This window comes from Neoarius graeffei, chromosome 5 (assembly GCF_027579695.1).
Source record: "Neoarius graeffei isolate fNeoGra1 chromosome 5, fNeoGra1.pri, whole genome shotgun sequence".
In the NCBI taxonomy this organism is placed as follows: Eukaryota; Metazoa; Chordata; class Actinopteri; order Siluriformes; family Ariidae; genus Neoarius; species Neoarius graeffei.
The window spans coordinates 50,020,198-50,164,376 of NC_083573.1; the positions used below are offsets into that span (position 1 = coordinate 50,020,198).

Genomic DNA, 144,179 nt, shown 5'->3' on the forward strand with positions numbered 1-144,179 from the left:
GCACTGTTATTACATAATAATGAAGCGTTCTTCATGTGTGTACATGAATGATTGGCTGAAACTTACTGAGGAAACGTCACATTTCATGATTTATAGGCTTTTGCTTTGTGTTTTTGTGTGTTCATTCATTCATCCATTACCTAATAGAGCCGGTGTAGGTGACTAGGCAGGAGCTGGAATGCCATTGTGTTATACCCTATATAGTTTGCTTAAATGGTGAAATAATGAAACCAGAATTGAGATTTATTCTGGGTTTCATGTTCTCTGTTGGCAGTGCAGGAAGAGTCCACCAGGTTGCAATGTCGTGCTTCTGCAAGCGGTTATGGAAGCCAGGTCGCCTTTTCTCACACTATGCACTGTATTTGTCTCTGTATGTTTATTTGTGGAAGAGAAATTCTGATACATGACTGTATAGATCTGATTCTGGGAATAGGGTGAGGTCAAGGAGTTAAAGGGTTAATATTCAAATATAAAACCCACCTATTTAACCGTTAGAGCTCAATGACAATACACACACTGAGCACTTTATTAGGAGCACTATTCTAATACTGGGTAGTGACTCCTTTTGCTCTCGAAGCAGCCTCCATTCTTCATGGAATGGATTCCAGATGATAGAAACCTTCCTTTGAGCTTCTGGTCCATGTTGACATGATTTTATCACACAATTCCTGCAGATTTTTCAGGTGCAATTTCATGCTGAAAATCTCCTGTTCTCCCCACATCCTAAAGGTGTTCTACTGGATTCAGATCCAGTGACTGGGAAGGCCAGTGAAGAACACTGAACTCAATGTCATGTTCATGAACAAAATTTGAGATGACTTCTGCTTTGTGACCTCTGCTGGGATGCCCGAACACCTGGGGCTCCCGGTCCATCCACCGTGTTGTGGTGCAGAGGCCCAAATGTACCAATTTCCTAGTCCTGGGGTAGGTGCAATGTTCCTACTCTGTAACCTCGAATGAGGGGGTGGAAATTGGATAGTCGCTAAAGGATGGACACAATACCACCCTCCTGTCAGCAGGATAGAAAAGGACGAGATTTGGCTTCAGGTCAGCGACCTGTCCCTGTAAAAATCAACTGCTACGAAAACAGTTTGGAGGAAAGCAGCTTCGAAGCAGCCAGGACAACAGTTGTCTCCGGACGGAGACAGAAGGATGGACACCAGTGAAAGCCTCACAGAGGAAGCTAGTGCCCCGGGGACCAGAGTCCTGTCTGCAAAATCAACTACACATATTGGATACTGGAATGTGAGAAAACTCTACCAGGCATCAAAGCTAGCACAGGTCATTAAGGAAATGGAAGAATACAATATTAACATACTAGGCCTTAGTGAGATCTGTTGGACAGAGTCAGGCAAGTTTGTATCAGACAACAAAATCATATTATTCTCAGGCCGACAAGATGGAATCCACCGGGATGGAGTAGCTCTTATACTGGACAAGCCAGCCAGTAGCACACTTGAGGAATGGCCACCCATAAATGAGCATCAAATGACTGCAAGATTCATAACTAACCATGTAAAGGTCACCATAGTGCAGTGCTATGCTCCAACAAATGAACGTGAGGATACCCACAAAGATACAACCCCGATTCCAAAAAAGTTGGGACAAAATACAAATTGTAAATAAAAATGGAATGCAATAATTTACAAATCTCAAAAACTGATATTGTATTCACAGTAGAACATAGACAACATATCAAATGTCAAAAGTGAGACATTTTGAAATTTCATGCCAAATATTGGCTCATTTGAAATGTCATGACAGCAACACATCTCAAAAAAGTTGGGACGGGGCAATAAGAGGCTGGAAAAGTTAAAGGTACAAAAAAGGAACAGCTGGAGGACCAAATGCAACTCATTAGGTCAATTGGCAATAGGTCATTAACATGACTGGGTATAAAAAGAGCATCTTGGAGTGGCAGCGGCTCTCAGAAGTAAAGATGGGAAGAGGATCACCAATCCCCCTAATTCTGCGCCGACAAATAGTGGAGCAATATCAGAAAGGAGTTCAACAGTGTAAAATTGCAAATAGTTTGAACATATCATCATCTACAGTGCATAATATCATCAAAAGATTCAGAGAATCTGGAAGAATCTCTGTGCGTGGGGGCGTCGTGGCTCAGGTGGATAAGGCGCCATACCATAAATCCGGGGACCCGGGTTCGATTCCGACCCGAGGTCATTTCCTGATCCCTCCCCGCCTCTCTCTCTCCCACTCATTTCCTGTCTCTAACACTGTCCTATCCAATAAAGGTGGAAAAAGCCCAAAAAATATCTTTAAAAAAAAAAGAATCTCTGTGCGTAAGGGTCAAGGCCGGAAAACCATACTGGGTGCCCGTGATCTTCGGGCCCTTAGACGGCACTGCATCACATACAGGCATGCTTCTGTATTGGAAATCACAAAATGGGCTCAGGAATATTTCCAGAGAACATTATCTGTGAACACAATTCACCATGCCATCCGCCATTGCCAGCTAAAACTCTATAGTTCAAAGAAGAAGCCGTATCTAAACACGATCCAGAAGCGCAGACGTCTCCTCTGGGCCAAGGCTCATTTAAAATGGACTGTGGCAAAGTGGAAAACTGTTCTGTGGTCAGACGAATCAAAATTTGAAGTTCTTTATGGAAATCAGGGACGCCGTGTCATTCAGACTAAAGAGGAGAAGGACAACCCAAGTTGTTATCAGTGCTCAGTTCAGAAGCCTGCATCTCTGATGGTATGGGGTTGCATTAGTGTGTGTGGCATGGCCAGCTTACACATCTGGAAAGACACCATCAATGCTGAAAGATATATCCAGGTTCTAGAGCAACATATGCTCCCATCCAGAGGACATCTCTTTCAGGGAAGACCTTGCATTTTCCAACATGACAATGCCAAACCACATACTACATCAATTACAGCATCATGGCTGCATAGAAGAAGGGTCCGGGTACTGAACTGGCCAGCCTGCAGTCCAGATCTTTCATCCAGAGAAAACATTTGGCGCATCATAAAATGGAAGATACGACAAAAAAGACCTAAGACAGTTGAGCAACTAGAATCCTACATTAGACAAGAATGGGTTAACATTCCTATCCCTAAACTTGAGCAACTTGTCTTCTCAGTCCCCAGACGTTTACAGACTGTTGTAAAGAGAAAAGGGGATGTCTCACAGTGGTAAACATGGCCTTGTCCCAACTTTTTTGAGATGTGGTGTTGTCGTGAAATTTAAAATCACCTAATTTTTCTCTTTAAATGATACATTTTCTCAGTTTAAACATTTGATATGTCATCTATGTTCTATTCTGAATAAAATATGGAATTTTGAAACTTCCACATCATTGCATTCCGCTTTTATTTACAATTTGTACTTTGTCCCAACTTTTTTGGAATCGGGGTTGTACACTCTACCAGCAGCTCCAAGATCTGGTCAACAGGACCCCTCGCCATGACATCCTTATTGTCATGGGAGACAGACAAAGGAAGTAGAGAGGGTTTTGAGCATACCCTGGGCCCGCATGCTTTCGGCAACCGTACAGACAATGGGAATAGACTTATACAGTTCTGCTCAATGAACAATATGAGGATTGGCTCATCACTTTTTGAGCACAAGGACATTTACAAGGTAATATGGTTATCAAATGACCACATGAGTAGGACACAGATCGACCATATCGCCATTGGTCCAAGATGGAGGACCCCATGTCTACAAAATGTCTGTGTATACAGAGGAGCGGATGTCGGCAGCGACCACTACCTCTCTATTGCCAAAATAAAGATCAAACTAAAGAGGCAAAAGAAGAAGCCATCTCTACTCAAGAGGTTTGATGCCAGCAAATTGAAAGATCCTGCTACAGAAGAGCAGTTTGAGGCCTCCCTGAGAAACCGGTTCTCTGCTCTAGCAGACCCACCTCCAGGGTCAACAGTATGGTGGGATGAGCTGAAGGAAGCAATGACTGCAGCAGGGGAAGAAGTCTTGGGCTACAAGAAGTCCCTCCGAGAAGCTTGGATCAGCGATCACACCTGGAAACTAATCAGTGAAAGGAAAACCTTCCACCAGAGGAGATACAACAAGAAGTCTGGCAACAATGCTGTCCACCATGACATGGAGAAGAACAGAGAAGTGAAGCACAGTGTCCAGAGAGATAGACGGGCATGGATGGAGAGACAGGCAGAGGAAGCAGAAGGAGCAGCAGCCCAGAACGATATGTGAACTGTATACCAGATAGCCAAGAAGATCACTGGCAGTTCCAAAGCCCACTCAGGCCCAGTCAAGGCAAAGGATGGGACCCTACTGTCGAAGGGAGAGGACAAACTTGCCAGATGGGCAGAACACTTCAAGGAAGTCCTCAACCATCCAGACCCTACTTCACCACCAACAGTTTTTGATGAACCGTCGCACCCACTACCCATTGACACCGGTGACTTTACAGAAACTGAAGTCCAGGAAGCCATCAAGACCCTGAAGAACAACAAATCACCAGGCATGGATGGCATTACTGCTGAGATGCTGAAAGCCGGGGGTGACTGCACTGCCCAATGGATGTGTCATCTCTGCAACCAGGCTTGGAACTCAGGAGAAGTACCAGAGGACTGGAAGAACGGAGCAGTAGTGTGCATTCCCAAGAAAGGCAACCTCGCAGAATGCGACAACTGGAGGGGAGTGACACTTCTCTCCATACCAGGGAAGGTGTATGCTACATGCATCTTGAACTGCATGAGAGATGTGGTAGACCAGATCCTCCAGGAGCAACAAGCTGGATTCCGCCCAAAGCGATCTTGTGCAGAGCAGATATTCACACTACGGCGAATCATCGAGAAATGTACAGAACTACAAACACCACTGGCCATTAGTTTTATTGACTTCACCAAGGCTTTCGATAGCATCCATAGGCCCTCACTATGGAACATTATGTGCTCATATGGAGTTCCAAGTAGACTCACCTCTGCAATCAAGCAAATATATGCTGACTCAAAGTGTTGTGTTCGGACGGACGAGGGATACAGCAGATGGTTTGACATTGTAAGTGGTATCTGCCAAGGATGCGTCCTGTCACCAAATCCTTTTTGCCATGGCTATCGATTGGGTACTTGGGAAGGCAACAAAGGAGAGAGGGATACAGTGGGTACAGGAAACAAAACTAGCAGACCTTGACTTTGCTGATGACATCGCTGCGCTGGCTGACTGTACATGAGACCTCCAACCCCTAGTGAACGACATAGGCTCATCTGCAAGCAGCATTGGACTCAGCATCAGTGCCAAAAAGACAAAGAACATGCTGGTAGGGACACACCCTCCACCAACAAGTGTAATCATTGACCAGAACGAAGTGGAAGTGGTGGAGAACTTTACCTACCTTGGGAGCTCCATCAACAACAGAGGAGACATGGATAAAGAACTGGACTGCAGAATAGTAAAGGCCTCAGCTGCTTTCAACCAGCTTGGCAAGATCTGGGCTAGTAAGAAACTTTCCCTCGAGACAAAGCTGTGGTTTTACAACAGCAATGTTGTCTCCACTCTCTTGTACGGTTGTGAAACCTGGCACATGAAAATAAGTCAAGAAAAGAGACTGGATGGCTTTGATAGTAAATGTATGCGGAAGATCCTGGGCATCAGATGGGATGATTTTGTTACCAACAGGGAGATAAGAGCCAGAACCAATCAGCAACAAGTGTCTGCAACAATATGTAAACGGCATCTGAGCTGGCTAGGCCATGCTACAAGGCTAGTGCCAGACAGACTGGCAAACCAAGTCCTGCAGTGGAACCCACAGGGGAAGAGACGCAGAGGTCGCCCTAGGATGAACTACAGACAGACAATTGAGAGGGACCTCCAAGCAGTCAACATGAGTTGGAAGGATGTAAGGAGGATGGCTGCTGACCGAGCCTGCTGGGCCAACCTAACTGCCTCATGTGTCGGACGACACGGGAGCCCCCAAGTCTAAGTAAGTAAGTCTGCTTTGTGACATGGTAAAAGATGGTAAATTGTGGCCATGAAGGGATGTACCTGATCAGCAGCAATACTCAAATAGTAAGTGGTATTCAAGTGATGATTGATTGGTATTAACAGGCCCAGAGTGTGCCAAGAAAACATTCCCCACACCATTACACCACATTGTGTGCTGTTCACACGAGGCAGGCTGCGTCCATGGATTCATGCTCTGACAATACCATCTCTGTGCCTCAACAGAAATCAAGAATCATCAGACCAGGCTACAAGGTTTGATGTGCATTCTGAGATGCTTTTCTGCTTACCACAGTTGTACAGAGTGGTTATCTGAGTTCTGGCTATTCTCCATTGACCTCTCTCATCAACAAGGTATTTCTTTCCACAGAACTTCTGCTCAGTGGATGTTTTCCCCCCCTTTATTGCTCCATTCTGAGGAAACTCTAGGCACTGTTGTGTGTGAAAATCCTAGGAGAGCAGCAGTTATAGAAATAATCAAACCAATATTCATGCCACAGTCAAAATCACTGAGATCAGATTTTTATTGATAGTGTTCAGTGAGTGTTTATATGAGTGGACAACATGACACATTTTACTTCCATTGGGCCCAATTTATCAATTAGTAAAGTTGTGTGTGTTTTTTTAAACATTCAAATGTTTGAATATGACTGCCATGCTAAAAAGTCTCATTACATTAGGAAGGACTGGCCATACCCTAAGCATTTGGTTCTAGGACAGAAAAGTGTGTACAATAAAATACTTGTTATCCCAACAAAAATATTTTTGCCTTCTCCTTGTAGAATGATGTAGAATTCATAAAGGAACAATGAACAACAAAGGTGAATGATTTCAACACTCAAGACAGATGTTTTCCAAAATAACTGATCCAAAACAAAGGAAGGAATTTTTGTTGGACCACAAATCAAACGGCTCATCCATGACAGGCATAGCATGCAAGTTCCACAAACTTGCACCAAACAAATGTGACCAAAAGTATGTGGACAACTGACCAACTATTAATTTGTTGAGCGTTCCATTCCAAGCCATGGTCATTAATACATAGCTGCATTAATACATATGGCCTTTTGTGGCTATAACAGCCTCCACTCTTCTGGGTAGGCTTTCTACAAGATTTTGGAGTGTGTCTGTGGGGTCTTGTTCACATTCAGTCAAAAGAGCATTTGTGAGGTCCGGCACTAATGTTGAATGAGAAGGCCTGATCATCCCAAAGGTGTTCAGTAGGGTTGAGGTCAAGGTTCACTGCAGATCCCTCAAGTTCCTCCACACCAAACTTGTCAAACCATGTCTCCTCCTTTATAGACCTTACTTTGTGCACAGGGGCATTGCCATGCTGGAATAAGAAAGAGCCTTCCCTGAACTGTTGCCTCTAAAATATGTGTATGCTGTAGCATTACTATTACCCTTCACCAAAAATACAAAGGCTTATCCCAAACCCTGAAAACAGCTCCATGTCATTATCCCTCCTCCAGCAAACTTTGCTGTAGGCAATTTACTGTTGGTAAATAGCTTTCTCCTGGCATCCACCAAACCCAGACTTATCCATTAGACTGTCAGATAGTGAAGCGTGATTCATCACAAGAATATTTTCACTGCTCTGGAGTTCAGTGGCTGTGTGCTTAATGTCACTCCAGCTGACATTTGGCATTGAGCAATGTGTGCAGCTGCTTGGCCATGGAAACCCATTTCATGAAGCTCCCGGTGCATAGTTCTGATGCTAATAGTGCTTCTAGAGGCAGTTGGGGACTCTGTAGTGAGTGATACAACAGAGAATAAGTAATTTTTAATGCGTTACATGCTTCAGCACTCGTTGAACCTGCTGTGTACATTTGTGTGGTCTCATAAGCGTGGCTGAGCTGTTGTTGTTTCATGAAAGCTACAAATGGAAGGTACAAGACACTTCCATTTCACATTAATAGTACAGACAAAGGTGGCATCCAAAGTCGTCTTCAGTGTGACTTGTTCTACTGCCAGTGTTGTCTCTGGAGATTAAATAGCTATCTGCTTGATTTTATGGACCTGTTAGCAATGGGTATGGCTAAAACACCTGAACTCAATAACTAGGAGAGACATCCACAAACTTTTGGCCACAGGGTGCAACATGCCAAAAAAATATTAAATATTTTCATGATGCACAAAGAGGACGGTTTCAGCAAGACACACAGAACAAATTATACCCAGGCAACTGGAATCCGTCAGTGTGTGCAGAATATTGTTGGGCGCTTAAATGAGAAACATCAGAAGAAAGCAAAAATCATCAACATTTTTGGGTCAGTAAAACTAGTGCAGTGTTATCACTATTACTTGATTAAACACATTAAAGGTAGACTCATCTCATTATCTCTAGCCGCTTTATCCTGGAAGGTAGACTGCCTTTCAGATTTTTCAAGTCAAGTGTAGGTCATAAAAATAATTTTCCCCGACAACTTTTGTTTAGTGGACCAAATGCTACTGAATTTGAATCACAGACTTCCAATTTTATTAGGATGGACGGACTGACTTACTACAGTTGTAAAGAGTGATTATATGAGATACTGTATCCTTACGATTATATGGTCAGTCTGTCTGTCCGTCCGACCGACTGACCATATAATCATAAGGATACAGTATCTCATATAATCACTCTTTACAACTGTAGTAAGTCAGTCCGTCCGTCCTTCTGGTTCATGGCTCTTGCAGATGTTGCAGTCTGTAGGTGAACACGTGAGAGACGGATGGACTGACTTACTTACTACAGTTGTAAAGAGTGATTATATGAGATACTGTATCCTTATGCTTTTGGGTAACAATCACATTTCTGTTTCGTGTAATGACAGTATGAGCAGTCACATGACTGGCTTTTTGACAAAATAAAAACCAACTGATCCACAGCACTAAACACATCTCTGAGTTCATTCATTTATTTCTTTTGTCATTTACATAAAATGATTCCCCATGACAATCCTTCCTTCTTTCTCCTTTCATTCAAATCCTCAAGATGGACGGATGGACTTTTTTTTGTGAGATATTACAGAAACATATATCACAATGATCAAATTTCAGGGGGTACTAAATTTCACTGATTTCATGAAATCAAAAGGCACCCTTGCTTTAAGCCCAAACACCTATCCAAATGCAAATCTCACCTATCTCAGGCAAACCTTCATTTGAAAATGGTGTTCTTCTTTGCAAAGTATGTCCCATGTTATTTTTAATTTGCTTTTTAAAAAATAATGTTGTATTATATACTAATGCTGTAGAAGCCCCATGGCTGAAACCACTGTTCAACCAATGCACTATTATTTAATACTATGACTACTAATACTAGTCCCTTTATGCAATGAGATACATGAATGTGTGAATCCTCCAACTGATCACGTTATACCGTTTTATACAACAGTTAGTTCCGGTCCACTAATTTGATTGGTTGGTTTTGGTGTTCCAAAAGTGCTGATGTTTCACTGTGTGTGTATCACTCCACTCATCTGTGTCCTGCATGTAAATTTTCACTTCCAAGTTACTAAGGCAGCGTTAATGACATCGTCAACGGACATGGCAAATGATAATTTTCTGCAATAAAACTTTTGACTTAAAATATGAAAGCTCATCAGACGAAGATGAAAAGGAAGAAGGGGCACCTATTTTTCTGGAAACACTATCAACAGTTCAGGTCAAATCAATGTGAGCTAGCCAGCCAGCTAACTGACATGCTATAAAGTGAGTGTGGCTTCTTCTGGATCTATTTATGCTCGTGCAGCAACAATAAGCATTTGGCCATATTGTGTGTGAAATGTCACTTAATATTAATTTCATGTCAGTAGAACTGCTGTATATCACACTCAATGTTATGTTGTTTCACTGAATGTATTAGCTACGACCGAATCATCGCTGTGCTGCTGTTTGGTACGACAGCACTGCCTCTTGTGTGATATCTCTTAATTGAAAAATCTTTGAATGAGTTTAGAATTTGGCTCATACAAAAGTTAGTTATGTTGATTGGCATCTATAAAAGAAAAAAAACCCAATGTAGTCTATCTGTGCATCGAAAACTCCAGCCAACACGTGTTCATTTATTGAGTGCTCCACCACAGCCAGCCAGAGAGAACTCAAATTTCATATGCATAAGGACAGTTCATTACTTTAAAAGAAGACATGCAGCTTTTGTGGGGAAACAATATTATGTTTGCACAACAGTCAAACGCGAGATGTCAGAGTTTACATCACTGGGGGTGCTGACTTTCAACCAGGGCTTTGAACCAGAATTGTTTTCCTATTGGTTCGTTCCAAACAGAAACGGAATTTTAACGTTTCTGGTTTTGGGTTCCACCATTAAATAGATGTTCCCGAACCGGTTAGAACAAAAAAATTTCATTCCCGGAACGGTTAATTACGTTCCCTGTCAGCTGTTTAACAAATGGCTATAAAATTATGTCTCTGTCTCATCCAGCTTAAGCCAAATGTAGGCTAATTCTATTACAACCTTCATTAAATAAGACAAGAAATAATTCAAAACAATTATTATTTCAAATGTTGGCGATTTGGATTCTCAGTATGTCTTCCCATCTACACAAACAGAAAAAGTGCCAAAAATGAAAGATAATTCGTTTAGTGTGTTACCAAAGGCTCGTCAGGCCCTATGCATTGATAGGCTAACAGAGGTTAACGTCATTTAATGTTCGCGAGCCTCTCATTAACATGGACAAATATATTGATATCGTGTTTGAAATTGACGTTTTTGAATAACGATAGACTGCAATATTTACCTCTTATTTAAGATGTAGAGACGTGATAGTAGTCCACCCTCCCGCTCTCTCCATTCAGTCAGCGAACGTCACACAGGAAGTGAACCCCAGTGGGTCATAGAAACTTGCGCAGGAGAAGAATGACTTTTTTTATTTGTAGGCTACGGAAACTTTGAGGAACGAAATAAAAACCGGTATTAACCGGTTACCATTATTTTTAATAAGCGTTTCTGTTCCAGAACATAAAAAATAATAAAGTTTCTGGTTTCGTTTCTGTTCCATGTGAAATAGAAAAAGTTCCCGGTTTTTGTTTTCGTTCCTTGAACCAGTTCAAAGCCCTGCTTTTAACAAAAGTCATTTTCATATTTCTCCAAATTTCTATAATACAAACATTCCGATGTTATATTTGCTGTTCTGTTTGAGCTGTACTTTTGGAGAAAAAACTGCTGTCCTATTATTTTGCATTAATAATGTTGCTCACTGATTTCTGGAGCACTGCCCACTGTCTTATTTTCTTCAGCAGATCACGGAAACTCTATAGAGTAGCTCATGAATGTGTAATATCACACCTCCTGAGAGCTTGAGCTTCAGCATCTCCAAAGGCTGCAGCAATACCCTACTCCCTCCAGGACTGAAATTGGTGAAATTTGACTTAGACTGCTGCAATGAAATTTGCAAAGGGATAAATAAATTACACACAGACTGAAATGCATAAAAATCTCCTCCAGTTTATTTACAGTATTTACAATTCTTGAAGGATTACATTCAACTGACATTGAAAGCTGAGATTCTACAAATGTAAATGTGGTGCATAATGTACAACCTTCCAAAGACAAAGATAGCAGTGATGAAAATTTAATATTTACCTCATGATAGGTCTATTTTATTTGAGAATTACCAGTTCCCAAATAATACAAAACCATAATTCAGTATTAAAATGAAAAGCCTTTTAAACGTTTTACAAGTTCATGCGTTAAAAAAAAAATGCATTCAATGTCCACCAGAAGGCAGCAGCAGGAAGTTACTGAAACCAGTTCACTTTACTCAAATGCTCATTTATGCTCCCTTTACATGCGAAAATAAATACGTCCATTTCAAATGATGTAACCGTCGCTGCCCATTTACTTCCATGCGTCCTTTATGTTGGCATGGATGTTAAGCGATACATCCACTAGAAAGCAACGAGGAGTCAAAGGTTTCTCACATTTACAGTAATTCTGTCCAAACTCCTCCCACCTGTTCTGTAACAACCGTTTGTCCCTGTGCCTGGATGAAGTAACATCATATTAATGTTGAAAACTTCTCACTCATTTAGGTGGTGTTTACATTAGACCGTATCCGTCTCGTTTTCGTCGCGGATGCACTGTCCGTTCACATTAAAACGCCGGGAAACGACTCCACAGGCGGAACAACTTGAATCCGCCAGGGCCCACGTATTCAATCCATTACGTATCTGATCCGGTGCTGTGTAAACATTGAGGAACGAGGATACGCTGTGCTGAGCTCTAGCTGACGTCGTCATTGGACAACGTCACTGTGACATCCACCTTCCTGATTCGCTGGCGTTGGTCATGCCACGTTGGTCATGTGACGCGACTGCTGAAAAACGGCACGGACTTTAACTTCCTGCTATTTGTCCCGAATCACTGCTCGTGCGCTTCACTCGCGTGCTCTGTGAGCTGCGCAGGGCCGGAGTGCGCACCCTCCAGAGGGCACTCGCTGTTCAGGGCGGAGTGATTTGGAGCGCAGGATGCCTGCGGAGCTGAGCGTATCCGTGTATTGGCGTTGCTGTGTGCACGCGAATCGTGTATTGGCGTTGCTGTGTGCACGCGAATCGTTTTAAAAACGTTAATCTGATGATCCGCTGATACGGTCTAATGTAAGCACCACCTTAGACAATCTCTCCTCGAAAAGTTCCTTCATTTTAAAATTTCTTTGTCATGTCTTGCTTGAACTATTGGATTATTGCATTGCCTGTTTGCACCGTGGGTCAGAGAGGACTGAAATTTCATCTGTGCTGTATGTCGAGCATGTATAGCATATTTGACAATAAAGTTGACTTGACTTGGATACACTGCCCCGACGCTTTCTGATGGTACTGCTCCATTTCGTCTGTATCTGTAAACTTTCAGAAAACATGCACAAATACGGACAAAATGAATACAGAGTACGGACAGAAGGCAGAACGTTGAGCATAAATGAGCCTTTAGTATAAAGCGTGTTTAGGATGGATGTGCAAGCTCATCTCACATCTTTTTATTTTGCAGATGCTATACAGTTAGGTAAGTGTATTCCGCTATTAATCTCCTGTCCATGCAGTTTTTGTTCCCCTCTGTTTTGTATGGAAAATGCAGAGGTGAAACCTGGCAGTGATTGTGCTTTAGGAACATGTCATCCACTGTGTGTTAACCCGTGCAGGTGTGTTGAGGCTGTGATTAGTTGGCCTGTCTGCGTGGCGATGGTGAAGGAGGCCTGCGGACTGGTGGCAGGTCGTAATGTCCCGGTATGTGACTGTTGACTGGCAGGTCGTAATGGTTCTGAGGATCCTGTTCCAGAACGTTTCCAAGAGGACATTGTTCTGGAAAAAATTGGGACATGGAACAGTTCAGAGTCCAAACCAAATAAGAACATTTCTTGCTTCTGCCCCATAAAACATTCTAGCTTAATGAAAAGCCAAAAATGTCTCTGACTGCACAAATAACTACTGGAAAAGAGTGAATTGTCTTTGGTATATCAACTTCATGAAAAAAAAAAGAATTTAAGCATGTGCTATGAAACATGACATTTGAAAGGTCCAAAGTCTATTATTATTGTATTGTGTTCATAGGGCTGCTTATCCAGGGTTTTTTTTTTGCTCATGAAAACTTTCATTAAAGTAAGCTGTAGTCAGCTAACTCAGCAAAAACTGAAACTAGTTATTCAGATAGATGTTGTCACACTCTTTTTGGCACACACAGCTGCTACTGTTGCCTTTTACCCCCTTTTTGTACTCATATGACCTCTCCAGCTCCTTGTACATTTTCCGGTTCTCAAACCCCATTTATTCTCAGTAGAGGACATCTCACTCTCAGATCAGGAGTAAAACACGCACCCATAGATACAAATCAGTAGGAATAATTAATGCACACTTAAAGAACTAAGCAGCTTCTGAAAAATGGGCTGATGAAGTGACAGATAGTTTCCTCTTAAATCCAGTGCTAGTGAACTTTCCAGAATTAGTACCCCTTCCAAGTCCAGTGTTCCTCATAAGAAACTATAATTCATATCTTTGGATGATGGCTTTTTAGGAATTTTTGGTTCACACACAACCAGGTGCTCTGACATCCACTCCTCTTGGCTACCTTCCTTTAGGATGAAATGTGCTAAGATAAATAAGGTTCAGTGAGAGTTACCTCTACAGGGGAAACTGGTGGAAGGAAGGACTGGATGCCGGAGCTCTGTGTAGGATCTCTCAGGAGGCACAGCAGGTTTCATTTCCATGTAGCTGCACTCAGGAGGACATGGAGGAAGACCAGGCAGGTCTTTAATGGTGGCATATGGATTTTCACTGTTTAGAGAACTGCTGCTCACAGCAATGCAGGAGTCCTTCAATTCTGAGAGCAGATTAGAGAAGTGTTAGAGATAAAAAGAAATATGCTGGAACCTGTGCATATGACCAGAACAAACTTGCTGTATACAGTGATGCTTTAAACAGCACTTACGTTTGTTGTAGTATTTTCCAAGACTGGCACTGTAGCTGTAGCTACGGTCAATACCAAATGCTCCTGCAAAACACAAATTAGGAACTTAAATACATTCAGAACACAACATTATACATTAGGAGGAGGCCAACGTGGTTTTACTGATGAATCCATTGAGGATTGTGTAATAACACCCCCCCCCCCCCCCCAAATCAATCAATCAATCAATATTAGGCCTAGGCTATCTTCCTGCAAAGATTGTGCCGTGTAAGAAGCCAGTTTAACAAACATATTGGCAAAAACAATCTGCCTTAAGATTTCTAAACTCTTGGTATTTAATTGTGATTTCTACACAATTTGATTGAGTTGTTAGATAGCTATGTGCTTTACCTAATTGGACATATGTATAATAATCAGATATCAGCTGTTAAAATGTCCATTGATGCTCCTATGGCACAATCAGAATGGAATATTTAAAGTGTAATTTCACCCCCGACGTTGAGGCTAACTTCACCACTGCATAATCTTGAAAAATGCTAAAAAAGTGGGCAAGAGGTTGAGACGGGGGTGTGGAGGGGCTGAGAAGGGGGCAGGGTGAACAGGGGGCATGGATGTGTGAGGCGGGAGTTGCTCGGTGAGTCTTGATCAGCAGATACAGTGGTGCTTGAAAGTTGGTGAACCCTTTAGAATTTTCTCTATTTCTGCGTAAATATGACCTAAAACATTATCAGATTTTCACACAAGTCCTAAAAGTAGATAAAGAGAACCCAGTTAAACAAATGAGACAAAAATATTATACTTGGTCATTTATTTATTGAGGAAAAGGATCCAATATTACATATCTGTGAGTGGCAAAAGTATGTGAACCTTTGCTTTCAGTATCTGGTGTGACCCCCTTGTGCAGCAATAACTACAACTAAACGTTTTCAGTAACTGTTGATCAGTCCTGCACACCGGCTTGGAGGAATTTTAGCCCATTCCTCCGTACAGAACAGCTTCAACTCTGGGTTTTTGGTGGGTTTCCTCACACGAACTGCTCGCTTCAGGTCCTTCCACAACATTTCGATTGGGTTAAGGTCAGGACTTTGACTTGGCCATTCCAAAACATTAACTTTATTCTTCTTTAACCATTCTTTGTTGGAATGACTTGTGTGCTTAGGGTCGTTGTCTTGCTGCATGACCCACCTTCTCTTGAGATTCAGTTCATGGACAGATGGCCTGACATTTTCCTTTAGAATTTGCTGGTATAATTCAGAATTTATTGTTCCATCAATGATGGCAAGCCATCCTGGCCCAGATGCAGTAAAACAGACCCAAACCATGATACCACCACCACCATGTTTTACAGATGGGATAAGGTTCTTATGCTGGAATGCAGTGTTTTCCTTCCTCCAAACATAACGCTTCTCATTTAAACCAAAAAGTTCTATTTTGGTCTCATCCGTCCTCAAAACATTTTTCCAATAGCCTTCTGGCTTGTCCACATGATCTTTAGCAAACTGCAGACGAGCAGCAATGTTCTTTTTGGAGAGCAGTGGCTTTCTCCTTGCAACCCTGCCATGCACACCATTGTTGTTCAGTGTTCTCCTGATGGTGGACTCGTGAACGTTAACATTAATGTGAGTGAGAGAAACCTTCAGTTGCTTAGAAGTTACCCTGGGGTCCTTTGTGACCTCGCCGACTATGACACGCCTTGCTCTTGGAGTGATCTTTGTTGGTCGACCACTCCTGGGGAGGGTAACAATGGTCTTGAATTTCCTCCATTTGTACACAATCTGTCTGACTGTGGATTGGTGGAGTCCAAACTCTTTAGAGATGGTTTTGTAACCTTTTCCAGCCTGATGAGCATCAACAATGCTTTTTCTGAGGTCCTCAGAAATCTCCTTTGTTCGTGCCATGATACACTTCCACAAACATGTGTTGTGAAGATCAGACTTTGATAGAGCCCTGTTCTTTAAATAAAACAGGGTGCCCACTCACACCTGATTGTCGTCCCATTGATTGAAAACACCCGACTCTAATTTCACCTTCAAATTAACTGCTAATCCTAGAGGTTCGCATACTTTTGCCACTCACAGATATGTAATATTGGATCATTTTCCTCAATAAATAAATGACCAAGTATAATATTTTTGTCTCGTTTGTTTAACTGGGTTCTCTTGATCTACTTTTAGGACTTGTGTGAAAATCTGATGACATTTTAGGTCATATTTATGCAAAAATAGAGAAAATTCTAAATGGTTCACAAACTTTCAAGCACCACTGTATTTGAAGATGAACGCAGTTTCACAGACTCACTCAAGGGATGGAGTTGAGGGAGGGGATTAGATGGCATTAACATTCGTTTTTTTCCCCTTTCTTTTAACCTCCTGTTGTCTTCGGGTCAAAAATGACCCGAAACTGTGTTTAACAAGGGGTGTATACAGAAAACGAAGACAACAGGAGGGTTAATTAAAAAATTCTTCATGTAGAGAAGTACCAAACGGTTTACTCTAGGTCAGCATCGGCCTTGTCAGCTTCAGGATGATTTTAACCATCCGAAATGGTGATTTTTATAAAAATGACAATTTTGTCAATATTAATATCACCGTTGGTGTGTTTCATCACAGTACAGTAATATACGGTAATTTAGCTTACAGCTCAAAAACACGTTTAATTGTGCAGTACCTCTTTTAATACAATTCTCCACATTTTTTTTCCTTTTGAGGGTCAACTGTCTTTACTTATAGTAACAGTATAATAACAGACTTCTGATTGAGATGTAGACAAAATGTTCGGAAAGTTTTCAGAAAATATCATAATTTCATCATGTGAAGGGTTTGCCCAGGCTTTCACACTTATTCAGAAGTCAAAATGAACTGTACAGTAAATTGCATAGTATGCAGGCATGCCTTGGTCTTTAGGGGGTTCCTGGTGTTTCCAATCAGCAGGTAAAGTAGCATTAGTTTCCATTCCAAATAAGCCTCTTCTCTCCCGCTCCATATTCTTCAGACTGTAGAACAGCTGCTTATTTGTGTTCTGAATCAACAAAAGAGCAAAGTTAAGGAGGACTCTAAGTTAATTAAGTAAATATTAACCTATGTCTGTATGCACAGTGACTATTTATATTCATTAAAAACACATCTTCCTATTAATTTCATAGCAGACAACAGGCGAGATTACAAAGTAGGCTACCTTGACAAGCCGGTCCTGGTTATTAGGGATTTGGGGTAAAGGAAGTCTGTTCTGGGACAGGGTGTGGTAGCTGGGGTTTGAATAGTAGTGATGGTAGCTGTGTGGAACATCTAATGCAAAGAAAGTGGAATATACAAAGATTCTTTGTTATTTCAAGTCCTTTAAATGAATTATGCTCAAATGAAAAATGATTAGCTGTCTTGACTCCTACCTGGCACAGCATACTCAGACGTGACATTGCGGGTGGAGGAAAAAGATACAGTGGGTGTGTTGCTCTGCTTGTCCTTCTGTCTGCGTCGGTAGTAGAGCAACAGTAGTGTCAGCAGCAGCACCACCAGGATCAGCAGGACCACAATGCCCACAATCGCCCCCCAAGAGTCTTTCTCCACTGGAGATACGGGCACCATCATACTCACCACTCGCTCTGTAGGAAACCAGAAACATGAGCATTACTAACAATATGCCACGACAATAGTACAATATAACTTCTTCACAGGCATTATGATGTTATGATATTTTTTATTAGGTGCTGGGTTACTGGTAAGTTCCTGCAAATACGGAAGACAAAGAATAAAGAACATGCAACAACCTTGTGTATTTGAAATAATGTATTAATACCTCTCAAATATTGATTATTTGCTATATGTTCATGTTTTCAGATCATATAAAATGAATGAATACCTTGTGCACAGTCCAATCCAGGTCCAGGTTCACAAAGACATGCACCAGTGTGAGGGTCACATGAATGGTTCGGGGAGCACGAACACGCCTGATTACAGTTGGTTCCAAATGTCCCTGCTTTACACACTGCAACAGAGGTACTGCACATTACACACAGCAACACAAACTAATGAATAAACAAAGAATATCCAAAATAATGCTCATCTAAAACCAACAGTCTATCAGCATAATTATAGCAAACATAGGCAAATGTACTGGCTTGACAATGCGCTTCCACTCATTTTACTTCAAACCTGTTACACTGAAGATCAGTGAAGGTACTTAATTATTTAACAGTTATTCCACGAAATCAAGTCGTACATGAGCTGATAGACGACGAGGCGCGTAGCACCTATCCACATTCCCTGGATTTTGAGAAACAGAGCATTTTCATTTTTTGCAAATTTGATAAAAACTTTATACAAAACGTCCAACAAAATAATTTCCGCTTAGAATGTAAACAAGCCGGCAAAATGACAGTAGCAATTTGTGAAAAATGCTGCTATAATAATTCTTGAAAAATAAAAAAAAAGAGGTGTACTTCCTATCAAATACTTTTATTCCATATTTTGTTGCTTTTTTGGGGGTTTTGTTTTCAAGTAGTGTTTTTATTTCGTCCTCAGCTGGTTCAGCAACACCCTCTGCCATTTTGTTTTTCTTTACTCACAGTATATGAGCTGATAGCCTAGTAATAGAGTAGCCAATCAGAGTGTGCGATTGCTCATTGATTGTCCACTCAAGGACTCCAAGAAGGCCGGGTACTCTGAACTACCACTTGGTGCATAAGCGCAAATGACAGTCAGAGATCGTTCCTCGACCCGAAAGTGCAGGGAAACTACCCTCTCGTTTACTGGGGAGAACTCTGATTTTATATATATACACACACATATATACACACACACACACGAGGGTAAGTCAAAAAGTTCTAAGACAGATGTTATAGTTTGAAAAGGAATTCAAAAGAATTCAAAAAAGAAATACAAAGAAGGAATTCTCCGATGGAAACATTGCTTGCAGAAGTGTTTAGACTTAAATGGAGGATATGTAGAGAAATAGCTTTGTTATTTTCATAAATAAAGATTTTTCTTTCATTTGTCTTAGAACTTTTTGACTTACCCTCATATATATATATATATATATATATATATATATATATATATATATATATATATATATATATATGGGTCCATCTCAGAAACTGGTCTCTCATTTGGGACATTATGGTCAAAAAATAAATTTTCTAATTTTACTATTTTTTTTTGCATTTACCTAACACTCAATGTTTCTTTTGTCATGTTTAATCAGAATAAAGATAGCATCTTGCTTTATCTGGCCTCCACTGTGGAAAATATTTTTGATTACAATTCAAAAGCTTTTGTAAAATTGATTTCCATATAAAATAACTACATCATGAAGAATTAAAGCCCCTCCTTCACAGAGGAGTGAAAATATTGAATAAATTTCCTCTTTTTAATTGCTTGGGTTAAAAATGGCAAGTTATGATGACTGAATTGATTATTCACTTAAATATGAATAATATGATGCAGTTTGGGTATTTGATATGGCGAAATAGGACACAATGGAAAAATCAAGAACACACCGGAAAGATGAGAATAACGGCGGTGGTAAAAGAACAGCGACTGCACCGGCTGAAGGTCGCGCGGGTCTCTGCTGCGGCGCGCGAGCAACGGGACATCACTACCGCACCGGACGGAGCGCGAGGCGGGGGCGGGGCAAAATGACTGGCCGTAGATTCTATCAAAAGTTCGATCTAAATTGACCATGGTCGCAAAATACTGGCCAAAAATACGCAAACACTACAAAATATGAAAGTAAGATGAAAAAGAAACATTCTATTGCCTTATACTGCAAGACTAAAACAAAATAAAACTGTCAAAACTCACCTTTTCAGTGATAACGTCCGAACAGATCACCCGCGTAACAGAAAGACCGCAAATGGAAGCACGATCAACTTCTAACTGTTGGAGTGGAAAATTCCATTCTACACATGCAAATTGTTAATGCGTGTCCTTCCCCGAACACAAATGACACGCTACGGTAAAAAAATAGACCACGACTCATTTTATAGCTCAGAAATTCATACAAGACCAGCTACCATCGTAACATATTCTGTAAGAAACATATTCTATACCTAACTTTCAGCTTTCGTTTTAAAAAACAAAATCGCAGATTTATAACTAAATGTTTATGTGGCGTAGTGATTTTAAGTTACTACTTTTGGTGAGGTAGTGACCTCGACCCTGAGGCTTTCCGTTTAGATCAAAACACACGATCGTATTGGTTTTGGGTTTGCGGAAAATGGAGTTACAACGGTGATCAAATATTTTGCATGATGTTTTATTACGGTTATGATTATTCTGTGAGCGCACCGATCCTTAGGTGTATAAAGTTACAACTTAAAATACAATTAGTGATAACTGTAGACTTTTCAGTGGACTACAACCTTTTTAAGGGAATGCGATGTAGTCAACCATTTATCATGTCCCAGATCAAGCCACCATTTTTCCACAAATTTGCAGAATTTTTGCCAAATTCTGAATAGAGTATTCACATCAAAGATTTAGTTTTATCTGTATTATTTCTTTCATCATTTTATTTCAAATTAAAACCAACATCACCATTCAAAACCGTATAGTTTATTGACAGAGTATATTTAGTGGGGTACCCCCACAGTACCCAGTTTCTGAGACAGACCCATATATATATATATATATATATATATATATATATATATATATATATATATATATATATATATATATATATATACACACACACACTGTATAAAACATTTATACGACTATACAACCCAGTTTCCAAAAAAGTTCACATGCTTTGTCTCTGTACTATTTTCAATGAAATATATGGTTTCCATAATTTGCAAAGCACCACATTGTTTTTATTTACAGTTTGTACAGTGTTCCAACCTTTTTGGAAATGGGGCTATATTACATGCATTCAATTACAAACTTTTCCAAAAATGTGTGCATGTATTTTTTAAATTGTTTAGTGTGTCTCCATGACTGCTCTTAATGTGGGTGAGGTTTGTTAAAAGTTTAAAGTGCATGTTGTTAAGTGGCATTAGAATAATTCTTTGCAAAGGTAAACCAAATTTTTTTTGTTCATGAATTTTTATGGACATTTTAAAAAATTATTATTTAAGTATTGGTTTTTAAAAGACAATCCATTGTCTTACAGCTACTTTGACTTACACACAGAACAGTCTGATCCAGTCCAACCTGGGAGACAGTGACATGATCCATCCTGATGATGACATGTGGCATTGTTGGCACACCTACACACACCACTGCACTGCTTACCAAAGTGACCAACTGGACACACTAGAAACCACAGATATCTTTCAGTTAATATGACAATAAACAACATACTTTTGTGTATGCCTTATTTATGTATATTTTCTAAATAAACAAAATGTTATAAAGCAATGATAGCAAAGGACCCTGAAAGCATGGGCGGGACGGTGGGCGGGACGGTGGTGTAGTGGTTAGCACAGCCGCCTCACAGCAAGAAGGTTCTGCGTTCGAACCCAGCAGCCGACGAGGGCCTTTCTGTGTGGAGTTTGCATGTTCTCCCTGTGTCTGCATGGGTTTCCTCCGGGTGCTCCGGTTTCCCCCACAGTCCAAAGACATGCAGTTAGGTTAATGTGGGGCGGCCTTGGGCTGAAGTGCCCTTGAGCAAGGTACTTAACCCCTGACTCCTGCCCGGGTGCTCTAGTGTGGATGCCCACTGCTCTGGGTGTGTGTGCGTGTGTTCACTGCTTCAGATGGGTTAAATGCAGAGGATGAATTTCACTGTGCTTGAAGTGTGCATGTGACATGCTTCTTCTTAAAGCATGTTACTCTTCACTGCTTACCCAAAACCTTCTGTTAAGAAGGATAATTTAATACATCAGCTCAGCACAGAGATCTAGCTAACATCTACTGCATGTGTGTACGAGTCTATATTTGTGTATATTAGTTGTCCTACCTTGTTCACACAGAGGTCCTGTATATCCTGGTAGACACATACACTGGCCTGTGATGTGATGGCATGAGGTGGAGTGACCACCACAGGTAGGACAAGTTTGACTGCACTTCTCCCCATACACACCCTGACTGCACACTGAGAGGAAGAACAACAGGATTTGTACACAACTAACTTTTAGATAGCTGCTATATATATGTTTAGTACAGCATATTTAACATCTCACATTTATTGTACTACTTTCACTTACATGTAATGAATGTGTTCTTTTGTACATTGTATATATTATATTCAGTTTTAGGATTCTGCTTTATACCTAGATGTAGCTAAAATAGTGCTTGCTTGTGTAGAAATATTTATCTGACCAGTGCTCATGAAGAAAAAGAAGTGTGTGTAATCTTCCCTAAATTTGTTTGATGTATCACAAATTCACCTAAATGTGTAACTTTCCCCTCACTTAAAATAATTCTCATCTCATCTCATTATCTGTAGCCGGTTTATCCTGTTCTACAGGGTCGCAGGTAAGCTGGAGCCTATCCCAGCTGACTACGGGCGAAAGGCGGGGTACACCCTGGACAAGTCGCCAGGTCATCACAGGGCTGACACATAGACACAGACAACCATTCACACTCACATTCACACCTACGGTCAATTTAGAGTCACCAGTTAACCTAACCTGCATGTCTTTGGACTGTGGGGGAAACCGGAGCACCCGGAGGAAACCCACGCGGACACGGGGAGAACATGCAAACTCCACACAGAAAGGCCCTCGCCGGCCCCGGGGCTCGAACCCGGACCTTCTTGCTGTGAGGTGACAGCGCTAACCACTACACCACCGTGCCACCCCTATATTATATTATATTATATTATATTATATTATATTATATTATATTATATTATATTATATTATAAATACACAGATGATTATAGAAAATCGCACACTGATTGGGTAAGAAACTCAGACTATTTCTCGATAATCACCTCGAGCGATTCAGCAAAATGGCGGCCAATTGCTTCATCACTGTAAGTGAGGAAGAATTAGAAATGATGAAAGAAAATGCTGCTCCTAAAAGCACTAAAGATGCTACGAAGTTTGATCTAAAACTATTCAAAGGTAAGGTGGAATTGTGATTTATTTTATCTATTTCAAAACAAAGTATTTTATGTGAGTTGGCACAGATAAGTGACAAGTCTGTGCCGCACCGTTATTACATTTGCATGCTGCTTTTCAAGTTTGAAATAAATGATTTTTTAATACAATTTTTAAATTAAAAAAAATCCTGTGCATTTATACTAAAACAGTTATCTGCCTCAGGCTCAGTGAATATCGGTGAATAACAACCTTGACTTTGTTTCGGTTCTTATTCACTGATATTCACTTCGCCTTTGGTGAATAATTGTTAATTATTATATTTAATGCCCAAGTTCAAGAAAACTCAAGAAACACATTTACCCTTATTACTAATTCTATGACTATACATGAAAATGCAACCAAGAAATGCCCTCACATTTTTCTGACATCCCATTCGTACAGCCTATTAAATCACATCACACTTTATAACCTTGGAATTAGGTTCTGTCTGACAATTCTGTAATTTTAATATATTGAGTAATAACCTTTTGACTCTTGATAAGGTCCAAGCACGTACAACTTTAAGGCCAGTTATGAAGATATACTGAAGACCGACAGCTAGTTTAAACCAGACTTAAATCTAAGCACGAGCAGAGGCACTGTGACTGAGAGAACCTGCACTCACCATGCTGACACTGAGGTCCCCAGTAGCCAGGCTTACACATGCAGACGCCATTGTGTGGCAGGCAGGAGGCGCTGTTGAGGCATGAGCAGCTCTGATTACACTGATGGCCCCATTGTCCTTGTGGACACTGCTCTGTGCAACGTGGACCTACACACATGGTTTAATTAAATTACACCGGGTCTAGTATACTACTATTTAGCTTTATACGAGTGGCTACAAACAACAGGAAAGATGCTAATTTAGTTGTACCTGTCCAGCCTGGCAGACACTGGCACTGTCCTGTAACACTATGGCACCCTTCATCATGGAGGCAGTCACATTTATGCTTGCAGCCTGGGCCAAAAGTTCCCACCTGTTTAACAAGAACAAGCAGAAATGGAAACTATGCTTCTTAGTCAAAAGCAGTCAGTTGTGAGCAGAAAGAATACACAGTCTTAACCTAATCATTAACTTGATTTTTTTGTGTGTTTGGTTGCTTTCATTTTGTATTTTCCATTTTCATTTCATTGTTTTCAACTTTTGCTCATTCTAGATCACAGAGCAGCTGAACACACTCAAAGGAAAGTGCTATGTGCAATACATGCCATAAGTTCACAGACACAATTTAGCTAGTGTAAATCTGATTGATAGCTAAGAGAGTAATGCCATCCATCCCACCCAGGGAGCACGGTCTCTTGAACTCCCAGCCACATGGGCGCCGCCAGGGGGGGAAAGGTTAGAACAATTCTAGGGGCCCAGCACTGCCATGGGGCCCTTTAAGGGGCTGATAATATGCTTTTAATTATTTTAATAAGACTTTTGAAATAACAACAATGCAATATTCCATCTGGTAAAATGAGCTAATTGAACAAGGTTGTCTATTTCTTGAGTTCTTCAACATATTGTCATTTAACCCTCCCCCTTTTGCGAAATGGTACGGTCCAGTTCTGGTAGAAGCGCGATGCGTTAAATCTGTGTGCTGATCAGTGCAACGCTACTTGCTGCTGTGTTGCGGTGCAGCAGCCAGCCAGCCAGCAGTGGAGTGCGTACAGTCTATGATCGCTAAATATGAAGAGTGGCTGTCAAAAACGTAAAGAAAGGCAGCTGAAAGCTGAGAGGGACCGGAGAGGCAGGCAACTGGTCACTCAGTTTTTCCCAAAGAAAGGTAGCTATCGCTCACATGTGTGTTCAAAATATTAGCGAATGGTAAATGAACAGTATGAACGTGGTTGGATTAGCCTATCAAGAGAACACTTTTACAGTTTGTACAGTGACATTTTTTCCATTTTAATAACTGAACTGACTTGTGTGATAATAAACAAGATGAAATATTACATTATGCTGGTGCTAATAACTAGTGCTAATAACCAGTTTCATAACTAATGGGGTGCCCTAAATATGCACAGATTCAGCCTCAGAGGGACCTCCGCCCTACCAAACCACTGAACCCCCCTTTGGAGAAGGAGGTAAGCAGCAATACAACCCATAAATGCTTTAGGATTGAAGTTTTTAATGAGCGAGCGCCATATGGTACAGTTTGCTAGATTAAAGTGTTGCTAATAACGGACACCAGTCAAGTGTTTGACATGGTTACGTGTGTGGAATGTTCACACGTTCTAAACCATTGGTTTCAAATTGAGGAGCTGGAGAAAGCACAGCACACATAAAAGAGGGATAGAGGTTACAACATATGAAGAAATACGTACGTAATTGATCAAATTGAAATGTCACTCCGTGTCACTTTGAAATAAATTTATAATAAGATGTTTCCTGTCTTTTATGGGTAACATTTGTAAGGCTACTGAGTATGGAGTTCATTTAAATGCATCAAACTTGAATGCATCAAACTTTTTCATGCATTAACTAACTTGCATGCATTGCTGATAACAGAGCCAGGCCCCTCATCAGGCCATGATGCAGCAGCCAGGGAGGACACCAGAAGTGTTGAAGTACAGGAAGGGAACAGGGGGAGTACCAGCAGCACAGGTGGTGAGGAAGAAGCAGCAGAGAGTAAGGAAGAGCAGGAAGAAACTGAGAAGGCATGTGGCAAAATCTTGAATTTTAATTTGTGATTGTAAATGCACCAGAATTAGTCACTGACCAGTTTTCATCTAGTCCCTGGTAGGTTAATACATAAAATGTAATAACAAAGTCACAAACTCAAGGTCCATGGGCTATCAAAAGTCAAATAATGACAATAGTGCAATTGTGACGAGGGTGGGCAAAGTTGGGGGGCCCAAAATTCTAATCTTTCATGGGGCCCAAAATTTCTGGCGGCGCCCCTGCCCAGCCATGTACTAAATGGAATAGCTTGTCTTAAATGGAATGATTGGCAGGTATGAGGTAGGCATACAATTCAAATTAATGACAGCTATCAAAAGCAACGTCAAAGGAAATGACTTCTAAAACAGCATACAGTAGCTTTGCTATTAAAGGAAAAAAAAAAGAGTGTGAGGATTTGGAGGCAGACTCACAGGGCAGGGCTGGTCACACAGATCTCCTCTCCAGCCAGCTGTGCATGTGCAGGAGCCATCGGCTGGGTGGCACTGAGCCTTGTTAGCACACTGACATGTGGCATTACAGCCTGGACCCCATGTCCCCTTTGAACATGGAATGGAACAGTCTGGACCCCTCCACCCTGTAAGCAAACATACCCACATTAACAGACGGTGACCAAATGGCTTCAGTGAGACTGAATCAAAGTCAGCAAAGATCTAAGAATAAAAAGGAAGGCAGCATTAAATAAACTGACTGCACAGATCATGTATGAGGGGAACATAAGAGGAGAGAGAAAAGTTTTCTTAATTTTCATTCATTTATCTGTACACACACACACACACACAAAATTTGGTGACTTTGTGAACTGTTTGCTCGCTGACAGCAGTAGATTATTGTACCCTCTTTGCAGAAGCATGTTCCATCTACAGGAGAGCAGGAAATAGCATTTTTGCAGGAACACTCCAAGGAGCAATTTTTTCCATAGAAACCACTCTCACAGTGCCTGTCACAGTGGTGTCCCTACACACAGATCAGGGATAAAAGAACAGTAAATATCATTACATGATCTATAAAGCTACAGGATGTAAAACCCCTGACAGCCTCAGAAGCTTTGCTTGCAAAGCTGATGGGTTTTTAATTTCAGTCGATCTTTTTTCATATAGCATATGCGTTTATGCCAGTTTTAAAATGATGCATCACTGATGAATGTTAAATCCCCTTACTGTGTATCCTGGAGTACACTGACACAAGCCGCTGACAGTATCACACACGCCACCGTTCACACACAGACAGGGCTCCAGGCAACCATTCCCATAGTATCCATGAGCACAGGTCTCATTACAGAAGAGCCCTGCCCACCCAGGCTGGCATGTACACTCTCCCTTCAGTGGGTGACAACTGCAATAGTGTGTGCATGTGTATTAAAATTTCTATGGTTATAATAATCATAAATTAACATTTGTTCAACAATTCCTATTGTTATTTTTTTATTATTCCTAGCAGGGATATGTTAGGATCCAGAACCATAGACCTCCTTAGATAAATTTTATACAACTTTTGACTACAGAAAAAAAAAAAAAAGATTTACAATCATCTTGTAAACTCTCCAAACCAGGGTAATAAATTTCACATATGAATACAATGGTCCTTGAAAACATCACAAAGAGTACATGAAACAATACTAGTAAAGAAACATTTCTTCCAAAATTAATATATTCTGGCAGTAAATGAGTGCATATAAAGGATTATACTGCAGGGCTTTCAAAAAAATAGCTCTTCATGCTTAAAAGGGATGCATAATCTTAATGAAACAAGTTTGGCAATCGGACCACTGCCATCCATTGCTAAAACAAGAGCACAAGTGTATGCATTGTAATTATATACTATTCAAAAAAAGTAGGGGATATTGGATTTACAAGTAGAATGAAATGCAGATCATGAGGTCAGGAAGGAAACAAATGACAGAAAAACATTAAGGAAACATTTGTCAATTTATTCGAAACCCTGTGTACAGTCAGTAAAGGACAGATTCTCCAGAATACGGGTCAACACAAACACAGGGTCACACAGCAAATTTACCACCATTTTGAAACCGAGTCAGTAGCGGGTAAAACCCCCTCGGTTGGCTAGACAAGCTCGAATTTGGCGTGGCATACTCCTAACGAGACGTCCCAGGTCATTTTGGGGAATGTTATTCCATTCCTGTTGCAATGCTGCTGCAAGTTCTTGGACATTGGCAGGAGGTTGTTGACGTTGGCGTAGCCACTGTTCAAGCATGTCCCAGACATGCTCGATGGGGGAAAGGTCCGGACTGAGTGCTGGCCATGGTAATCTGGTGATATTCTGCTGCTGGAGGTAATCTGTAACGATCCTGGCCCTATGACATCTGGCATTGTCATCTTGGAAAATGAAATGGCGGCCATAATGACGTGCAAACGGCACAACACGGGGTGCCAAGATGTTGTCCCGGTAGTACTGCCCTGTGACACGTCCAGCAACAACATGCAAGTCTGTTCTGCCGGCAGCAGTGATGCCTCCCCACACCATTACAGAGCCACCCCCATACGGATCATGTCTAATGACGTTAACGTCATGGAAATGTTCGTTACGTCGGCGCCAAACCCTCCTGCGTCTGTCCAGGAAGTCCACAGTGAACCTCGACTCATCTGAGAACATTACGTGGTTCCATCGGTGATTATCCCAGCGTTGATGATGATGACACCATTGGAGTCTGGCCCTAATGTGACGATCCCTCAAACAGGGAATGACACGAGGACGTCGGGCGTGTAAGTGAAATCTGTGCAGTCGATTCCTGATGGTCTGGCCACTCACTACCAAGCCAGTATCCCTTCGAAGTTGAGACCTTATCTGATTTGCTGTTACCATACGATTTCTCAAGGCAATAGTGCGGATGAATCTGTCCTGAGCCTGAGTTGTTGCCCTTGGTCAACCGGATCGTGGTCTACCCTGAACAGACCCTGTAGCACGATGTCTGGACCATAATCTGCTGATGACAGACTGGGAAACATTCAATGCTCTTGCCACAACGACCTGTCTTGTGCCAACCTGTAGCATGCCAAGGGCACGTAACCTCTCATCCTGTGTTAGACGGCGCATGGTCTCTGTTTAATTAACGACTTCAACCACTGATAATCTGATGCTTTCTCTTCAAAATCTTCCTTTGGAGTGGCTCTAACCTTCCAATTCAGAGTCATGCAAATTTGTGGCACGACCCCCTTGATCATCAGTAGCATCCCGTGCTGATCATGAGAGTGTCTTTGATGTGTTTGGGTGATGAATTTCTTTGGAAATGCTTCCTCAGTAAGAAACTATACAACATGCTTTCGTATCCCTTTGTATATGTGAAAATTTGGATCTCAAAATAAAATATCCCCTACTTTTTTTGAATAGTATTGTATGTTCGTATTATTATTAAATATATTCTTTAAGGGCAGAAATACAGAGTCTATAAAATATGGGAAACTACACCAGTCCTCACCTGAGAGTGTGTTGGCGGTCACAGAGACAGCTCTGTTCACAGTGCACGCCGAAGGTTCCATCAGTGCACATCCTCTGAGAGCACTGGGGTCCCCTGAAGCCTGGTTCACACAAGCAGCCACCATCGATGTGATAGCAGCGTGCCCCATTAGTGCAGTCACACACACCCTTACAGTCCTGCCCGTAGCTCCCCACTGAACACTCTTCATTACACCTGTGGAGTGAAAATGGACAGATACATACATACACATACCCCCATATTAAAGTAATTTGTGATTTTGACATGCAGCAAAACTAAAGCTATGCACCACCGAGTTTTATTTGAAACTACTGAATAAAATACTGGCAGCTCTTTACTTGTTGTAACATGCTGTGTTTTACAACAAACCCACCTCTCACCAGTAAAGCCAGGAGCACACTGACAGTGACCCTTCTCTGGGTCACAGTGACCACCATTATGGCACAAACACTCTCTAGAACAAGTTATGCCAAATCTTCCCTTAGGACATTGTTCTGTACATACTGGCCCCTGAGAGAGAGAGAGAGAGAGAGAGAGAAAGATTAAATGTCTTAAACAATGTCAGTAAAATTTAATCCATCAAGGCAAGAGTCTATTTAATAGTCTCAGAGAGAACAGAAATTTCTCACTGTCCATCCAGGTGGGCATAGACACACTCCATTCCCCTGGCAGATGCCTCCGTTCTGGCAAGAGCAGCGAGCTGCACACCGGCCTGTCCTCACACAGGGAGTATCACATCTGTGTGGTACAGACATGTCATTCACACTGTACAGACACCTTATAAACTACAAACTTTTCAGTAAAAACATACAGCACATATACAACTTTGGAAAAAAAAATTAAGAGACCACTGCACTCTCTCTGGTTTTACTATTTATAGGTATGTGTTTGAGGAGCATGAACATTTTTGTTTTATTCCATAAACTACTGACAACATTTCCCCCAAATTCCACAGAAAAATGTTGTCACTTCGAGCATTTAGTTGCAGAAAATGACAACTGGTCAAAATAACCAAAAAGATGAAGTGTTTTCAGACCGTTATTAATGCACAGAAATCAATATCATATTCAATTTTAAACAACACAATACTAATGTTGGAACTTAGGACAAGTTCGGAAATCAAAATTTGGTGGAATAACCCTGACATTTAATCACAGCTTTCATGTGTCTTGGCATGCTCTCCACCAGTCTTTCACATTGCTCTTGGTGACTTTATGCCACTCCTGGTGCAAAAATTCAACCAGCTCAGCTTTGTTTGATGGTTTATGACCATCCATCCTCCTCTTGATCACATTCCAGAGGTTTTCAATGGGGTTCAGGTCTGGAGATTGGGCTGGCCATTTCAGGGTCTTGATCTTGTGGTCCTTCATCCACACCTTGATTGACCTGGTTGTGTGGAATGGAGCACTGTCCTGCTGGAAAACCCAGTCCTCAGAGTTGGGGAACATTGTCAGAGCAGAACAAAGCAAGTTTTCTTCCAGGTTAACCTTGTACATGGCTTGATTCATGTGTCCTTCACAAACAAAAATCTGCCCCATTCCAGCCTTGCTGAAACACCCCCAGATCATCACCGATCTTCCACCAAATTTCACAATGGGTGAGAGACACTGTGGCTTTTAGGCCTCTCCAGGTCTCCATCTGATGACCAGGTGATGGGAAAAGCTGAAAACTGGACTCATCAGAGAATATGACCTTACTCCGGTCCTCTATGATCTAATCCTTATGGTCTTTAACAATCATCAGCCTGGCTCTTCTTTGCTTCTCACTGATGAAGGGCTTTTTTCTAGCTTTGCATGACTTCAACCCCACCTGGAGGAGCCCTGTTTCAAACCAGCCTTGTCGTGCACTTAACCCCAGCTCCCATCTGCCATTCTTTTTGTAGGTCACTTGATTTCATACTACGGTTGTTGAGTGATAATCGAAGGACTTGACGATCATCCCAGTCAGTAGAGAGTTGTTTTCGTCATATGCTGGTCTGTAACTTCGTTGTCCCCAAATCTGCTGCTTGTCCTTGTTCTTATGAACTGCTGTCTTTGAAATTTTGAGGATGGAAGCAACCTAACGCTCACTGTATCCCTCTGCCAGTAAAGCCAGAATTGAACCTTTTTCTTCACTCAAAACTTTTCATTTTAACTCTTTTGGCATGATGAATAGATATTTTTGTATTCCAATCAAAATTAAGGTACTACTAGCACTGTTTTTGCCATCCAAACTGGTCCTATTGCAAGAGGATAGTGATGACCACAACAGTGGTTTTTATACTTTTCCTCATTAAATAAAGTTTGGTTCAGGTGATCATCTAATCAGTACCTCATTAAGTAAAATGAGATGTGCTTGTATTGGAATTCCAGCACAGACACTGGAATGAAATGGCTGCCATACACAGAGATGCTAATTAAAAACAAACAAACAAACAAACCCTGAAGTGGTCTCTTAATTTCTTCCAGTGCTGTACATTTACTGATATTCTCAGTCAAAATGAACAATAAATACAGTGAAAGAATTAGCTTACTTACAGTGTCCCAGTAAATCCTTCCCTGCACACACACTCTCCTGTTTCTTTATTACACGAGCCACCTGTTCCACACTGGCACTGTTGCGCACAGCCAGGCCCAAAGTATTCCTTTGGACAAGGGTCCTGTAAGCAGCCATGTACAATATAGAAAATATTATGATAAACAATTATAATTAAGCAAATGAGAATACATGCATGCTTTTTTTTTTTTTATAAATGAAATTTACTCTACAGGCACTCTATGGACATTTACAAGTATTATTTTGAATGGTAATGGAATCTTTAACAAAAATGAGTTGTAAAATAGTGTGCTAGGAATAAGAACTGATAGTGAAATAATAATCTCATCTCATCTCATTATCTCTAGCCGCTTTATCCTTCTACAGGGTCGCAGGTAAGCTGGAGCCTATCCCAGCTGACTATGGGCGAAAGGCGGGGGTACACCCTGGACAAGTCGCCAGGTCATCACAGGGCTGACACATAGACACAGACAACCATTCACACTCACATTCACACCTACGGTCAATTTAGAGTCACCAGTTAACCTAACCTGCATGTCTTTGGACTGTGGGGGAAACCGGAGCACCCGGAGGAAACCCACGCGGACACGGGGAGAACATGCAAACTCCACACAGAAAGGCCCTCGCCGGCCACGGGGCTCGAACCCAGACCTTCTTGCTGTGAGGCAACAGCGCTAACCACTACACCACCATGCCGCCCAAACTAATAATAATAATAATAATAATAATAATACAAGGTGCAATCAAAAGGTTTCAAGACTGTTCCGGTTACAAATGAACAGAGCACAGCAAGGTCATGCACATGCAGGAGGAGCGAACAGTAACTCTGTGTGACCTTGGTCAACATTGGGACCTGGATTACATGCATTTTTGTGACAATGTGCACATGCACATTTGCGATTTGTGGTCAGCAGTGGAGACCCTAGAAATGCCTAAGGCAGTGAAGCAATGAGCTGGGTGATTCGAATGAGCTGTTTTGATTCCACGAGTTTGACACAGAAGCTTATGTTTGCTCCTTGGTCCATAGTAATATTGCAAATGTGCATGTGTATATGATCACAAAAATGTGTGTAACACAGCTCCCGATGTTGACAGCATGATGACTGACTCACAAGAATTACTGCTCACTCTGCTGCATGCGCATGAACAGCGCAGGAATAGTCTCGGAACTTACTGAATGTACCTTGTAATAATAATAATAATAATAAATGCCTGCTCTAAAATAAGTTTAAGTGAATCTATACATGATGAGTGTCTCTAGACACCCTACCTGGCAGTGTGAGCCGGTATAGCCTGGAGGGCAGAGACAGGATCCAGTGAGGACATCACACTGGCCTTTATTCTGACACTGGCACTGTTTGCTGCAGTCTGGGCCCCAGTGCAGAGCATCACATGCTACAAAAGAAGCCATGTTAATTTAGCACAATACACCAAATTCCCTGCATTTTCTGCAAGTTCATGTTTACACAGTCAGTGATCTATGCTTCAGGATGGCTTTAAATTAGGAGAGAGTAACTGGCATGAATACAAAGTGGGCATGATGTACTGTAGCACTTCTTGAGAGAAAAACAATGCTCCTTATAGAGTATAGACTGGGATCATACATCCTGGCACAATCAAGACATTTACTGGAAGCTCTTGGCAAGAGTTCACACCTGCTGGTACTGCAAGGATTTACCTCCACACTAAACATGGCCCGTTCACTACCTCTACATTTTTTAAAGATATCATATTTTGTCTTTGAGTCAAGACTGCCAAGATGATTTAGACAGATGAATGAGCTTTAGATGAGAAATTTTACAGTGGAACACAGATGATACTTAGACTGAAGATAAAGCGGAGTTCACACAGGGCTTAAATTTCAATCAGGTAGACTTCAGACATAAACCCTGACCCTGGTCATGAGAGGAAAATCCATCTCTCTCTCTCTCTCTCTCTCTCTCTCTCTCTCTCTCTCTCTCTCTCACACACACACACACACACACACACACACACACAGTAATACATACAAGTTTGGACACACCTAATTCAGTGGGTTTTTTTTCTTTGTTTGTATCAATTAAAAGATGCTTCATGTCTTAAAGTAATGACTGTCTTTTGTCTTTCCTTAGTTGAGTGGTTCTTGACATAATATGGATTACTACAGTTGTGGAACAGGGCTATTAATTTTCTTGGTACATGAAAAAATTTCAATTACACAAAGCAATATGGTTTCGTGATCTTTATGGGTAAGTTAACAAACCTGTATATTCTATATTAACACATGAGAAGTCAGTAACCTTTAATAAGCTTGTGATATGATGTTTATGATGATGCTTATCTTTTATCTTCCACATTTTGTCACACTATACATTTATTTCATGCAGCACACTTACCTAAAATCCATTATATTTTTATCAAAAGTGAATTATATATTTATGTTATTTCTCCAATATGACATGCTATTGCTATAAATATTCTATTGACTTTTTGAAGTGACCACTGCAGCAAATGATTCGGAAAAACAAATTATGCAAAAGAAAAGAAAAGTTCTGAGATTTTACAACTGGAAGGACTTGTGGTTGAATATTCCTAAAACAATAACAGAAAGACTCATAGCTGGCTACAAAAAAGCATGTGCAAGCTGTTATATCTGCCAAAGGGGGTGTTACTATTAAGCTCTTTTTCATTAATATTTGCAGGGGATTTTTTTTAAAATAAAGAGTTGCTGTAGATGTTTTTACTTTGCACTTAAAAAATCAACAAAATATGTAACTTGGCAAAAAGTGCCTAAACCTTTGTATACAACAACTTCTTCTTCTTCTCATATGTCAGCCGTAGTTGACTGTTTACTGCAGTCTTGTTCACTAGCTCAGGAGAGCTACCCAGGGTGGAAGTCGAGGACACAGAGCAGTTCCCACCCAACCATTCACACCTATGGGCAATTTAGAGCAGCCAGTTAACCTAACTGCATGTCTTTGGATGGTGGGGGAAACTGGAGCACCAGGAGGAAACCCATGCAGACACGGGGGGAACATGCAAACTAAGCCCATGTTTACATTAGACCGTATCAGCTGATCATCAGATTAACGTTTTTAAAACGATTAGTGTGCACACAGCAACACCAATACACGATTTGCGTGCACACAGCAACACCAATACACGGATACGCTCGGCTCCGCAGGCATCCTGCGCTCCAAATCACTCCGCCCTGAACAGCGAGTGCCCTCTGGAGGGTGCGCACTCCGGCCCTGCGCAGCTCACAGAGCGCGCGAGTGAAGTGCACGAGCAGTGATTCGGGACTGAGTCGCTGTGTGTGTGTGATCCCAGCGCATATCACTTACCACTTCCAAGTGGAAGGATGGCAAGCCTAAAGACAATCATAACTACACAATGGGCAGTATTTGCATCAGTATTTGCAGTATTTTCATACTTTTATACTCTTTAATGAAAGGTGATACAAGGCGGAAGTCCGCGCTGTTTTTCAGCAGTCGCGTCACATGACCAACGCCAGCGAATCAGGAAGGTGGATGTCACAGTGACGTTGTCCAATGACAACGCCAGCTAGAGCTCAGCACAGCGTATCCGCGTATTCTCAATGTTTACACAGCACCAGAGCTGACACGATCTGGATTGAATACGTGGACCCTGGCGGATTCCCGTTTCCCGGCGTTTCCAGGCGGTTTAATGTAAACGGACAGTGCATCCGCGAAGAAAACGAGACAGATACGGTCTAATGTAAACTTGGCCTAAGGTGGGGTTTACATTAGACCGTATCAGCGAATCATCAGATTAACGTTTTTAAAAACAATTAGCGTGCACACAGCAATACCAATACACGATTCGCATGCACACAGCAATGCCAATACATGGATACGCTAATCACATGACTAATTAGACGGCACGTAAGTTGAAATGTGTAAATGTGTAATGTGTAAATTTCTCCTCAGCGGCTCGGCTCCGCAGGCATCCTGCGCTCCAAATCACTCCGCCCTGAACAGCGAGTGCCCTCTGGAGGGTGCACACTCCGGCCCTGCGCAGCTCACAGAGTGCGCGAGTGAAGCGCACGAGCAGTGATTCGGGACTGAGTCGCTGTGTGTGTGATCCCAGTGCATATCGGGCATGCGCAAGTCACTTACCACTTGCAAGTGGAAGGATGGCAAGCCTAAAGACAATCATAACTACACAATGGGCAGTATTTGCATCAGTATTTGCAGTATTTTCATACTTTTATACTCTTTAATGAAAGGTGATACAAGGCGGAAGTCCGCGCTGTTTTTCAGCAGTCGCGTCACATGACCAACGCCAACGAATCAGGAAGGTGGATGTCACAGTGACGTCGTCCAATGACGACGTCAGCTAGAGCTCAGCACAGCGTATCCGCGTATCCTCAATGTTTACACAGCAGCGGACCAGACACGAACTGGGTTGAATACGTGGGCCCTGGAGGATTCCTGTTTCCCGGCGTTTCCCAGCGTTTTAATGTGAACGGACAGTGCATCCACAAAGAAAACGAGACAGATACGGTCTAATGTAAACTTGGCCTAAATATGGGGAGAGGATCACCACTCTGTGAAAGACTGAGTTGCATTTAAAGAAGGAATTTTTTTTTTACATCCAATCACAGTAATGATATTAACAAATAAATGAGAATGCATAGGTAATACAGTGATATCCCCGCAGTTGTGGGTGAACCCAGAACCTTCTCACTGTGAGATGACAGTGATAACCATTGCGCCACCATCTGTACAACTCTGTGTACAGAGAACAATGTACTAGTGTTGTAGTACTTGACTGGTTTTGGTCTCGAGACTGATCTCAAGACCACTTTTCGAAGGTCTCAGTCTCATCTCAGAATTGACCTCATTTTTATTCAGTCTTGTAAAATAACCACAACTGCAGGGATATCACTTTATTACCTGTGCATTGTCTGATTTATTTGTTAACATCATTACTGTGATTGGATGTAAAAATTTCCTGCTTTAAATGCAACACAGTCTTTCACAGAGTGGTGAACCCCTCTCCATCTTTACTTCTGAGCCTCAGCATCTCTGGGATGCTCTTTATATACCAAATCATGTTACTGACCTCTTGTCAATGAAACTAATTAGATTTTTTAACACTACGCAACACTTCCAGTCTTTTGTTTTTGAATCATGTTGCTGGCACTAACTTCAAAATGAGCATATAGTTTTCAAAAAGCAATAAGATTTCTCAGTTTCAATGTGGTGTCTTTGATATGTTGCCTTTTCACTATTTTCAATGAATTATAAGGTTTCTACCAGCATTCATAGCATCATAGCATTTTGTTTGTATTTACATTTTACACGGTGTCACAACTTTTTTTTTGGAAATGGGGTTATATAGCAGCACACAGACAAGTTTCTTTTTTTTACTTAAAGAGTGAAACAATGACTTTGAACACTGGATATTTATTAAACTATTACAAATATTAAGGGTTAATTGTGTACCTTAACCTACAGCTACTTCTGTTTTAATTCATAACTCCTGAGGAAAACATTTCATATTATTTTTTTTCTTTTACCCCTTAAAAGTTGCTCAGATCACAAAGAAAGAGCAGTGCTGCAGAGACAGTGGAAAATGTCATCCTGCTCGGATGGAACTGAAGATACAGACAGTTAAGAAGTGAATGGACACAATGCGAGCTTTGTTCTCTTATCTCTCTCTGTCACTTTATCATCCTCTCTGGTTTATTTTCAGATCAGATCAGAGAGCACAGATGCACAATGTCCTCATAAACTGTTTAGAAGATTTGAGATAATTTTTAATAGCTCAAACACCACTGTGGTACTAAACAAGCTTTCTGAACTTTAAACAAGCTAAAGATACCAACAGAAACAGTGGATAACATGTTGGAGAAGGCATATCAAATGGGAAAGAACTGGATTTGGAAAATGAATGTATTTTTGTAACTGTAAATTTTTCATATAAGACGACCTTTTTTGTTAGGAAGGATTGTATTAGATTTCTAGTTATAGTTATATTAATAGTGAGTGACAATGCAGTTATTACACCTGCTATTACACAGTCATTACACCTACTATTACGTGTCATTACACCTATTATTACATTGTTAGTACACTGCTTATTACACCAGTCATGACACTTATTACACACGTTATAACACCTGTCATATAATGCATGTGCTATTACATTATTACATGTGGTATTACATTGTTAATACATGTTACAACACCTGTAATTACATTACATCACTTGTTGCACCTGTTATTTAACACATTGTTATTACACGTTATCACATTATTCCCCACTTGTTACACCTGTTATTACATTATGACATCACTTAGTACACTGTTATTACAGCATTGTTACACTGCTTACTATACCTGTTATTACCTTATTATACATGTTATTATATTACATCTGTCATTTTACCTATCATTACACCTGTTATTACCTTGCTTATTAATTAACTTGTACGCAAAAAAATTGATATTAAATAATTTATACCATTAAGTTAACTCATGCTTTAATGAATTACTTACAGTGTAGAATTAACTCTGGTAAACTCTTACATTGCATATAGTGTCAAATTAAATTAAAACATTTAAATAACATTGAATTCCTTTTTATTTGCCACTTAATCTCTTTTCACTTTCCTTTAGTGTATTATTTTGTCATGTGTACCTACACTTATTCTGCTTCATTCCCCCTTGCTGTATATTGTAGGGGAGACTGGGGAAGGTACAACACTTTCTGAATTTCTCTTGGTTACTCAGAGACTATTTGGACTAAACCAACCAATTGTTTATATATTAAACTTACATCTGTTGGCTAACTACTCATACCATTATTTTGCTGAACGTATGCTAATTCTGTTTCATCCCCCCCTTATATTTTATATTGTATATTGTTCTGTTTTAATTGTCTGACTGTACATTCTGTATTTGATCATTTCTTTAAGCCCAGGTGTTGAGTGTGTTTTGGATATCTGCTACACGTTGTATACACAGTACTGTGCAAAAAGCTTTTTTTTTCACACATTCTGTTATAGAGGTTTATTTTAGGACTTGTGCATTACCGAGTCAATGCCAAAAAGAATTGTTACAGAAAAAAATATTTCTATGTCAGTAAAGAAAGCGATATATTATATAAGAGATCACTTTTCAGACAACTGCTGGGTTTTGCTGCAAAATATAAGAAGGAACTGTGACCGCCAAAGTCTCCAGAATAACCATAGCTGGTTCTACAAGATACTTAGTAAAATATACAGCTCATTTCCTTATAAAACTGTACAATGTTTTTGTACCCAAGATTATTAATTCTTTTTTTAAAAAAAAGCACTTCGTTTACAGGGATGAAAGTCTTCCGGAAATACCCGGAAATCCGGATATTTGACAAAACTCTTGAAAATCTCCGATTTTCCGAATGGAGAAATTTATTTTTCGGATTTTTCGTGTTCCTAGATGCGGCGTAATACTTCACATCGTCCTTGCATGGGTGCAGTCCTTAAATAGCCCAAACATAGTTCATTGATCAAAGACAGGTGTTTTGTTAACGGCGCGCGTGCCGGAGCTCGTTAGGCGCGCGCACCTTCAGGTGCACGAGCTAAGGCGTGCAGGACTGACACCATTCTGTGCAAGCACAACACAATCACACTAGAAAGCACGGTCAAGCTGCCAGTGTAGCTGCAGTCTTTTTAGTTGCGAATTACGAGTATTTTCTTGTGTTAATAATTCGCCATGTCAAAACAAGCAAAACTTTCCTCCTTCTTTCGACGTGAAGAGAGGTAAGCAATTTATTATATATGTTTTTCCATCAAAGTTGCATTTTGTGGTTTCGAAGCTAAGTTTTAGTGCCGTTTCTAGAACACAGCATCAAGAAATGTGGAAGAAACAGCAATAATGGAAGAGCCGGTTTCTAAACTGCCTAAAACTAGCAATGGTAATTATTTTTTGTTACATAATGTACTCAGGCTGCCAGTCAGTGTGTGACACACACACACACACACACACACACACACACACACACACACACACACACACACACACACCCTACACCCCTGATTTATATGAGAAATTTGGTATTCATTGGTGTGTTTAAATTTACAGACAATATGAACTAATGTAAACAATTGGCTTCAACTTGCATAAATTTATGAATTGGAAATTTTTAGTTCACTTTAGCTTATGCAAACGCACAACTCTACTAAAAGATTGATAAACGAGGCTCAATGTCCCCAACATTGAAACGTGAAAGCTTTAGAAACTCTAACAGATCTTTACTTTTTAACAGTACTGTTTTGGGATTTTGCTGAGTTTACCTTCAACTGTCTGATTTTTTTCAAAGTAATTAACTGTGTAGGCAGGAAAATCACCGCGTTTTCTAAATGCACTCCTGAAAATTACTCATTAACTAGGGGAATTAAATTTGATATTTTTGACATGTTAATCATTAATGTACATGAAAGAAAAAGGCTTAAAAGTTATAACTTGTTTTAGTGAAAATAAGTACTAAAATGCACTAGAATGCAGGGTTTTGCGTGTTATGTTATTAAAATATTTTCAGGGGATGTTGCCCCCCCCCATATCTTAGTTTGACTTTCAAAAGTTCAGGGTTTTTTTCTTTGCTCCACTTTCATCTCTATGTTTAGTTTATTACTGTTAATGCTCCTTATAGTATTTCTGTATAACAAATGTAAAAACAAATGCTTGGTAAAATGTTTAATTTTATTACTTTTGAAGGCATCTTTCCTCGAGCATTGCAGTACTTGAGACCAGTCTTGGTTTCGAGACCAGTCTCAAGACCACTTTTTGAAGGTCTCTGTCTCGTCTCAGAATTGACCACATTTTCTTGTCTTGGTTTCAGACACAGAGGACTTGGGATTTTATTTCAAGACCAGTCAAGACCACAACTGCAGGTATTTCACTAAATTGCCTGTCTATTGTCTGATTTATTTGTTAACATCATTATTGTGATTGGATGTAAAAAGTTGCTGCTTCAAATGCAATCAATAACATGACTAATTGCTAATTTGAAATTGTTCTTCCTGTTAAAAGCTGTCACCCCTCCATACTCTCCTTCACATACACTCGTCTGGGACTGGTCTTGACTCGGTCTCACCCTGCCTTGGTCATGGCCTTGACTTGATCTCAATCCCTCAAAGTCTTGGTTTTGTCTTGGTCTCGATACACTTTGGTCTTGGTCATGACTTGGTCTCAGTTTAGGTGATGTTAACTACAACACTACAGCATGTAAGAAACAGGAAACAAAATGCATGTTTAACTGTACAACCATACAAGTATATGCTTTGCTGCATGACATCTACTTGCAGCTCATCAGGTAGGTGGAAATATTTATCTATAAAGGAGATTTGAACCCACTACTAACTTTGACAGTGAACAGCTATGACAGAACTGCTCCATATCAAGATGTCAAACTGTGGAAGCTTGAAGTCAGCAGCTTGGTTCTGTATAGAAAACTTTGAATGCCCCCATGTGAGTTTGTTTGGAAAGGCAGACACTGATGGGCAGAAAAAAATGCAACTAACTCAAGCTTTATTAGGTGAAAGTCTTCATGAGACACTGCCTTGTTAAAGGGCATATCATGGGTAAATTCAGGAGCAAGATCAATGTAATTCTATTTTATATTAAACTTTGGTCAAATATCTGTCACATTTTGCATTTTGTGCAATTTTTTTTACCTTGTGCAACACCAGAAAAATTCAGTTGAAATCAAGCCATTTGAGGTGAATTTGTCTGCCTCTGAAAAAACTTGGCATTTGGATTTCCCGGGAAACATTGATTTTTGTGACATCGCGTGCGGGACGCCTCCTTCTGAATCCTACGTCAGTGTTGGTTTGTTTATGAGAAAATGACCTAGTGGTTTTCTGCAAATTTCTTCAATGTTATCACGTAATTATTAAAATGGTTAACAGATGTATTGTAGGAGGGTGTAGCAACACCAATCTTGATGGGATTAGTAGGTTACTCATCATTTTCCAAAAGACCAGACAATGAGAGAGAAATGGGAGCGCTTCGTGCGAGGCACCCGGGAAAACTGGCAACATGCAACAGATCACAGCATCATATGCGGGGCTCACTTCATAAAGCCCGACGACTTTGAGAACTATTTGCAGTGGGAAATGGGCTTCAAGAAGCAACTTGATCTGAAAAAAGACGCAGTTCCATCTGTTAGAATGCCCAAAGCAACACCGTCTCCGTTTGTGTCAGCGTCACCAAAGGAGCCAGCCGTGTTCGTCTCCCCTGACAGAAGGCGAAGTGCCGCATCCACTGAGGCCCTCAAAGCTGAGGACCAAGCAGAGCCGAGAAAAAGACCAAGAAAATCGGCAATTCACAAGTTGACTGTTGCCAGGGTAAGAAATAAGAGAGACTATACTCTAAATTAGGTGTTCCTGTGTTTGTGTGGTACACGGATAATGTTATTTATTGACACACACAAAAGTAAACAACACGAAAGCGCTGGGCAATAATACACTTACTTCACATGTATCAAGGGACATGTGTGTCAGGGCTTGAGATCTTGGGACCTTTCAAACACATACAACCCTGCTTAGCCGATTCCATGTGTGTAGCTTATGAAATCTTTCTCCTATAGTAGCCAGTACTCTTCTAAATGAAGAAATGTATGAATACATAATAGTAATTCGAAAAAATATGATTTATGTAACAATAGATAGATGAGCATTGATCCATGAATCCATGGGTTTAGAAGCTGAAGCTGAAGGTGACAATTCCATATTTCAATGCAAAATCTCTAGCTGCTAAACTTGGTCTACACAGGCTGTGCACTGAATCCGTGCAAGCTCTCGCAGCCTGCTGGCGCTTCCGCAGGTGATGTCACGAATCTGGCTCCAGACTTGTTTTGTTACTTTATTTTTTTCTGCTGTAGACAGATGGCCTTGTGCAAAATTACCCTTCTAGATGAGTGTGTAAAGGGACATACTTTCATATTTAAAAAAAAAAAACGAAATTGGTCTAGGATATGCACTTTAAATGACTCACAAGATGTTTTGTTTATGAACTGTTCCAGCTCATTATATCCAAGTACTTTGTTTTAATATTAATTATTTTCCTGGCAAAAAGTGTCCTCTAAAATATACAGGACTTAGTGATATAAACACAAGGGCATGTGAAAAGAAACTGCTTCTTAAAAAAGAAAGTCTTCTGTTTGACACCTTTAGCCTCTTGTCCTCAATTCCACTATCTCAGTGATGTTTATATGCTTATAACTGTGCTTGAGTAGGAGCATCTACCACTGGCTTTTACAGAAATGCAGCAAGTACTTTCAAATAAATTGGCAGAAGTCCATCATATGTGGAATTTTTTTTTTTTTAAATGTGGGAAAATTTCTCACATCCACCAGGGGAATAAAGTCATGGTGTGGGTCTGATCCGTAAACAACATCACCATTACCAAACTCACAGTGTATCATATACAATAATTATTTAGTCAAACTGTTATGATTATGAGTTAGTTACAGCAAATATTAAAAACACTTGCATGCAACACACAGGAATGAACATTTCCTCTCATGTTCTTTGTGTCTTTGAACAATATTATTTTTTCAGTTATACTACATTGTATTTAAATGCAAGATTGGTTTGGCTGAGTTGCATACTGCATTTGTTGCTATGTGGCATTATAAATTGTGCTTTCTCTGCATTATCATCACGTTTTTGGTCTTTGACTTTGTTTGAATAAGAGCTGCCAAAGCACTAGGTAATAGCTTGAATCTGCAACTTTGGAACTGTGTTCCATTAACTACAAATGGGGAAAGAAAGCTGTGTTTAAATGATAACTTCTCCTCTTTCCCATCACTCTCTCAGCACTCAAGTATTCAGGAAGTGCCATATCCTATGCTTTAATAAGCGGCTCTGCAAAGCAGCCAATAGAAGAATGGGACCTCTCTGACCACCCAATCATATTCCAAGGTCTATACCCAGTATAAGGGGCCAGAGTTTCCATTTCAGCTGTGTGTAATCCCTTCACAAGGCACTGCACTATTAAGACAACAGTCCCTCGGTACAGAGAAGGCTGCATGCTGGATCCATGTAACTGATCCAAAAAAATTGTGGAATGTGTTATGTATGATCTACATGACCTAAAAATGAATAACTATCAATTCCAGCTGGCTTTAAACTCTTAAAACCTGCTCAGAATTGGGGGTTTGGTAAATTATTTGTATTGCAATATAAAACGAATGTGAATTCACAAGCATTATAAACACCAGACTAGAGGAGAGTAAGGCAACAAGAAACAGCATCAAAGCACTCCCTGGTGAAAAACTAATTGTGTGTGTGTGTGTGTGTGTGTGTGTGTGTGTGTGTGTGTGTGTGTGTGTGTGTGTGTGTGTGTTTAACTCACCACTGGAACAGTCATCTCCTCTCCAGCCACCTTCACACTGACAGCGATCTGGGGCAACACACCGTCCGTGTACACATTCCTTGGTGCAGCGTGCTGGCACACGTCCATACAGAGAGGAATAAAACATTAAAGTTCTATCTAAACCAAGTAGTTGTTAATGTATGTGATTTCAATGCTGGAACATAAGCAAGAACCAAAGTCTTATTTATTACTTACGAACACATTTATTTCTGCTTTCATAGAATCCTGGGCAGCACTGATACCTCCTACGATAGTCCATTTTTACTGACTGGCGATAAGCTGTTTTATATGTTATCCTAGAGAGAGAGAGAGAGAGAGAGAGAGAGAGAGAGAGAGAGGAAAAGAGAGAAGAGGGAGAGAAAAAAGTTAAAATTACACACTCTCCATTTACCCAAGGATATTTGTGTGCACTGCACATGTTAGCCATGTAGAAAAAGAATGATCAAAACTCATAGCAAAACATTGTCTAATGTCTACCATGTTCCTCCATCATGACAGAGCACTACAGAAGCATATTGTAAATCTAATACAATGAGATTATTTTCATTTGCCAGTTTAGACCTCAGACTGTACCTTACTATTCTGATGAAGTTACAAAAAGACATGTGAGCAGCATTTTGTAATGCAGACTAAAAACCTGTCATTACTGAAATATAGCACAATAGATTTATATTATAGTTCTACCACTAATCTAGTCATCTAAGTGTGTCTTAGATTCAAGTTTCACTGTTTTCTATGTGTTTATTGCTATGTCTTACTTGTGTTTGATATTCTGTATGCATGTAATACATACATGTCAACCTTTGGTCAATCAAACCTGTATAACCAACCTCCAAAATCCGTATTTCCCTTATAAAATCCTTATAAGACGCAAATTAAAATAATTTACCTAAAATTTGAATGATAATTAACAATGATATATCCCAGTTACTTTTTATTCAATATTAATAACAATAAACCTTCAGAATGAATACAAAGCTCCAATGTTTGACAAAAACACAAAGTGTCACTCTAATGTTCTGAATTGTACTCCATGACAGCTTTTTTTAGCAGTCTGCAGTGCACCAATACCTCACGAGGCTGCATGTCACAGCAAGTGTCTGTGTTGATCTTGCCAGACTGCCCATTCAGAATCTTTTCAGTCGCTAGTGAAAGTTGTTCAGGTGGAAATACACTTTTCAAACAAAATGTTACTTCCCGGTTGGCGGGATTCTCGCAATGCGGTGTGCGCATGATCAGAAGTGGAACGAAGTCTCGCTACCACGAGATAACGCGCGATTTCATAAGACTCTTTACTGGCTGTTTGTGCTTTCTGTAGTGTACAGTATGTTTGTAAATGTTATGCGTGCTTTTATCATCGTGGGAATTGATTATAGCTCTAAATAAATATTGAAGTTTTTTTTAAAGAATCCGTATAACTTTATTTGTATGCCCGTATACTACGTTTATTGAATCAAATCCGTATAAAATACGGACATTCTGTATAGGTTGACATGTATGGTAATATGATTGCATACTTGTGTATATATTGAATTGTTTCCATTTTGCAACTTATTGAATATCTTATGTATCATTTAAATACAGACCATAAAAAAACACCAATCTCACCGGTGTCGAACGCATTTGTTGGTGCTCCAGGGTTCAGAGCATGGCTCCTCATGAACCTGATCGAATGGCTGAGCATACGACTCTTTCACAGAGGTGGTAAAACTACAGGACATGGAAAAAGAGAATCACTCAATCTGACTACAATCTATTCTTTATACATGGCATTAAAATTAGACTGATACAGAACCAGTATTTTTCTGTATTATTCATTTATCCTTCATGATTAACCTTTCAGTCAGAAGAAGATGTGTTGTGCTTAAGACATATGTGCTGATGAGGTTTGGTCCCTTTTAGCAGTGTGTTTGAGACTTACCTTTCCCATAGACTACACACATTGGGATCTCTGGGGTCCAAGCCCTCTGTCAGATTATGTACAGAGCCCAAAAGAAACAGGACCACACAGATCCACTGTGACTTCATACTGCTGCAGGAAAAAAACAAAAACAAAACAAAACCAGCACGGTGTTACAGAAAAGACATAACCAATACTCAGCCCATACTGAACCAGAAAGGGTAGATAAACATTCCTGTTTTTTAAGATACTAAGAGGATGATGTGCACTGACGACTAAACCTACATCACTCTCGAGGGCTGTGCGAGGTGACCCACCACTGCTACTTTATATACTGAGTTCCACATTAATTGCTGCAGCATTTTCCTTTATATTATTCTTGTCTCTCTTGGTTCTCGAGCAACATTTGGGATGAGTTCTTCTCTAAGGAACCAAATAATGAGCCATCTGTTACAATCTGGTAAGGCAGTTCTGTGTGCCTTATTCGCTTTTGATAAATAATTACTGGAATCAATATTATAAAAACTATAAAATTCAGCAAGATATTCAAAAACATTTTGTGTTTCCATTATTATACATGTACAGGACATATAGTATATTACAACACATTGAAAACACAGTGAAAACATTTCTGTCTTGGAAATATGCCACATCTTGCCATAAATGGACACTTGCTTTTAAACATTTCAAACATTGTTTTTTTACTTGACTAAGATGGATATTTATAAATATTGATATTTGCATAAGGCTTTCAAATCCACATTCCACAAAGTAGATTTATAACCAGCATCAAGCCTTTACCACACACACACACACACACACACACACACACACACACACACACACACACAGACAGAGTGAGAGAGAGAGAGTTTTGCCATCTGTTTATAATCTAAGTGGTGACGACCCTGGGGACTGAATGAAGAAGGGAAGAGAAAAAACTCCCAGAGTATTTCTGAGACTTCTCTGCTCTTTAAGCCACTCACAGGATGGACAGACAGACGGACAGACACACACACACACACACACACACACAGAACCCGAATCTACTTTTTTCATTACAATGCATAAATATAAAGTATGGATAAAGAAAAAAGTATCTTATAATTTGGAAAATCTATTGATCATAATCTTTTTATCAATAAAATTAGCTATTTCATTATTTTAATGTCAGATTGAATGAATAAGTTTTGGTTGTCCAAAGTAAAAGAACTGTGTTAAAGAAATTCTACTTTTAATTAAGAAAAGCATTCCTAAAAGTGTTCCCATATTCCTACATGTGAATTCCTGAATCTATCTAAAGTAAAGGTATTATGTTGTACTGCTGTGATAAACATACTCAGTACGTTTACATGCACATCCAAATCGAGATACTGTCGGTAATCGAGCTAAGGGTCCCAGCAGGGGTGCCAGAGAAATCCAATCCTACATGCACACAAGGAAATCGAGCTATTGTGTGAGGTACATTGTGCACCCGAGCCACAGGTGGCGCTACACGCCCCATCGTGTTGGTACACTTGCGGTTGTCGTCATGAAGAAGAGCTATTCAAGAGTATAAACAAAGTTATCAGTTCCGTGTTCACAAGAAGAACAACGACAAGGACAGCAACATCGAGAGATGTTGTTCCTCCTGACCTCTTCTGCTGCTCGCTACTACTACTGTTGTCATGCCGACCGAGGCTGTTGTGTTTCCCGCTTGTGGTCTCGTCACTCGTCACTTCCGGAAGGGGCAGTGCTGAAGTAAGTAGCTCGACTACGTAGCTCGATAGGATTTACATGCACTAAGTAGCTCGGCTACAATCGCATAATCTAGTTCGCGTAGCTCGATTACAAGAAATCCAGTTCGGTTTGATTTCAGCCAAGCTAAGGTGTTTCCATGCTATTTAGAACTTCGATTTCAGTCGAGCTACGGCAGAAATTCGATTTTCTCTATGTGCATGTAAACGCACTGACTGTTAATGATGGTTAGAGGTTTATATCCAGAGAAACCACTTCAAAAGAAAGCATTTGGATATAAATGTTGAATGTTTTGAGCTTTTAAAAGAAAGAAAATGCCCTCCTTTCTTATTTATGAATTCTATCTCAGTCCTCAAGTTAAATAATATTGGAACAAAAAAATAAAAAAGTCACAAACAAACAAAGATGTTTATAAGAAAAGGCGCAAGGTTTGCATTAAAGAGAACTGCAGGGTTTACTAGTCACTGCGCTGGCATGGAGTAAATACTCCATGGTTTTTTTCTGCATTTTGCTTCATTACGACAAAGGGTTCTCAAATAGTGGAAAACAGAGAGCACACTTAATGATTATCCAAGTCCATGCATCATGACAATGTGCCAGAGTCATACCACATTATATAAATCTGCTCAAAACATGTGTCTGGTTATATGCATTTAGTTCTACAATAACAGTTTTATATTTTAGATCGTAGCAGGGTGAAGTTAGAATCTCAAAACTGAAAATCTTCGTACTGATATACAGTATACTCCTAGATAGTGTACTAACTACAGCAAACTGCATGGTTTAAGGTGCTTTGTTTTTCTTCTTGATGTAGCTACTCAACTGCACAACACAGATAACATCCTCGTGAGAACTTAGTGACGTGGCTTGTTGAAAATGTGAGTGAAACACTATGAGATTGAGTCCCTAAGGTGCCTGGGATGTTTCAGCACACGGAGAGATACTAATCAGCTATGAGTTGGTTCTAATGGATAAAGCAGAGCATTTCTCCCTGGCTTCTCCTGCTTTTATGTGGTCTGGTAAAATTGAAAAGAGACATTAAGCTATACACAAATACAAGGAAAGAAAGAGAGACAGACAGAAGGAGAGAAAGAAGAGGGAGAGAGAGTGAAAGAGAAAACGAGTCGAAAGAGAAAAGATCAACTTCGGGTTTTCCCAGTTCTTTCATCAATGCTTTATTTGATTTTCAGACTCTAAAACGTGTCCCACATGCAAAATGAGTCCCATACGTTGGCCTATTTTTAGGCAAACACATTCAGTAATTGAGCAGAGCTCAGAGACATGGACGTTTCTCAAGTTGAGTGAGGGGTCCACATGCATGTGCTCTGACAATCCAAACCAAAGCTGTTCAATCACTTAAAGGGCTTCACAGTGCTACTTTCAGAGCCACATGAGGATCTCACAAAAACAAGGGACAAATGAAACCAGATGTAGCGCACACGCTTGCTTCTTTATTATTCACTTGCCTTATGTTTGGGATAAAGCCTTAAAGGTATGGAGTTAAAACAGATTCAGAACATCAACCCACATTCATATTTTCACAAAGAAAAACAAGAAAATGCATAATTTACTTTGGACCATAAATATTTGTAAATACTACTTAGACTTAGGTCTTGCAAATTCAGCTTAAAAATTCACCACCTCATATTCATGTGGGTGTGAAAACTTAGGCTATAAAATTTCAGGCAATGGAAATTCAGGGAAAAAACATCCAGCATAGCCTGAAAGAGCAAGCCAAGTCAACAAACAAATAAGAATCTAATCAAACTCATTCTGGGCCAATGAAAAAAACACTTGTTTGAATTAAAGGTTTACTAAACATGCACCCATATTTTTCCATTTTTTAACATCATATTAAAATGTCAGCTGCTCTTTACACTGTTTAAAAGATTCATGGTGAAAAGAGTTGAAGTTTACTTGGAGTAAAATATCCACTGGCTATAAAATACTACTCAAGCATCAACATTGCACAGCTGACAATATCTGAGTTAAAAAGAAAAGAGAAAAATGGAGCTACTTGAATTTGACAGTCTGAAATCTTGGTGTGTGTTTTATATATATAGTACACACACACACACACACACACACACACACACACACACACACACACAAATCCAACATGTGTAGAGTCTTTTGAATAGCAGCCTTTAAAGTTGTCTTAACAGATGTTAAGAACATTACCATTTTCAGAGATACAATGTCATGTAATAGCGACATATAAATCTTTACCTTTAACCTCAGAGAGTTGTTGTCATTGCTTTGGCTTAAGTTTGAACTAAGCTCATCTTTCTGATTATCCAGATGTTTACCCTGAATTTCTACAACCTGAAGTTTTTGAAACCTTAATATTTAAAATTATACAAATTCTATAGAAATTGAGACTGTGAAAAAATGAGCATGATTTGAAGTGATTTTGGACAGAGGATATACAAGTATCTGAGATTTGCAGTCAAATGTTTTATCGAAACAAATAATATAATAAAACAGTAATATTGACAAAAAAACCAACAAATGAAACATATTTTTGTTCAGCATTATACTCAGATATTATTGAATTGTATTCTAAAGTCCCAATATAAACATATACAGTACATGTTCTTTCTACACTGTTTTGTTAGGTTAGATTTTGTATGAATGAGACTGTTTACAGAGGAACAACCAAGACCTGCTCATCAAGAGTGTTGGGTGTAAAGAAAGAAAGAAAGAAAGAAAGAAAGAAAGAAAGAAAGAAAGAACAACTTTATTCATCACACACTTGTGAAATTCCTCTCTGCATTTAACCCATCTGAAGCAGTGAACACACACACAGAGCAGTGGGCAGCCATGCTAACAGCGCCCAGGGAGCAGTTGGGAGTTAGGTGCCTCGCTCAAGGGCACCTCAGCCCAAGGCCGTCTCATATTAACCTAACCATGTGTCTTTGGACTGTGGGGGAAACCGGAGCACCTGGAGGAAACCCACGCAGACACAGGGAGAGGCCCTCCGCAAACTCCACACAGAAAGGCCCTCGCCGGCCGCTGGGCTCGAACCCAGAACCTTCTTGCTGTGAGGCGACCGTGCTAATCACTTACACCACCGTGCCACCCCAAAGTGAGTCTGTACATGAAATATTCGATTTACTTTATAATTTTCTTAATGAAATTTAATTTGATTTGAAACAATACATAATGCATAAAAAAAGTATTCAATTATCTTGTTGAACCAGTATGGGGTTAACCTCCTATCACAGATGTCCAGTCACACCTCCTAGTTCTGGAAACTAACCTGGTGCAAATCTCTTATATGGGAAAAAATGTTTCTTTTGGATTTCCCATATTTCCCATCCCCATAATACAGAATTATGTTTAAATAACAAACTCCTTTTTGGCTACTTTGCTTGTTTATATTATGAGTATATGATGAAATTCTACACACACAGCACATGGCACTTATTTCCTTTCCCCTTCTCCCTGCTGTTTGAGGCTCTGTGTTAATTAAGGCAGAAAATATTAGTCACTTTTTGGAACATAGAGATGCGGAGCAAAGGAAAATAGCAGAGCGAGAAAAATGACTGGGACAACAACCAGTGATGTGGGGTGCAACGATGCAGGCAAAGTCTTAAATAACACCATACTAATCAAGCAACTCAAAAGAGTCCATCCGCTAATGACAAATGTGGAAAAAAGGAGATATCTTCTCAAGTTTAAACAAAACACTTTCGATTTACTCCAAAAACACACCAAAACAGCCAAACCTGCCATGATTTATGCTGAAATGGAAACTAAGACTTCTTTTACTTTCATAATCACCTCTGTTTAAAATCTATATGTAAACAGCCAAAGTTAAACTGTTAAAAAAACCAAAAGATAAATATCCTTGTGAAACCCCACAAATGAGTGTTTCTCATCAGAAAAGATCTAGAGTATAAGCATTTTAGATAGCTAGAAACCCTATACAGTTTTAAAACCTTTCAGTTTACAACTTTCGGGGGGGGGGGGGGGGGGGGGTTCTCCAAAGAGTGCTAAATTTCCATATCAACTGTGATATTACAACTCTAACTTCATTTGGAGTTCCAAGTGTTGGATTAGTTCCAATATCCTGTGAGCAGAGGTGAAAGTAACTTTTATTTCTTGCCGGCACTATTATTTTGAGTCATAGTGCCAAAAAATACACCTAATTATTTATTATTGTCTACTTATCAAGCATTCACTAGGACTTCTTATCACTCAGTAGTACTAGTATAGTACTTTTTTATCACACTATCACTCTTTCATCCACCTGTATCAGTTTTTGATTATAAATAAATTGCAAACACATCATTTCAACAACACAATCGTTTTAATAACATTTTTTTTAGCTGAACAGTTGAAAACTAACTTTTCATTTTGGACATTGGACACAGAACAGTGTAACAGAATAGAAAAGTGAAAGTTTTTAGGTAAAACACTTAAAATAAATTCCAAAGAGGCTTGAACGTTTGAGAAAGTGCGTGCGTTCTACAGTAAGTGCGTGTGTTCTCAGTGCGCGTGCCATGCATTGGTAGCCTAGTTACTCTGCTCGCTCCAACCAGACAGTAATCTAGAACCTTTGCCCCAACTTCCACTCGATTTATGAATTCTCATCAAAGTAATTTTTAAATAGCCTATCATGAAACATTAACATGTTTCTTTATATGCCTTTTTATTTGGGAGACTTTGCAACTAACGTCTGTCTGCTAAAACACTTTGATTACCAGCTGCGCACATTATAGCACAAGATCTGGTTAAGCCGTACGCGCGCTGTAGCTCGCTTGTTGTTTGTCCAGCGAAACACTGCACACATAATAGAATATTGAAGCATCAACATATGTTTCTGTATATGTTGTTTTTATTTGGGAGACTTTGCAACAAACATCTGTCTACTAAAACACTTTGGATACCAGCTGCGCACGTTGGCGCAGGATGGTGAAGCAGTGGTTCCGCGCACTGTCTCGCACGTTGTCTGTCGAGTGAAACACGGAAGGAATTCACTTCAGACATAATTCAGAGACAGGTCAGAACCAGTTATATGCAATGTATATTGAGGAAAACGTGTTGCTTTTGGTAAATTGACGTTAGCAGGTGTGTTGTTATGCTGAAAGTGCATTTTTTTTTCAGAGACAGTATATTTTTCTTTCCTGTACGGCCAAATCTTTTAGTGGTATGCCGGATCGGCCAGGACCGGCTTACTTTCACCCCTGCCTGTGAGCCATGGAACCTTTTTTGTCAGATCATGTGGTCATCTGTCCATGAGTTGTTGAAATGGGAATTTCTCACGTAGTAGATTTAAGGTAAAAAATAAATAAATAAATAAATAAAATTATTTAAGGTAAACTAAAGAGTGGTGGCACAGTGGTGTAGTGGTTAGCGCTGTCGCCTCACAGCAAGAAGGTCCGGGTTCGAGCCCCGTGGCCGGCAAGGGCCTTTCTGTGTGGAGTTTGCATGTTGTCCGCGTGGGTTTCCTCCAGGTGCTCCGGTTTCCCCCACAGTCCAAAGACATGCAGGTTAGGTTAATTGGTGACTCTAAATTGACTGTAGGTGCGAATGTGAATGGTTGTCTGTGTCTATGTGTCAGCCCTGTGATGACCTGGCGACTTGTCCAGGGTGTACCCCGCCTTTCGCCCGTAGTCAGCTGGGATAGGCTCCAGCTTGCCTGCGACCCTGTAGAACAGGATAAAGCGGCTAGAGATAATGAGATGAGAAACTAAAGAGTACCGTTGAAACTGAACTAAGCATTTTATTTTTGTGTAATTAATCAGCTATTTTCAAAGGCCTGTATGTTAATAAACTACATGCACAGTCTTTACTTACATAATACCCTTTCATTCATTCATTCATTCATTCAACTTCAGCAATTGCTTTATCCTTGTCAGGGTCATGGTGAATCCTGAGTCAATCCCAGGAACACTGGGTACAAGGTGGGAATAGACTGTAGATGGGATGCCAGTGCATCACCGGGGACCATCCACATACACATTCACTCACTCTTTCACAAAATTTAGCCCCAACAGCATGCTTTTGGGAGTTTGGTGGAAACCAAAAAAACCCAGAGAAAACCAATGCAGACACAAGGAGAACATGTGAAACTCAACACAGACAGCAATCTGAGCTCATGATTGACCCTGGGACCTTGGAGCTTTGAAGTGGCAAAGCTACCTACTGTGCCACCATGATGAACTGTACCTAGAGAAAATCAACAACTTAATGAGTTCAATAAGCTCATATTATTAGTGTTCAACCTACTGAACCTCACAAAAACAGTGCAGTAAAAAGAAAACTTGGCTCAGACTGAGACACACAGACAGAGACACAGGGAGACTGAGGGAGAGATAGTTAATGATAGAGCAACCACAACGCTGGCTCAGAGACTCCGTAAACCAGTGGCACCAGTAAAACCCTGTTACAGTAAACTGGAGTAATATTCCATAATCCAACACATCTGTGCCTCTGTGCTGGTATAGAACACACGGTCATATCCTAGACCACTGCTGTCTGTGGCTATGGTTCAGGGTAGTGCCACATGATGGGGGTTGAGGATGTGTGTGTTTTGTTTGTGTGTGCATTGGGGCAGTGTTGGTGTGCATGGCCCCCTTCCATACACTCATCAACAATGTGGAGTCAATGACTCAATGGGATATATAGTAGAGTACCACACCCTGCTTTTCCATGTTGCATGTTCTAGTAACTCTAAAGGCTGTGGTATGGCAAAATCCTTCTGTTTTGATTGGCCAAAACCTTTCATATCATATTTTTAATTTACGTAGTAAGATCATTTATTAGTTCTTTACAAAGATGCCAGTTCTCGAGACTAGCTTGGTTCCATTACATTTATTTACATAAACTATTCCAATTAAAATGTCATGACTGCAACTGGCAGTTTAAGGGTGTTTGTGGCACAGCACTGCATATAAAGAGAAGTTCTAAGCCACAAAATAATCCCCCAAACAGCTACAATCAGAGTGGAAAAAACTGAGCTTGCGTTGATGCCACCCTGGTGAGTAGTGGAAGGAAAAAAAAAGACAGGGACAGAGTGAGACAGAGAGAAAAAGCAGAAATATCGAGAACCCCCAGCACCCTCCACCCACAGACAGACACAGAAGGTAAATATGATGTGAGTGTATCATGAGTGTTTTTCAAGTGGAAAATATCAAATATAAAAAAAAAAAAGTCTGTGTGTGTGTGTGTGTGAGAGAGAGAGAGAGAGAGAGATGTGTTTCTGGGAAAGCGTTTGTGCCAGGTTTATGGAGTGAGCGATGAAATAGCAGAAGCATCTCCTCTCAGGATTTATGGAAATACCTGTGACTTTACTCTCTGCACTCCAAGGTTTCATTAGACACATTTATCAGGGTGATTTACAGCTGACAAAAATGTGAGCCTGCAATATACCATCTATGCTCTGCTGTCAGCTAAAACAATTAAAAATTTCTTCAGTTAAAAAAAAGGTCAGGCTTTTGAGACTTATCTGACGTCATTTATGTCATGTCATTGCGGTCATTATACTCAAACAAATGCAGAATTTTGAATGCAGAATTTACCAGCGGCAAAATCAGCAACAATACAATTATCTGCACAACACTTAGTGTCTGTGATAATGCAAATGTTTCCTCAGTAGAAACTGACAGAACTGCTGTTTACTGTCAAAGTGAAGTGTTAAAACCCCACTGTGCACAGATCTCACTCATTATTACAAACACCTTCTGCAATGGAAAAATACATAGCCTCAGGTCTACACTCAGACAAATGACTCTGTTTAGCCCATACCATTTCCAACTAACAGCTCAACTTGTAATCTCTTTGTAGTCTCGTATTTGTCACATGCTGTGGATTGTTCGGTTCCAAAATCCTGAAATGTAAGATCTACTGCCTGATTTTCCCAGAATTAGAGAGTGTTAACCTTGTTGAGTTTGGCTCTGGGGAACAGTCTTGAGTTATCCAATGCAATGCTCAGGTCTGTCCTCTGCAAACAGAATAACAGGATATGTGGCCCCTTTCCTTTGCATATCTCCTTCTATAGCTCTCTCTCCTGCTTCTCTCCCTATGGGAGTAGACACTGCCCATTGCAAATGCCATCATCAGTAACTGCAGCAAAACACCACACGGCTGTTGTGAAAAAGAATGAAAAATGTGTGGAAAAAAGTGTGAAAAACACAAAAACATTGCATATGGAACTCTATCAAGTAACTGCTTCCATTATTTCCATTTATTTCAAATCTACAAATATATCTGTACATAAATTAACTAATCTATACATAATGGAATATAAAATAAGAGGGAATTCTTCATCTTGGAGTGTCAGTCCTGTTGTCTTGTGGAGTGGAAAAAGTACAAAGAAAACTATTACTTGAGTAAAAGTAAGGATACAATGCCAAAATCTTACTTGACTAAAAATATCGAGCCAAAATGAAAGTAAGAAAGTATCTAGGCTGATATTTAAACAAACTCAAGTATTCAAGAGTACAAGTAGCTATCTGCTTATTAAGTCCGATGAAATAGCCATTTCTGGGGCCAAACACCCCTGCAGTATTGCCAACGTAGAGACTTTGTCGTTAGATCTGGTGATTTTTAGACCCCTTTAGCAACTTCATTAAAAAAAAGCGCCTAGTGACAAATGTAATAACTCTTTCAGCACACGTAAGTGACTGTCTTGAACTTGATATGGCTCTCCAGTGGACATAACACCTGCTGTTAAGAGTTTAGAAAGCAGGGTTGCTCAACTCACCGTATAATGCCAGACTTGTGCTTGCGACCAATCACTGATAACCATGGAACCCCCCCAACCAACCACTGATTACCTCTTTGTTCTTCATTTTAAACTCTCTTTTTGAAGGTATTACTTTTTAAGTAAAATATAAGCAGGTAAATATTTTCCTTCATGGAAACGGCATAGTTTATTTGGACTCTGATCCAAATAAGTAAATGACCTTCTACTGGCCTCTGATCAGGGTTGTGGCTCCTTGCTTGTGTTGCTTGACCTTAATGCAGCTTTTAAACACCATTGATCATTCCATTTTCCTTGATGGACTAGGAAATGTTATTGGAGTTAAGGGAATGGCCCTCTCCTGGCTCATGTCGTAACTGTTACCAGTTTATTGACTTTATTGACGTAAATGGTGACTTCTCAATGCATACTAAAGGTAAAATATGGTGTTCCACAAGGTTATGTCTTACTGCTTTTTTCTTGTGTGCTACCTCTGGGTAATATTTGCAAGCATGGTGTTCACATCTACTGTTATACTGATGACACACCATTATATGGTTCAGCAAAGCCAGATAAGACACCAGCTTAATAAAATTGAGGAATGTGTAAAGGATATTAGGCACTGGATGCTTATTAACTTCTGTCAGAGAGTCAGGGGTTTGAACCCAGATCGAGAGACACAATGTAAGATACCCTGAGCCACCACCATGGATAAACTGGCCCCAACTGTACACGCACACCTTTACTTTGACTCTGATAAATTCCAAAATGATGCAGGTCTTGGACAAAACAGGTCCCATACAAGGTTTCAGTAACAGAGTTCACAAAAGGAAGTCCAAACAGACAGCACTTTGTACACAGTCCAAAAAAAGCAAAATACAGAAAAGAAAAAAAATTTTTCAAAAAAAAAACAGAGCAGCAAACAGGAGCACTAAGAAACTGAGGCACAGGGTCAAATAAATAAATAAAATCAAAAGGTTTCAACTAAAAGGCTTACAAACTCAGGAGCACAGCAGACTGTAGAACTTAAAGAACATGAGTCTAGGCACACAATCTATACCTTATGCCAAGTATACACAGGTGTAAACAATTAGCAAAAGACACAAATGGGCCCATCTAGTGGTGAAAGAGAGGTACAGCAACATGAGAAAAGTCCCAACTCTCGACAGGACCCCCCCAGAGCGTCTCCTGACACTCCCAGGCAATCCGGTGTGCCCACTGAAAGTCCCTTATGGAGGTCACAGTCCAAAATGTCCTAGGCCAGGACCCAGGTCCGTTCCTCTGGCCCATACCCCTCCCAATCAACCAGCTATTGAATCCCACCCTCAACCCAGCGAGAATTCAGGAGCCTGTGGAGGGTGAAAGCTGGCTGTCCGTCAATGACTTGAGGGTTGGGCCAGCAGTGAGGCAATAACTGGCTGCAATCAGGAGACATGAAAAGTAGGGTTGACCCTCATGGACAATGGCAGCTGTAGACAATAGGAGACTGGATTGACCTGCCTCTCCACTTTGAATGGACCCACAAAGCAAGGCACCAGCTTCTGGTTCTCCACTCTCAGGGGAAGGTCCTTGGCAGACAGCCAAACCCTCTGCCCAGGGTGAAAAGATGGAGCAGGTCTGCACAGTCAGTTAACCTGGATCCAGTACCTCTTGGAGGCTCTAAGCAGAGATTGTTGGGCCCTTCTCAAAGTCTGCTTACACTGCCACACAACCCATGGCTCAAGGGACACTAGAATCCTCCTCCTGCTCAGGAAACAAAGGAGGCTTATAACCAAACAGACATTCAAATGGAGACATACCAGTAGAGCTGCACCTGAGGGTGTTATGGGCATATTCTGCCCATGGAAGGTGGGTACTCCAGGAAGCTGGATTAGTTGACACTAGACATCTCAGGGTAACAATCGGATGTCCTGGGGAAGACCAAAGCAATATAGCAGTTTCAGCAGCAGAGGGAAGTTTGGGTAGGGGCAGAAAATGGCAGGTCTTAGAGAATCTGTCTACAACAAGAGTTGTGTTACCTTGGGATGTAAGCCCAAGATGAAGTCCAAAGAGATGTGGGACCATGGTCTTTGAGGGATTGGTAAGGGATGGAGCATGCATTGAATACTCGGATGTGGATCTTTGCTCTGGGCACAGACTGAACAAGCTGCCAAAAGGTTAACATCCTTCTCCATGTTGGGCCACCAAAACCGACATTGGAGGAACTCCAGAGTTCTTAAGGATCCTGGGTGTGCTGTTAATTGTGAAGTGTGACCCCACTGGAGAACCTTAGCTTGCATAGACTTAGAGACATAAATCTGGTTGGTGGGCCCAGAACCTAGACCAGAGTCGTTCTTAAGGGCTCACTGTACTTCAGTAATAATGCCCCAGTGGACTGATGCCAGGACTCTGGAACTGGGTAGAACAGGCTTGGGCTGGATCTCAGGAAAATCTGAGAGAAACTGTCAGGAGAGGTCATCAGGCTTCTGATTCTTGGTTCCTGGTCAGTAGGAAAGGGTGAAGTCAAACCTGTCGACTAGAGCTCAGCATACCTGGCTAGGACTGAGCCGTTTGACCTGTTGGATGTATTCCAGATTTTTATCATCAGTCCAGACTAAGAAAGGATGTTGAGCTCCTTCCAACCAAATGTCACCACTCCTCAAGTGCCCGATTTTACTGCCGGTAATTCTCAGTTCCCTATATTGTACTTTCTCTCTGTGGCCATGAACTTACAGGAGAAGAATGCACAGGGATGTAGTCCCCCCCACCCCACTTGCCATCTGTGGCAAAACTGCTCCTACTCCCACATCAGAAGCATCCACTGCCACAACAAAGGGTCAATCCTGCTTGGGTAGACAGAAATTGGGACCGGCTGTCTTCCACTCGTCACCTTATTAGATTCATACCAGATGGTAGGAGTTTCACAAGTCCAACTTTGTAAAGATGGTGGCTCTTTCAAGAAGTTCAAAAGCAGAGGCCATGAGGGGTAGCAGGTATCGGTTCCAGATAGTGATCTTATTTAGACCTTGGTAATCTATGCAAGGCCAAAGACCTCCATCTTTCTTCCATACAAAGAACAAGCTAGCCCCAGCAGGTGAAGATGAGAGGTGTATGAAACCTGATGCCAGAGCCTCCTTGAAGTAACTGTCCATAGCCTGTTGTTCAGGGGCAGACAAAGAAAAGATGCAGCCTCTAGAAAGAGAGGTACCTGGCAGCAGGTCAATAGCACAGTTGTAGGGCCTATGGGGTGGGAGGACCATAGCTCTCTTGCTGGACACTTCCTGCAAGTCATGGTACTGAGAGGGAACTCAGGAGGTGACAAAGGCCCACAGCACTGGACAAGTTGATAAGAGGCAGGGTCCCACTTGATAACAGAACATGTAGACCAGTCTAGATGTAGGTTATGGAGCTTTAACCAAGGAAATCCTAACACCACTGGATACTGTGGAGACTGGATGAGGTGGAAGGACATCTCTTCACAATGGTTATCAATCAGGACTCTCAACACAACAGTTCTCTGACCCAGGGGTTGACCATCCAAGGCTCTTACAGAAAGGGGAGAATCCAGACTGGTGGTAGGGATTAACAGATGCTCGGTGAGCGAGGTCCATAAAATTACCTGATGCCCCTGAGTCCACAAAAGCTCCAAGCAAGTGCTCCTGACCACCCCAGGCAATGGGAATTGTAATGAAGAGACCAACAAGTAGATCAGGTGGTCACCCCTGTCACAGCTGTCCTGAAGCTGGGGTTTGGCCTTTTCCCACTCACTCTGGGCAGGAACTTCGGAAATGGCCTGGTGCACCACAAGAGAGGCAGTAACGTTCCCTCATCCATCTGTCGCATTCAGCCTGGAAAAGCCATGTGCCCCCCCATATGCACCAGCTCAGGACCATTCTCCATCACAAAGGCAACTAGATCTAGTGGAACCTGAGGACTGGGCCTCAGGAAGCCCTTAACTAGGGACCTCTCCTGAAGACAATTGTCCAGACGAATGACCCAGGCTATCAAAGTCTCCAAATCCTGTATCTCTTCCCAAGAAGTTAACTCATCCTTAATCCTGTCAAACAGTCCATGGTAATAGGTGGCCAGAAGGGCCTCTTGGCTCCAGCAACTCTCAGCTGCAAGGGTCTAGAAGCAAAACGGTGTAGTCTGTGGCTCGCTGACTCCCCTGGCACAGCTGGTTAGCAGCATCCTGGCTACTGGATTGAAGGCCCTTCACATTTCCTCAGAAGGAAGAACAGATGGGATCTTGCCAGTCATGCAAAGCCATTGTTTAGGCCAGAGCTTTGCCCACCAGAAAGGTGAGGACATAGGCAACTCGAGAAGACTCCGTGGAGAAGGTGTTGGGTTGTAGAGTGAATGTCACTCTCAGGAACCCATGGCACTCATCTGGGTCTCCACTGAATCTCTGTGGGTTAGGTAGGTGAGGCTCCAATGCATTGCCAGGTGGGACTTGAGGTTGGGGAGGAGCAGGGGCTTGAAGAGGTGTTGTAAAGCGGGCTTGAATTTGCTGGAGAATTTTCTTTAACATAGCCCCACACGGATTCATCTCCACCTGCCGAGCACTCAAAACTTGTTCGTGTTTACAACAGATACAAGATGAATAACTGCTCAAGAGAGCTTGGGCTCTCTGCTGGGTCCATGTTGGCAGTTCTTCTGTTAGAGAGTCAGGGGCTTGAACCCAGGTTGCTGGCTTGAGAGAGGGTGCAAGATCCCCTGAGCCACTGCACTAGCTGAACTAGCCCCAATTGCAGAGAGACACAATCACAAGGAAGTAGCTGCTGAACTTTTATTTTGGAACTTACCAGATTCAAAAAGTATGCAGGTCTTGCACAAAACAGGTCCCATACAAGGTTTCAGTAACAAAAGAGTTCACAAAAGGAAGTCCAAACAGACAGCACTTTGTACAGTTCAAAAAGCAAAATCCAGGAAAAAACAGGCCAAAGTCAAACACACAGAAGATTTAAAAAAAAAATTCCAAAAACTGAGAGCAGCAAACAGGAGCACTAAGAAACTGAGGCACAGGGTCCAAAAAAAAAAAAAAATAGCAGTCAATGGTTTCAACTAAAGGCTTACAAACTCAGGAACACAGCAGACCATAGAACTCAGCAAGGAGCATTAGTCTAGGCACACCATATATACCTTATGCTAACTAGACACAGGTGTCAGGAATTAGCTAAATAGACACAAATGGGCAACATGAGTCCATCTAGTGGTGGAAGAGAGGTACAGCAATGTGAGAAAAGTTCCAAATCAACTTCCTTCAACTTAATTCTGACAAGGCAGAAGTACTTGTACTTGGACCACAAGCAGCTAAAATAAAGCTTTGTGATTACATAGCAACTCTGGATGGCCTCAGTTTCATCATGTACAGCAGTAAAAGATCTTGGAGTGATTATTGACTCCAGGCTTTCATTTGTAACTCATGCAGATAATATTACTTGAATAGCCTTCTTTCATCTCAGAAATATTGCTAATAAATAATATTGTTAATATAATATAAGAAATGTCACTACAGGATGTAGAAAAACTAGTTCATGCCTTTGTTACCTCTTGGTTGGATTACTGTAAAGCTTTATATTGCATTACAGGCGTTTAGCAGATGCTTTTATCCAGAGTGACACAATAAGTGCAAAAGTTAGGTACAAGAAGTGCTGAACTTCTAGACAAGAAAGTTATATTGTCAACTATACAAGTGACAGAATAACACTTAGTGTAATATTCTGTTGAGGTAACAATAATCAGCAAACAGCCGGATGGACGGACGAATGGATGGAACCCGTTTCTAAAAGGCACATCTATGACATCACCTTGTTAACATGCATACCAAGTTTCAAATCCGTATCATGAATAGTTTTGGATCTATGCTCCGGAAACGAACATTGCTCTTAGAAACTAAGTCAAAATCTATTTTTTATATAAAAATTTGAAAAATCCTTTTTTTTTTCCAAAAATCCAAAATAGCAAAAGGCATGAGTTCACATGTTGCTTGATATGTATACAAAGTTTCATGAAGATATCTTCAGTAGTTTTAAAGATATGGCCTGGAAATGAAAACTTGACCAGACAGACGGACAGCCGACCGGACAGCCAGACAGACAGACGGAACCCATTTCTATATCCCCTGCCAAACTTCATTTGGGTGGAGGATAAAAATTAAACCCCAATGGCTAACACTAAGTCATCATGACCAGGCTAGACAGTACAGACCATGGGTTGGTCAAGATGGCTACTTAATTACACAGTGGACAGGGAAGCAGGGGAAAGGTGCTGCCTGAAGAGGTGGGTGTTCAGTCTACACTTGGAGGTGGTCAGGGACTCGGCAGTTCTGACCTCAATGGGAAGGTCATTCCACCAATAGGGAGCCAGGACAGACAGCAGTCTTGAGTGGGCTGCCCAGGAGTGGAGAGGAGGAGGGGCCCGGCAACCTGTAGCAGCAGAGCGTAGGGATCTGGTTGGCATGCAGGGTTGGATCAGTCTGTGAAGGTATGCTGACCTAACCCCTTGATTGCCTGGTAAGCTAGCATCAACGCCTTAAATTTGATGTGAGCTGCAACAGGTAGCCAGTGAAGGGCAGTGAGCTGTAGCATGGGAGGAATGAGGGAGGTTGTAGATCAGGTGGGCTGCAGCATTCTGGATGAGCTGCAGGGGTCTGGTGGCAGATGCTGGAAGGCCAGCAAGGATAGAGTTGCAGTTTTCCAAATGCTTGGACCAGGAACTGAGTAGAATAGGTGGTGAGGAAGGGGCGGAGTCTTTGGATGTTGTTAAGCTTTACTATCTAGATGTTCCAGTAGGTGCATAAACAAGCTCCAGTTAGTCCAGAATGCAGCAGCAAGAGTCCTTACCAGAATCAGAAGATCTGACCACATCACCCCTATCTTATCTACACTGCATTGGCTCCCAATTCAAATTTACATTGATTATAATATACTACTATTGAGCAATAAAGCACTGAATGCTCTTGCATCACATTACCTGATCAGACTTCTAGCCTTTTATGACCCACCATGCCTACATAGATGAAAAGGTGCAGACTATTTGTTGGTACCTCAAATAGTGAAGGCTACATCAGGGGTCAGAGCCTTTTCTTACAAAGTCCCATAGTTATGGAACAGCCTTACATTGGAACAGTGTTCAGGACTCAGACAGAGTCTCTGTTTAAATCTAGGTTGAAAACATCTTTGTTTCATCAAGACTTTTGTTAATAGCTTTTTATTAGGTAAGGGATCAGATCTGCAGGGTTTTCTGGCATAGAGTGTTTGGCTAAATTGGGATGTATGCCAGTTTACATAAGTGAAGGTTTACATGAGTGTCAACAAACCTGAGTGAACATGTGCCCCCCGTGTTCACTCAGGTTTGTTGACAGTGGAGTGGCTGGCCGCTCTATTTACTAGGGAACCCTCATGTCTGTGTTAACTTCTGGTTCTCCCTTTTAGTTATGCTGTCATAGTTAGTCTTGCCAGAGTCCCTGCTTGCACTCACCACACAATGTACATTGTTCTTAACTATTAGGTGGCAATGGGCATACCTAAAAATTTCTCTCTCTCTCTCAAGTTACACATGATGCTGACCACTCCTGCTTGATCCATCCTGAGGCCCTAGTTTTAACTGGAGTTCTCATCTCTTTGCTCCTGAGTGGAGGATGGCCCCATATGAACAGCCTACAGATACACTTAGAAGATGGCTCTGGACACTTAATACAAACAGTTTTGCTATGATGGCTGAGGACTAAAATTGCCATGATAACTTTAGGACTGCAGTTGTCATCAACAGTTTTGCATTCAAGTCTTCATCAATAAACAGTTGATAACTTCAACAAAATAGACTTCATGTCAAAAGTAAAATGAATTTCCTGGTTACACAATTGCACTTTTTGACCATATAAAACATACTTATAGAAGCAAGTTATTTATAATCATGCTATCTGTTATCACCCAAACAACGATGGGTTCCCTTTTGAGTCTGTTTCCTCTCAAGGTTTCTTCCTCATGTAGTCTCAGGGAGTTTTTTTCCTTGCCACTTTTGCCTCAGGCTTGCTCATTAGGGGTAAATTTATTAATTCATATGTTTATAATCTATACTTTTTCTGTGCAGCTGCTTTGGGACAATGTATATTGTTAAAAGTGCTACACAAATAAATTGACTTGACTATAATACTTGAGTAAAGTATCAATTTTCTAAAATAGTACTTAAGTACAATAACAAAGTACAACTACTCAAGTGTTTTCCATTCCTGTTCTTGAGCAGTTGAGTTACATCACACTGTCTGAGTCCCTGCTGTTGATAGTAAAAACTGGTTTATGAGTGCAGCAAGATAGCAGCAATGTATTGCTATGGCATTTTTTAAAACCAGTTTTCTCCTATTTAAACACATTTTAGCTTGCTGCAGCTGCAGACTGCATGGGTTTTGAAACTGTCTTCTTGCTTTGACGGCTTGTTTTGCTTCTACACTGGAGCCCTTATAACCACAGACTACATGACTGTGGCTTCACTGGGCCTGGGACATGTGCTGGCCACACAAACACAACACACTTCTGTACAAATGTAGGGTTTACACACATCCACACATTCTCTACCGCATGCATACACCCAAGCCCCTGTTCACACAGCAAGAATGACAATCAAACCTTGCACCTAGAAGGAGTGTGTTTTGCTCAAGGGAAGGGTGATGCTGAGGTTTGAGCCCTAAGAGAGAACATGACCATACACAACCACAATTATATATGCAGTATATTTGTGTGGGTAAAAGCAAGCAGAGAAATTTAGAGATCTATGTAGGCATGGTAAACACTGTAAATGTCCAGCTTACACCTCATTTTAAACTTTTTTTTTAAGGCTGAGCTCTGAGTTCTCGTGGACAGACAGTAAAAGCTGAGGCTATTTCAATACTAGCACATCTGTGCCTTCATTCAGGACATGTGAATAAATGATGGCTTAGTGGTTTCTGGCTAGAATAAGTACTCTAGGCTAATAACTGAAATTTAAACACAGGGTTTTCTTAATTCAAGTCTGATCATTAGACTTTTTCCAGTATAATGAAGAACAACGTTTATGTTCAACGTACATAACATACAGGAAGAAATAGTAAAATGTTTTGCCTGGAAGAAGTTGAATGATATTAATGTTAGACTAACAGTTTATAGTTCCCTTACTTCAAGCCTTTGTTAGTGATTTATAAATGTCAAGATGGTGATTCCTTGTAATAAGACAAATGACAAAAAATCATGTTTAACTCTCACTATAATGTATAACTTACATTTTTAGACAGTTTAAGGTTTAACTGGTAGCCAGGTACCGTATATGTTTGAGAGCTTGTAATAAATTCCTAATTGTAGATGAGGACTCGTGCGCTTTAGTGGGAACAGAAGTACACACAAGGAAGAAATATGTTCAAAAACTATAACAATCTGTGAACATTTCTATCAAATGTTTTCAAACAGCTTTAGAAACCAAGATTTTCAATCATGTGTAAGAATACTGGCCCTTTCTTAAATGAATCAAGACATTTCTTTAACACTAAGACATTTGATTGAAAACTGGATGAATCAGGAGATGAGTACAATGTAATACCACAAAGTAATCAAGAAACTATCCAAATAATCTACTATGAGAATTTGTGGTTAAGTTGTCAGCATGCTTTTTCCAAATACAGGACTGCTGAGTAACTTTTGTTGGAATGTCTGCTGGAATGTAGACATGAGAAGAAGAAAAAATCAGATGCTAATCTAACTGGAAGTGTTTAAGTGTTTATGCATCAACTCTTCCTCTTCTGGTGGTGAAAACATCCACCCAGAACAGCACAGGACAAATGGAAAGAAAAATATATGAAGTCATTCATTAAAAAAAAAAAAACAGGACTGATGAGTCATCCACACTGTGACCTTGTGGCCATGATGCTATTGTGTCTAACACTCTGATTCACGCTACAGTGACAAGTCACTTTCTAAATAATCCTCAAAGTTTATATTCTCATAACTTAGCTATGAATCAGAAACAGATATGAAGGATCAGAAATTAAAATTATTAACCTGATTCCACTGAATTAAAACTGAATACAGAATCTCACTGTACATATATATATCATCTCATTATCTGTAGCCGCTTTATCCTGTTCTACAGGGTCGCAGGCAAGCTGGAGCCTATCCCAGCTGACTACGGGCGAAGGGCGGGGTACACCCTGGACAAGTCGCCAGGTCATCACAGGGCTGACACATAGACACAATATATATATATATATATATATATATATATATATATATATATATATATATATATATATACACACACACACACACACACACACACAGTGTACAGTGAGATTCTGTATTCAGTTTTAACATTTGCTATTGGAAACTGGCTTTTTGTTTATATATATATATATATATATATATATATATATATATATATATATATATATATATATATATATATATAAAAACTAACAAAAAGCCAGTTTCCAATAGCAAATTTTCCATCCCACACAGGGATCTTCTTTGGGCACTGTATTTAAACGTACAAACAGCAGTACACGGAGTAAATGAGAAAATACAGGAAATGAGGGGTGTAATATTACATATTACACACACACACACACACACACAACGGAAAGGCATTAGTATCAAAACATGAGCGAAGTGGCACAAATGGCGTTAATTAAATGAATAGTTATGAAAGTCAAGTTCATCCAATCAAAAATAGCTAAAAAATTTTCACAATGGGAAACTGACTAATAAACAACAGCGAGCCAAAGGCCAATCAGAAAAGGGTTAAGAACGAGTGGCATGTGGGTCTCTAAGCTGACTACAGAAACCGTCATAGATCTGAAGGGTGCACTGTTTTTAGTTTCCAAATCCAAGCTCTTTCTGCCTCCAGTAGATCCTGAGTTTTGGAACACACCTGTACAATGGTGAAGGACAAATTAGACTGAGAATGTCCATTTATAGTAAAATGTTCATACAACTGCATACAATCATTACCCAAATTTACCCTAGTGTTTCTAATAGCACTTTTATGATTATTCACATGAAGTCTAAATGTTTTTGTCTGACCAACATACTGGGTTTTACACAGGGTACAAGTGATAACGTAGATACAGTTGGTAGAGGCGCAATTGGCCCCACTACTGACAAGGGCAAAAGTAGCCGAAGTAGTTGTACTAGTGATTGAAATTTGTGAAGGAAGAATACTACAAATCTGACAACGCGACTTTCCACAAGGCCCACAAGAACCTTGTGTAACTGAATTAGTGTCTGGGTTGGGCAGCTTCGCCCATACCAGCAAATTACATAAATTAAGGGGATGTCGGAAGCAGACCAGGTACACACTCTTTCATTCTGCTGGAGTAGTGGAGAATAGGGAGGTAGTGTGACAAAATACCATTAACATCTGGAAGGCCAGGGTGATAGTCGAAAATGCAGTCCAGGGTGCACAGTCCAAAGACATGCAGGTTAGGTTAACTGGTGACTCTAAATTGACCGTAGGTGTGAATGGTTGTCTGTGTCTATGTGTCAGCCCTGTGATGACCTGGCGACTTGTCCAGGGTGTACCCCGCCTTTCACCCGTAGTCAGCTGGGATAGGCTCCAGGTTGCCTGCGACCCTGTAGAACAGGATAAAGCAGCTAGAGATAATGAGATGAGATGAGAAAATGAGCAAGTTCTACAATGTCAGCACGTCTAGTATCAGAAAAACCGTGCGTATTTAAAAAAGTCAGACAGAGCTTGTAAGCCATCCTCATGGGATGCTAGGGTACAGAGCTATAACATCTAAAGTGATATATATATATATATCCATCCATTATCTGTAGCTGCTTATCCTGTCCTACAGGGTTGCAGGCAAACTGGAGCCTATCCCAGCTGACTGTGGGCCCGGGACAAGTTGCCAGGTCATTGCAAGGCTAACACATAGACACAGACAACGATTCACACCTATGGTCAATTTAGAGCCACTAATTAGCCTAACCTGCATGCCTTTGGGGGAAACTCACGCGGGCATGGGGAGAGCATGCAAACTCCACACAGAAAGGCCCTTGCCGGCCACTGGGCTCAAACCCAGGACCTTCTTGCTGTGAGGTGACAGTGCTAACCACTACACCACCGTGCCACCCAATATAAATATATATATATATATATATATACAGTGGTGCTTGAAAGTTTGTGAACCCTTTAGAATTTTCTATATTTCTGTATAAATATGACCTAAAACATCATCAGATTTTCACACAAGTCCTAAAAGTAGATAAAGAGAACCCAGTTAAACAAATGAGACAAAAATATTATACTTGGTCATTTATTTATTGAGGAAAATGATCCAATATTACATATCTGTGAGTGACAAAAGTATGTGAACCTTTGCTTTCAGCATCTGGTGTGACCCTCTTGTGCAGCAATAACTGCAACTAAACGTTTTCAGTAACTGTTGATCAGTCCTGCACACCGGCATGGAGGACTTTTAGCCCATTCCTCCGTACAGAACAATTTCAACTCTGGGATGTTGGTGGGTTTCCTCACATGAACTGCTCGCTTCAGGTCCTTCCACAACATTTTGATTGGATTAAGGTCAGGACTTTGACTTGGCCATTCCAAAACATTAACTTTGTTCTTCTTTAACCATTCTTTGGTAGAACGACTTGTGTGCTTAGGGTCGTTGTCTTGCTCACCTTCTCTTGAGATTCAGTTCATAGACAGATGTCCTGACATTTTCCTTTAGAATTTGATGGTATAATTCAGAATTCATTGTTCCATCAATGACGGTAAGCCGTCCTGGCCCTGATGCAGCAAAACAGGCCCAAACCATTATACTATCACCACCATGTTTCACAGATGGGATAAGGTTCTTATGCTGGAATGCAGTGTTTTTCTTTCTCCAAACATCTCATCTCATTATCTGTAGCTGCTTTATCCTGTTCTACAGGGTCGCAGGCAAGCTGGAGCCTATCCCAGCTGAGTACGGGCGAAAGGCGGGGTACACCCTGGACAAGTCGCCAGGTCATCACAGGGCTGACACATAGACACAGACAACCATTCACACTCACATTCACACCTATGGTCAATTTAGAGTCACCAGTTAACCTAACCTGCATGTCTTTGGACTGTGGGGGAAACCGGAGCACCCGGAGGAAACCCACATGGACAGGGGGAGAACATGCAAACTCCGCACAGAAAGGCCCTTGTCGGCCACAGGGCTCGAACCCGGACCGTCTTGCTGTGAGGTCACAGTGCTAACCACTACACCACCGTGCCACCTGAGTCAGGGTGGCTGAGTGGTCTAAGGTGCTGTGGTCATGGTGTAGTCTCCTCTGGATGTGTGGGTTTGAATCCAACTTCTGACATTTGTTGTAGTGAGTTGTTGAAGGGCCTTGTGGCCTGTGCTTGGTGCAAGCAGTGAAAATGGAGGCTTTGGCTGGTGTGCCTTTGCAAAAAAAAAGTGTTCTCCAAATGTAATGCTTCTCATTTAAACCAAAAAGTTCTATTTTGGTCTCATCCATCCACAAAACATTTTTCCAATACCCTTCTGGCTTGTCCGTGTGATCTTTAGCAAACTGCAGATGAGCAGCAATGTTCTTTTTGGAGAGCAGTGGCTTTCTCCTTGCAACCTTGCCATGCACACCATTTTTGTTCAGTGTTCTCCTGATGGTGGACTCATGAACATTAGCCAACGTGAGAGAGGCCTTCAGTTGCTTAGAAGTTACCCTGGGGTCCTTTGTGACCTCGCCGACTATTACACACCTTGCTCTTGGAGTGATCTTTGTTGGTTGACCACTCCTGGGGAGGGTAACGATGGTCTTGAATTTCCTCCATTTGTAGACACTCTGTCTGACTGTGGATTGGTGGAGTCCAAACTCTTTAGAGATGGTTTTGTAACCTTTTCCAGCCTGATGAGCATCAACAACGCTTTTTCTGAGGTCCTCAGAAATCTCCTTTGTTCATGCCATGATACACTTTCACAAGCATGTGTTGTGAAGATCAGACTTTGATAGATCCCTGTTCTTTAAATAAAACAGGGTGCCCACTCACACCTGATTGTCATCCCATTGATTGAAAACACCTGACTCTAATTTCACCTTCAAATTAACTGCTAATCCTAGAGGTTCACATACTTTTGCCACTCACAGATATGTAGTATTGGATCATTTTCCTCAATAAATAAATGACTAAGCATAATATTTTTGTCTCATTTGTTTAACTGGGTTCTCTTTGTCTACTTTTAGGACTTGTGTGAAAATATGAGGATGCTTTAGGTCATATTTATGCAGAAATATAGAACATTCTAAAGGGTTCACAAACTTTCAAGCACCATATGGCACATGTTACCTCTTATAACCTTTTTCTATTTTGGAAGTGAACAGAAAAAGTATACTGAATTGTTTTTAAAATAATGAAATCGCAAGCTCAATCAGCTGCTCGCAGTCAGACTGACCTATTTGTCGTGAAAATGAGCTTTTCTGTGAGTATAATGAGTTGGCAGTGCAGTTGAAGAATTAAACAAGTTGAATAAACCTTACCCAGAAATTATAGAGAAGTTTGCATTTGTGGAACAAATGAATGGATTTATAGATTCATTTTGAGCTTGTGTTATTGCTTGCTCTAACTAAAGAGCTGTGTGTATCATCTGAAATCACATGCAGTAACGTGCCATATAGAATGTGAAAACAGTGCGCTAACTGCTGTGACTTTATACAGCAAAGTAGCCAAATATGTGACATATGTACTGTATGTTCTTAATGTATTTAAGAAACTGCACTCGGTACAGAGGCCTGTTTCTGAAAAAAGAAGTCTGCAAAAGAGAAAAATAACCCTTCAAATAAAAAAAAAGCCTTAGAATAATTAAAAAAGCCTGAAAACTAAGTGTCAGCAGACTACAAGCTAGATATATCACTAGAAACAGCCCTGGGTCCACAATTCACATTTGGTGCAAGCAAACAAACAAACAAACAAACAAACAAATGAAAAACCAGCAAAATTTTTTAAAAAGTTGCTATTCACAATATAGACACTTTGAGGCATGGATTTGTTAACAGGAGGAGAGCAGCACTTTAAAATGCCCTTAAATGAGTAATATCTACTCCAAGTATAAACTCTAATAAACAGTTTAGCTAGAAAATGGGAAATGGGTCACTGAGGCACAGTTACTTTATTTTTTTTAATTTTATTTATTTTAAAGCCAGTGTCCTTAATGGTGAGTTTTGCTCTAGGGAAGATCTCAGACAGATCCGTTTATCCATCACTATCAGGACAGATGAAGTCATCTCCATCATGTGTTCCAATCACATGGCCAGCCTTGACATCATTTTTTATCATGTTTCTCATATCAGTCCAACACACATAATGGGGATACGGAAGCCTTCAATCATGCGGCTAAACATCTTTAAATGATGTTACTAAGCCAATTTTATTTCTTTTGTTTTTGCCCAAACAGTTTTAAGTAAGTGTGTGTGTGTGTGTGTGTGTGTGTGTGTGTGTGTGTGTGTGTGTGTGCTTATGCAATATAATATGCACATTAGATTTCAATGTGCTGCTGCACACACACACACACACACACACACACACACACACACACACACACACACACAATGATGAATGGGGTCTCTAGTGTGTTTTCTCATCTCACCAAGGTTAAATTTGTTACAGATTTCCATGAGAGCAGAGCTGGCTGCAGAGAGAGAGAGAGTGTGTGTGTGTGTGTGTGTGTGTGTAGCACAATATTCTGGACTGTTGGCCTGCAATAATAAAAGAGAGGAGGTCCCAACAGGACCCAAAGGATCACAGCTCCAGGCCTGAAACCCACCAGCTGTTCAGCTGCTCTGCAAAGTAAAGCTGAATAACCTCTCATAGAGAGAGAGAGAGAGAGCGCTGAACTCCAGCCCATGCACAGGACCCCGCTTGATGATGGTCATAAACATTATTAACGGAATCTCTCTGATAAGGTTGCAAACAGCAAGAGTGCCGAAGACTCTTAATATTAAACATTCAGAAAGTGAGGAATCAGTTTTGTATGCGCATCTGTGTTGCACTGTTTATACACTCCTGAAAATGAACTTAATCTAAGATAACGGGCAACAAACTCACTACATCTGGAGTGAATTACCATTCTATTGGCTGGCAAATTTATTTGCAGACACTAATATGGACTCCAGTTTGCTCTGACCTATTAGAAGGCTTCTTTTTGTGTGCCATTCCCACTTTTTTCTGGTGAACAAATCCCATGAAAGAAGTTTATCTTGGATTGTAAACTCTTGTTAAGTCACAACAATTGAACTTTGCACGCAGAATTGTGCAGTGCACATCAATGATTGCAATGCTGAATTTAACATCTGGGATAGTTTTTCTAGAGATATGGCTGACACATGGTCTGAAAGAGTATCCATGTGCTAGGGACAGAGCATTTTAAACCCCTGGCTCCTGCTCTTTTTCCTGGGCCTCAGATCAAACTTTTAGCCAGCACTGGAGAGTTTAGTGAGCCAGGAAAGACATGACGAAACCACATTATTGGGCCAAAAAAATAATACAAATTCTCTCTCTTTTTTGCATTAAATAAAAACAACATTTCAGTTATTAAGATGTTTAGCACACAGTATTTTTAACACAAATTATCAGACTGAGAATAATGTTAAAATCACTTTAGATTTGAATTTCTTTCAGTATGCAGCTTAGTCCACGCTCTCAATTATCTTCCAGAGGAAGTCCAGTATCTGCCAGGGCATTCCTCTCCTACTCCCCGATTTGTCCATTCAGTGGTGCACAGCTCATTTAGAGGAATCTGGTTCTTATTATAGCAAACATTTTATCGCATTTATTTAAAAAAAAAAAAACCCTCACCAGATGTTCTTCAATCAGAGCATCTGGAAGTTTGAGATTTTGACCAGAAAAACACACAGCACACTCAGTGTCTACCCTGAAGGTGACTCCTGGCAAACACTCCTGCTTTTTCCTCTCCTTCTCCTCACACTGAGCGGGTAATAAAAAATTTAACCCTTACCTTCTTTCCTGCAATATACTGCTAGATATACTACTAAAGAAAATGACTCATAACTCAAAGTTACAGGATGGGAATGAATCAACCTAAAATAAACAGACAGCACGTTGTGTTTTGTAGAGCTAGTTATTCTATACATAACCAGTACATAAAATTACTAATATTTTAAAGCATTTATCAAAGCACCTAAAGTAAACTTAACAACCAGATTTAAATATTCCAGACTGCTTTTTCAAGATATTAACCCATATTACAGGCATAGTAATAATAATTACTAATACATTACCCTGTGTAAATACTTATATTAGAGAGATATTTTTCAACCAAAAATATACCAATAATTAAACGTTACAAAAGAATGTACATGTCTCTTTCAGTGATAAGGTTAACAGGTTGACTCATAATGTAAGAATTGTTTAGGTACTGTACATACTGTCTGCCTGTTATCTCACCCATTTACACCCACAGTAGTGCAGAAAAAAAAACAACAGGAAAGCAGCCAGAGTGGCTTGAGAGAAGCTTCCAGACGCTGAACAGAGAGGATGTCCTGGGCAAACACAGCAGAAGTCAAAACTAAAAAGGAAAGAGCATCCAGGAAGCTAGCCTGATTGGAAATGTATATTCCTACAAAGAAAGCTCAAACACATTTGCAAATTTAAAAAGAGAAATTCTCTCAGTATTCCTGTACTTGATTTATTTTCACTTCCAGGAAGAAATTTCTTGGGTTCTCAGGTTTGAGAATCTGTATTTATATTATAATTGCTTGCTACAGTTGCACTACCTGAAAAGTAAACAATATCGTCGTCCTCTTGCCCTTATTTGCTCCCCCCCCCCCCCCCCCCCGCAATAAACCACAGAGCTGTTACTATAATAAATGAGAGACAATAAACCAAGGTTTCTATCCCAATGTCTGATTCCTAATAAACACACATATTCAGACACAGAGACAGTTATAGACTGAGAAAGACAGACAAACGAGCATGCACGCGAGCATGCACGTGTGCGCGTGCACACACACACACACACACATATTTTGGCCTCAAATTTTCCATCTTGATTCTATGTGTATCGCACTTCACTAACAGTTATAATTTTCCATTATAAGAGCAGAAGAGAAATGTTATTTTGGAAAAACAAAGCTGAGATATTCTCCCCAGTTCAATAAATAACTGATCTTCCCTTAAGCTGACCTATAGCCACTGACTTAGCTATAACAGGAGATGCTATTAATCAGAAAATAATCAGTGACAGGGTGATGCGATGCTGCTTGACACAAAGTTCAGTGTTACTTACTGGAAGATTATTTGCCTACACTGTAAAAAATGTCCGTAGAATTAACAGGGAATTTATGTAAAATCATGACATAAAAAAACTGTAAATACAAAAACAATGAAGCAGTGTGTACTTTACATCAATATACTGTAAAACTCCTCACCAAATACCACTGTTAATTTAACAGTAAGAATATGTTGAATTGATCATATTTTTTTGTAGAATTTACAAATTGTTGTAGTTTAAACACAGACAAACTGTAATACTAAAACAGAATGTGATAGTTAAAATTACATAATTGCCCTGTTAAAAAAAATACAAAAACGGCCACTGTCGTGGCTCAGTCGACTAAGGCGCCATACCGTGAATCTGGGGACCCGGGTTCGATTCTGACCCAAGGTCATTTCCCAGTCTCTCTCTAGCTCATTTCCTGTCTCTACACTGTCCTATTCAATAAAGGTGAAAAAAGCCCCCCCCCCCCCCCAAAAAAAATATCTGTCTAGTAGATCATTGAAACCAGCATACAAAAATCCCGTTGTTCTTACGGAAAAAAACTGGCAGCTGGAGTCACCAGAAAAAATCCGTAAAATATACAGCAAAATGGTAATTGCTTTTACGGTACAGCTTGTACATTTTACAGTTAAATCCAGCATATAAAACACTGGACTTCTGTTATATTTGCTACTTTAAACTGTAAAATGTACATGCTGTGCTGTAAAAGCAATTACCGTTTTGCTGTATATTTTACGGATTTTTTCTGGTGACTCCAGCTGCCAGTTTTTTTCCGTAAAAACAACGGGATTTTTTTTACAGTGTATATCAGGTCCAAAATTGTTTTATTCCACTTATAGAACAGAAATATTAACATTTATTAAAGAACATGTCATACTATGTATCTCTGTACAGTCCACAATACAAGTTAGTTCCTGTTATTACTTCCATTATAGTAGCTATAAACAGTCATTCCCTCTCCAGCTTCTCTTTTCTCTCTCTTGAAGGTATAAAGACAAAAAATGTAATTGTTGTGTTACTGTAAAACAGCAAATTGTACAGTCCTCCACCCTGAAGACTCTCCCACAGCAGACAATTTAAATGCACACTGCCACTTCGAGACGTCTGACAAGAATGCAAAATAACATTATATTGTGCATTATTATCATAATTAATATAATTTTCTTTCAGAAACCATCACATTATCAAGAATTATATGATTTGCTTGTTAAATAACATATTTTATATACGTATACACACACACACACACACACATACATATATATATATATATATATATATATATATATATATATATATATATATATATATATATATGTATGAAGGTGTAGTATTACATGGAGAAGACATGAAGTTTATCTTCTCGTGTTGACAAACTAGTATTTTTCATACAAAAGACATTGCAGATCTGAGTGATATGTTCACTCCGATAAGGTCACTCCCAATGTTTTCCTGCTGACTAGACGTACATTGTCAAAATGGTGAACCGGTTCAAAATTAAAATTCTTTTGATTAATTTCTGTATTTTTTGTGGATGTGTCTATGTGTTCGCTTCCCTTACACATGAAATACATTCACCACTTGAAGATAAACTTAATCTCTTTGTGCCACTGTGTACTATCGTCTATATATTACACACACACACACACACACACACCAGCCACTTTAATAGGAACATGTTCTTGATTGTAGGATTCCTGTTCTTGGCTGGCAGGAGTGGAACCCAATGTGGTCTTCTGCTGTTGCATGCTGAGATGCTTTTCTGCTCACCACGGTTGTAAAGAGTTGCTATGAGTTGCTATAGCCTTCCTGGCAGTTCGAACCAATCTGGCCATTTTCCTCTGACTTCTCTCACCAACAAAGCGTTTCCACCCACAGAACTGTCGCTCACTCAGTGTTTTTTGTTTTTCACTCCATTCTGTGTAAACTCTAGAGACTGTTGTGTGTGAAAACCCCAGGAGATCAGCAGTTTCTGAAATACTCAAACCAGTCCATCTGGCACCAACACCCATGCCACAGTGAAAATCACAGAGATCACAATTTTTCCCATTCTGATGTTTGAAGTGAAGATTAACTGAAGCTCCTGATTTGTATCTGCATGGTTTTATGCATTGTGCTGCTGTCAAGGGATTTGGCTGGTTAGATAACTGCATAAAACAGCAGGATTTGAATTACAGCCAAACAGTACAGTCAGAAACATTATTAAAAAAATAACAAACACCTTCCGAACAATCAGCATTGAATAAAATTCAACAGGACTATGGTCTCATTTTGTTCAACTGAACATTTCCTAAATGTTACAGGTCCAAGAAACTTCAGTCTGTCAGGGTTTCCAGGTTTTCTAATATTTTTTCTACCCAACAGATAGAATGGCAATGTTCCAGGCTAAGCCAAAAATAACATGATGGAAATGTTACAACCACAATGAAATTATTGTCCCAGCGTTTAAGAATATTAACACAAATGTTTCCATATTATTATTATTATTATTATTATTATAATTATTATTAGGGTGGCACGGTGGTGTAGTGGTTAGCACTGTCGCCTCACAGCAAGAAGGTCCGGGTTCGAGCCCCGTGGCCGGCGAGGGCCTTTCTGTGCGGAGTTTGCATGTTCTCCCCGTGTCCACATGGGTTTCCTCCGGGTGCTCCGGTTTCCCCCACAGTCCAAAGACATGCAGGTTAGGTTAACTGGTGACTCTAAATTGACCGTAGGTGTGAGTGTGAGTGTGAATGGTTGTCTGTGTCTATGTGTCAGCCCTGTGATGACCTGGCGACTTGTCCAGGGTGTACCCCGCCTTTCGCCCGTAGTCAGCTGGGATAGGCTCCAGCTTGCCTGCGACCCTGTAGTACAGGATAAAGTGGCTAGAGATAATGAGATGAGATGAGATTATCTCTAGCCGCTTTATCCTGTCCTACAGGGTCGCAGGCAAGCTGGAGCCTATCCCAGCTGACTACGGGCGAAAGGCGGGGTACACCCTGGACAAGTCGCCAGGTCATCACAGGACTGACACATAAACACAGACAACCATTCACACTCACATTCACACCTACGGTCAATTTAGAGTCACCAGTTAACCTAACCTGCATGTCTTTGGACTGTGGGGGAAACCGGAGCACCCGGAGGAAACCCACGCGGACACGGGGAGAACATGCAAACTCCACACAGAAAGGCCCTTGTCGGCCACGGGGCTCAAATCTGGACCTTCTTGCTGTGAGGCAACAGTGCTAACCACTATTATTATTATTATTATCGTTGTTGTTAACAGGCAGCATAGTGTGACCTTTCTAATACTGGTAGCACTATGAAGTAAACCATTATTCCAGGAAAGGTTTTAAGAATACTGCAGAACCTATGGAAAAATTTACTGAACATCCTAACAACATTTTCTGTCAGTTGAGGGTAGTTTGCAGCATTGTGTGTACAAAGTTGATGTCAGTGGTAGTGGATAAATCTGAAAAATGAAGTATTACATTACATTAATGGCATTTCGCGGACAATCTTATCCAGAGTGACGTACAACATACCCAGAGCAGCCTGGGGGAGTAGTGGGGGATTAGGTGCCTTGCTCGAGGGCACTTCAGCCATTCCTGCTAGTCCAGGGAATCAAACTGTCCCAAAGCTGCTTCTTTAACCTTTAGGCTATGGCTTCCACAGTAGTAGCAACATGGTTCATAAACAAATATTATTACTGCACATCAAGGTGTGTGTATATAAGTGCAGGTAAGTATAGTATATCCTCCACAAAAGCTCTCTACAGCAATTCCTCTACAACACAAGATTATTTCCTGTTTTGGAAACACATTAATAGCATAATTTTTATATGCATCTGATAAAGAAGTGAAAAATACTACACAACTCATCAATTCTCTTTGCTCTGATGAAAGTCAAGGCCTTTCTGCAAGTATTTTCCTGCTAAAAAGTGCCCCCCAGCACTCTCTTTATGTACAACATTAAGTGTAGCTCTAGTTATACATTTCACCCTCAGAGTATCAGATTTCATTCTGTTCCCCTATGCAGGCAGACATGAGGCTCCCTCGCCCCTTCCCTTTAATTGGTCCTGGCTCCTACACTGTGCTATTCTCCAGAGCTGAACCACCAGCAGGAAGGACCCTCACCACAGCACACACACTGTGGCCAGAGCAACCCAGCAGAGGCAAGTTCAGTGCCAACTCCATGCATTTGAACTCAACCAACTCTTATTTCAGAGGCAGGGTGAAGGGTCTGAGATACACATCAACAACATGAAGAGAGAATATTATGTATATTATACAGACCGGACCAAAGACACAACGACTACATGGCAAATACTGTTAAATTGCACAGAGACAGTAAAGAAAACCAGGCGCTGCTTACTGGAACAGAAGGATGAGGTGAGAGATGTGCAGTGCATAGGGGAGGGCTGACAGAGAAACAAGAGGAAAAACAGACCCTATATGAAAAAAGGAGCAGAAATCAAGGTGTTGAATGGCTGCCAGGTTGCAAGCAGCTCTGCTCTGAATTTTCTGCATGGCTCCAGAGCACATATGTGACAGAGGCTTATAGAAGTCCATGGTAGAAATATTAAACATCGAACCCGTCATTTAAACACACCACCATTACAGTGGCATTCAGTTTGTTATCTCTGGACTGTTCTCGAATGACCGAGAAAAAGGAACTCATGTTTTAGGCATGTTCTGGCATACATGCAAATAAAACTTGATGAGAGCAGAAGTTCTGGGTTGAGCTGAAATAGAGTGCGATACTATATACTGTAAGAAAAATACCAAAAAGCATTTGCACGTTTGAATCCTGATGTTCAGCCCTGTGATGACCTGGCGACTTGTCCAGGGTGTACCCCGCCTTTCACCCATAGTCAGCTGGGATAGGCTCCAGCTTGCCTGCGACCCTGTAGAACAGGATAAAGCGGCTAGAGATAATGAGACGAGATGAGATGAGATGAATCCCGATGTTGCCACAGCCATCCGTGGATGAGAGCAAGAGGCAGAGAGTGCTGTCTGGTTGGAAGCTATGACATACTCTCTCTCTCTCTCTCTCTCTCTCTCTCTCTGCCAATCACAGAGACACTATCCAATTACAGGTATCTGCGAGCTCATGTATATGGAAGATTCAGAATGAGTATGAGTATTATAAAGAGTACATTAATATAAATATAATTACAGCTAGCATTACAGAGTCAAGCTGTTACAGAAAACTAATCAGCATGTTCTGTTTCAAGAATTCAGCAGTGGTGAAGGTTAATGATCTCAACAGTTGTATTTAAATATAAACATTTGCATTTTCCCCATCAAATTAAACGCTTACATGGCTGCTGGCATGTAACATGCCATTTAATGTCATCTTCAATTAATGTGCAGTTGTAAACCAGTGACAATGCAACTTGATATACTGTACTGAAACACATTTTATCTTGTTTGCACAGTCATTATAGCTGGGACTTGAGCATCTTTTCATCCCTGTTCCATCCACAGTTACATGTTAACAACTTTTATAATCCATATAATTAAGCCAAATATAAAGCAAATATTTCTGATATCACAAAAAGCCCTTGAAAACTGATTGAGTCATTGAGATCATTGAGTATTGAATCAGCGATCTATCATAGCCCTGGAAATCCCAGGAGCTGTTTGAGATGTCTGTTTCTGATGAGGGGCTCAGCTGGGTGCTGACCAGGTGAAAATTGTCTGCTGTGGAAATCAGTTAAGCTCCCTCTGCTTCCCAGATGCTGTTTTATTTGCTACTCTTGCCAGGTACCTACAGCTCACCAAAGAATCCTGTTCCAAGTCTGTACAGCTCCAGATTTCAGCATAATATGGTGGGCTAAAAACATGTGGAAAAGCCTTTTACACAGGGCAGGTGGGTCAAGCAGGACAGCAAGGTCCATTTTCCATCTCCGTAGGCCACCACAGCTGTCACTTCTATTCATTAAAATGGTTTAATATATTGATGCTGCTCTAATTCAAAACTCTAGAAACTTCCAGTACAACAGGAAAGTAACAAGGCAAGAAGTTTTGTTTTCCTAAACAATCCAAAAGACTGATAGGCCTTTCTGAACTTTATATAAACTTGAAAATGGAAATACTGTAGGACATGCTACAACGCAGACAGGACAGGGAAGACAGAATATGTATACAATTTATCAAAATACCAGCATTTATCTCAGGTTTTGTCCTAAAGAAGACATATGAATTGGATTGCATGCCAAAAGTAGTATGGCTCAGAAAACAATCCTCAAACAGAATTGTTACTTTTAAGAGGTTTGGTCAGCCCACATATAGAATTAGATGTCAGTTGGACCCACCACAGAGTCTTCCACAGTAACAAAGCCTTTGAAGAGACACACAGACATTTAAGAAGAAACCTAATGAACTTTATAACACTGGCTCAGATCTAATCCTCCAGTTACTGAGATATTAGACATTATTGTTCTGTGACTCAGACATTTCATGAACTCTCTCTCTCTCTCTCTCTCTCTCTCTCTCTCTCTCTCTCTCTCTCTCTCTCAAATAGAAGCTGTAGTTTTTATAAAAACTGTCAGATGTTCCTATCCTTGTGAGGACATTTGGTCCCCACCAAGATACTATATAAAAACACACACATTCCACAATCATGAAAAAGCAGCACAAGGTCTATCCTCCTTCACCAAGCAGAAACAAAGCAATCCCCAGAAACAAAACAACTTTCTCAGCACTTTCTTTTGGAGCTCACGTAAACAACTCTATTTCTAGAAATACGTAATAGAACCAGAACTAAATATGTCTTCTTATCATCCTATGAAATTTACTGTACTAACATTTTAGATCATTAAGAAGTTTACCCAAAGATAAATCTACTTGATAGTAATATATAACAATTAAATAAAATTGAAAAACACATTTTTAAAAAGCATTTGAAAACATTCAAACCTTAATGCATATGTATGTTCACACACACACACACACACACACACACACACACACACACACACACACACACACACACACACACAGGGGGCTACAAAAGTAGGTATACAGTAATGAAAAACAAAACATTCGCACAAAATGTTAGTATTAAATGAAAGCTAACACCACTATTATAATACTAATAATACTGGAATAATCCTTACTTTTGCAGCCCCCTGTATATAAGCTATAATTATTGTAGGCATTATAGGCTATCCATCAATAATATTAAACAAACCTATGAGAGCTGAAACTCTTGGGTTAGTAAGCTATATAAGTCTGACTGATGAAACTTTTCATACCTTGATTTCTGTATTTATAATTAACATGCTCCTGAAAGACTCAACATACAGGGATTAATTAAAAAAAGTTTATAATATACATATCATCTGTAATAATAACAACTATAAAACCTACTAGCTCTACTGAACAGAGAATATTACTGCTGAAATACAGCCACAACTTTCTGAGTCTGACTCTAGAAGTGACCCGACTGCACTGCACTGAGAACTTAATTCATCCACCTTTTAAACAGAGAGTTCACTGATCTTGATGTGTTAATGTTAAATCCAGTGGTTTGGGATGGAGCCAGATGTAATATTGCTTTAATTAATAACGCAGTTGTCACTGAGAGTGACAGTAAGGGTGTTTAAGTCTTACCTCAGCTGCTGAGCGGCATTAGTGTTTCTGTAGGGTGGATGAAGGTGTGGATGAGCTCAGGCTCACAGGAGACCAAGTTAAAAAATTTTTTATAAAAGCTCCAGACTCCTCTAATATCACAAAACAAAAAGTTTTAATCCAAAAGTAACACGTTTGTTCTTGTTTTGTTTTATATTTACAGCCTGAAGATCTATAGGTTGTAGGTCTACAGTCTGAGGAGAGAGTGAGAGGGTAAATAGAGCTGTGGTTATGAACCACAGGGAGGAGGAGAGGAGGAGTGGGCAAGCCTTTAATCACCTCCCTCTTCCTCTTCTCTTCTCTTCTCTTCTCTTCTCTTCTCTTCTCTTCTCTTCTCTTCTCTTCTCCTTTTCTTGACGTGCAATAGGCTTTTTGAGGTGCTGGGAAAATTGCGTAGGGGTTTAGGGAGGCATTTACAGACAAACTCTTTATATTTGCACCAAAGTTCAACTACAACCAAAAGAAAAGAAAGGGTGTGTTGAATTTTAAATTTGGTCAGGCAAAAATGAGTATCTGGTTGACGAGGGGAAATAAGATGAAGGGGGCAAGATCAACAGATCCTAAACTCATGATGAAAGCTTTGGTGACAACACTTGTCAAAACTGAAAATGCTTATTTTAAGATGAATCATAACTTATCTAAATTCTCTGAGGTTTGGGGGCAAGATGGTGTTTTATGTTTGAAATCATGAGGAGGGGTTGGTTTTAAATTTTTCATGTGTTTCTTGTATTGTATTTTAAAATGACAATCTTCTCATCTCATCATCTCTAGCCGCTTTATCCTGTTCTACAGGGTCGCAGGCAAGCTGGAGCCTATCCCAGCTGACTACGGGCGAAAGGCGGGGTACACCCTGGACAAGTCGCCAGGTCATCACAGGGCTGACACATAGACACAGACAAGCATTCACACTCACATTCACACCTACGGTCAATTTAGAGTCACCAGTTAACCTAACCTGCATGTCTTTGGACTGTGGGGGAAACCGGAGCACCCGGAGGAAACCCACGTGGACACGGGGAGAACATGCAAACTCCGCACAGAAAGGCCCTCACTGGCCACGGGGCTCGAACCCGGACCTTCTTGCTGTGAGGCGACAGCGCTAACCACTACACCACCGTGCCGCCCTAAAATGACAATCTTAATATTATTTATTTATTATTTATTTATTACTTTTAATGTGGTAAACCAACCACATTAACGAAATGAAATCATTTGTGCCAATGTACCAATAAAGTTATTGTTAAAGTCAAAGTCTCCTCCTTCGCTTCTTCTTCTTCTGTTTTCGGTGTATTAAATGCAGTTATCCCACTGCTTAGCCATTGGCTTACAGACTCTCTAATCCCTAGTTAGTTTAACCCTAGTTTGGCAAGTTTAGAGGTCTGTATTAAATGTCAGCGCATCAAACTTTAAAAGGTTACTAACTGCAGAATAACATAGTGGAAATAAAATACCATCAATGAGATGATAAGCTAAAATTGGCCATTGAGAGAATGATTTCCGGATAAACAGCAGTTCCGGCACTGATAACTGTTTCTCTTCCTATTCATCCTCTGCTCCTTACAGATAAAAGGCTCAAACAGTGGACACAATGTGCACTTGCACAGAGAAAAAAAAGTAAGATGGAAAAGAAAAAAAACCCAGCAAGACTGCATTTTTTCTCGGCATTTAGTGACTAACAGAAATGTACATTTACAGCATTTGGCAAACCTCTTATCCATAGAGACTTAGCCTACTGAAGTGTGAAATAAAAACATATTCTTATGATAGTAGAAATGGGTCAGGGTCAGAATACTATCAAGCTGAAACACTGTTAGAGAGAAATTAGTACAAAGAGTTGGTACAGCAACAAAAACTGGGCAAAAACAGTACAAAATCCATCACCTGTGTGCCAGTACAGAGAGGTCTTAATGACTGATGAATATTCTGGAAATGTTTTTTTGTGACACTGGAAAATAATAAAATTATGCAAGATACTATTCAAAGAGCTTTTGTTGTAACATTTAAGACATTTACTTACAGAACACTTCTCAACTTCATACAAGGAGATCTAAATTCAAAACAATGCCAATAACATGTGTCACCACATAACACCAAAAACATGTGTCTAAATCCTTTGCTTAGTTTAGTAATAAGGTTGTATGTTACATATTTAAAATTCAATTACATTTAAAAAAAAAATATTCACTGGCTATACAGTATTATGAGCTACACTTCAGTTAAGCTGCTTGATGAACCATTTCCTTAAATGTGAAAACTTTTCAGCTTCCTTATATACACTGACATACACTGATATACAATAGCACATCAACCTGGTTACAGTTTGTTACACTTGTTTTTCAGCAATGTTTTCTTAAAAATATTATTATTATTATTATTATTTTTATTATTATTTATTTATTTATTTATTTATTTATTTATTACCTCTGCCAACTTCGTTGGAAGAGGTTTTCGCCACCATTTGTTTGTTTGTTTGTTTGTCTGTTCCCAATGTAACTCAAAATGTAGTGAACAGATTTTGATGAAATTTTAAGGAAAGGTGAACCATAAGCCAAGAAACAATTGATTAGATTTTGATGCAAATCCACATATGTATATGGATCCAGGATTTTTTTTGCCTCCTCCCAGTGTAACTCAAAAAGTAGTGAATGGATTTTGATGAAATTTGGTGTACAGCTTTAGTATCGTTCTAGGTTCAAGTGATTTGATTTTGATATTGATAATAAGTGGCTTGGCGGAGATATACATTCTACCGAGTGCCCTTCTAATTTGTTTGTCTGTTCCCAACATAACTCAAAAAGTAGTGAACGGATTTTGATAAAATTTGAAGGAAAATTGGGTGACGGGCCAAGGAACAATTTTGTTACAAATCTGGATATGTCTGGATCCGGGGTTTTTTTTCTGTTCCCAACGTAACTCAAAAAGTAGTGAACCAATTTTAATGAAATTTTGAGGGAAGATAGATCAAGGAACAATTGATTAGATTTTGATGCAAATCTGAACATGTGGCTTGTCTGAGGTATACACTTTGCCGAGTGCCCCTCGAGTTTTTAATGTAAAGATCATCACATTAGCTGCTGCTAACGTGCAGTTTTACAGGATGACCAGCAGGTGGCGGAGGTATACGCTCTACCGAGTGCCCTTCGAATTACCGATTTTTGCAAGTATGTTGATCTGTCTGTTTGTTTGTTGGTGCTCTAGCGTCGTCATTTCTTGACTAGTCTTCACCAAAATCTACAGGACAACTCACTAGGGTCACACAAAGACATCATTAGTTTTTGGTGGGTCAAAGTCAAAGGTCAAGGTCACCAAGGTCAAATCTTGTAAAAACACCTAATCGGCCATAGCTTCTGTTTCTTTTTGATTTTCGCAAGTATTGTGCTCTGCACGACTTTTCATTTGTTTGTTTGTTTGTCTGTTCCCAAAATAACTCAAAAAGTAGTGAACGTTTTTTGATGAAATTTGAAGGAAAGATGAGCCATGAGCCAATTGGGAACAACTGATAAGATTTTGATGCAAATCCGGATATGTCTCATCATCTCATCTCATTATCTCTAGCCGCTTTATCCTGTTCTACAGGGTCGCAGGCAAGCTGGAGCCTATCCCAGCTGACTACGGGCGAAAGGCGGGGTACACCCTGGACAAGTCGCCAGGTCATCACAGGGCTGACACATAGACACAGACAACCATTCATACTCACATTCACACCTACGGTCAATTTAGTCACCAGTTAACCTAACCTGCATGTCTTTGGACTGTGGGGGAAACCGGAGCACCCGGAGGAAACCCACGCGGACAACATGCAAACTCCGCACAGAAAGGCCCTCGCCGGCCCTGGGGCTTGAACCCAGGACCTTCTTGCTGTGAGGCGACAGCGCTAACCACTACACCACCGTGCCGCCATCCGGATATGTATCCAGGATTTTTTTGTCTGCTCCCAGTGTAACTCAAAAAGTAGCAAATGGATTTTGATGAAAGTTGGTGTACAGCTTTAGTATTGTTCTAGGTTCAAGTGATTTGATTTTGATGTTGATAATTGGCTTGGGGGAGATATACGTTCTACCGAGTGCCCGTCTAGTTTGTTTGTCTGTTCCCAAGATAACTCAAAATGTAGTGAACGGATTCTGATAACATTTGAAGGAAAGTTGGGTGATGGGCCAATTGATTAGATTTTGCTGCAACGTTGGATATGTATGCAGATCCAGAATTTTTTTCCTGTTCCCAATGTAACTCAAAAAGTAGTGAACCAATTTTGGGAGAGGATAGATCAAGGAACAATTGATTAGATTTTGATGCAAATCTGAACATGTGGCTTGTCTGAGGTATACACTTTGCCGAGTGCCCTTCGAGTTTTTAATAAAGATCATCACATTAGCTGCTGCTAACATGCAGTTTTACAAGATGACCAGCAGGTGGCGGAGGTATACGCTCTACCGAGTGCCCTTCGAGTTTGTTTGTCTGTTCCCAGCATAAGTCAAAAAGTAGTGAACGTATTTTGATGCAATTTTAAGGAAAGATGAACCATGAGCCAATGAACATTGGATTAGATCTTGATTCAGATCTGCATATGTATGAAATACAATAAATAAAAATATTTATTATTATTATTCATCCATCCATCCATTATCTCTAGCCGCTTTATCCTGTTCTACAGGGTCGCAGGCAAGCTGGAGCCTATCCCAGCTGACTACCCAGATAGCAAATGATGTTATTTCAATGTTGATATTTGGTCAAGATGGTTGATTTACAGTTATAGTTGAACACTGATGGTGGATCAACCATTAATCAACCACTGATAAAATAAAAAGTTGAAAAAATGTGTTCAAATCAATGTAATGGTTGAAGGAAACATTTGATCAATGTTGAATATATGTTGATTTTGTTGTCATCATACACTGCACCACTGGACGGGAGCCTGGGGTGCACTCTGGGTGAGACCATTTTGTGGGAGGGGGGTTTCCTATATTTCATTGAATTTCATTTATTTAATTTAGAATTTTAATAGAGCACAAGGAACTATGAAGAATAGATTATTATTTATGGTTATGTGCAAATCTTGTGTGTGCAACATGTAAGGAAAAAACGAACAGAAAATTCTACCGTACCGGCCGCTATTTGGAATGGTCCAAATAACCGTCTCTCAGAAGAACTTTCAGAAGAGCTCGAGCTCCGTTGACGACGAGACTTGCGACCATAGACTGTCCGTGCTTGCGACTGAAGAAATTTGCTTCAACAACACTGGCCAGTTCTCCTCTTTGTGGTAGTGTGGTTAAAAATAGTGGTTAAGTGAACATGTGCTTGTACACATGGTACTCCGATGGACAAGAATCCCGTCCCACCTCACGCCCAGTGTTCCTGGCATAGGCTCCAGATTCACCACCATACTGAGTAGGAAAAAACAGTGACTGAGGATTACTATACAGACTTATTATGACATGTTATGTATTCTCATCTCATTATCTCTAGCCACTTTATCCTTCTACAGGGTTGCAGGCAAGCTGGAGCCTATCCCAGCTGACTATGGGCGAAAGGCGGGGTATCTACACCCTGGACAAGTCACCAGGTCATCACAGGGCTGACACATAGACACAGACAACCATTCACACTCACATTCACACCTATGGTCAATTTAGAGTCACCAGTTAACCTAACCTGCATGTCTTTGGACTGTGGGGGAAACCGGAGCAAATATTCAAATATTTTGTTAGTCAGGCAGTTATTTGAATTGTACAGTAAGTTTAACTGCTAGTACTGTATTTAGGCAATATTTTATTGTCCAGGTAAAGACTGTATAATCCTTTCTGGTTCATATCATATCTGGTTCATGTCCACAGACAGGCCTTTCCATCATTGTGTACGGTGAAACATCAACATCAACCCAATTTCTCACGGTGGTGCAGTGGTTAGCACGGTTGCCTCACAGCAAGAAGGTTCCAGGTTCAAACCCAGTGGCCAGTGAGGGCCTTTCTGTGTGGAGTTTGCACATTCTCCCCATGTCTGTGTGGGTTTCCTCCACAGTCCAAAGATGTGCAGTTAGGTTGACGTGGGGTGTCCTTGGGCTGAGGTGCCCTTGAGCAATTCCCAGATAGCAAAAATCAGTTGAATCAACATTGAAATAGCGTTTGGCAGAAAACATTGAAATGATATTGAAAGTGTCCCCTTGAATTTGGGTTGAATCAACGTTGAATTTTCAACCCTATCAGCATTGAATCAATAGTGATTCAACCATCATCTAAATAGAAATTTCTATTTAGATGATGGTTGAATCACTATTGATTCAATGCTGATAGGGTTGAAAATTCAATGTTGATTCAACCCAAATTCAAGGGGACACTTTCAATATCATTTCAACATTATTTCAATGTTTTCTGCCAAACGCTATTTCAATGTTGATTCAACTGATTTTTGCTATCTGGGTATGGGCGAGAGGTGGGGTATACCCTGGACAAATCGCCAGGTCATCACAGGGCTGACACATAGACAAACAACTATTCACACTCACATTTACACCTACGGTCAATTTAGAGTCACCAGTTAACCTAACCTGCATGTCTTTGGACTGTGGGGGAAACCGGAGCACCCGGAGGAAACCCACGCGGACACGGGGAGAACATGCAAACTCCACACAGAAAGGCCCTCGCCGGCCCCGGGGGCTTGAACCCGGACCTTCTTGCTGTGAGGTGACAGTGACCACTACACCACCGTGCCGCCTATTATTATTAGTGTTTTTTAGTACTTTATTATCATTTACAGTTTGGGTATCCTGCGACCCTGTAGAACAGGATAAGCGGCTACAGATAATGGATGAATTTGGGTATCTACTGTACTTAGTATAGTAACCATGGCTGCCTGTGATAAGTCTCTGGGACCACAATGGAAACAAGTGTTCGCACTTTTGTGTAATCCTGGTTTTTATGCCATGTTCAATACTATATATACTGCATTTTAACCTAATAAATCAAATCAAAAATCAAATGCTGATCCAGGATTTTTTTTTTTTTTTTGGTCTGTTCCCAACATAACTCAAAAAGTAGTGAACGGAGTTTGATGACATTTTGAGGAAAGGTGGAACAACTGATTAGATTTTGATGCAAATCCGGATATATGGCTTGTCTGAGGGAAACACTCTCCCGGGTTCCCTTTTAGTTTTTAAATGTAAAGATCATCACATTAGCTGCTGCTAACGTGTAGTTTTACAAGGTGACCAGCAGATGGCAGAAGTAGGTTACTATTTTCTAGACGACAGTTGTGATTGGTTGTCGTGAGCGTGATGTCAGCAATAAAGCCGTAGTTACACTTCCGGTATCATGTCTGCATGCACGTGGAGTTCATGGTATGTCTGACTCTAGACGTTGATTTTATTATTTATGTATAACAGAGTAGTGCTGCCATGATGGTAGGCTTGATCAGTGTTTCTGATCCCCGGATGAGTTGATTTATAGCGGTGTTTACGGGAATAAAGTGAAAGAGTGTGTGATAATTAGCTACCGCGGTTTGGTGTTGTGGATTTATTTTTCCTCCTGGTAAACAGCACAATGTCAGAAACAGGAGCTGAGAAGAGCCGTGGACTGAGATTTGCTGAGGAGCAGCTTCTCCGTCACGGCTGGGAACAAGGTGAGAGCTGATCTCTTTCCTCAGGACTGACCTGCTGATGGAAACTGGTTTACTCAGTGCTGCTGTTGTCCTGTTATTATTTACTAGGTAAAGGTCTGGGAAGGGCTGAGAACGGCATCTCTGAAGCAATCAGAGTTAAAGTAAAGTGTGACAAAGGAGGGGTAAGAATAAATGCTTGTTTTCAGGTGTTCATGGAACATGTGTAATATCTAAAGAAAGAAAGCACAATTTTATTCATCACACACTTGTGAAATTTCCTCTCTGCATTTAACCCATCTTAAGCAGTGAACACACACACACACACACACCCAGAGCAGTGGGCAGCCATACTAACAGCGCCCAGGGAGCAGTTGGGAGTTATAGGTGCCTCGCTCAAGGGCACCTCAGCCTAAGGCTGTCTGTCCCATGTTAACCTAACCGTATGTCTTTGGACTGTGGGGGAAACCCACACAGACACGGGGAGAACATGCAAACTCTACACAGAAAGGCCCTCGCCGGTGTCACGGTCTGAATTTACCACCAGTCTGAATTCATCTCATATCATTATCTCTAGCCGCTTTATCCTGTTCTACAGGGTCTCAGGCAAGCTGGAGCCTATCCCAGCTGACTACGGGCGAAAGGCGGGGTACACCCTGGACAAGTCGCCAGGTCATCACAGGGCTGACACATAGACACAGACAACCATTCACATTCACACCTACGGTCAATTTATGGCCCTTTTCCACTACCCTTTTTCAGCTCACTTCAGCCTGACACGGCTCGCGTTTCGACTACCTCAGAGCAGCACGACTCAACTCGCTTCAGCCCTGCTCAGCCCCCAAAACTCACACGGTTTTGGAGTGGGGCTGAAGCGAGCCAAACCGAGCCGAGTGGGGCTAGGGGCGTGAGGAGACACTCCCCTGTGCACTGATTGGTGAGGAGGAGTGTCCTCACATGCCTACACACGCCCCGCGAGCACGCTGGGATCTGTAAACACCGTAAACTCGGAAGAAGAATAATTACGAATTACGAGAATTTCTGAAGCCTTATGCGCCTCGCCTCATCTATACGCTCTTGCCAGTATCTGTTGGCGTTGTCGGTGACAACAAGCCACAGCACCAAGACCAGCAACACTAGCGACTCCATGTCAACCATGTTTATTGTTTACTATCCGGGTCGTGAGACTACCGCTTAAAAGGTCACCGATGTCACTGTTTGTGCCGCCTAACAACATCACGTGACGTCCACCCACTTTCGCTAACTCCGCCCAATGTGTCCACCCACTTCCAGCCAGCACAGTTCAGCGCGGTTGTAGTCGAAATGCAACTCCAACAGCCCCGCTGAGCCCGACTCAGCCCAACTCAGCACTGCACGGCTCAGCCCAACTCAGCCGCGTTGGTAGTGGAAAAGTGGCATTAGAGTCACCAGTTAACCTAACCTGCATGTCTTTGGACTGTGGGGGAAACCGGAGCACCCAGAGGAAACCCACGCAGACATGGGGAGAACATGCAAACTCCACACAGAAAGGCCCTCATCGGCCACAGAGCTCGAACCTGGACCTTCTTGCTGCGAGGCGACAGCGCTAACCACTACACCACCGTGCCGCCCCCAGTCTGAATTTACCAGGTAAATTTATACTGTAGCAGCCACGGTCTGAATTTACCACAGTATAAATTTACCAACTTGGTATAATTGGGCCTAGTCTGAACGTACCAGCCTAATATGAGATTTATGTTCATGTTCATACTTGAATTATTTACACTTTATCTTGATGAATATTGATTTGTTTAAGTAAGACTCCTCATGATTATAATAATTTAGTTATTCTCTCAAATTTACTTGGTATAATTAGACTGCTGTCATTGGGCCTAGTCAGAATTTACCAGCCCAATATGATAGATTTATGATCATACTTGATCCACAAATAAATTATTTTCACTTTATCTTGATGAATATTGATTTGTTTGAGTGAGACTCATCATGATTATAATATAGTTATTCTGTCAAATTTACCAACCTGGTATAATTAGACTCCTGTCATTGGACCTAGTCAGAATTTAACAGCCCAATATGATAGATTTATGATCCTACTTGATCCACAAATAAATTATTTTCACTTTATCTTGATGAATGAATGAATGACCCGTGTTTTAGTTCCAGTTTATGCACCAAGTAGGCTGATCAGGACCAGCCAGCAGCCAGGAATGATGAACTTTGTTTCCTCATCCATATTCAACAGCTTGTCTACTGATAATCAAATCTCTCAACTGTAGTCACAATTTGTGTTCTATTAGTCCACAAATGTGTCAATGCTCGGTACAAAATCGCAGCAAGAAATGGTAAATTTAGACTTCCCGGAAGTTGACCAGGGAAAAAAATCGGTATGCGCATGGTAAATTTATACCAGCGCACAATCAGACCGTGACACCGGACCTTCTTGCTGTGAGAGGCGACCGTGCTAACCACATCTAGATTATTGTATCTAATGTGTCTATGTATTCCTTTATAACCCCTGTATACGATAGCAGTAGCAGCTGGGGGTCTCAGATCTTTTAGGTCATGTGTTTACTTCTTACTCCAGGTTGGCCATAAAGAAAGTGAGCAGTTCACATTTCACTGGTGGGATCATGTGTTTAACAAGGCATCTGCCAGTTTGGCCGTGGAGTCGGATCAGGTAAGTGTCCTTGAACAGAAGGAAAGCAGTGCACACTTTTGCAACACTTTCACACTACTTAATCCATTTGTCTAGTCCTGATCAGTGTCAAAATCGTTATATTTGGGTCATTTGCTGTTTGGTTTGGGTTCGTTCATACTGAATGTATGAACATTTCTTAATGTCTTGTACAAAATGGACCACATTGTTGCACAAACTATGCCACTTATGCGATATTACTGTACATATAAACAACTTTGTACATGTGTTCATACTGCTGCTACTTTATTGTTCATAAATGTCTGTACATCTGAGTTAGTTACTGCTAACTGTACATACAACCTTATATACTCTAATCCGGGATCAGGACATTTCATCCGATGCCATTTTGTCCTGTAGTTAAGCAGTGTATGACCTTTAGGCCAAAAAGTTGCAAGCCATTTGGGCACTCAACTTTAAAAAGTTAAGTGCCTGGCAGAAAACTTAAGTGCCCGAAATGTAGCAGAGATGGCATGGTATTGAAAATGAATCTGTAATTGGTGGTGAATTTCATTTCCTGTTAGAGTAAAATAATCTGAAGGAAACCAAAGCCTACTTCTTATGATGGTATATTGTAAAATTATTGAAGAACCAGATTCTGAGCTCTTCAGCGCAGTACACTCTAGCAGTAAATAAATTTCATCACCAATTACATAATTAGTAATAATTTGGGTTGAAAGAATTTTTTTTTCCACATGAAAGCTAGCATTCACATAATCTCATTTTGTTTTTTTTGGAAAAGTGTAGCACTTGGGGGGGGGGGGGGGTCTACCTGCAGACTTTGCAGAACATTCCACTCTTCTTATGCAGTAACCAGGGAAATTCTTGCACCCAAGCATCCTTAAAGCTTCTCTCTCTCGTCTCTTCCTTCTTTTTTTGCTTCCTCTCCTCCTCAGATTTCCTCCTAATTTTTGTAGGAGGGGGTTTATTTCTGAATTTAACCACCTCTGCAAGAAGGACATGTTGTATCATATGACTCAGCCCCTTCTAACAGTGCATTTGATCGGTGTCTGTGAATATTCTCAGTCATCCAGGTCATAGTAACTATGGGTGGTAAAAGAGAGCAACTGGACTTGCTTGAAGGTTCTTGAAGACGTTTCACCTCTCATCCGAAAGGCTTCTTCAGTTCTGTCTGACTGGTAGGGAGTATCAGGTATTTATCCTCTCATGGATGAAAAGCTCATCTAAGGTGTCGTTGAGTCATCCTGTTGGTGTGGGTCACTGGGGGCTGAATGTGAATGGCCTCGAGAGTCGTTAGGGTGATCAATGGAATGCTGATTCTCTCTGTCCTCCTGTGAGCCACTGAAAACAGCTGGGTTTTGGTGTGCATTTGATCGGTCCACCTGCGAATACAGCCAATCAAATTGCTCCTACTAAAACGAGGTCGGTCAGCAAAAAAATTTCGTCATCTTTTGATGACATAGTACACATCACACGTAGCCTAGGCCACTCAATGATTTGATGGCCTTGGATCTAGGCTTTATGTCGGCGGGTAATGTGATGCTAAATGCTGGGTTTTGATTGGCTACAATTATATACTTCCTGTCCAACTAACCAATCAGAAGAGGGCAACCCCCAGTTCTTATGAATAAGGTGCCTCACACCCGGAAGCGATGTTTAGGCACCGGTGTCTTCACCCGGTCCTTTTTCGCTCTGATTTCTGGCTGTTCAATGCATATTTCATAAATAAATATTAGTTTATTTATTAGGTAGATGTATTTTCTAAATTCCTGCCTGTTGTTTTCTGGCTGTCTCTCCATATTTTGGTCGCATTTTGAAGAAATACTGCTCTTTTCATGGAGTATGTGGTGACTTAGAGTCTAGGTCCCGATGTCAGCGGGTAAAGTGACGCTAAATCCTGGATTTTGATTGGCCACAATTATATACTTCCTGTCCAACTAACCAATCAGAAGACGGCAACCCCTGTTCTATAAATAATAAGGTCAGGATTCCCTCCTGGCGAGTAAAGTGACGCTAAATGTTGGGATTGGCACCTCCGTCTACATAAACCGGTCATTTTCGCTCTGATTTCTGACTGTTTAACGCATATTTCATATATAAATATTAGTTTATTAGGAATAATTTTGATGTAAATTTCTCAAAAAGTTGGTGGCCAGACGGGCACCCATCTATAAAAAAATTCCATGCCCACCCAAAAAGTTATGTGGCGTGGGCACGCGGGAAAATTGGACCCTGCAGTTAAGATGTTTCGTCCAAAGCCTTTTTCATACACACTATCAATTATTTTATAATTCAGATCTTCTTGTACTACTAGCTGCTCCTGCCTCTCTGCGGGGTCGCTGTAGCGGTCAGTCTTCTCCAATGCCCGCAGTCTAATGTGTCTTCTTTCACCACTCCAGTGACCTCCAGATCCTCTCTGATGTTATCACTCCATCGCTTCTTGGGTCTCCCTCTCTTTCTCTTTCCTGGTGGTGCCATATACAACATCCGTTTCCCCACATACTGATTGTCTCTTCTCTTGACATGGCCATACCAGCGTAGCCTTGCTGTTCTGCATCTGGTCGAAATACTCTCCACTCCCAACACATCTTGTGCACTCATTCCTCACATGGTCCAACTTTGTCCAACCACATGCCCACCTGCACATCTTCATCTCTGCTACTTCACATTGTTTTTCTTGTTTTCCTGCTAGGGGTACAGTCTCCATTGCATACAGCATGGCTGGTTGTATTACCATGCTGTAGATCTTCCCTTTAACTTTCCCTGGGACTTTCTTGTCGCACAGGATCCCCGTCATTTTCTTCCAATTTCCTCCACCCAGAGTCTACCCTCCTCTTCATTTCTTTGTCTGATGTTCCTGTGTTGGTCAGCATACTGCCCAGATACTTAAATTCTTGGGCCTTTGGGACTTGTGTCTTGTAGCCGGATGTTGTTAGCTTCTGTCCCATGCAGGCAGAGGTACTGTACCCTGTCTTGCTTCTTGATACCTTCATCCCCTGGGATTCCAGCACCTCCTTCCACTTCTCTAGGTCTTCCTCCAGTTTCTCCTTGTCTGCGGCACACAGAACCACGTCGTCTGCAAACATTATCTGCCACGGTGCTCTTTCCCTCATCCCCTTTGTTAAGCAATCCATAATGATGGCAAACAGAAATAGGCTAAGGGATTCATCTCATCTCATTATCTCTAGCCGCTTTATCCTGTTCTACAGGGTCGCAGGCAAGCTGGAGCCTATCCCAGCTGACTACAGGCGAAAGGCGGGGTACACCCTGGACAAGTCGCCAGGTCATCACAGGGCTGACACACAGACAACCATTCACACCTATGGTCAATTTAGAGTCACCAGTTAACCTAACCTGCATGTCTTTGGACTGTGGGGGAAACCGGAGCACCCGGAGGAAACCCACGCGGACACGGGGAGAACATGCAAACTCCACACAGAAAGGCCCTCGCTGGCCACAGGGCTCGAACCCGGACCTTCTTGCTGTGAGGTGACAGCGCTAGCCACTACACCACCGTGCTGCCCGCTAAGGGATTCATTTGTTAGAAAAAGAATTCTCAATAGAATTTGACCGAAACGGAAAACATTTTTTGTAAAGCAAACGCTGTAAGATTTAATGAGATCTAGACGGCTTCAAAAATTAATAACTCTGTCAACGGAGCTCACAGCAAAGCCAAAGTTTACAGGCACCTCCCTCTAAGCCTCCCCCTTCGAGAGAGCATTGTCTTGGGTTGGTAGGACCATGCCTCAGCCCTGTATTCACGAATGAAGCCCCCACGAGAGCGCTGCTCCGCGCCTGAAGGTTTAATATGATCACTCCGGAAACAGACATGCAAGCGAGCAGCCTGCAATGACAAGGGAGTGGACTCATCCCAGGGTCAGCAAGTGGCACGAGCCTACGTGGTAACCCCCCCCCAGTACGCTCTCTAGTGTCAAAGTGCACGTACTATGGCACTCATTTGCTTTACAAAAATGTTTTGCTTCGGTCAAATTCCACTGAGAATTCCTTGTGGGGTTTTTTTTTCTTTTTTTTGGGAATAAACATACCTGAAATTATAAAATAATTGTTCGTGCATATGAAAAGGCTTTGGACAAAATGGTCACTGGACTAAATGACCTCATCTCATTATCTCTAGCCGCTTTATCCTTCTACAGGGTCGCAGGCAAGCTGGAGCCTATCCCAGCTGACTATGGGCGAAAGGCGGGGTACACCCTGGACAAGTCGCCAGGTCATCACAGGGCTGAACGAAATGACCTGTATTCTCTAATCCTGTCCACTTCCCCTTTGTAAATATGCATTTAAATATTTACAAACCTGTGTATATTCCCTGGTGAAAAAAATGTACTTTATTGTATTTAAAGTATATTCATATTTTCAATAGTATATTGAAAATGTACTTACACAAATTGTACTTTTTGTAAATGTATAAAAAGTATACTAACATCACGCTTTCACGCTAACACTTTTAACACACTTTAAAATAATTATACTATATTACACTTTATAGAAATATTATACTAAAATATACTTTAAGTGAAAGTTGTGTAATTTCTAAAGTGTACTAATTTTTAAGGTACTTATAATACAAAGTACTAATTAAGCATATATTAGTACATATAAAGTCATATACTTAAAGTATACAAAATATACTTTAAGTTGTTCCACTTTAGCACATAAAAGTACACTAAATACACTTAAGTTGCACTTTTCTACAATTTAATTACAATTATAATATATTTAGTACAAAATTAGTTGTTCCAAAATAGCATGCCTCAAGTTAACTAATCATAAACACACTAAGTATATTGATTAGTGTGGCTTCAAGTACACAAAAGTATGCTAAATTTTAGTACACGTAGCACATTTATTTTTCACCAGGGTTGTCACTGTCCATCACTGTATATACTCTAATATATAGCATTACTATGCTGCAATACTTACTTTTGGCACTTATCTGTAGATAATACTGTATTTTGCACTCCTGGTTAAATGCTAACTGCATTTCGTTGGCTTTGAACCTATGCTCTGTACAATGACAAAGTTGAATCTAATGTAATTAACAGAACCAGAAAAGGAAAAAACAATATTGAGGAGCGTGTACATCTGTAAAGCTTACTCTTAAAACTCTTCCATTCATTGGTTAGAAATACAGAGATATAGAAAGCACAAAAATCATCTGAACATGTACAGTAGAACACATGCTGCTCAATATATTGTGAGAATTATACAAATAACTTTTTTTTTTTTTGTATGTATCCGCTGTTTATCTCTTTGTTCATCTGTTAATTTACAAAACACCTCACGTTTCTGCAGTGCTACAGCTCTGTCCTTTGGCTCAGTCTAGCAGCACACATCTACAGAAAAAGCTGCAACTCAAAATGCACGGCATGTTGGGGAACCTTCTTGCAGCTGGGTTGATCCCACTGCAATTAAACTGCACCAGAGACAAACATGATGCAATTTAAATAGAGTGAAAGCACTTAAAGTATTATAATACCAAAACTCTAAAACTCGTGTTCATATCCAGATCCTGTAAACCAGGGGTGTCAAACCTGATCCATAAAGGGCCGTGTGGCTGCAGGTTTTCATTCCAGCCATGCAGCAGCACCCTGATTTGGCTTATTCAATCAACTGACACACCCACCCTTTAATCAAGGGTGGGTGTGGCTGCAAGTATTTGACTGTGTGAAGACAGTTCAGTTGATTGAATGAGCCAAGTCAGGTGTGCTGCTGCATGGCTGGAATGAAAACCTGCAGCCACAAGGCCCTTTATGGATCAGGTTTGACACCCCTGCTGTAAACGCTCATTGACTGTAAAGTATTCACTTTTTTCCCCCTAAAGTCCTTTGACTAAAGTGCATCACTGTGCAGCACATTATGAAGCCTTTTTTTTGTAATGATCTAGAATGGGGTGATGGTGAAGAAAATGGCAGAAGAAGAAGATGGAACGATTTCTAACAAGAAGCCTCGAAAGGCCATGATGAACAAGTCAATGCTCTATGGATGCTTTGTCAAGGTACATGCTTAGTCAGCTTTACACACACACACAAAATGGGGGGAGAAATTGAATCTTCAGTACAGCCACATAATGTAGTTTTTCAGTATCCCATCTGTTCTGTTAAAGATGTTATCTCCTAACACAGTAAAGACTATCGTTTATCGGTTTTATTTTGCTGAGCTTCTGGGCTATGAACTCTTTCCCCCGCGCTGTCTGTTCCAGTCTGCTACTCTCCTCTCCGGGCAGGAACAGCCTGAACAAAGATCGTCTGTCTCAGAGGACAGTAGCTCTGAGGACGAGGAGAAGCTAGACCTTTCGAGCACCAAGAAGTAAGCACTGTTTCTGTATGCCAATACACTAATTTTAGTAGAGTGTATTTGGAAAGCTGTACACTTGCTATGCTCAGTGTCAAAAAATACACATCATTTATAGATCATGTTCAGTAGCGTAACCATGATAATCTAGACATTTGATTAATAAGAAGAACCGTGTGTCTGTGTGTATGGACAGGAGTGTTTCACTGGGAAATACATCACTTGTATTTTTCATACAAAAAATGCATCTGGGACACGGAGAAACAAAACCGTAACACAAATCTCTGTCACTCATGACGAAATCGATGAATTGTTTTGATAAATGTGGGCACTTTTTTTGTTTGTGTCTTCTTTTGGCTGCTCCCGATTAGGGGTCGCTCTTTCAGTCTGCATGTTAGATTTGGCACAGTTTTATGCCGGATGCCCTTTCTGACGCAACCCTGTCCATTTATCCGGGCTTGGGACCGGCCCCAAGAGTACGCTTGTGCACCCTGTCTATATAATAAAAAGAAAATCACATGCTGGCTTGAAGATATGAAGTTTATCTTGTGTTGAAAAACTTGTGTTTTTCATATGAAATACATCGTGGATCTGAGTGACATATTGGCTCCCCCCCCGTGGTATATCAGATATATTCCAGTCAGCTAGCACGTTGTTGAATGAGTCGAAGACGAGTTCAGTATCATGCTTGCTGAATGGAATATATCTGATGTACCACGAAAAAAGCCATTATTATTATTTACATACACATTCCTTTCAGGCGGCACGGTGGTGTAGTGGTTAGCGCTGTCGCCTCACAGCAAGAAGGTCCTGGGTTCGAGCCCCGGGGCCGGCGAGGGCCTTTCTGTGCGGAGTTTGCATGTTCTCCCCGTGTCCGCGTGGGTTTCCTCCGGGTGCTCCGGTTTCCCCCACAGTCCAAAGACATGCAGGTTAGGTTAACTGGTGACTCTAAATTGACCGTAGGTGTGAATGTGAGTGTGAATGGTTGTGTGTCTATGTGTCAGCCCTGTGATGACCTGGCGACTTGTCCAGGGTGTACCCCGCCTTTCGCCCGTAGTCAGCTGGGATAGGCTCCAGCTTGCCTGCGACCCTGTAGAAGGATAAAGCGGCTAGAGATAATGAGATGAGATGAGACATTCCTTTCGGATGTTCAACGTGTCTTTCTCTTTCAAAATTCTCTCAATCTTCTGTATTTAACGATGCAAACCTGGCGGCCATGTTTGTTTACAGTACAGATTGTCACAGTCGCTCGCTAGCGCAGGAGTTTTACATCTCTGATGTGTGATGTCATTTTGTCTTGACAACCATGCAGTATCATAAACCATATTGCACGCTCATTCTCCATTGGGTAGAGTGACGTAATACACGTAGGATAAGAGATATGCTAACAATACTGCATGCTATCAAACCAAATGAATGAAACCCACTAGAAGGGAATAGAGTACATGTTTTTATTCCATTAAAAAGATGTCCTGTATACAGCGCCCTCCACAATTATTGGCACCCTTCGTTAAGATATGTTCTTAGGCTTCTAATAAATTTTTTTTTTTTTAAATAATATAGGAAAACAGTGCAAAAAAAGAAGAGAAAAATCCAACCTTTAATTCAAGTGCATTTATTCAGTGGGAAAAAAATCCCACATTAAGAAATAATTATTTTACATGAAATCATGTGTGCCACAATTATTGGCACCCCTGATGTTAATACTTTGTACAACTCCCTTTTGCCAACAAGACAGCAGTTAATATTCTCCTAGAACATTTCACAAGATGGGAGAATACAGAGAGAGGGATATTTGGCCATTCCTTTTTGCACATTCTCTCTAAATCGTCCAGAGTCCCGGGTCCTCTCCTATGCACTCTCCTCTTCAGCTCACCCCACAGGTTTTCAATTGGGTTGAGGTCTGGGGACTGAGATGGCCATGGGAGGAGCTTGATTTTGTGTCTGGTGAACCATTTTTGTGTAGATTTGGCCACGTTTAGGGTCATTATCTTGCTGAAACACCCAGTGACGACCCGTCTTCAGCTTTCAGGCAGAGGACACCAGATTTTGATTTAAAATGTCCTGGTATTTCAAAGAGTTCATGATACCATGCACCCTAACAAGGTTCCTGGGGCTTTTGGAAGAGAAACAGGCCCACAGCATCACCGATCCTCCCCCATACTTCACAGTAGGCATGAGGTGCTTTTCCGCATACTCATCTTTTGTGTTATGCCAGACCCACTTAGTGTTTGTTGCCAGAAAGCTCTATCTTGGTCTCATCTGACCAAAGCACATGGTCCCGGTTGAAGTCCCAGTACCACTTAGCGAACACCAGATGTTTACATTTATGCTTGTAAGTGAGAAAAGGCTTTTTCCGTGCATGCCTCCCAAACAGCTTGTTGGCATGTAGATAGCGCCTGATGGTTGTTATGGAGACTTTGTGACCCCAAGATGCTACTCTTTGATGCAATTCTCTAACAGTGAGCTTTGGAGAACTTTTTACTTCTCTTACCATCCTCCTCACTGTGCGTGGTGGCAAGATAAACTTGCATCCTCATCCAGGCTTGTTTGCCACTGTTCCAGTTGTTTTAAACTTCTTGATGATTCCTCTGACTGTTGATCTGGGCAGGTGTAGGCGAGTGGCTGTTTTCTTGTAGCCATTGCCTGACTTATGAAGGTCGACACACATCTGCCTTACTTGAATGGTGTGTTCTCTTGTCTTTCCCATGTTGAAGAGCGGATAAGAGAAATAGGCCTCTGTGTCGCATCATATTTATACCCCAGGGAAACAGGATGTGATGAATTACTAATTAAAGGTTCCTAGATACTCTGATCAACTTTATAAACTACAGTAGAAATAACAAATGCTTCAAATACAATTATTTTCTAGGAATTATGGGTGCCAATAATTGTGGAACAGGTGATTTTATGAAAAATAATTCTTATTTTTTTAATTCACTTGAGTTAAAGGTTACATTTTTCTACAACTTTCAGTGTGAGATTATGCTTCTGCAATAAAAATTTAATTTATTTTAAGGTGTTTAACACGTCTTAACCAGGGGTGCCAATAATTGTGGAGGGCGCTGTATATAACAATTTCCAATATTTTGTTCCAGCAATGTCTCTCCCAGTGTTTTCCTGCTGACTTGACATGCCTTGTCAAAATGGCGAGCCAGTTCAAAATTAATTCTTTTGATTAACTTGTTTATTTATTTATTTGTGGATGTGTCCATATAATATAAAGAACATTACACAGTGACACAAAGATATGACGTTATCTCGTGTTGAAAATATTTTCATTCATTTGCTTTGCTCACTTATGAATATATTCATTCACTTGAAGATAAACTCTATATCTTTGCACAACCATGCAATATAATTTGTGTAATATTTTTTTATATATAATTATAAAAAAAAAACAGGACTAAATATCATTTGTATTTTCACACTTCCAGTTTATCTGATGCAGAACTGATGAAAGCATGTGGAGGACGCACTGCACATAAGTAAGAACTCCACATCACACTATTTTCTCAGATGTAGTCATTACATACTGAGCATGCAGCACTGTCTAACCAAAAATGTACGATGTAATAGGAGTGAATAGTAATGGCTATCATTAGTTATTTTACCTGCTATTGAAATTATAATTATCTGAATAATTGCATTATTTTAAAATAAAGAAAAAATCGTCATTTTACATGTACTGTATCCTATAAGCCTATATACACTCATCTCATCATCTCATCTCATTATCTGTAGCCGCTTTATCCTTCTACAGGGTCGCAGGCAAGCTGGAGCCTATCCCAGCTGACTACGGGCGAAAGGCGGGGTACACCCTGGACAAGTCGCCAGGTCATCACAGGGCTGACACATAGACACAGACAACCATTCACACTCACATTCACACCTACGGTCAATTTAGAGTCACCAGTTAACCTAACCTGCCTGTCTTTGGACTGTGGGGGAAACCGGAGCACCCGGAGGAAACCCACACAGACACGAGGAGAACATGCAAACTCCGCACAGAAAGGCCCTCGCCGGCCACGGGGCTCGAACCCGGACCTTCTTGCTGTGAGGCGACAGCGCTAACCACTACACCACCGTGCCGCCCCCTATATACACTATGTGGTCACTTGACGATCACAGCCCTAACCTGTTGCCACAAAATATGAAGCACACAAGTAGTCCCATTTAATTATGTATATTTTTAAATGCTACTTTAGACTCGAAACTAATTATGCCAATACCAGTTGCAGTTAAAAAAATGAAGGGAAGCACCAGCTGTAATTAAAAACTGTGTTGCATTTGATTGATTTATATATACAGTACCAGTCAAAAGTTTGGACATACCTTCTATGGTGTTCCATGGTTTTTTTTTTTTTTTTCTTGTTTTTTTTTACAAATTAAGGCACTTCAAGTAATGATGGATGTCATTTCTCTTTACTTAGCTGAGCGGTTCTTGACACAATATGGATTACTACAGTTGTGGAATAGGGTGATTTACTGTATGTTTATTATTTAATGTTTGATCTCAAACACATTAAGAAGGCAAGAAATTGCAGTAATTAACTTTTGACAAAGCATACCTGTTAATTGAAAAGCATTCCAGGTGACCTCCTCATGAAGCTGGTTAAGATAATGCCAATAGTGTTTAAAGCATCATTGAGGTAAATGCGGGCTACTTTTGAAGAATCTAAAATCTGATTTTCTTTTCCATCACATAGAACCTATATGGAATTATTTCATAGTTTTGTCTTCAGTATTGTTCTACAATGTAGAAAATGGTCAAAATACAGGAAACCCTATTAATGAATGGGTGTGTCCAAACTTTTGACTGGTACTGTACGATTTTGTATGTGAGGAAGCCAAAAACATTAAATACAATTAATTGTGCAGCCCTAGAATTTACATTGCTTCTTGATTAAACAAATTTTTATAACAAAACAGTGGCACAGTATGTAAAAATTTTTCTTTTTAAACCCCCAGAGGTGCCAGACATGGTCTTACAATGAGTGCGAAACTAGCCAGACTGGACCAACAAGAGCAGGAGTTCATGGCAAAATATGGGAAAAAGAAGCAGATAGATAAAAGCACACCCCTGAGTGAAGTGGCACCCACTGAGCTTAGTTCTGCATCAGACCAGGAGAGGGCAGAGAAGACCAAACGGAGGAAAGCCAAGAAAAAGAAGCAGCATTCTGATGAGCCCAAAGAGAATGGCGTCCAAGATGAGACTGAAGCTTCCCAGAAGCACAATGAGGAGATCTCCAAAAAACGAAAGAAACGGTCAAAAGACAAAGCAGTTTTAGAATCGGAAGATGCAACCAATTCTTTTGTGGACACTGGCACAAACAAAAAGAGAAAAAAGACCAAACTGGTGCTGGAAGAGGAAAATACAGAGATAGTGCAGGAAGGCAAAGTAGCAGAGACTGCTGAACATCAACCAACAGATGAAAGTGTTTTAAAGAAGAAGAGGAAAAAGAAGAAACGCACTCAGAAAAGCAGTGCTCTGGAGGAAGGGCAGAGTAAGATCACTGTGCTGGCCAATGAAGAGTCTGCAGAAACTACAGAGAGTCATGAACATGAGCAGCAGGAAGAGGGCACTACTGTACTTCACCCAACGTTTGAGGTCTCCAAGAGGAAGAAGTCCTCCAAGGTCAATAAAGACGCGTCACCCGCTCCAGAAATGGAAGGCTGCTGTAGTTTAGACACCAGTACAGCAGAGATTGTAGAAACAGCTGATGTCAAGAAAGAATCATCACAATCAAATAAAAGGAAAAGTAGAGAAGGGGCAGAGACTGATAATAGATCAATAGATAAACTACCTGAAAAGAAGAAAAAAAGGCATGCAGAGTGATGTTTTCTAGTGAAATTATATAAAAGTGATGCTATGTTGAACTTGGAGGCTTAAAGGTGTAGCATTGACTTACTTCAGTGTTGATAAATGATGAGAGAAACAATATTTATGATTTGAATAATAATGATATCTCAGGATCCTTTCTTATGGGCATGGTTCATTGTCATCATGTCCTCTCAGCTCCAGGAACTTGTTCAATGACTTATGGAATGACTTTTTTTAAAAAATCATGGAATGTACTGAATTTAATTTGGTACTTTTTATTTAAATGCCATTTTTATTACATACATAAAACATAATACACAGTTTGAGGTTTAAGTATCTTGTACCAGCATAACCTCATGGTTTGTTTTGTTGCTTATAATCAAACTATAAACAAAGGAAACATAACCAAAAAATTAATTGATTTACTGGCTAACTCGGTGAATTTTTAACTTGTGCATGAGTTTTCTTTTGTAGAGTGAGATTGACCCTGTGATGATGATCTTGGTGGTGATTACCTTAAACCAGAAGTATCTCTTTAAATCATTACAGAATAAATACCTTTAATACAAATATGGCTACTAATTATTAATTTCCTTTCCCCCCACCCTTCCTCTCTTCCCCATATCTTATTCTTTTTATACTTGTATATGTAAATACTTAATTTATCTAGAAGTTTTTTTCCCTATTTTCTATTCTCTGTTTATCCTGTAATGATGATGCTGGAATCTTAATTTCCCTGAGGGACCCCTCCCAAAGGGATCAATAAAGTTCAATCTAATCTAATAATTCCTGTCTAGTTTTAAACAAGTGAAAACTTAATGGGACCTACCAGCAGTCACCCCCTACCCCACCATTTCATGTACTGAACATCAACAACAAAAACACGGTGCATCATGGAAGTCGTATTCAATTTTCAATCAGTAAAAATAGTACACTTCACGTATTAGTTACAAAAAGACAGGTAAACACACAAGTGCACACAACCACAATCATAGGGAAGACTTGACAGTTGTCCAGAAGACGATCATTGACACCCTCCACAAGGAGGGTAAGCCACAGAAGGTCATTGCTGAAAAGGCTGGCTGGAAAAGGCACATAAGCAAAAGAGATGACCACAGCCTTGAGAGGATTGTCAAGAAAAGTCAATTCAAGAGCTTGGGAGAGCTTCAAAAGGAGTGGACTGAGGGTGGTGCAAGTGCATCAAGAACCACCACGCACTGACGTCTTCAGGAAAGGGGCTACAACTGTCACGTTCCTAATATCAAGCCACTCCCTAACCAGAGACAATGTCAGAAGCATCTTACCTGGGCTAAGGAGAGAAAGAACTGGACTGTTGCTCAGTGGTCCAAAGTCCTCTTTTCAGATGGAAGTAAATTTTGCATTTAATTTGGAAATCAAGGTCTGAGAGTCTGGAGGAAGAGTGGAGAGGCACAGAATCCAAGGTGTTTGAAGTCTAGTGTGAAGTGTCCACAGTCTGTGATGATTTGGGGTGCCATGTTATCTGCTGGTGTTGGTCCACTGTATTTTATCAAGTCCAAAGTCAACACAGCCGTCTACCAGGAGATTTTAGAGCACCTCTTGCATCCATCTGCTGACAAGATTTATGGAGATGCAAATTTCCTTTTCCAGTAGGACTTTGCACCTGCTCACAGTGCCAAAACTACTACCAAATGGTTTACTGACCATGAAATTTACTGAGCTTGATTGACAAGGCAACTTGCCTGACCTGAACCCAAGAGAGAATCTATGGGGTATTGTCAAGAGGAAGATGAGAAACGCCCAACCCAAAACATACAGACAAGCTGAAGGCTGCTATCAAAGCAACCTGGGCTTCAATAATACCTCAGCAGTGCCACAGCCTCATCGCCTCCATGCCACGTTGCATTGATGCAGTAATTCGTGTTAAAGGAGCCTCAAACAAGTATTGAGTGTATAAATGAACATACTTTTCAGAAGTTGGACATTTGTATTGTAAATTGTTTGATTGATCTTAGGAAATATTCTAATAGTTTGAGATACTGGATTTCTGATTTTCATGAGCTATAAGCCATAATCAAAATTAAAACAAAAAAAGGCTTTAAATATTTCACTTTACATGTAATGAATATAGCATATATGAAAGATTACCTTTTTGAATTAAATTACGGGGGAAAAAAAGAGAACTTTTTCACAATATCCTAATTGTTTAAGATGCATTAATAAGTGATGTTTTTTGGTCACCCAGTTTGGTCTTCTGCCAGTTCTCATCAACCAGTCAGCTCTCCTCTATTATATAACATCTACAAGTTGGGGAGGGTGAAAACTTGCAGAAACATGAGCTCACAGAGGCCAGTGGTTGCTGGGTGTCTAAGACCGAGTATATCATTCCTCCTGCCCACAGACAGTTTTGCTCCCTTGGCTCCCAGCTACAGATGATGGTGGCAATTGATTGGAACCTAATCTCCTGATGATTGAGTGACTGCTTCCCTGCCGTGCCACTCGGGAGCATTAGTCATGTCATTTATTGACCGAGTTTAGCAGAAGCTCCTAGATTTGCAGTATAAGTGAGTAGTGCCTGAACATATCTTAAATGCTTTTCTAACATGCTAATGTATACATGCAGGCGGAGATTAAACTGAATTTTTAAAAAATGGAATATTCTGGAGTGGTGGTGTGTTCTACATTTGACTTGGCCATAAAATCGCTTTCATCTCACAGATAAATCTATTGTACATTGTACACATGCTTGGCTGCCAGTTGTTCACATCAGTGGCACTGGGTTTTGACAACACACATTGCTTTTCTGAGTTTTCAGGTGGAGCAATCCAGAATCTGTCAAGAAGAGTAGAGTGGTTTATTACCATGACAAAAACTACTGAAAATGTAGTTTACAAATATTAATATCAAGGATCCTGCCTTAACAACAACAACAACAACAACAACTTTGGCAACAGTAGAATATGAGGTTTAATTCATCCATCCATTATCTGTACTGCGTATCCATCAGGGTCATGGGGGAAGCTACACCCTGGGCAAGTCACCAATGTATTGCAGGGCGAACACAGAGACAACCAACAATTGACCTAATCCACATTTCTTTGGACTGTGGGAGAAAACTGAAGCACCTGGAAGAAACCCACACAAAATGGTCCCAGTCTGCCCTGAGGTTTGGACCCAGAACATTCTTGCTGTGAGGTGACAGGGCTCAACACTGCACTGCCCATGAGCTTTAATCTTCATTTGTGAAATCTTACCCATTGGTTTGAAGCTCAGCACCGGTGGTCCAAATCCACTTGTCGTTTGGCTTAGCGAGTCCAATCCAGTACCCATGATATTTATCATAATAAAAGGGTGTATTTTGTCTGATGAATTCCTACGTATGTACAGAGAAAGTAAAGGAATCAAAGTATAAGGACCACTAAGCATCTTCAGTCAAGTGTAAAGCATAATTTCAGGACAAATTCCAAAATTCTAATTTCAGTTGTAATTAAAATTTCTGTGCCTCTATAAATGTCCCAGAATTAAAAATCCATCCTGAGTCACTTGCATATTAATATTTGTACATGTTCTACTTTGAGGTTCTCATTAATATGACATCAAATATCATTAGAAAAATGTGAGTCAGAAAATAAGTTCTTGCTCTTATGTTTTTAGGTGCTAGCAACAAATTCTGACTGGTATCCCTTATGTTTCTTATTGTTTAGATTTTCTTTCTTCATTAAACAGCACTGCAATATTCTCCGGTGATGTCAGCACAGCACCCCTCCCCTAACTTCTTACAGGAATAATAAAAAATAATACACCACCAACCAACAAATTAGATCATAATCAGTAAACACAGGGGTTTTCTTTTAGGAGCAGGAAATTGGTCAAGCATCCTCCATAACCAGTATTAAGCAGCTGATTTTTTATTTGTTGCAGGTAGAATACTTTAGGAAGCTAAGAACACTTAATCATGCATGGAATGTTTGAGGAACCTTTTTTTTTTTGTCTAGGAGTGTACCAAAAGCATCAACATACACTGATCAGCCATAACATTATGACCACTGACAGGTGAAGAGAACAACATTGATTATCTCATTACAGTGGCACCTGTCAAGGGGTGGAATATATTAGGCAGCAAGAGAACAGTCAGTTCTTGAAGTTGATGTGTTGGAAGCATGAAAAAATGGGCAAGTGTACGGATCTAAGCGACTTTGACAAGGGCCAAATAGTGATGGCTAGATGACTGGGTCTGAGCATCTCCAAAATGGCACACCTTGTGGAGTGTTCCTGGTATGCAGTGGTTAGTATCTACCAAAAGTGGTCCAAGGAAGGAAAACAGGTGAACTGGCGACAGGGTCATGGGTGGCCAAGGCTCACTGATTTTGCATGGGGCACGAAGGCTAACCCATGTGGTCCAATCCCACAAAAGAGCTTCTGTAGCACAAACTGATGAAAGTGTTAATGCTGACACCTTTCTGTTTTAGCCAGCATTAACTTTTTTCAGCAGTTTGTGCTGCAGTAGCTCTTCTGTGGGATTGGACCACATGGGCTAGCCTTCATGCCCCATGCGAATCAATGAGCCTTTGACACCCATGACCCTGTCGCAGGTTCACCGGTTGTCATGCCTTGGACCACTTTTGGTAGATACTAACCACTGCATATCGGGAACAGCCCACGAGATATGCCATTTTGGAGATGCTCAGATCCAGTCATCAAGCCATCACAATTTGGCCCTTGTCAAAGTCACTCAGGTCTGTACACTTGCCCATTTTTCATGCTTCCAACACATCAGCTTCAAGAACTGACTGTTCTCTTGCTGCCAACTATATCCCACCCTTTGACAGTTGCCACTGTAATGAGAATTAACAGTTATTCCACAAAATTGAGTCATACACGAGTTTATAGTCAATGAGGCACGTAGTGCCGAGTTGGCCATCAGCTCATGTATGACAAGATTGAGTGGAATAACTGTTTTATTCTATCCACATTCACTAGATTTTGAGAAACAGAGCATTTTTATTTTCTGCAAATTCGATAAATATAAACTTTATACAAAATCTCCGATAAAATAATTTCCGTTTAGAATGTAAATAAAGCGGTGAAATGACTAACAATTTGTGGAAAATGCTATAATAATAATTCTTGAAAAATAAAAAAGATACATTCTTACCATCAAATATTTTTATTTCATATTTTGTTGCTTTTTTTTGGGGGGGGGTTGTTTTTGAGTAGAGTTTTTATTTTGTCCTTGGTTGGTTCAGCAACATGCCCCGCCATTTTGTTTTTCTCTACTCATGGCATATGAGCCTAAAAGCAGAGTGGCCAGTCATAGCACACGGTTGCTCATATCCAGTGAATAGAATAGAATAACCAATGTTATTTACTTCACCGGCGGCACGGTGGTGTAGTGGTTAGCACTGTCGCCTCACAGCAAGAAGGTCCTGGGTTCGAACCCCGGGTCCGGCGAGGGCCTTTCTGTGTGGAGTTTGCATGTTCTCCCCATGTCCGTGTGGGTTTCCCCCACAGTCCAAAGACATGCAGGTTAGGTTAACTGGTGACTCTAAATTGACCGTAGGTGTGAATGGTTGTCTGTGTCTATGTGTCAGCCCTGTGATGACTTGGCGACTTGTCCAGGGTGTACCCCGCCTTTCGCCCGTAGTCAGCTGGGATAGGCTCCAGCTTGCCTGCAACCCTGTAGAAGGATAAAGCGGCTACAGATAATGAGATGAGATGAGATTTACTTCACCTGTCAGTGGTCAATATTATGGCTGATCAATGTAGGGTAACAAAAGTATTAATGTCCATCTGAATAGAATCTTAAAGTTAATTTGTAAGGTTCATTTTCTAAGCATACAGATTACAGATTGTCAGTTATTAATAATCAGATGGATCTCTCTGTCTCACTCACCTGTTCCTCTAGAGTTTCGATCACCACTAGGTGCCCTCCACTCTCAGCACAAGACCTTTGGCTCTCTGTCCAGGTTAGCCATGGTGTCAACTTGATCAAGTAACAGCTGGAGCCGTTCTGAATCCAGTTTTGCATACATGGCTTACAGTGAACCTCTGGAGGGGATGTCACACTCTACAGTTAGTCTTTATTCAGAGTTAATCAAACTGGAATTATATATCAAGTTTCTTTCATGTGTTTAAAATGACTGGACGATACAAAACAACAACAAGATGTTTTTGTATTCATCCAAACACCCTCATCAGTTGTAAAAGTATGACAGGAAGTAACTCTGACATAAGTACACACAAAAAACTCACATGATCAGCACAGGACATGAGTCACATGACTACTTGAGGTGTCACTGAAGTGTGCTTTCTAGAGAAGATGGCATTCTCAGCAGCTTACAGTTTGCCTCTCCACCCAATTGTGAGGTAGAGCAAGCTAGTTTGTCCATAAAGTACCATGGTACAGTTTTAATACAGCATTATAGGCTGGGGACAGGTGGTGTCTCAAACCCTGTTGGGTCATACAGCACAGACAGTTTATTTTCATTTTCATAGTCTTGGGTGGGGTGGCACGGTGGTGTAGTGGTTAGCACTGTTGCCTCACAGCAAGAAGGTCCTGGGTTTGAGCCCAGTGGCCGGTGAGGGCCTTTCTGTGTGGAGTTTGCATGTTCTCCCCGTGTCCGCGTGGGTTTCCTCCGGGTGCTCCGGTTTCCCCCACAGTCCAAAGGCATGCAGGTTAGGCTAATTGGTGACTCTAAATTGACCGTAGGTGTGAATGTGAGCATGAATGGTTGTCTGTGTGTTAGCCCTGCGATGAGCTGGCGACTTGTCCAGGGTGTACCCTGCCTCTCGCCCACAGTCAGCTGGGATAGGCTCCAGCTTCCCTGCAACCCTGTAGGACAGGATAAGCGGCTACAGATAATGGATGGAACTATTTAATTAAGTTGCACACAAGAGGGCAGTGTAGCACAAATTTTAATGGGTGTGGCAACTCAGGTTCCCTTGTCTGCAGGTAGAGAGGCAGTTTTGATTAGTACCAGCCAGACATGTGCATGGTCTTTTGTTTGCTCTGGTAGGAAATTCAGTGCTTAGGCAATCACAGAGACACTATTGGTCATCAACCAGTTACTCAACCCAACTGTCTGCTTGAGATGATTAAAAGAAGGAAGATGAGTGGAGTTGTCCAGCATCCTCTGTTGGTTTCTATGCTTGGTCAAGTTTAGGCAGGTACTGATTAGAAAATAACTCAACAAACCCCTTCTTCTGTTGAGTGAGGGCTGCTCCACTTTCAATGGACTTCTTTACAACTCTTTCAAACTACTCGTCTTCTCTTTTTCTAGGATATATGTATCATGATCGTGAAAACTGTTTCTTTTGTTGTAAAAATCTTTTTATTTTTCTGTAAAGCTGCTTTGCAACAATGTCTGTTGTTAAAAGAGGAATACAAATAAATTGACTTGACTTGTGTGTATAGGTTGACGAGTCGTGTCCTGAGAAGCTTGGGACATGTCTGTTGAGTGGCTGTTTATTTTCCCCTCCATATTGGTCTTTGCACTCCTTCCTGCACTTGGCTGCATATACAGTGCTACTCTTGAGGTGCTTTGGATGAACCAAATGCTGTCTGTGTGTCTTAGGCTGAAAATAAACAGGGATGTTACGCTTTGGAGGGTTTTTCTTTTTTTCAGAAATTCCAGTAAGATAGGAACACGTTGAAACCACAGTAATGTGGTTTCAACACCATAAGCTGCTGAGAACATTATCTCTAGAAAACACAACTCAGTAATGTCTCAAGTAGTCATGTGACTAACATCTCATGCCATGTCCTGATCATGGGACGACTTTTATGTGCTAATAAGTTAGATTTAACCTACCTCCCTTTGTTAAGTTACAATAATTTTGAACTGGGAAATTTGAAAATTGGGTGATGAACCATAGGCCGTTATTGGACTGATCTCTCTGTGCAGTTATTTCTTCTTTCTCAGTCTCCAGTGCTGCTTTATCAGCTTGCAGTATCCTGTGTGCCGTGCTCTCATTGGTGTAAAGAGCCTGCGAAAGGTGATGAATACTGGTTAAGCATAATTTTAGCTTTCTGATTTTCACTTGATACAGCCTGGTATTGTGCGTGATCTTTAGCTGCTCAATTGTCTCACCAAAATGGAGGTGTATTTTGAAACTTGCTTGATATCTGTGTAGGAAAACAGAATGCAGTCATCTTTTCAATAGGCTTATCTGACCAGACAAAATAAATACACAGATTGAGGCTTGGCATCCAGTGGGAATTTTAACCTGACACATTTTCAACAGACATCAGTTAAGACTAGGCTTTATATGTGACTGAGAGACTTAGCAAGAATGTAATATGCTTGTGAAAGCGTGTATGTGTCCAAGTGTTAAAAAACAAAACAAAAAACTCACTTACTTAAAACACACATAGTGGTTAAGCTTGCTAATAAGAGAATGCACAGTAGCCCCAGAGCCGCTGTAGCCTGTCTGTATGACGTATATCTGAGTGCAGGCACTTCCTCTTAAAGAGAACAGAATTAGAGAACTTTGTGATTCTGGGGAATTTACCAGGTTATTATGGCTATTAATGCTGCAATACTATTCTACAGTTTATACTTTTACAAGAATATTTACTGTAATCTTTAACAGAGATTTTTCTTAAACACCATGTTTTAACACAGTATGCATGAACTCCAGTAATTTGCTGTTGAATTGTAAATAACATTATAAATAATTGTGATTTATTTTATATAATGTTGTTAAAGTATAAACCAAGGATGGAAGAACCCACTGTTGGAACACCCCTTACTTTCAGTTTTCATTTAATTGCAATAAATGTGTCATATATACACTGCTTGAAATTCCAGAACACCCAATGTGAGATTCCAGTGTAAGGTCCCTGTGTCCCTATGCACTTATGGAGCCAAATAGAAAAACAAACAAATACAGTGGACATGCTAAAGTCCAAGCCTGTATTTAAAATTCATAACCAAATACTACAAGTAGCAGGGGTTTTACCAGCCGTTGCAGAACTGATTTGTGGTGCCTTCTCTCCTTTTGTATTGATTTCTGAGTACACAACATTCTCAGTCTCTGCTCCATCTGTTCATAAAGAGGAAGCCAAAGGCTCAGTAAGCAAATTCAGGAAGTAAAGTATAATTTCAGGACAAATGACAAAACCCAGATCTAAAACAGTTGTTAGTGCATTTGCTCTTAAGCAGTTACACAATACGCAACCCAAATTTAGTTATACAATGAAATATTCAAGTTTATCAGTAACTTTTTATTGAGCATTTTTAAAATCATTTACAGTATGTTTTTAAAGCAGTCTGATTTAGCTAAGCCTTCAGGAGAATCCGAATTCATCAGACTGCCGGATCGATGGATAGATAAAACCTTTGATTAATGTAGAATTCAAGAAAAACAGTTGTACTGTTTTCTGTATTTCAGGTAATAAACAGCTGTTTGGGGCAGCACGGTGGTGTAGTGGTTAGCACTGTCACCTCACAGCAAGAAGGTCCGGGTTCGAGCCCCGGAGCCGGCGAGGGCCTTTCTGTGCGGAGTTTGCATGTTCTTCCCGTGTCCGTGTGGGTTTCCTCTGGGTGCTCCGGTTTCCCCCACAGTCCAAAGACATGCAGGTTAGGCTAACCGGTGACTCTAAATTGACCGTAGGTGTGAATGAGAGTGTGAATGGTTGTCTGTCTATGTGTCAGCCCTGTGATGACCTGGCGACTTGTCCAGGGTGTACCCCGCCTTTCGCCCGTAGTCAGCTGGGATAGGCTCCAGCTTGCCTGCGACCCTGTAGAACAGGATAAAGCGGCTACAGATAATGAGATGAGATGAGATGAAACAGCTGTTTGCCATTTACTAGGTGGTGATTTTTTTTTTTAACTCAGTTGTTGCTGCTTCAAAAAAAAAGGGGGGGGGGGAGGGGGGATCGTATACATCAATACACAGTATAACCTGCCTAAACGCAGTCATAGTGCAATATCTTCAGGTGATCTTTGTGGATCTTTTTTGTTGAAGATGACAATCACAGACAAGTTCAATTAAAGTTGTTTAATTGTAAATTCATGATTAATACATTTTACTTTTTTGTGTGTGTGTTTTCTTAAGCATGTTAATCCTGGTACTCTTAAAAATGTAATGGCTGACGATAACAGGGTTGAAGGCTAATCAATCATTTGCCTGATAACCAAAAACCTTCTTGTGCATCAGGTTACCTGAGGAATGTTTCAATACTTTGCAATGGCTTTTGTAACAAGGTTGATGTGGACTTTATATTGTTTTTATATCTGTTATCAGTAATAACATTAAAATTAGTGTTATTGATTGTTTTTTGTTTCATTATATTTTACTCAGTCTAATTTCAATAGTCATGTAGGATTCCAGGTTGAACCATTAAACTAGAAGAAAGCCACAGTTTTAAAAAGATCAGCGGCTAGAGATAATGAGAATGGGATGAGGGGACTCACCTTTAGGCACTGCAGGGCAAGGTGAACTGAACACGAGCGTAGAGTAGTGCACATCATCCTCCATTGTTACCAGCAGAGTCAGAGGAAACAGCAGAACAGCACCTGCGCTTCATTGCTTCTCCTTTTTTATGTCAGCTGTGAGTTGTGAAAGGTTTAGTGTTGGGTCACGTCTGTCACATTAGAAAGTACTGGTTTTAGAAATGTGCATCCTACTTTAACTTTACACTTCATCCAGAGGTCAACACAAAGACATTGTTTTGCTGTTTATGAGCCACAGTGAACAACTGTGCTAAAATCACACACAGTGGTACTTGAAAGTTTGTGAACCCTCTAGAATTTTCGATATTTCTACATAAATATGACCTAAAGCAACATCAGATTTTCACACAAAGCCTAAAAGTAGATAAAGAGAACCCAGTTAAACAAATGAGACAAAAATATTATACTCGGTCATTTATTTATTGTGGAAAATGATCCAATATTAGATATGTGAGTGGCAAAAGTATGTGAACCTTTGCTTTCAGTATCTGATGTGACCTCCTTGTGCAGCAATAACTGCAACTAAACGTTTCCGGTAACTGTTGATCAGTCCTGCACACCGGCTTGGAGGACTTTTAGCCCATTCCTCTGTACAGAACAGCTTCAACTCTGGGATGTTGGTGGGTTTCCTCACATGAACTGCTCGCTTCAGGTCCTTCTACAACATTTCCATTGGATTAAGGTCAGGACTTTGACTTGGCCATTCCAAAACATTAACTTTATTCTTCTTTAACCATTCTTTGTTGGAATGACTTGTGTGTTTAGGGTCGTTGTCTTGCTGCATGACCCACCTTCTCTTGAGAGTCAGTTCATGGACAGATGTCCTGACATTTCCCTTTAGAATTTGCTGGTATAATTCAGAATTCATTGTTCCATCAATGATGGCAAGCCGTTCTGGCCCAGATGCAGCAAAACAGGCCCAAACCATGATACTACCACCACCATGTTTCACAGATGGGATAAGGTTCTTATGCTGGAATGCAGTGTTTTCCTTTCTCCAAACATAATGCTTCTCATTTAAACCAAAATTTCTATTTTGGTCTCATCCATCCACAAAACATTTTTCCAATAGCCTTCTGGCTTGTCCACGTGATCTTTAGCAAACTGCAGACGAGCAGCAATGTTCTTTTTGGAGAGCAGTGGCTTTCTCCTTGCAACCCTGCCATGCACACCATTGTTGTTCAGTGTTCTCCTGATGGTGGACTCACGAACATTAACATTGGCTAATGTGAGAGAGGCCTTCAGTTGCTTAGAAGTTACCCTGGGGTCCTTTGTGACCTTGCAGACTATTACTCGCCTTGCTCTTGGAGTGATCTTTGTTGCTCGACCACTCCTGGGGAGGGTAACAATGGTCTTGAATTTCCTCAATTTGTACACAATCTATCTGACTGTGGATTGGTGGAGTCCAAACTCTTTAGAGATGGTTTTGTAACCTTTTCCAGCCTGATGAACATCAACAATGCTTTTTTTTCCTGAGGTCCTCAGAAATCTCCTTTGTTCGTGCCATGATACACTTCCACAAACATGTGTTGTGAAGATCAGACTTTGATAGATCCCTGTTCTTTAAATAAAACGGGGCCCACTCACACCTGATTGTCATCCCATTGGTTGAAAACACCTGACTCTAATTTCACCTTCAAATTAACTGCTAATCCTAGAGGTTCACATACTTTTGCCACTCACAGATATGTAATATTGGATCATTTTCCTCAATAAATAAATGACCAAGTATAATATTTTTGTCTCATTTGTTTAACTGGGTTCTCTTTATCTACTTTTAGGACTTGTGTGAAAATCTGATGATGTTTTAGGTCATATTTATGCAGAAATATAGAAAATTCTAAAAGGTTCACAAACTTTCAAGCACCACTGTACTTGTGAAAATGTGTGTGAGCATGGTGCTCGGAGATGGACTGGCATACCATGAAATGTGCACATTGTTTTCAGGATATGCCCCAGATCCAGTACAACCCTGACCAGGATTAAGCTCTTAATGAAGATGAAGAAATGAATGTGCTTCAAACTCTACTATGCCACAAGGTGGCGCAGTGAAGAATGTAGTTGTCTCAAAATGTGCACTGAAGGAACAAACAAATAATACAAAGAAAAACAATGTGTATATTTAGTTTTACTGACTAATACAATACAAGCTAAAAGTTTGGACACACCTAATTCAATGTTTTTTCTTTTTTTATTAATTAAGACACTTCATGTCTTAAAGTAATGATGGATGTCGTTTTTCTTTACTTAGTTGAGTGGTTCTTGACAATATGGATTACTACAGTTGTGGATTAGGGCTATTTACTGTTTGATCTCAAACACATTAAGAAGCGCATTATATAACAAACTGTCCCAACAGTTTAATATTTTATTTTAATAATACTGTACATTGAATTTTGTTGCTGCTGCTGCTGTTGTTGTAATATGCAAAACAGCTCCAAGGCATAATAAGTTAAATCATTCCTCAACACAAAACTTTACTAAAAAACACACTTTCATGCTAATATTAAATATGCATAATTCTTATTCTACCAATTCTATAAAACCTAGAAATGTACTGCTTCTGAGAGCTGTAGCAATGCTGGAGTTAATTCCACAAATGACATCACTGCTTCCCCCTCTGCAGCCCACTACTCTTCGCCCCCTGTACCCTCCCCCTTTCCTCACTCACTATGAAAGGAGTGTCCCTCTGTGCTGGCCATTCTGCAGGGCCAGACCCCTGAGCTATACACAAAGACAGACAGATATTGTAGTTCTTGTGGACATAAAGCAAGCTGCATCTCAGTGAAATGGAGATCTCAAGTTTCCGGCGTCCTATCTCCTATATTGGAGAAGAGAAGTATGAGATGCTGGAGTTGAACAGGAGGCTGGAGTCATACCTGAACCATGTGAAGTTTCTGGAAGAGGAGAATCAGCTTCTTTGGAAGGAAATCCAGACCATGCGGAGGAACCAAGACACTGGAGGCCAAAGGAAAGCTCAGGAGGAGGCACTCAGTCTGGCCAGAAAAGAGCTGCAGAATGCCTGGAGAGAGAAGGATTGTGTGGAACTAGAGGTCAGCAACCTGCTGGAGGAGATTGAGGAGCTGAACATACTGAGACAAAAAGAGAAGTCTGCGCAGGCTGAGGCTAAGAGAAAACTTGAAAAAAGCAGGAAAGCTCTGGAGGATGAGAAGAGGATGCAGCTCTGGCTGAGAGAACAAGCTGCTCATCTTGAGAAAGAGGTCTCTCTACAAGTGCAAGTCCATCAGGAGGACCTGGCAGCCCTGAAGTCCTCAGATGCCTTTTCAAAACCTTTGTTAGTGCCTCCTCAGCACAGCCAGACCCTCAACTTCCAGGGCCTGGGGGACGAATACTCACAGAGAGCAGCCCAGGCCTGGCATGAAGCAGCAAGTGTGTACCAGACACAGATGAAGAAGCTAGAGGAGAGCCTGGATCAGACAAGGGTTCACGTGACACTGATCAAACAAGAGAAGAAGGAGAGTCTACTACAGGTACAACATTTAGCCAAAGAGCTGGAAAGCGTAAAAGCCAAGAAAGAACTGATGGAGAAGAACATGGTACAGCAGAGACAGAGGCAGAATCAAGATCTTCAACATCTTCAGGTAAAAATAAAGATTTTTGTTTTCATGTGAGAGAATGTGTACAGTGTTAAATAACTAGTTATTTTTCAGATGTCTATGTTCTATAAACCAAGTCTATAAAATGTTATTAGGAAAATAAAATTAGCTTTATAATCATTGATGAGGGCGGCACGGTGGTGTAGTGGTTAGCGCTGTCGCCTCACAGCAAGAAGGTCCTGGGTTCGAACCCCGGGTCCGACGAGGGCCTTTCTGTGTGGAGTTTGCATGTTCTCCCCGTGTCCGTGTGGGTTTCCTCCGGGTGCTCCGGTTTCCCCCACAGTCCAAAGACATGCAGGTTAGGTTAACTGGTGACTCTAAATTGACCGTAGGTGTGAATGTGAGTGGTTGTCTGTGTCTATGTGTCAGCCCTGTGATGACCTGGCGACTTGTCCAGGGTGTACCCCGCCTTTCGCCCGTAGTCAGCTGGGATAGGCTCCAGCTTGCCTGCGACCCTGTAGAAGGATAAAGCGGCTAGAGATAATGAGATGAGATCATTGATGATGACTCAGTAACAGCAATATATTATTATTAGATGAAAAAACAATAACTGGACTTCCTGTCATTGTTTCTCTTTACATCTCATCTGAAAGGAAGCAGCAAAAAAAAAAAAAAAACCCAACCAACCAAAAAAAAAATTTTTTTTTTTTTTTGGGGGGGGTCTTTGGATAGTAACATGCTTCCTGAAAGGGTCTATTAAGAATGAAACTCTGTCTTGTAGAGTCCTACCTTTAATGGCTTTATACATTATGGTTTATGAAGCATTGATGAGCTTCATTTTTCATTGTTCCCATCACAGACTGACAGCACATACGTTATGCTGAGTAAAAGGTTATGAGTCTCTGATAATGGTATCCAGTGTCAAAGTTTTTGACCAAAGTTAAAATTATTGGGCACAAACCCATTTATTTGAAATATAGCATGTGTAACTAAATAAAGAGTATCAAAGTCTGTTGGAGGGGAAAAGGAAGAATTTGTTGGAAGAAGGAGAGCTCTTTATGTTGTTCTTATCCGTTTGTCTTTACAGGCCCATGTGGAGGCCCTGGAGGCAGAGAAACTGGATCTCGGAGAGCAAATAGGTGAGCTGTTGGTTGAAAGTCGCAATCTGCTGCAGATGAAGACGTCTCTGAGCCTCGAGGTGGCCACTTACAGGTATCCGTTTACATCTTGGGCCTTATGATGGAAATCCTCTTCAGCTTTTCAACAAATCTTTAACACACAATGTAGACATGACATCACTGCTATAAACTATTTTTTTTTAAACCCTTAGAGAAATTTAAATAGATTTTTCCTTATTGGTCATCCAGCACGGCCCCTCACCCATCTTAGGAAATGGTTTGAAGAGAAAGGAAGCTCAAGGAGTGTTTTTAGTGGTGATGCTGAAAGACAACACTGCAAAAAAAATTGAAAACTGAATTTGAGGAGAAAATTACTTAATACTAGTGAAATTATCTTGCTGCATGGACAGATATTTTTTACTTGATAAGACATCTTAGAATAAGTTGGTTGCAATCTAGAACTACATTTAATAATCTCAGGATTGGTGTCTTGTATTCTTCTAATAGGAAACGTTAGATCATTCCAACTATTTTCAAGCCATTTTCACTTGCTAAGATATCATTCTTTGCAGTGAAGTCTAATTTGTCCATGCAGTCAGGCTTTAGTACAGTACTTTAGAGGACAAAGCATTTTTGTCCATTTCACCTTCAGGAACCTTTGTCAAATTTCAGGATTAAACATGTTCCTACAAATCCTCACTAAAATCACGAATAAAGAATGTAGTATAATGTGCCTTGTCAATCCCTGTGCTACTTCCAATTTATGAATGCTCTGTATGTTTTTGTTTCATCACCCTGATGCACTCACACTTGTGCATTTGATGGTGTGTGAGCTCCATTACTACTCACTAGTGTGTGAGAAATAGTCCGTGACGGTGTCATGTGCATTGCAGATGGCCTAACAATGACAAATCTGACACTTCATTTACATAACAACAACCCTGGGATAAAGCTTGTTGCTTGAGAGCAACACAAGCTTTTATACCTCTTCTTTTCTTTATGCTTAGTGTTTGAGTCTTCATTCCTACACACATCCAGCCCTTCCTCCTTTACTACTGAAATCTTGCAACTACAGTCTTCAGTCAAGATTTGCTCTGTAGTCATAGTAAGTAAGCAAGCAATTTATACCAAGAAACAGAAAAGAAGGTCTCTGTTATGGCTTTTAGTTACGTTCTTGGAGCCCTGCATCTCTATGGATAATCTCCGTGGTCTGAATGTATGGTGCAATTCATCTTTTGCTTCTCCAACAAAATCAATACAGATTTCCTGAGCTACGTTTCTCTATGGGGGCAGTGTTGGATGACCAATAAGTAAAGCCTTTATAGTCCATGGTTACTGCCTTCATTGCCACCTCTATAAACAGAACTCTAATCAACCAAATATACGATCGAGAACAGCCAAGCATTTATTGATAACTATATAATTCTACCTTCTAGTTTCCTTGGATATGAATCATATAACTGACAAAGTATTTTATTTCAGAAGTGTTTTGGTGTATGATGTTGTAGCTTAACATGCTTTCTTAGTAATAGGTAGGTTTGGAAAGCAATGTAACCCATTTAGTTATGACATACATGCCTTTGCAATTACACAACATAAACTGTTATACATTTCTTTCCATGTGTTTTTAGAGCGTTGCTGGACAGTGAAAGCCTGAGGGTGAACAACCAATCAGCAAGTAAGAGGAACAGGACAGTCTCACTTTTAGGTAAACTTTTAGATTTTCATCTAACATAACCCTTCATGATACAACCTTACGCATGCATGTAGAGGATCTGCTACTTTACTAAATGGAGCCTGTCTTGATAATAGCAGCCCCCCATAGGTCACCAGACCAGATGGCTCGACTTCCAGTAATGTAGGCTGAGGGATCAATATATCCACATTACTCCATTACTACGGTGTATCCTGATAGTGCCTCTGGGAGAATGATTGGTGCTCTGTGACCAAGAATAATATACAGACCATTATTTGCATTATTAAGAAGAAACCATGCAGTAGAATCTTTTATTTTACAATGTACAAGGACTTAAATATTGTACTGTGACACGACTAGGTTTTTATGTTACATGAAACATTAGAACCATCAGTGAGGCAAGCTCATTCCTGCCGTTCTCCAATTTCATTCACAGAAGGAATCACCAAGTCCCCTGGGATTCCTCCAGGCACTCAGGCCATCTCTTCCTGTCTGTTCAGCAGTCCGTTGAATACAACCTCCAGATCAATCACCCATAAAACTAACTTCGTGACTCCAACATGGAACCCGACACTAAGAACTGCACAGGAGACACTTAAGAGACCTCAGACCACTAAGGAAGAGGATGCCATCATAAGGGTAGAGGAACATCTAGAGAAGGGTAAAGAAGCACTAGAGCACTATAAGGGTAGGGAAGTACTAGAAACATCTACAACTATATCAGAAAAGCATCTTACTGGAACAGGCTCTCATGATCAGCATAGAGCTGAGGAGGAAGCAAGCTCTACTGCTTCTGTCTCTTCTTCTGAAGCCCCTAAAGCTGTAGATGAGCCTGAGTCCATACACATTAGAAATTTGCAGGAGGTCCTTAAGGGAGAACTTGGACCGGTTTTGTTGACCACCAATGAAACAGTAATGATTACCTCACCAGCTGGACATCCCCAAACTCCAGAAAGTGTGTCCTCTAGTCAGCATATTGAGGAACCAAAAAGTTCAGAGGATGGAGATGAAGAGGAGACTGAAGTGTCTACTGAAATGGCTCAAATATCACATGCGCCTGTGTCTGCCTGGGAGGAAAATGAAACCGTGATACCAGAAGAGAGAGATGCGGTTTCTGAGCTAGAGTTGGAGTCAGAGGATATTGCTGAAAACAGCAGACAAGAATTTAGAATAGATGCTGATCATGCAGAATTACAGCTGCTGGGTGAAAACACTAACAAACCTGCTTCACCATTACTCCAAGAAATACCACACTTGTCTGCAGATACATTTAGCCCAGCTGAGGATGACAGTGAAATTCTAACATGGGCAGATGTAAAGGAAGATGTTATACAATTTGTTGAAGAAGAATCACTGAAGAGTGCACAAGAACTAGGGAGTGTGTCAGTGAATGGAATTGAAGTGGAAGAAAAAATGGATGTGGAACAAGATGAATGGCCTGGTATTGAAACACTAGAAGGTCATGAGTTTGATATTCAAGTGCAAGAAGAGGAGAATGAAACTGAACAAGAGAAAAAAGTGGAACAGAGTAAAGAAGAGGGATTGGCTAAAAGTGAGGAGGAAAGGATGATGGAGGAAGAGATTGGAGAAAACACTGGTGAACAAAAAGCAGAGTTAATGATGAGTAAATGTGAAAATTTAGTAGGTGAAAAAATTGAGTTAGTGATGGATACAAATGAAAAAGATAACCTGGTAGTTGAAAAAGGTAAGGTAGTGATGGATACATTCGACAAAGTTCAGTTAGTTGAACATAATGCAGAAGAGGAGCAGAGACAAAGTGATGAAGATGAGTCATTAAACATCTCGACATCATGGACAACTGACCCTGGAGAAGCAAACAGCTATGCTCAGGAGAACACACTAGCAGACACTCGTCCCCTCATACACTACAAGAGTGATGAAGAGACAAATGCCAATATCCCAATCTCTCATTTGGGAGCGAGTGAAACTACTGACAGTGAGGATGAGAGGGAGAAACATGAGGGGGCCAGCCACTTGAGCCAGATAATCGCCAAACGCTTCGACACCATGGAGGATCTATCTGAGGAGCCAGAGCTAGGCAGCATGGACGACATAGTCACAGATGATTCAGTTCAAACTGTGTTAAGAGATAGCATGGATGAGGAGTGTGGTGTTCAAAATGAAAGTGGTGACATGGACAGCCAGAATCAGACAGCCAAAACGCCAGTGGCTGATGCTTTAGTAGATCAATCAGAAAGTGACCTTAGGAGCAATAATAATGAGAACAATCAAGGAGAAGGGGAAAAAAAGACTGAGAACTACCATCTGTCAACACTTCTGTTTGAGAAACAGGAAGAGAACTCAAAGTTACATGAATGGAGTACAAGTTTGTACAATGAAACCAGGGAAATGAATGAGCAGCAGACTCTTCTGACCATGCAGGCAAATATTAGTGAAGATGCCATAACAGAATACAGAGACGATGCAGAAAACTGGAATATGGAATCCATAGAAATCAATCCAGAAGGGGAAAGTGAAGACAAGAAGTATTTTGACACTCCATTGCCTGAACCATCCAAAGAACAAGCCTTTGCAGAAGAATCTTGTGAAGCAGCATCAACAGAGATCATGCATTCTGATGTGCTTCTGTTTGAAACTGCTGTTACTGAAGAACAAGTAGGTCCAAAAGAGGAAGATGTGCAGTCAGACCTGTCAATGCTCACTCACGCAGATTTCACTGATGAATTTTCTCTACATAGTCATCCAGAGAGCCAGACTAACACTAATGACTCAGATCTGGAAGAGCCCAATAGCTCTGAGGATGAGTCTCCAAATGCTAGCCAGTGTTCTCAGCTGCTTTCCCAGAGTGAGATGCAGACCCTGCAACTAGACCAGGACAGTGAGACTACTATGGATGTGGTCTCAAAGGCTGATCCATTTTTCACAGATGTTCTCTCAGGGGTGCTGCGAGAAGAGAGCGCTGAAGATTATAATGCTTCTCAAGCAAAGGAATTGGAGAACAAAGAGGAACAGCAATACACAGTGGAAAATAGTAGTGGTGGAATGGGGGAAAATGCTGACAGCCTTCCACAAGAATTGGAAAATTTGGGCCAAAAAATTACAATTGCATCCCGTAGCATCCTTAGCACGGCGGAAGAATTTGGTGATGTAGAAATGGAGAACAAAAAGGACAACATGAATATTTTCCAAGAAGATGCCCTAAAAGAAGAATGCCAGACAAATGAAAAAGAAAATGACCTTCACAGCTTCTTCAGTTCAAGCATAAATGAAGGCATTTGGAGTGCAACAACATTTGAAATGGCTGCTACATATGACCCAAATGACCAAACAGAGACCGAGGAGCAATCGTATGACAGCATTAATCCAAACCAGGCCATGACTTTTGGGGAGGACTGGGGAAATACTGAAAGAGTACCACCAACCAACAGCAAACACGAGAAAGACAAGGGTACTGCTATAGCTCAGTCAACAGAGGAGGAAGGGGAAGAGCAGAAGATACCACAGGCCAAACAGGTACAGTGTAGAGATGTGAAAGATGGAGATGAGGAGACTGTCCATGCAGAGGATTCCACTGACGAAGGTGACTCCTGGTCTTCTGGTGAAGAGTAAATCCATTCTATAAGCATTACTCATCTCACAAATGTGCAACAGCATTATAGACATAATGCAGAATGGAAAGAAGAAAGGGGGGGGGGTAAAATAGTGAGAAGTGTAATGATTGCATATTTGTGCCTGGGGGGAAGGGGGGGGGGGAGTCTTGTCTTTTTATTGATTGATTTAATATTAGTCCATCTCATACCTAACTGATCTGTATCATGATGCTGTTCTCATAGACTGACACTGGTATGTCTACATTTTTATGTGAAATAAATACACATGGGATTTTGACCAATATATATATCGATCATAATAAACAATATTTGAGTTGCCTCAGTGTTTGTGTTAGATCACTTAATCAAATTACTTGCATCAATGAGAATACCAATGTATGAAATGAAAACATACCCTGGAAACACCAAGAAAAAAAAATAAACCCACCCCAAAGACATTTCACTTTAAAGAAGATTGGTACACTTTAGTGTAGAGGTATAAAAATAGCTTTGCAAATAGATTCAGTGAATAAAATTATTCATTTAGCTTCAGCTTAATGAATCATACAAAGTTGTGGGGATGTTCAGTGGCCTTTTTGATGGGTTTTAGATTCATCATCACTGACCTCATCATTACCAGTACACAACATGGCTCTGATGGTAGGAAAGAGCCTGCAAGAGGACAGAGAGAAAACTCACAAGTAGAGATGACGTCATGTCCCTTGCTGGGTACTTTTTTTCTTCCTTTTATCATTAATCACGACATTGGCAGCTCTTTAGCTTTGTATCTCAGTCCTGTGCTCAGTATGAGGCACACGGAGGGCCAGACAAATGGAGAGAAAGAATGAGAGAGAGTGAGCGAGGGAGGGAGTGAGACTGTGCTGGAGATAGTAATTGCATTACCTCAGCAGTCCGCCATGCTCTTTTTTTCATCTCTAAATAGATTTCCAGCCTGCTGCTGTGAGCCTTTATTATTCGGGCAACCAGAAATGGGCAGTTGTTCCACACACACACACACACACACACACACACACACACACCAGGATTTAGAGAATCCTCTGGGAGCTAAAACAAAAGCAAGCAGGGGGAAGAATCTTGCTGCTGCTCCAGTGTCCCCTCAGCACCTGCTCTCTGTTATGACCTCAGTCACTTCCACAGGCTTCCTGTAGCACATGACACAGCACAACACACTTGATGCAAGAGATTGCAACTGGATTCTAAAAACAACTGCAGGGGTATCGTTTGGAATACAGTGAGGCATAAGGATAAGCAAGTTCTAAAATAAAACAAAGCCACATGATCCCTCAATATCTGAGATTAAAAGATATCCTGCATTTCACTGATCATGGAACACAGACACCATGGAGTTAAACGTTGGCCATTAATTCTTATTAAAAGCCACCAACACAAAAAGTCCTAACAGTTTGAATTGAAAGGAGTGTGCTCAGTACCGTGCATCATCCATCTCCATTACAAAGTGTCCATTGATTTCCTGGACGCCGCTGAGTAATTAAGGATCTGTAAAATTAAATAGAGAAAGACCGGACACTACATTCAGAGGCAAACTGAATTTCTCTGAGTAATGGCACTTCTCATGTTTTATTTACTACTTATTTTATACACAAATATTCTTTAAATCTCCATCCCTTTACCCCAGCCACTTTACAGACATGCAGCAGCTGAGAGGGGAACTACGCCAGCTCATGGAGATCAAATTGCAAACCAGGATCTCTGATAGAGGGAAGAGATTCTTTATCAGCTTATATGACAAATGGAAAATGGCAGAGAAGTTACTACACAAACGGTGTTTATAGCAACCATCATTTGCCTTTAATGGTATTACTTGACTTATTTGGGTCATTTAAAAAAAAAAGTGATACATTACTTTGTTACCAGTACTTATGGTGTGTAAAAGCTTTGTATTAACAACTACTCTAAATAGCATTAATTAAAAGCAACTTGATTTAATGTTTTACCAGTTACATTTATTGCTTTGGTAGACATTCTAGTAACAAGTGAGGCAGAATCTAATCCATGCAAACAGCTGGCAGTGGTGTAAGACGAAGATTAAAATTCCACTCAACATGAGTTAGTAGTGAGCCTGAGGCTGAATCCATGTAGAATGTTGGAGAGCTGTTATTACTGGGATGTCAGATGAGTGGTGACTGGTCATCTGTAAGCGACGTGCCCTCAACAGTTGCATTTGACATTGCAACTGACCAGCTCAGCTGACACTGGTCATCACTTCTGCTGGGAACAGGGCAGAATTCCCCCGAACACTCATGCCTGCCTGGAATAACTACAATCTGTTCAACAATGCAAAATTAAAATAAATAAAATAAAAATATTCAGGCCAACAATTCTGATCTCCGTACAGATCTCTGTACAGTTGAGGACACACATTTTTAACAAATCGCATTCTGAAAACTGCAAGTCTTGCTCAGGCACATGATGAAAACATGATTGTTTTATGGGTTTGATCAAATTAGGTTAAAATGGGGGACGGCACTGTTGCCTCACAGCAGGAAGGTCCTGGGTTCGAGCCAGTTTGCATGTTCTCCCCGTGTCTGCGTGGGTTTCCTCCGGGTGCTCTGGTTTCCCCCACAGTCCAAAGACATGCAGGTTAGGCTAACTGGTGGCTCTAAATTGACTAAATGGTTGTTTGTCTCTGTGTCAGCACTGCGATGACCTGATGACGTGTCCAGGGTGTACCCCACCTCTCGCCCATGGTCAGCTGGAATAGGCTCCAGTTTGCCTGTGACCCTGTAGAACAGGATGAGCCGCTACAGATAACCGATGGATGGTTGGTTGGTTAAAATGGCTTCTACTTCCATCTAGTGGACAAACTAGGAAACACATTTAAGATTAAAGATCTGAGCTCTTTTACACTCATCCATCCATTATCTGTAGCCGCTTAGCCTGTGCAGGGTCACGGGCAAGCTGGAGCCTATCCCAGCTGACTATGGCGGGGTACGCCCTGGACAAGTCGCCAGGTCATCGCAGGGCCAACACAGAGACAAACAACCATTCACACTCCCATTCACACCTACGGTCAATTTAGAGTCACCAGTTAACCTAACCTGCATGTCTTTGGACTGTGGGGGAAACTGGAGCACCCGGAGGAAACCCACACAGACACGGGGAGAACATGCAAACTCCGCACAGAAAGGCCCCCCGTCAGCCACTGGGCTCGAACCCAGAACCTTCTTGCTGTGAGGCAACAGTGTTAACCACTACACCACCGTGCCACCCTCTTACACTCAAGATTTGGAAATCAGTATAAGATTACAAGTCGAATTTACTAGTCTTGGTTTGTGTGGTTGCAAGCAACAGAACTTACACATATAGGTGGTTTCTAAATACAAGTAAACATTGTGCAGAATACAGACAGACATTCACTGAGCACTTTATTAGGAACACCTCATCCATGCAATTATCAAATCAACCAATCATGTGGCAGTAGTGCAATGCATAAAATCATGTAGGTACAGGCCAGCTGCTTGGGGTAATGTAATGTCACATCAACCATCAGGATTGGGGGGGGGGGTGATCTCAGTGATTTTGACTGTGGTATGATTATTGGTGCCAGATGATTTGATCTCCTGGTATTTTCACACACAACAGTCTCTAGATTTTACTCAGAATGGTGTAATAAAGAAATAAAAATTTCAGTAAGTGGTAGTTCTGTGGACAGAAATGCCTTGTTAATGAGAGACATCTACAGAGAACGGCCAGTGTCGAGTTTCCCAAAAGCATCGCAGCACAAAAATCATTGTTAAAATGGTAGAACGAGCAGCACAATGAACGCTCTCTCTTTCCTAGTTAAGACGCTCTTAGCGTTAAGAGGCTTTTGGGAAACCCACCGCAGATTGGTTTCATCTGACAGAAAGGCTACAGTAACTCAGATAACCACCTTGAATAATTGTAATGAGCAGAAAGCATCTCAGAATGCACAATACATTGAACTGTGAGGAGGATGGGCTACAACAAGACCACCATGTCCGGTTCCATTTCTGTCAGCCAAGAACAGAAATCTGAGGCTGCAGTGGGCACAGGCTCACCAAAACTGGACACTTTTCTCCTGGTCTGATGAATCTCGTTTTCTGCTGAGGCACACAGATGGTAGCATCAGAAGGATAGCATGAATCCATGAACCCAACCTGCCTTGTGTGAACAGTCCAGGCTGGTGGAGGTGGTGTCATGGTGTGGGGAATGTTTTCTTGGCACACGTTTCGCCTGTTATTACCAATCAATCATTCATTGCTGGAATTTGAGTATTGTTTCTGATCATGTGCATCCCTTCATGGCCACAATTTACCATCTTCTAATGGCTACAACCAGTATAATAATGCTCCATGTCACAAAAGTCATCTCAACCTGGTTTCATTGAGTTCAGTGTTCTTCACTGGCCTTCCCAGTACCGGATTTCAATCCAGTAGATGTTCTTTGGGATGTGGGAGAACAGGAGATTCACAGCATGAAGGTGCACCTGAAAAATCTGCAAGAATTGTATGATGTAATCATGTCACATGGACCAGAATCTCAAAGGAATGTTTCCCCAACATGTTGTGGAATCCATGCCATGAAGAATTGAGGCTATATTGAAAGCAAAAGGAGGCACTACTACTAAAGTGCTCAGTGAGTGTATTTTCAAAATGTTGGAAACATTTGAATATCAATTCACTTCATAATTTTTGCCTTTTGGAAAACAACTGGGTTTGTCCAGATGGAGGAGGGATGAGGGAAATGGGTATGACCATGGATGTTCATTCATTCATCTTCAGTATCTTCTTTATCTTGGTCGAGGTTGCAATGGATTTGGAGCCTATCCCAGGAACACTCGGATCAAGGTGGGAATACACCCTGGACATGAAGTCAATCCATCACAAAGCACCATGAACACACACATACACACACTTGTTCACACCTAGGAGCAAACAATGTGTTCAGGAGGTGGGAGAAAACTGGGGAACCCAGAGGAATCCCATGTGGACACTGGGAGAACATGTGAAACACCATGGACAGTAACCTGAGCTCAGGATTAAATCAGGGACCCAGGAACTCATTCAATATTAATAAACGCTTCAACTTTTCTGTACAGATTCAGCATTCAGAATGCCTGATCAGCACAAAATCAACAAGACACACTGACAATGAAAGAACTGAAAATCAGACCTGAACTTCTTTGTAGGTCAACTTGTCTATTTAATATATAAAATACAGTAAAACATACGCAAAAGGGGGAAGGGGAAGGTCATAAAGGACAAATGGATACTTTGGTACAATAACAAACACTTTTTTGTAAAAGCAGTATATAATTTGTAATAACATATCAGTGCATACTTTGTTTATGAAAATATACACAAATTGTATATCATTCTCCGAAAACAACAGAAAATATCTTTTGTTTACAACAAAACTCAAAGCATACTAGCAGAACACAATATATTAGCTATTTTTCTTTAAACTTTTTTCTTCAATTTCTATTCTAGTTGTGTGTGGTGTATATTCTTAATGAAATTACATTTCAGTTATTATAATATGACTCATTCTTTGCTTGTTTTTACGCCCATGCATTGACATCTGTGTCTGATCTGAATAAATTAAACGAGTGGCTATCTCTACCCTTCTACGTGTAGAGACAGTTTTGTACAATTGACTAAAAATTGCAGCATTTGACTGGTCACTCTGTCAGCTTGTTTACCACTTCCCTCAGTTACCAATAAGTACTAATATCACTACTGACGTTTGTCTTAATAAATCGTGCAATATTAGTAACACCCCTTTTGAAGAAAAAATAAAAACAAAAAAACCTGAAACAAAGATATTTATATAGTATTTCATATATAATAAAATAAAATCATTCAAATAAAATAAGATGCCTACCCTACACAAAAAATGCAGAAAATAAAAATCTTTAATTTATCATTATTATTACCACCATCAAAGATGATAACAATAATGGTAACGATAACCATTATAACAATTATAATAAAAACAGACAATAGAACTGTCACCAGCACAAATTAACACTAGAAAAACTGAGCTTCTCTAAACATCATACATGGGGGATATGGGGGTGAAAGTTAACTATTCACGTGACGATTGTCTTTCCTTGTGAATACAATGACACTTCCCATTACCAAAAGATCCTTATTAGAGCTTGCGAACTTCTCACACCTCAAGAAAACATTCAGAAATCTGTGAATTTGTTCAAAGCTCAGGCTTAAAGTCTACAGGCGCTCCAACGTGCAGACCTGAGGTGGTACTAGGCAAGTGTGTGTGTGTGCGCGCGCGTGTGTGTGTGTTCTTGGCAAGGAGATATGGGTTACTAGTTGTGATGGTTTAGGTGAGATGGCCGCTTGCTAAACAAAAGAGAGAAGGACAGTGAGAGAAAGGGAGTGAGAGACGCTGGGAAATGGAAGGAAGGGGTGGCGAGGTTTACAAAAAAAAAAAAAAAAGAATAATAATAATAGTCAACTGCCAAGACGGAGGGACTGATGCAAGGCAGATCTCACCTGAGTATTTTGTATTTTATATGTCGAGCTGTTTCACAATGTCTATGCAATATTTAGTCAAATTAAACAACTTGTGAGACACTTCAGAGTGAGTCCTGATTTAGGGAACACCTTTTCAAGGAGCAAGACTGTACTTTTAATCACCAATACATCTCATTAGGTATGTCACACCGAATCTATATCTCTCTCTCTCTCTCTTTTTTTTTTTTTGAGGGAAATGACAGATAGTGACTACAGATTTGGGATACGGATACACGTACAGCACTGTTTAACTCATTTAAACAGACTTTAAACAGAGATTGCTGCTCATCCTATTCTTCATGATCAATAATGAAACATCCTTCATCCTATTCATTCTATTATTCACTACACTAATGACCATAAAAATTTGTGTACATTATAGTTGCAATAATAGACATCTCTTTTTTTTTTAATTTTTTTTGCATTTTGAGAATTGCACATTTGCAACACGTGTCGAGTTATGTCTAATCTATTATGTTTATAAGTACAACGTCTTTTTACAAAAGGTGACAGTTGTCTTTAATAATTGTTCACTGTCAAAAAAAAAAGAAGAAGAAAAAAAAGAGCATGAAATGTGGGGCCACAAACATGAGCTCTTCTTCCCTGAATGGCACACGCTGTTTCTGCGAGGAGGGATGGAGTGTCTGTATTTGTCTGTAAGGACAGTCCTGCAGATACTGCATGAAACTCAAAGCCAGGTGGTCAAGCCAATATGAAGGAAAAGGAAATGGAAGCAGCAGTGTGACAAAAAAAAAAGTGAAGAGGACAATGCAGTTTGTGTATTCTGTTAATTGCGTGCACATGAAGGGAAGTGACAGAGTTCAAAAAAAAAAAGCAACCCCTCTTGCGAAAAACAGCCGACTAGTAAAGAGGGTCAAGGGTTTGTGTTAGGGATGATTTAAAGTGCACTCCATCAGAATATCAATTACAGAAAATAAACAAAGATGTATCGATCCTGAAACAGTCATACTCATGTCTGTGCCCCTTGCTGCATCTCTACTAGGCTCGCTTGCAACACGGTAATTTATTTACACATAGAAATAGAAAGACATGTCCACTGAGAGTTACAGCTCTGCTTTAGGCAGATCCAGCACAATGTGTATGATCATACACGTATCTCTATGTACAGTCTCCCTCACCTGGCTTCTCCTCAGCTTCACCACAAAGCTATACTCCTCTCCAGTTCTACAATCCTCATGCCCATGTGCTGAGAGTTCGAGAAAACACCCCTTCTGTCTCTGATCCTCTCCTCGCATTACACAAGAGCCTCTGCAGGAACAAGGAGGGGAGAAAACTGGATATTTACATGCTCGGAAAGCCTAGAAACCCACAAACCCTGAGCCCTCGATGGCTCAGATTGCTTCTAAACTCATCTGGGTTCTTAAAACAACAGTTTAAGAAAAATCTTGCTTCACAAGTTGAACTAACAAACATCTGAATTGCAAAGCCAGACATACAAGTAATAAATACAGGATTTTAGGATGCTTCTCACATAAACTAGCGGTAGTGACTAATACAGCCACCCACTCTTTAAGACAGAGTGTTCAGCTGAGCAACATGTGTATACATTTGTATTTAATATCAGGAGTTCAAATCATACAAATAGGGCTACATTTCCACTACACCATACGTACGGTACAAACATACGTACTTGTGTGTACAAAAGTGAAGAAAGTGAAAAATTCAGTCAGCTCTCCTGCAAACGAAGAGCGACCCTAACGAGCTGTTCATGTAGAGGTGCACTGCTGAGGGATCTGATGCAGGTTAGCAGAGAGGAAAAGCAGGAAACAAACCATGACTGAACCGAGCACTTGGCTGTTTACCGGTCACTACACTGCGTACACACGCTTATTATTACGGTCAGTCTGTCTGCAATTCTACGCTCGTTAAGAGATGATCGTGCGGCTGAGTTCACCTCATGAGTCACCACAGTCCGTCCCTGAAAGATTTTTAAACCTTGATTAGGTCACCTGTACATGAGAGATTCAGACTTATCCTTTTGCATGATTTACTAGACAAAAGATCCTGACTGATGATTAAAACACAACATGATCAGAAATCCCGCAAGTCAGTACGACAACTGTTTGAGCCTGACCGTCAAATAGAAGAAGAAAGTTCCGCGAAAGGAGAGAACGGCTATAAAAATAAACAGCAAAAAACAAGCCTTCACACACACACACACACGAGAAAGAAAACAAAAGGGAAAACCTCAAACAACAAGACCTGGATATCAGCTTCTAAAGGATAATCTACACCCCACGATGAACAGCTTGTGTTTGGATTTCTGAGCCGTTTAGCCGGACTTGGATCAGAAAGGTAAAGTGTGTCAGTGTGAAGACAGGGCCGAGGACAGTAAAGACTGATCAGAGATCAGTGAAGCTGGCATTTTTTTTTCCTTCTCTGCTCTGTAGAAACAAAAATGTCACATCCTACACCTGTCCAAAGCAGTCCAGCTCTTTAGGCTTGCACGTGCACCTGCATTGGCACCTCTGTCCATGACTATCTTGCATGTGTGTGTACATATATGCACTGTATTTGTCTGTGTGTGTGTGCGTGTGTGTGTGAGAAAGAAGAGAGAAAAAGGCCAAGGAAAGAGTGTGTTGCATGCATGTGTCTTGGTTGCCAATGAAACTGTGTGTCAGAGAGGTGAAATGTGTGTGTATATATATATATGTGTATGTGTGTGTGTGCACATGACAGAGAACTCGCGTGTTGTTTTTATGTGACCCAGGTATCCAGTCTCATGCGTTTGATATTAGCGCTCTCCTGTGACTCTGCAGAGGCTGTTTGATCTCCTGCTGCTCTGATTGGCCCCAGTGTGGCTGCGCTGAAATCTGGAGGCCGTGGTTGGCCTGTCTCGTCTCGCTCGCTGCTGTTACTGCTGCTGCTGATGGTGTGGAGTGGCGAGCGGCCCGAGGCCTCCACCCGCACAGTCCCTGGGTACTGGGACACACTGAGAGCTGCCGTGGAGCTTGGGGTAGTGCGCTCGCGATTAGGGGACACCGGCTCTGACTTGATGCTCACGCTCGGGTTAGTGTTCACCGTCAGAGTGGCACCGTGAGGGATGGGACCCACTGGCCTGCAATATGAGGAGAGAGAAAGAGAGAGATATTCATAAGAGCCTTGAAAACAGCTTAGTGAGTTATGAGAAAATGCTGACAGAAACTACACAGAGATTAAACTGGAGCCCGTGACAACATTTTTTGACAAATCTGCCACCTAATCACAATAAAAAAAAGCCCTGAATCAGCAGCTGCCTGAGCCACCCTAACGGACAAAAACCAAGCATCATGGTGTGTGCGCGCATCTTTATATCTTAGTGGGGACAAAATGACCCCACAAAGACAGGAATAACAGACAGTTTTAAAATTGTGGGGACATCTCGCTGACCCCATGAGGCAAACTGCATTTAAAAAACAAAACAAAACAAAAAACCAACCAAAAAACCCACTTTTTTTTTTTTTTAACTTTATTTAAAAAAACCAAAAACTAAAATGTTTCCTTTCAGTTACTGAGGTAATGATTAAGAGAAGGTATCGCATAAATTAACTGCAATAATAATTATGGAAGGTCCTCACACAAACATTAAGACAAATGTGTGTGTGCGCGCACATGTGTGTGTCCTGCTTATGAGGCACTCTGACAAACAGAAGATAAAGCACAGACATTGTAGAAGCAACAGGAAAGCAGTTTGCTCCCTAAGCCATGCAGTCTTTCACTCCTTTTCCACTGACACAGTGTCACTGCTGTTCAGGGAGCAGTGAATGTTTTTAAGAATCAGCCTGCGTTTCCAGCTAAACCATTACCTACTTAGGTGCTAGTGGGTGGGTTTTAGAAATGAATAGCGTATAAATATTATTATTCTATCCACATTCACTGGATATGAGCAATCATGTGTTCTGATTGGCTACTCTACTACTAGGATATCAGCTCATCTGCCGTGAGTAGAGAAAAACAAAATGGCGGCGCGTGTTGCTGAACCAACCGAGGACAAAATAAAAACTCTACTCGAACACAAAACCCTAACTAGATAGAACTCGTCGCCAACGGCGTCAATGGGGATGCCTCTGCCTGGTAGACTACACACCTTATTAAGTTGCGATTTGGGGATGGACATTTGACCTCACAGTAATCTTGACCTGTGACCTTTTAACCTCAAAATCTGATCAGTTAATGTTTGTCCCAAAGCGCACAAATGGTGAAAGTTTGGTGAAATTCCTTTCATTTGCCTTGGAGATATTGTGTTCACAAGGGTTTCGGACAGACATTTGACCTCACAGTGACCTTGACCTTAGACCTTTTGATCTCAAAATCTAATCAGTTAATGTTTGTCCTCAAATGCACAAATGGGGAAAGTTTGGTGAAATTCCTTTCATTTGCCTTGGAGATCTTGTGTTCACAAGGTCTTCGGACAGACATTTGACCTCACAGTGACCTTGACCTTAGACCTTTTGATCTCAAAATGTAATCATTTCATCTTTGTCCCAAAGTGCACAAATGGTGAAAGTTTGGTGAAATTCCTTTCATTAGTCTTTGAGATATGGTGTTCACAAAGTTTGGGGATGGACATTTGACCTCACAGTAATCTTGACCTGTGACCTTTTAACCTCAAAATCTAATCAGTTCATGTTTGTCCCAAAGCGCACAAATGGTGAAAGTTTGGTGAAATTCCTTTCATTAGCCTTTGATATATCGCGCTCACAAGGTTTTGGGACGGACGGACGCACGGACGGACAACCCGAAAACATAATGCCTCCTGCACCTTATGGTGGCGGAGGCATAAAAATCATCATCAAGTATTTAAAAGAAACAGAAATAGCTAAAAGAATATAGCCCAACTAATATCACCTGTTCCACACTCCAGCCCAATCGGTGGTGGTAATGCACCTTTAAGTTCGTTTGCTGACCACTAAAAAACCCTAAACAAGAAGACCCCCCCCAAAAAAAAACAAAAAAACAAAAACAATATATGGAATAAAGTATTTGATGGTAAGAATGTACCTTTTTTATTTTTCAATAATTATTATAGCATTTTTCACAAATTGCTACTGTCATTTCGCCAGTTTGTTTACATTCTAAGTGGAAATTATTTTGTCAGACATTTTGTACAAAGTTTTTATGTATTGAATTTGCAAAAAATAAAAATAAAATGCTCCATTTCTCAAAATCCAGTGAACGTGGATAGAATAAAACAATTATTACACTCAATCTTGTCGTACATGGCTTATAGCCAACTTGGCACTACGTGCCTCATCGGCTATCCGCTCATTTTGTGCAATAACTTAAATAATCATGGAAGATTCAGCATATCGTATTGTACTTTGTATTTAACACGGAGCACCTGCTTTCTTATCCAAAGCCAAATCCTCCAGTATCTATAGACAGCACAAGGAGAAGAGGAGTGCAAGAAGAGTGTTTTTATTGCGTTTAGCCGTTTATTCAGAGTTTGCAGACGTTCAAGGAAAAGTTTACTCTCATTACCATCAGCATTGCAGCTCTACTTAAATATTTCTGGACACCCCTATGAATAGTTATTCACATGAACATTGTTTATATGTTTTTCAGTGTCAGTGGAAAAAGGTCAATTCTGGTCTCTCTCCCTCTCTCACACACACACACACACACACACACACACACCCAGCACAAACACTCACTCAGCCTCAACCACAGAACACTTCCTACTGCAAGTGTGGGTGCTGTTGCACAAACTGTACCTGCATGTGTTTTGGATCCAGGGAGAAAGAGAGAGGCAGAGACAGAAGAATGCAAATAACACCTCAGCTGTATGGATCGGTACAGAGTGACTTGATCACAAAGCTAAATGTGCCTTGTTGCTAAATTTCAACAAAACACACGTGAACAAAACGTGAAAAAGTGACAAAAACGCAACCCAGCCACTAACAGCAGCAGAGAGAAAGAAAGAGTGTGAATGAGCAATAGACTGACAGAAGTCAGAAAGGACAGACAGACAGAGGAAAGACAGCCAGTCAGACAGAAAACAGAAAGATTAGGAGAATACAGTACCAGCTGAGCCCATCCTCCCTGCCCAAGAGTAAGCTGGCCTGAGAGGTCACACTGCAGAGAGAAAGACAGGCGAAACACACTAGCACCTTCTCATCAATACTCCCCCTTCCCTCTCTCACACACACTTTTTTTAAAATACAAGATGATCAAATGTGGCAGTAGTTCCACATGCAACACACACACACACCCACCCACCCCTCCCTGGCCCATCTGCTCCAGCAGGAAAACAGTACCCACTAACAGACACATGTCTGTCCCCATCAAACTGACGTCAACGGTCTTAGGTGATCATGCGGTTAAACACACACACAGCTTTGGAACGCATGCTGAGAGTGAATACAGGAAAGATGGGCGAGGCGCGTGATGCACAAATGCTACACTGGCTATTGATGAGAGTTTGATGCCACGTGGTGAAGCAACTCCACTAGCAACTGTCAAGACCTGATATAAGAAGAGACACAACCTGAGACACTTTATAATGTGCAGACAGGCCAAAAAATATAGACAAAAGTAAAAGATTACTGAATAACCAGTGAAACGTATAGAGCAGTAGGAGATCAGTTACACTCCATTAAAGGAAAAGGCAACTTTTGTACAAAACCAGGTGTGTAATAGGAGAAAAACATATACGTAATCAATTCCGTTAATTATTTCCATTACATATCGAACATGAAAAAATATTTTTAACTTCGAAATCATGAATTGACACAGAGGAGTCGAAGTTGGAGGAGGCAGCCATTTTGAGATTGTGGGCAACTATAAACCAATCAGAATCTTTCGTTAATGCGCCTCCCTCTGATCTGTGACGTCACTGGGCCCATGAAAACAGTGTTTACAAGCAGATCACTGTGATTAGGAGTCCCGGCGGGTGGCTTGTATTCGATTCGTTTATATCCCGACCTTGTCAGCTGTCAGATTTATGTTCATGGACCCGGTAAGCTGGTAAATAATATTTATTTATTTTTTTCTTTACCAAATTCTAACAGAAAACGAGAGCGCCCGAAAGGGAAAACCGAGCCGAGCCGCTTCACGCATGCGCAGTAGGCTTGGTAGGACAAATCCGAATAGGAGTCATTCAGGATTCAGCCATGTTTTTGCTCCGTGTTTTTACTCAACCAAAGTTATACAGTATTATGAGCTTTAAGTTGCATAAATAAAACCATTTGGTGAAACTTTGAAGAAGCGATTGTACTGGTTTTTTACCTTATTACCATGAAGCACTGAAGAGTTCTTTTCAGTGGTGGGCCGCATGACGTCACGCAGTAGATCAATATGGTGGAACGCATCTTCGCTGAGCTCAGCGCAAGCCCATATTATTAAAAGTTAAAAGATACTGTTATGCGGTCTGTTCTTTCTCTATAAATTCCATGATCGATTACTTTATATATTTATCTATCCATTTGTGGTGATTTTGTACAAAAGTTGCCTTTTCCTTTAAAATTTTAAGCCACAAACTACTCAGAGATCAGCCAAAAGGTCCAGAATTCATAGCTAGGTATATTATAACACAGAACAACAAGAGATGCTGGTAAAGACAGTGTTTAAAATAATCACGTCACATTCCTTATGATTTCTACAGCAATATAAACTATATTTGGTAAGATTATATTGGCTCTATACCCTAAAAACAAACAAACAAACAAGCAAATAAACAAAGTATATAAATGATAGTGATTATTCGTGCTTATTAGGTTGCATCAGTTGCCCCCTAAAAATGAAAAGTTCCTCCGATCCTGATGCATTTTTGTTTTTATGTTCCTTTTGGTAAGAAAACACACTGGGTGAAATATTTTGACAAAATTCTAAAGTTTAATGGTGGCACCAGGAGCTCAAAGTTATGGAAAAAGCTGCTATTTTATGACTTTTATGACAAAATTTCGATCACTTTTCATGAAACATTATGGCACCTTATAGAGTATACCAAATATCTTAGATACACATTTTTAGTACATATTCTAAATATATTATCAAGCACAGTTTGAGTTTTAGCTGTTCATTGAATCATTGTTCAACTACTTTTAAACAATACAAATGTATTATGAATCACATTAATGCTTCTCAATCCCTTGCAAAGGTTCTTAACATGATCTCTGGCTCACAAGAAATCAATAAACGGAGTCCAACATTGTGATTCAAACCTTACGCGAAAACATAAAATAAGCGTTTTTTTGGCAAAAAAATGAACCTCATGGTGCCACCATTAGACTTTTGAATATGGTCAAAAAATTTTACAGGATGTCTTTATTGGTGAAAAGGAACACCCAAACAAAAATGCATCAGATTTTATGAAAGTGACGGCACCCTAGTGCTTATTTTTAGAGCTTTCCTAACATTAATCTCAAAGAGTTTTGTTTACAGGCAATGGTAAATTAATGCCATGACGATGACTCAACCTGCTTTTTCACCCCCTTGTAGTCACTAGAGGCTACTGCGCACACTGGCCTACGGGGGCACTGGACTGAATGACGTCCAAAGTCACACATGCTGGAGACTGATACATAGAGCTTTCAGATCCCTAGCGACTGTTGTATTCTCCATAGCGTCCATGTTTTAACTCGCTCACATTTTCTTAAAAACAACCAGCTCCTTTCTATGACTTGATATCTGCCCACACGACAAACACAGATGGACGACGAGAGAAAGCAGCAGCTACAAAATCACAAACAATTACAAAGCGAACCGAAGCATGAAGTGAGGTGTTCGCTGGCAGCAAAAGCACACTGACTATTTCTGCGACTCAATCAGAAGCTGTAGCTGTGACGCCCTCTACTGCAGACAGGATGACAGCGTGTGATTTGGCTAGCAGAGAGAGCCATCAGTGCAGGACTGACTAGAACACAGTTCCCTTAGCAGCCTATTCACCTGACATTAGCAGCCAGACTGGAGATGCAGTTAGCCATCTCCCCGTTCTGTTTGTCTGCACCCCACATGCTGTGAACAGACCACAGAGAGCATACACAAAGATTAAGAGAAGTATTAGTCCTTCAACACACACACACACACACACGCATGCATACACGCCTTGGTGTTAACACCAGAGCTTTTTGCAGGAAACACCTTAAAGAACATTAATGCTGCTAGCAGCAATGAGAAATGCACAGCTAAAACCCCTTGTGCCACTACAAACCACAAAACCCACAAAACAAAAAAAACAAGAAAGGAGTGTGTGTGCATCAACCTGCACAGTGGTTATTAGGTACACCACTCCAGCACAACACACACACACACACGCACATACACACAGCAAAGTGCAGCCTCTTTTAACTTTTACAACTTGTGTGATGCCAACAAAATTAATGATTTATTTGCTTTATAGCCAGAAATTATAACTCCCTGCTAATGCTGAATTTCTCCACGCTGAAGCCTGAAGCTATATATTCATACATGGAGTAAAGAAACTGGTTAAGACTGGAAAACACTAGCTTATGACGATACTAGTGAATGTGATATGAAAAATCTTCAAGTGCAGGCTCCCTTTTCCATCTAGTGTTGTGCTGTGATCATCAATAAATGAATACAGTAACAGTCAAAAGTTTGGACACACCTTTTAAGTCAATGGGGTTTTTTTTCTTTATTTTTATTAATTAAAAGGATGCTTCATGTCTTAAAGTAACGATGGATATTGTTTCTCTTTACTTAGGTGAGCGCTTCTTGACATAATATGGATCACTATAGTTGTGGAATAGCGCTATTTAATGCATTCCTATTATTTACTGTTTGATCTCAAACGCATTAAGAAGACAATAAATTGCAGTAATTAACTTTTGACGAGGCACCTGTTAACTGAAAAGCATTCCAGGTTGACGACCTCATGAAGCTGGTTAAGATAACGCCAACAGTGTGCAAAGCGTCATCAAGGTAAATGCTAGCTACTTTGAAGAATCTAACATATCAAGCTTTTTTTTTTTTAAACACTTTTTTTTGTTCACTTCATAATTCCATATATTATATGGCCACAAGGGGCGGCACGGTGGTGTAGTGGTTAGCGCGGTCACCTCACAGCAAGAAGGTCCGGGTTCGAGCCCCGTGGCCAGCGAGGGCCTTTCTGTGTGGAGTTTGCATGTTCTCCCCGTGTCCGCGTGGGTTTCCTCCGGGTGCTCCGGTTTCCCCCACAGTCCAAAGACATGCAGGTTAGGTTAACTGGTGACTCTAAATTGACCGTAGGTGTGAATGCGAGTGTGAATGGTTGTCTGTGTCTATGTGTCAGCCCTGTGACGACCTGGCGACTTGTCCAGGGTGTACCCCGCCTCTCGCCCATAGTCAGCTGGGATAGGCTCCAGCTTGCACGTGATCATGCACAGGATAAGCGGTTACGGATAACGGATGGATACGGACACAAGTGTTTTACTGGGAAATACGTCACTCGTAGTTTTCATACGAGCTACATCCAGGACATGGAGATCCAAAACCGTGACAAATCTCTACATGTCACTCGTGAGGAAATCAATGAATTGTTTTGATAAATTTGTGTACTTTTTTTGTGACTGCACCTACATAATTAAAAAAAAATAAATAAAAAATCTCACACGTTGGCTTGAAGATATGTAGTTTGTCTTCTCGTGTTAAAAAACTCCTATATTTCTTACCAAATACATCCCGGATCTGAGTGACATATTTTCTGATATTTCATGCCGATGACGTCACTCCCAGTGTTTTCCCACTAACTAGACACACGTTGTCAAAATGGTGAAGCGGTTCAAAATTAATATTCTTTTGATTAACTTGCATATTTTTTGTGTGGATGTGTCCATATAATATAAGGAATATTACACAGTGGCACAAAGATATGAAGTTTATCTTCTTGTGTTGAAAATATGTCACTCGTGATATACATGTTCACCACTTGAAGATAAACTTCATATCTTCACGCAACTGTGTTTTATGTGTATAATTTTTTTTTCATTAGTTTTGATGTCTTCAGTATTGTTCTCCAGTGTAAAAAATGGTCAAAATACAGAAAAACCTATGAATGAGTAGGGGTGTCCAAACTTTTGATTGGTACTGTATTACATGAATAAATCAAATAAATAACTTTCTAAAATCTTACATTTGATCATACTGCATTTTGTCACATGACATGTAGTTACAGTCCAGGAAAGAAAAACTGGGGTAACTACTTTAAAAGGTTGACTCTTACCCTGGAACCGAACACGTGCAAGTGCAAAATGTGCAGTACGTAAGTAAGTGTATCAGATTAGAGGTAGAAGACACTACACATGCTTCATAACTGTTCTTTCTGAAGCAGGAAATACAACCAAATGATGTGCTCATCTGTGTGTCTATCGCATAGCCAGTTCAGTGCCACAAATCTCACTGACAAATCTCTCATATAGGTAGCCACTCACGACAATAGTCTATGATCAGAGAAGGCATTCAGAACGGTTGGCGTATGTAATCATTTCATTAATTATTGTAATACTATAATTCTAGTATCCTAATTGATAATTCTTTTATTGTCCCATAACTACTCCCATTCGGACTGCACAATATTGCTACACGCTGCAATAAGCCTTAAAACAGACAAACCCATCACATATTGACTTAGACTGCATTAATTTGATCAAATGTATTTTTACAGCAAGCCAAAAAGTCACAATATCAAGACCCACAGAAGACAGATCTACAACCTCTGCGAATGTGCTTAAAGGAACAGTCCACCATACTTCCATAATGAAATATGCTCTTATCTGAATTGAGACGAGCTGCTCCGTACCTCTCCGAGCTTTGCGCGACCTCCCAGTCAGTCAGACGCGCTGTCACTCCTGTTAGCAATGTAGCTAGGCTCAGTATGGCCAATGGTATTTTTTGGGGCTGTAGTTAGATGCGACCAAACTCTTCCGCGTTTTTCCTGTTTACACAGGTTTATATGACCAGTGATATGAAACAAGTTCAGTTACACAAATTGACACGTAGCGATTTTCTATGCTATGGAAAGTCTGCACTATAATGACAGGCGTACTAACACCTTCTGCGCGCTTCGGCAGTGCACTGATATCTGAGCTCCGTATCAATGCGCTGTCGAAGCGCGCAGAAGGTGTTAGTACGCCTGTCATTATAGTGCGGACTTTCCATAGCATAGAAAATCGCTACGTTTCAATTTGTGTAACTGAACTTGTTTCATGTCACTGGTCATATGAACCTATGTAAACAGGAAAAACGCGGAAGAGTTTGGTCGCATCTAACTACAGCCCCAAAAAATACCATTGGCCATGCTGAGCCTAGCTACATTGCTAACAGGAGTGACAGCGCGTCTGACTGACTGGGAGGTCGCGCAAAG

General features: G+C 40.7%; 5 protein-coding genes across 13 annotated transcripts in view; 2 read left to right on the forward strand and 3 right to left on the reverse strand.

The window, feature by feature from the left end:
- Positions 1-11,373: 11,373 nt before the first annotated feature.
- pear1 (platelet endothelial aggregation receptor 1) lies at positions 11,374-82,771 on the reverse strand. The gene is made up of 24 exons (XM_060921926.1): positions 82,564-82,771; positions 46,320-46,430; positions 46,007-46,108; positions 44,594-44,694; positions 44,378-44,470; positions 33,301-33,425; positions 32,012-32,133; positions 30,125-30,233; positions 29,869-30,005; positions 29,478-29,690; positions 27,202-27,376; positions 26,878-26,998; positions 26,455-26,618; positions 24,251-24,353; positions 24,002-24,148; positions 22,248-22,382; positions 21,473-21,601; positions 18,201-18,326; positions 17,731-17,943; positions 17,520-17,629; positions 17,237-17,363; positions 14,367-14,429; positions 14,058-14,258; positions 11,374-13,243 (listed from the first exon to the last, which is right to left on the reverse strand). The coding sequence occupies exons 2-24, from the start codon at positions 46,424-46,426 to the stop codon at positions 13,101-13,103; spliced, it is 3,066 nt and encodes a 1,021-aa protein (XP_060777909.1). The 5' UTR covers positions 46,427-46,430; positions 82,564-82,771; the 3' UTR covers positions 11,374-13,100.
- Positions 82,772-89,879: 7,108 nt separating this feature from the next.
- On the forward strand, positions 89,880-105,530 carry gpatch4 (G patch domain containing 4). The gene is made up of 8 exons (XM_060921928.1): positions 89,880-89,911; positions 90,110-90,192; positions 90,280-90,353; positions 92,753-92,845; positions 98,730-98,840; positions 99,045-99,151; positions 102,574-102,624; positions 104,108-105,530. Exons 1-8 carry the CDS (start codon positions 89,886-89,888, stop codon positions 104,973-104,975), a joined length of 1,413 nt encoding a protein of 470 aa, XP_060777911.1. The 5' UTR covers positions 89,880-89,885; the 3' UTR covers positions 104,976-105,530.
- Positions 105,531-107,072: 1,542 nt separating this feature from the next.
- On the reverse strand, positions 107,073-118,310 carry LOC132886817 (C-type lectin domain family 4 member A). 2 transcript variants are annotated; one of them, XM_060921930.1, is made up of 9 exons: positions 118,276-118,310; positions 115,358-115,492; positions 113,901-113,984; positions 113,299-113,403; positions 113,030-113,064; positions 112,751-112,925; positions 110,833-110,987; positions 108,194-108,312; positions 107,073-107,771 (listed from the first exon to the last, which is right to left on the reverse strand). In XM_060921930.1, the coding sequence occupies exons 2-9, from the start codon at positions 115,419-115,421 to the stop codon at positions 107,618-107,620; spliced, it is 891 nt and encodes a 296-aa protein (XP_060777913.1). In that variant the 5' UTR covers positions 115,422-115,492; positions 118,276-118,310; the 3' UTR covers positions 107,073-107,617. The 2 variants fall into 2 exon arrangements, with proteins under 2 accessions (XP_060777913.1, XP_060777914.1); XM_060921931.1 differs by lacking the exon at positions 108,194-108,312 and having other exon boundaries at positions 107,661-107,771.
- On the forward strand, positions 118,102-125,419 carry nes (nestin). Its single transcript, XM_060921927.1, has 4 exons — positions 118,102-118,998; positions 120,041-120,165; positions 121,703-121,779; positions 122,204-125,419. The coding sequence occupies exons 1-4, from the start codon at positions 118,186-118,188 to the stop codon at positions 125,356-125,358; spliced, it is 4,170 nt and encodes a 1,389-aa protein (XP_060777910.1). The 5' UTR covers positions 118,102-118,185; the 3' UTR covers positions 125,359-125,419.
- Positions 125,420-130,551: 5,132 nt separating this feature from the next.
- The window catches only part of mef2d (myocyte enhancer factor 2d), a 134,594-nt gene continuing 120,966 nt past the window's right edge, over positions 130,552-144,179 (reverse strand). For 4 of the 8 annotated variants that reach the window (XM_060921936.1, XM_060921934.1, XM_060921932.1 and 1 more), the window contains 3 exons: positions 140,765-140,833; positions 137,903-137,953; positions 130,552-134,957 (listed from right to left, as the gene is read on the reverse strand). In XM_060921936.1, coding sequence (XP_060777919.1) covers positions 134,597-134,957; positions 137,903-137,953; positions 140,765-140,833 — 481 coding nt within the window. In that variant the 3' untranslated portion in view covers positions 130,552-134,596. The remainder of the gene's footprint in view (positions 134,958-137,902; positions 137,954-140,764; positions 140,834-144,179) is intronic. The other 4 variants (XM_060921937.1, XM_060921935.1, XM_060921938.1 and 1 more) reach the window with 4 other exon arrangements.

Excerpts from the sequence above, each read along its gene's own strand:
- nes (XM_060921927.1), top strand. The coding sequence starts at position 118,186 with ATGGAGATCTCAAGTTTCCGGCGTCCTATCTCCTATATTGGAGAAGAG. Across the intron at positions 118,999-120,040 it reads AAGATCTTCAACATCTTCAG|GCCCATGTGGAGGCCCTGGA; the intron begins GTAAAAATAAAG and ends TTGTCTTTACAG. Across the intron at positions 121,780-122,203 it reads CAGGACAGTCTCACTTTTAG|AAGGAATCACCAAGTCCCCT; the intron begins GTAAACTTTTAG and ends TTTCATTCACAG.
- pear1 (XM_060921926.1), bottom strand. The coding sequence starts at position 46,426 with ATGAAGTCACAGTGGATCTGTGTGGTCCTGTTTCTTTTGGGCTCTGTA. Across the intron at positions 24,354-26,454 it reads TGTGTGACCAGCCCTGCCCT|GTGGGAACTTTTGGCCCAGG; the intron begins GTGAGTCTGCCT and ends CTTGTTAAACAG. Across the intron at positions 17,630-17,730 it reads GTCTGAGTATGCTGTGCCAG|ATGTTCCACACAGCTACCAT; the intron begins GTAGGAGTCAAG and ends TCTTTGCATTAG.
- LOC132886817 (XM_060921930.1), bottom strand. The coding sequence starts at position 115,421 with ATGGAGGATGATGTGCACTACTCTACGCTCGTGTTCAGTTCACCTTGC. Across the intron at positions 113,065-113,298 it reads AACCACTATGTGTGTTTTAA|ATATCAAGCAAGTTTCAAAA; the intron begins GTAAGTGAGTTT and ends TTTCCTACACAG. Across the intron at positions 112,926-113,029 it reads CAAAATACACCTCCATTTTG|GCTCTTTACACCAATGAGAG; the intron begins GTGAGACAATTG and ends CACCTTTCGCAG.
- gpatch4 (XM_060921928.1), top strand. The coding sequence starts at position 89,886 with ATGTCTGCATGCACGTGGAGTTCATG. Across the intron at positions 90,193-90,279 it reads CCGTCACGGCTGGGAACAAG|GTAAAGGTCTGGGAAGGGCT; the intron begins GTGAGAGCTGAT and ends ATTATTTACTAG. Across the intron at positions 98,841-99,044 it reads TCTATGGATGCTTTGTCAAG|TCTGCTACTCTCCTCTCCGG; the intron begins GTACATGCTTAG and ends TGTCTGTTCCAG.